We start from the raw sequence: 144,179 nt of genomic DNA, 5'->3' as shown, positions 1-144,179 counted from the left end.
AATGTTCCACAGTGTGGCATTAGTCTTCATGAAGAGATGCAGGTGATGTCACCAGACCTAGTTACAGGAGAGATCTGTGAGCGGCGACCTTGCCCACTGCAAGAAAGAAGCAGGTTTTTTCCACTCTCATGGAATAAAAGTTAGAACGATATGTTTTATGCCAAACTTTGGAACAGTTCAGGCAAAGCAATAACATCTCCACGGCAACTAGCAGTTGGCAGACCACCAGAGAAGTTGCATTTAAAGACTCTTTCAACAAAATCCTTCTGCAAATCCTTTGACATATTTGAGAGAGAATCAACAAGACATTAAAGAGGATAAATAATTTCTATTACTGTATTCAACATGCACATGTCAATGGTCAAAGGAACAATATGTATTTATGGGTCATTTCAGGTCAAATGTTGTGATGTGTTGAAATTGTGTGACAAGTGAAATCCATTGTGCCTGTGCTGGTGTTGCTTTAAGTGAAAAGACAGGGACGAATGAAGGAAAAGAATTTGAATTAAATCGAACAAAATGGAATAACCTTCGCTGTTTAAAATCAAATCAAACACGTGGAACAGGTTCTTTACTGTTTTAGCGACTTTTCATGACCCAAAGACAGTCCTTGGTCCAATGCATGAATTCACCGTGCGCTCAAAGCCATCAGCCATGAAAATACAGCGGCCACTTATACAATCAATACAGCAAAATCTAACAGACCATTATTGATGCTGTGAAATGAAGATTGCTGAGGTATTACAAGTTTGAAATGAAGAGGTTAAAGGGAAAGTTATGGGTAAATACATTATTTGAACCTGCTACAAGATGTTGCATTTGTAAAAGTGTGACCATGTGCTAAACTGAGTCTTTGAGCTTCAAGGACCCCCACCAATCACAAATCGCTCATTCTGCACATTAGTTTGAGGTAAACTGGTACAGTGTTTGGCCCAAAGACACAAGGAGCAGGGGTCAAATGGCCAAATCTTTTACAGTAACTGCTTTACCACCTGAGCCGCCGTCCATCCCATTTGAACAGACATTCATATATTGGAATTGTTTTGCTTCTAAAATGCTGGTGCGAAAATGGTGTTAGAAGATACATATTTACAAAAATGTTCATGATTATTGGCACCACGAGCACACAACAGTGAAATCCTTAATTCGCTTTCATTCACACGTCTAATGACTCACTTTTCTTCACAAGCAGGAAAAGTAACGTCACAAAAACAACCAGATAACAAAAGTGCCTTACACATATTTTTTATTATCGTTTTAGACAGAAATGGCCCATTGTTGCTGCCGATAAATCTCATAATTATGTTTGTTTTGTTTTGTTCATCTGATTATATTGTGACCCTTAACATCAAACTTGGTTCCATTTGTGACACTCTAAAGATGACACACATATACATGACACACACATGTAGACTTTGTTGAGGTCCTGGTCCCTCTCGTGCGCTGGCTGGTGGGTGCTGCTCTTTGGGTGGGTGCTGCGTGTGGGAGCTGCGCTCGGGGTGGGAGCTGCGCTCGTGGTGGGAGCTGCTCTTCGGTTCGGGTGCTGCGTTCGGCGTGGGAGCTGTTCTCGGGGTGGGAGCTGTTCTCAGGGTGGGAGCTGCTCTCGTGGTGGGAGCTGTTCTCGGGGTGGGAGCTGTTCTCGGGGTGGGAGCTGTTCTCAGGGTGGGAGCTGCTCTCGTGGTGGGAGCTGTTCTCGGGGTGGGAGCTGTTCTTCGGTTCGGGTGCTGCGTTCGGCGTGGGAGCTGTTCTCATGGTGGGAGCTGTTCTCGGGGTGGGAGCTGTTCTCGGGGTGGGAGCTGTTCTCGGGGTGGGAGCTGTTCTCGGGGTGGGAGCTGTTCTCGGGGTGGGAGCTGCTCTTCGGTTCGGGTGCTGCGTTCGGCGTGGGAGCTGTTTTCATGGTGGGAGCTGTTCTCGGGGTGGGAGCTGTTCTCGGGGTGGGAGCTGTTCTCGGGGTGGGAGCTGTTCTCGGGGTGGGAGCTGCTCTCGTGGTGGGAGCTGTTCTCAGGGTGGGAGCTGCTCTCGGGGTGGGAGCTGTTCTCAGGGTGGGAGCTGCTCTCGTGGTGGGAGCTGTTCTCGGGGTGGGAGCTGTTCTTCGGTTCGGGTGCTGCGTTCGGCGTGGGAGCTGTTCTCATGGTGGGAGCTGTTCTCGGGGTGGGAGCTGTTCTCGGGGTGGGAGCTGTTCTCGGGGTGGGAGCTGTTCTCGGGGTGGGAGCTGTTCTCGGGGTGGGAGCTGCTCTTCGGTTCGGGTGCTGCGTTCGGCGTGGGAGCTGTTCTCATGGTGGGAGCTGTTCTCGGGGTGGGAGCTGCTCTTCGGTTCGGGTGCTGCGTTCGGCGTGGGAGCTGTTCTCATGGTGGGAGCTGTTCTCGGGGTGGGAGCTGTTCTCGGGGTGGGAGCTGTTCTCGGGGTGGGAGCTGTTCTCGGGGTGGGAGCTGTTCTCGGGGTGGGAGCTGCTCTCGTGGTGGGAGCTGTTCTCGGGGTGGGAGCTGTTCTCGGGGTGGGAGCTGCTCTCGTGGTGGGAGCTGTTCTCGGGGTGGGAGCTGTTCTCGGGGTGGGAGCTGTTCTCGGGGTGGGAGCTGCTCTCGTGGTGGGAGCTGTTCTCGGGGTGGGAGCTGTTCTCGGGGTGGGAGCTGTTCTCGGGGTGGGAGCTGCTCTCGTGTGGGAGATGCTCTTCGGTTCGGGTGCTGCGTTCGGGGTGGGAGCTACTCTTCGGTTCGGGTGCTGACAGGACCAGCTGTCTTTTTTGCCCTTGGATGTCGCTCATTAATTTCCACCAAAGGCCCCTAGGCGACAGCTCGGTCTCATAGTGACCATACTAGGAGAAGAGGTGCTTAAGTAGCTGAGAGACAGACACGCACCCCTCAAACAACAGCACATGCAATGGGACAGGCACACAACACACACACACACACAGCAGGGTGAAGCTTCTGACATGGCACAATGGGTAAAGAGCTGCTTAATACGACGACTGGTTTAATCATTATATTGCCTGTATAATCTAAGTGACTGTAAAGCAGGCCACGTTACAGGTCAGATCTGTGCAGAGGTGGCCTAATATTATACTAATATTTTGGTAAGATAAGGTATTTGTTAGCAATAAAAAGCAAATGAATAAAGCCCACTTTACGCATGGAACCGTGTAAATTGGCATATGCAGTTCACCAGAACCATCCGCTCTCTCTGTCTTTCTTGTAAATATATAATATCTATTTTTTTCCTTTCTTATTTTGGTTAATATTTTTGACTTTTTGACTTTTGGCTTCCATGATACCGTTTACGTTACAGTTTTTTAATGCCCCTGTCATGTCGACAGGACATGTGGCTGCACTGGTTCATATTGATGGCCATATTTTTTATTTTGTGGTCCAGTGTGAAATGATTGATTAAAGATGCTTTTGAATTGGCAACAAGTTGTAGTGTTTGAAGGCAATATTTGCTTTTGCTGCATGTTTTAAGTGTTTTGAGAGAGTAACAGCCTTTTGCAAGTAAAATGTGTCATTTTTTCACACAGGTTTTAACTGTTTTTTAGAATGTGATGTCAGAGTTAACACAGGGATCTAAACGATCGAGAAAAACTGTAATTTTGTTTAGCAGGAAAACCAATAGAGTTTGGGCTTTTTGAATGACATCTGTGTTTACTGTGAACCCAATGAAAATGTATGAACACACTCGCCAGAAATGACTTCTGCTGTGCAAAGAAAGTAGTCATGAAGACCAAGTGGGTTCTAGTTTACCTAAGCAGGTTAAAGCAATCGAGAAAAACTGTAAAGGACGCCACTCGGTTGTTACTCGAGCTTATTGTGTTGATTTGACAAATTGACTAATGCTACAAAACTCTGGTTGAACAAAACGCATAAACACAAGAACTACATACAATTGAAACAGAAGAAAACATTTAGAAACAGAAAGGTCACAATCGTGCTTCTAATATGTCAGAAGTCTCATCAGAATGACACAAACGTGACCCTTACTTGTCCCACCACATGCCCCGCGCTGCTGGATCCAGCTCTTGTTGCTGGTCAGTTCTCTGTGTTTTGTATTGTTGAGGAGAACTTCTGTGTTTGCTGGTGTGATGTTTGTTACCTTCAAAAGTCACCAGAAGAGTTGGATGTGTGAAGCCTCAAAGATGTGGCAAAACTTTCACGTTGTTGACCAATTTTGTACTGTTAGTTGTGCAATAAAAACCTTCTTGTCTTTGTACTGAGGTCTCCTTTAGATGTTCTCTACAATGTGCTCTTTATAGTGATAGAACCGCACCTCCAGTACCCGATATAAGCTCTGGAATCATCTTCTGGATGAAGCCCTCCGTGTTGTCCCCCTCCTCGCCCTCCCACGAGTCGCCTCCACCTCCCGCTTTAAGCTCCATTATTTCAGCTTCAATTTTGGGCGATTCTGGGCTCATTGTTTTGACTTGATAGAACTCCTCCTGCATGATTTGGCATCATTAGTGGTTAGCATTAGCCTGTAGCATGTGGAGGTGGATGTTTTGTCCCGTTGGAGCTCCTGTGAGTCCCTGAACCCCCAAGGCCTCGTATGGAAGGTCATCAGAAGTTATTCTTTCAAAGTGACACATAATGAACACCATCAAACATGTTAATAACCGATCCACGCTCTTTCATCACGCTGCCCTTGCTATACAGCTGCAATAATACAGGAAAATTAATGTTTCTAAACGGGAGGTGGAAGAATGTGCTCCACTGATTTTGGGCAGCCTGTGGTTTATAAACGAATAGTTGGTCGATTGTGTGTTTCAGTATTGAAGGTAAATTAGTCCACTGTTGGGTTTTTAATTCAACTGTCCTCTGCATAATCTTCTAATCTCCTCACAAACTAATTTAACTTCTATGGTGCAAATCGTCCACGTCTGGCCTCTCTTTATGTCCAATTCATCCAACACGAACTGGTGAAGTAATTCCTTCTCTGATCCATCTTCGAGTCCTTCATCACAAAGATGCACTGTGACCTCAGAGCTGCAGTGAAATGAGTCATGCTGCTGAGAGCAGACTGTCCTTGATGGGACAGTGGCACTGAAACAGGGCCTGTCGGGACGTCCCGAGCACAAAGCCCTCATCCTGGAAATGAATCACCAACAACCAGTGTGTGGTTCAAATTGAATGTGGAATAACCAACCACACCAGCTCAGATGTACTGCACAGACATATATATTATACAATGATCCCTCCTGGACAAATGAGGGATTACAAGAACTATATTCACTTACATTTGTCTGATCAATGGTCTGATCCTGCCACAAAGATGCAGCTGGTTCCAAACCCACACAGGAAGTCCACCAGGCATTTGTGAGAAGTAAAACAAGTTTTTGTGCACTTTTGCTATTTTACATCAATTATCCTGTAGGCCGAGTCTATATAAGTATATTCTAGATATTTCCATCATGTGGAAGTAGTGGAATATTCTGCCTGACATGGACATGTGCCACAGAATTGTAAAAGCATCCGAAAGCACCCAGAGATGTAACCATGAGACTCTTCAGGTCCCACACTCTAATGGCACTGTCTCTATCTGTGTGTGGAAGAGTCTAGATTGTATTGCGTGTGTAAATATGTGCTTAAGTGTAATTTCTGTGTTGTATCTGTCTAATAGCAAGTAAGTAAGTTAACTCTGCAATAAGATAAGATAAGATAAGATAAGATATTCCTTTATTGTCCCACATGGGGAAATTTCATTGGTGCAACGCAGGTAGATACAAAGGTAGATACAGAAGAACAGATCACTTATAGGAAGTCTGAAAAACACTTTCAGTAGAAGATCTCCTATAAATAAAAACTCCCATAGACAAATAAATAAATAAATACATACATAAATACATAAAATGCATCAAATGGCAACAATTACGTTCTAACTGTACATGGTCCCCTTTTAAAATAAATAACTACAAATTAAATAAATGAATAAATTAATGAACATGAACACCTTACGTCATATTTCGGATGTTTTAATTGGTGCAAATTGCTCATTAAGTTTTCTGGATTGATAATACAATGGCACTAAAGGGTCATAAATCACACCATACACAAGCCTGGAAACATATATATCTGCAGGGCATCTGAAGTAAAACATAAGCAAAAGGAAAGGGAAAGCGAAGCAGCAGATGAAATCAGTCTCGTTGAAACACGTCTGTCACGAGCGCACTTGCTGAACAGTCCACGGGTCAGACTTTTAGTGATGTTAAAAGTGCCCTTTGTGGTCATTAATAAGAGCTTTAGGTCAGAATCCATGCCTGGAATCCAGAAATATGTCCTTGAAGTATTCAAAACAGCAGCTCCACACGGGCCCTGCCGTAGACACAACAGCAGGATCAGGAGAGAGAGTGCATTTGTCACGACTCCTCAACTCTCTGCTCATATTCATTACATCCAGCAACGAGTGCGGACAGACACTGCACATATATATATATATATATATATATATATATATATATATATATATATATATATATATATATATATATATATATATATATAATCATTCATATGTATTTTAAAGTCTCGTATAAACGTTCTGCATAGTGAGGGGATGGGAAAGTATGGTATTTTTACATTTGTATCGTAAAGCAGCGCTAAACAACAGTATGATTCTTGTTATTTCTTCTACTGTACAACAATTACCTTATTCCTTTGGCCTGTGTTTTAATGCCAGGTGCCCTCCCCGACACAACTCGCCCAATTTACAAGGCCAAACACACTCAGTAATCACGATAACACGTAACACATCCATGATCACGGACTTAATCAAATATACAAATTGGTTAACGCTTAATGCTGCGGCTTAAGTTATTTGAAATGACCTCAAACCTGAATGTAACTGAATAAAAGGGAGACATTGAACCAAAGTACTTACGGACAGTTCATTTGGCCCGTAGCGCTCACAAGGTCATTTCCAAATAAAACTGCAAATTAGTTTGAGCTAAGTTTGAATGTGGACTATATAAAGCAAATCAAAGCAAATATAATCGGTCAAATTTGTACTTTTTAATGTGTTTATTTCCCCAAATCAAAACACTGATCACGTAAACGCAAATGGAGCCGTTTCAGAAGTCAGATATTCACTAGACTGTGTTGTTGTATTGTAAGTTAAAGTTTTCTTCTTATACGCCGCATTCTTCTCACTGTGGAATGCAAGCCACAGTTGACAATGTCCATTAAAACATATTTGCTTTTGTCTTCTTTCCAGCCCGACTCTATGTTCACACTGGAATTGATTTTTCCTTCATCTGGTTCAATCGTTCGAGAACAATTTAGAACCGTTACATTCTGTATCTTTAGTTGTTTATCTGCACAAAGAGTAGATCTGTTCAAAAGTATGGCATTATGAGAAAAACATTCTGGTGCAGATGGAGTTATGGCATCACCCTGACAATGTTTACAACTCTAATCTACAGAATCATAGATGAGTTTGTCAGAAGTCCATTTGTGATTATGTTTCATCCAAAGATATACATTGTATTTAAACAGGCTATTTGTAATTGTATTTTGTATTCTAAGTTTCTCTCTCTGCTCTTTGTTCTGTGTCTGTTCTGTGTTTTTATCTTTTAAAAATTGGGGGGGAGCAAAAGGAAGAAAAGGCTGTAAGTGGTCAGTGAAACCTGGCCAAAAACACAAAATTACAAGGTTATTCTTAATGGAATTGACAATATTGAGGGAAAAAAATGATTATTTAGCATTTTGGAACTGCTAGTTATTCAAATATGAATCAGCAGTTTTAAAATTGCCAAATCTGCTGGCCCTTTATTGAGTGGTTGCCTTACATCATTCCTTTTATTGGGCCTCGGCGTTTGGTTCTTACACTGGATATTTGGGGTTTTATTATCCTCACGGCTGCAGGGAACAGGTGAGCTGTTAACTGGGGTCGCCACAAAGGACACACGGCAATTTGAGATAAAGGTAAACATACATTTTCTTTTTCTGGACTGTTCTTTTTTTTAAAGTTCAAACCACCAGCTGTAGAATTTTTAAATCTTTTGAACTAGCTCTTTCTGTGAAACTTAAATCATTAAAAGTTTTCAGGGAGCAGTATAGCAACGCTACAACTCATTACAGCAAATTAAAGATGGATTTATGAAAACAAACATGCATATGAAAACCCTATTACCTTAACCCTATTTTACAATTGCATCGTGAATAAAACCTCCATAAATAATCTAAGATAACTTACCTATCCCCATTTGACTATTCCACTTGATAAACTTTATTAAAAAGGATCAAAGGTAAAAACAGGCAGTTTCTGGTAAATTGGCAACTGTCTTCCTGCTGTGTTGCCTCATCAGGGCCCGGATTAGCCCAAGGAATTCTGGGTAATATAGCTTGTGGCAAAAATAATATGAATAGCTTGTAATTACATGAAAACATGATGATATGAGATCATTTTGGGAGCAGGCTGCATCCTTGTTAGGTTCAAGCCACACATTTTGGTCTGAGCTGATGCCACGGTGCAAAATGTTTTACTGTAATTAACCGTGTTTGCCCTGCATTGAAAGAACTACCACTGTTGACCCCTGACATCTTGTAAAAGCACCAAACTAGGAGCCACGTTTAACCTTTGACCCCAATGATTTTGGAATCTGGTGATGTCGGTCACACAGCAGGTTTGTTGTGCTTTTTGTGTCTTCAATGGGGGGATTTGCTTACGCTGCATTACTGTGGGCTCATATAACATTATATAACACCGTGTCTGTTCCAAACTGACGCTCTGTAGACTTAGGACTGACGACTGTGACCTCTGACCTCTGTGTTTGTCACTAAGGGTAAGAATAGTCCTAATAAGCCTACATTTGAGAGGCTTATTATCTTGTTATAATACCCTTTAGTAATAATAATAATATTATGAAGTGAAATGAAAAGTAGGAATATTTATTTCTATATTCAAACATTAAAGTCATTCATGAGATGCAACAATTGCGGTTTAGACCGTGAACAGGATCAGACCCTCAAAGTGCACAATGCTGCTTGTTTAATCATTACAGATATTTGCATGTGTTAGATAATTAGTTCATAGATGGCATTATTAAAATGTTCATTAATGCGCAACATGGACCACTAATGGTTCATAATTAAAGCCCATAGAGCAGTGCTGAAGCGGCCTGTGATTGGCTGTGGACCACAGGCAGCGCTCGCGCGCGGGGGCTGGAGGGGATTCCTCTGGGCGCGCGTGTTCAGTGTGTTGGGTTAAGCGCGTGGAGCAGCAGCAGAGCCGCAGATACAGCAGAGATCAGAGGCCCTCGGGTCCGACACACTGTCCCGGGATTAACCGGTGCTTCTCCCGCGTCTAACGGAGCCAAACCCCGATGACGCGCGCGTCTTCTTCCTGAGTTTACGCCATGAGCTGCCTGGATGTGATGTACCAAGTGTTTGGTCCTCAGCCTTATTTCAGCTCCTACAGCCCGTACCATCACCAGGTACGACCCACGCGCCTACCGACACCGGCAATAGTTTGAATGTTCTTACATTTTATACAAGTTTTTAAACTATTGCATACTTTTTAGTGCGTAAAACTCTGCGCCTTCTGTGCCTGATCCAGGTCCGTGCGCCACGTTCCTCCGCGCGAAACGCTCTAACTTTTTTCTTTTTCTTTTTTAAATATAAATTGTACCACATTAAGATATTGTAAATCACAAAAACTGAATTAGACCTGTTTATTTTTATTGATTTATTGATGCGTAAATTAGACAAGGTCGTATTTGTCAAACGCACAAAACGGTAAACGATCTGCTCACCTGCTTTAATAAAGTTGAGCCCATTATGTTATAGTTCATTATCTATTTATCTGCAGTTAAAAAATACATTTTGCAAACATAAAGTTTTGGATTTACTGAATGTCCCCTTAAAAATATATTAAAATGAATGTTAATTATGTTGTTGATGTTTTGCTGTAAAGATTGCTTCATGTTTGCTGTAGTTCTAGTCTTAGAGGCAGGAGGCCCTCGCAAAGCTATAAAAGTCCTCTCTTTTTTCCCACTGTCTTTAAAGGCTCTCAGTCAACATGCGGGACATATTTCACATAGTGCCAAAACTCACTTTGTTTGAGGCTGAAATAGACCCCGCATCAGCCGCTGCTCTCCGCTATTTTTATTACACTATGAGCACAGTTCTTCTCAGAAGTGACACACAGTTCTACTTTTACATCAGCTTCTTGATGATGGTGATTATCTCAGTTCAATTAAAAAAAAAAAAATCATAAATGTGTAAAATAACTTTTCCTCTGAAAATTATTTTTGGATTCCACTTTTTAACTAAATTAGTTTAGTTTTCAGCTTGAAATTTAAAGGCAAATGTTTTGGCTTTTTTATCCGCAGCAGGTATATATCTATCTATATATATGTTAATGTATGTGTACATGTGTACACATACATACAACACACACATTATGTATATATATATATATATATATATATATATATATATATATATATATATATATATATATATATATATAATGTGTGTGTGTGTTTGTGTGTGTGTGTGTATGTGTGTGTGTTAAAATTCCAGGTCCTTGGATGAAATAGCCACATTTAAGGTGAATGAGTTGAACTAAATGATATACTGCACATTCATTTCTGAATGATTAATGATGATTTAATTTAAAATACACTCCAAAATTCAGCTAATTCCCTCTGGCTGCAGCGCTAACTCTCAGGGTCACACTTTGCTGCTGTGGCACGTCCATAGTAAATATGAAAGCGATAAAGGGGCTTAGTGGGTTTATCTGTCCTGCACACCTGCACCGCATCCAAAAGCACTTTCCACCACCGCTGGGGTCAAAGGCCAACATCTGCTTTGATTTAAACAAAAAACAACAACACAAATAATTCCAGTTTATCTTGATGAACGCTCTGTGTCTTTGCAGAAACTGGCTTTGTATTCCAAAATGCAAGAGACGCACCCGGAGAGCAGCAGTCGTGTGGTGGGCTCCGGCGGCCCCCCCAACATCAAAGAGGAGGACAAGGAGCTGCCCCCGGGGGCCGAGTACCTGAGCTCCCGCTGCGTCCTCTTCACGTACTTCCAGGGAGACATCAGCGCCGTGGTGGACGAGCACTTCAGTCGCGCTCTGAGCCAGACCAGCTACAGCGCCGCGCACAAGGGCAGAGGTGAGACACTTCACAGTGCGATACTCGTGATCGTTTTAACGCTCAGCACTCACACTGGGCCCCTGAAATGTCCCTGATGATGATAAGTGTGTACTAGGCTTCTGCAGTTCTTCATCTGTGCTTTTTTTTATGCTTTTTGAGAATATTCTGCCCTCTCGAGCCTTTGTTAATATACTTAAACTTATACCCCTGCTGTGCCTTGGCATCCACGTAGAGTAAAAACTAAATTAAATCAATATCAAAATTCATCATTGTTAATCTTTTTTCATCTTTCTGCACATTCTCAATCAGAAGTCTCATACTTTTATCTTACCTTTTAGCTCCTGGATGTATGTGCCTTAAAACAAATTCCTAAATAACAACAATAAGATTCAAATTATTCACTTTTTTCTTCTTTTTTCCCCTGTAAAACTAAACTCATGAACACTAAATGATGGAAGGGGAAAGCTCCAAACCACCAGCACCGCTCAACCAAAAAGAAAAGTTCATTGCACAGACACAGTTGGACACAAATAATAAGTAACATTTCTACAAAAACACAAGCTAATTATGAAACTTGAAATCAAAATAAAGAAAACAACAATCATAACATCAAATCAAAGTATATTTAAATCCAACTAAATAGTGCAGAACAAAATGAAGCAATAGAAACACTGACGGAGAGAGTTAGTCAGACAATACGCTTGTTTGTCTTGGTCTGGGAGATCGGCACGAGTTGACGTGACGGTGACAGCTGAAGTCAAGCAGGACACTTCACGAGAGCAGCCAGTCTGCATCACGGCACTTCTCATATTCATTTGCTGTAATTGTTGAATAATATTAATGCATTTCCTAAGTCTGAAAGGCTCTATTTCCCTCTCACAACACAAACTGTAGAGCATGAAATAAACTCTTCTTAATGATTTCAACTTGAGATCAGCTTTAGGAAACACGTGGAGCATATGAAAGATCACGTGGTTCCCAAAGCATGAGCTGGGGGCCGCGAGATGATTCCATAATGTAATTTTAAAATGATGACACTGTATTACATCTATTTTTTTAATTGTACACAGTGTGTTTTAGGGAAATTGGGTCAGATAACATAATAAACTACTAAAATGTATACAAATAAACCTGTTTCAAAAGATTGACAACTTGAAATTCTTACAGACATCTATTTCATTTTACTGTGGGGGCCCCCGAGTTGGTTGTATGGTTATTTTGGGGGTCCCGGCCTGAAGAGTTTGGGAACCCCTGGTGTTTAAGTCCAGATATATTCTACTACAAACATCCCAGACCAATCACCTGTGTGTTTGCCTCTGACACATGATGAACGGCTCAGTCAGCTGGTCCCGTCTGGATCTCAGGAGCCGTCGTTTACGATGCACTCGTGACATGGGCTCAGGATCCATGACGGAAGGAAAGTTACATGTTATTGTTTTAATAAAGTCCGTAACATCAGCAGCACCATAAGATATTCTGGCCATAAGCTCTGCAGTTTGCAAAATACAATTTAATTTTCTGCTGGACGGACCACGGTCGTTTTTTTATGAGGCTTCAAGTTGTCGCATGGCTTGTGCTTGCGTGCGCGTGTGCGGGTGCGTGTGTGTGTGTGTGTGTGTTTTCTGAAGAACTGTTTGAGACATTGGACATTTGGACTTTACACATCACATCTGCAGGAAAACATCTCATTAGAAATGCAGTAAATGTGCAGAACTGTCATATACTGTGTATGAATGTAGAAGATGTTTTTTTTGCCCTGGTTTCAACAACACATATTATATTTTCTCTGCTTGTGTCTTTATCCCAGACGGCACGTTCCCGATGAGCCAGAGGAGTTTCCCGCCCTCGTTTTGGAACAGTTCGTACCAGCCGTCAGTGTCCTCGGCCCTGGGCAGCGCTCTCTCTGCCTCACACACAGAGCTGTCCTTCCCTGGAGACCCGTACTCCTCTGCCTCGCTGCACTCTCACCTGCACCAGCCCAGCCCGGACACCTGGCACTCGTCACACCACCACCACCATCACCATCACCCGTACTCTCTGGGCAGCGCCATCGCCTCCCAGGGCTCGGCGTACTCTCGGCCCGGCGTGCACGAGATGTACGGGGCCACGTTTGACCCTCGCTACGGCTCCCTGCTCGTGCCCTCCGTGCGCTCGCACCATCGCCTGGCCTCCAGCAGCTCTGTCCCGGGCCCCAGCGCCTCGCCCTGTGAGCTCGGGGGCAAAGGCGAGTCTGGGGCAGGGTCAGCCTGGAGCGGGGCCTTCGCTGGAGCGGGAGACATAGGACTCAACATGGACACAGGTAGGCCAGGGCCATAATGCAATAACAGTATTCAGTTATTATGTGTTAAAACATGTCTTTGAACGTGTCAGCTGAGGTTTAATCAGACAAATGTGAAATGTCAGAAAAAATAATCACAGACGAATAGAAATACCTTGCACACTTATTTGAAAGTTTACAACATCACTTTATTCATTTTTATTTTTAATCAGCTCTTTTTGAAGCATTTATTGCTATAAAAGATATATTCAATATTACAATTTTGCAAATCCTCAAAACATTTATGATATTATCAAAATGTTTATATATCTTTGATATGTATATGTATGTATGTATATATATATATATATATATATATATATATATATATATATATATATATATATACACATTTATATATATATATATATATATATATATATATATACACATTTATATATATATAATCCGCTCTAGACACATGAAACAAACCAAATAAACCAAAGGGGAACCTTGAAAAGTATTTGCTTGTATAAACGTCAGTATATTGAACTTAAGTATAAGTTATATAAAAATACAAATTTACCTATTCTTCCCAAGTTTGAAGATGTTGGTGAAGTTTATAATGGCACTTCTTGTTTGGACATCACAGATGTGTCAGAGTTAAATCCACATCTGTTACCGTAGCAACCATATTATAAACAAAGACCAAAATCCATATAAATTACACAAATGTTATGATGTGACAAATAGTAATAGCTAGTAACATCATTATTTTGTTAAACGTTTTGTTTACACTGTAAGAAACATTTACACTTTTTCATGTCATTGATGACATCACAGAGGTATTTTGCCTTAGACTCAGCTCTATTTCCTGTAAATTTCAACTTTCATTTTAAAAAGTGCCGGTAATAAACAGAAAAACACATTATTTTTCCATCATGTAGCCACAAAAGTAAATGTATTAAGAGACGCACATGTGGAGGTATGTGAAGGTTAGTTAGGTTTTAAAAATAAGTGATATTCCTGTTGCTAAAGTGAAGACATTTGGGACACGAGTGCAGCGAGCTAACCACTTGAGCTTGTAAATCAGGTCAGAAGCTCAAAGCTCAGTTTACCCTGAACGCTGCTCGAGCCCAAACTGTGGATCACTCAGCACTTTGACACCAGCTGTCACCTCCTCTCCTCTGCTGTTTTCTTTCCTCCGCCTCGGGCCCGTGTGTGTTCACCGCTTTTATAATCTCTCTTTTCTCTCCTTTGTCCTCGTTTCCTCCTGCTTTTGTGTCCTCTGTCCACTCCTGTCTCTCAGGTCTTCAGGCGCAGGATAAAACCAAGGATTTGTACTGGTTTTGAGTCCTGCTTTGAGGGGAAGTGTAATACTCTGTGATGGTCTGCTTACAGCCCTGTGCTACGGAGGACTGTGCGCTTGAGGACGGACGCGCACGGCAACCAAAAAAATACACAAATGTGACAATTGTGGACGACATTCCTAAATTGGAAAAGACAGACAAAGACACATGCCGAGCCAGTCCACGGACGAGCACTTGAAGGACAAGCGTACGGAGCACACTGGGAGGAACTAGAGGAACTTCACACTCTTTGGTTTTACATGGAGTGGTTATTATTGGACAAAAATGCAAAGTACAAACGAATTTACTTCACGTTTCGGCGCCGGAAACTCATTTGCATTTACAGCATGTGTTGAGAATAGCATGTTTACACTGTCAGGGAGAGCGTTTGTCATATTTCTTTTCCCCCCTGTGCGTTTCAAATCAACTGTGAATTTTAAAAAAAAGAAAAAAGAAACTCATCACGGCTCCATCTTACGTCGAAAAAAAGGATGTAGAACATGGAAAAGCGTGTCATTATCACTGACAAAGCCTAAAGATGCTGGGATCTCTTTCTTTTTATTAACTCAATCAAAGCCGTCTCTCATCTTCATCATTTCGGACATAAAATGGAATATTCGCATCACGTTTTGAGTCACATCTTTGCAAAACGCCCTCATAATCCATTATTTATTGCTGGCTGCTTCAACAGGCTTCACATAACGACCGTTTCACCGGTGGACTGAATGCGCTCGAGTGTTTCCCCCGGTCGGCCACAGCTGTCCGCGCCAACTGTCCCCCTCGCCCCGCTCAGGACACAGCGGGGCTCTCAGGGCGGCCCGCAGACCCCTTAATGAAGGGGGCCCGGGCGGAGCTGCGCCGGGACAACTGCTGCGGAGGACACGCACAACTGTCAGCTCGTAATAATGTGTGCCGGTGCAGGCGTGTGGCTATTTCTGTCCCCGCGAGCACCAGCGAGTTCAGCCTTTGTGCTCGAGGGGAAAAAGGACTGCGACTGCAATCGAACCAAACCGGTACAACATAGAAGGAAAATGAAATGAATATATTCTGTGAGTGAATTAAGTCTTTTGGAGCCACAGTCAAACTATTGCAATAAAGTAAACCATGTCCAATGTCTTAAAAGAAGGATGTGTGCACTCTAAAAAGGGATTTAAAGAAGACGTATCGTGCTTTTTGTTTGCTACACAGTCTTTGACACACGTGGTATTTTATATTTTGGACGTTTTAAATCACGCTATTGATCTAAAATGACTCAAATAAAGTGCTGATTTCTGCCAGCCTCTTCACGATACGCAGTGTTGGGAGGTAACTAAATACATGAACACTAAAACATGTGTTCAGAATACTCATTTAGAGTAACTGTAACGTTTCTGTTGGTGATATTGCAGTTTCCTAAATCAAAGGAAGACATTCTTGTATTCGATCACACAATTTTGACAGCGCTGTATAATAGAAAACACGGCTCTTGAGCATGCACAATGTTTTCATCTCTTATTAGTGATGAATAAATGCAGGACAAACTGTGAAACAAACATTAAGGTGTTTTCAATCCAATGTTTCAACTCAATGTGAAGCTAGTATAGTTATTCAGATACAGTTCTCTGATTGGACCGTGTTACAAAATACATTTTAATGCCGGTTTTCAGTATTCTATATCTAAACGCATCTTCAAAGTATTCTATCCCTGGCGATACGTGACCCTGAACATCGTTACAACAAAGCGCACACTGCGGGACAAAGCCGGCCTGTGGAGAGCTGCAGATCACAGTAAACAGCTCATTTGTTTATTTGGGCCAAACTTACCATGAATCCTATAATGTATCACCATTAAGAAACTCCTAATAAATCTGAGAATAAAGTGAGTGCAGAAGTGGGCGTGCAGGGGGTGAAATAAAGACGACTCAAACATGCATTAATATGATCTAAATATAACCTTGAGAATGGTTAAAAGCTCTTTAAGTTAATTTTGAATAACAGTCTCTTTTAAACTATTTACAACAAAAACACAAACCATTTTCCAGCTTTACAGTCGTATAAAGGAAACTAGCCACACGTCTTTTACTGAATTATGAAATAAATCTGATCTGAAATCATGCCATTTCCGCCCGCCATATTTGTGCTTACGTGAATATAAATATGTTCTAAAGTATTGTTCTGTTGTCAAGTCTTTGTATGTATTTGCTGCTATGATAAAGAAAAAGAAAACGCCTCTTCTGTGATTCTTAAATAGTTCCTGGAAGAATATACAAACAGCGATGAAAAGAATGACCGCACGTTTCATCCATACTTGTATTATTTGTCTTTCTTCAGCTCTTTTGCGGGTCAAATGCTAATCACAAGACTCTTGGGGCGAGCGTCTGGACACTTGTTGCGCGTGAGCCGCACTGACGGAGCGACCGGCCCCAGGAGATGCCGCTCATTGTCCACATACTTGTCCAGGGAGAGGCACAAGGCCATTTACAACGGCATCGACGCAAACAATTAGAGGAATACACTTCATTCATGCGCCCAGGCTGCTGCTGCCGTGTCCTTGAGCAAGACACTTCACCCAGACATTGCACTAGAGGCGGAGCTTATCAGACGTGTAGTTGTCAACAGGAAGTGAGTGGACCTGTTTATGTGTAGTATGAAGCTGTTTTAGAGCACAGTTCACAATGAATAGAATGTAAAGGGATCTTCTTACTGTGAGTTATAGTTCGACCTGAGAAGAGCATGGTACGGCTCCTTTAAGGCGTGGCACCACTGGCAAACATCAGCTGTCACAAACAACAACATTGTCCATCTGCACTTCAAGATGATATACTATTTAATTTAAAGCCACCATAATTCCATGCAAATAGAAAGTTAAATCCATACTTCTGAACCTTCTTCATGGATATTCGTACCATTCTGTGCAATATTACTGACAAAGGAACACACTTTATTTGAAACATGCGGAGAGGCAAACCTGCTCACAAGATGGATACAGCTTTTCAAAACACTTTATTGCAATAAAACGATCCTAAATGAAAAAAACAAAACAAAAAACATGCTTTTGTTTTAGCCTCTCTTTTGCTAAAAAGTTGCATATTGTGCCTTTAATCCACTTCCATCTATAGATGTGTACAGGACATTGTAACTTCAAGTACTGTTTAATGCACTTTACTCCCAAAGATCAGAACCTAAAATAGCACCAACACACACCAAACAATGTTGTACTGAACAATATTTGGACAGAAGGATTTATTAATATTTAATTCAAAACCTGATTTACTAATGTTTTAACTCTGAATTCTTACTATTCTAATTCAATTTAAGCAGATATTCAAAATCTCCTCAGAAATGTATCGACTACCTGATATTAAATTTGGCTCAGTACATTTTTCAGATTTTACACATAAAATGCCTTATTAGATATTTTTAAAAATGATGAAAAAAAATGTTTCCCTTAAAAAGTAAATTACAGAAGAAGTTTCGAAATCTAAATGTTTTTCCCATTCACCTGCCCTGTCTCTCCTTAAAGCATGTCCCGTGCAGCCGTTCTGCAAGTTTAAAGGCAAAAGGACTGTTTTATACCCAGGCTTTGTTTGCCAAAAAGATGCGAAAGTAAAACAATAGCAAAGAGTGGGTTGGGACATTCAGCAAACAGTCAGAGCCAGGCTGGTTTTCAGAACACAGAGGCTTTTACAGAACATTAATGTCAGACCGCTGCAGCTCAGAGCACTAATGACGTTTGTGCAAAGATAAACTGTTTTTTAAGTAACTACTGCACTTTCCATCAAGTGTGGCTGGAGAGTATAAAAGTATAGTTATGTATCGAGTGAGAGAAGTGAGTAAGATAAGATAAGATATTCCTTTATTGTCCCACATGGGGCAATTTCATTGGTGCAACGCAGGAAGATACAGAGATAGATACAGAAGAACAGATCACTTATAGGAAGTCTGAAAAACACTTTCAGTAGAAGATCTCCTATAAATAAATAAAAACTCCCATAGACAAATAAATAAATAAATACATAAATACATAAATACCATTGCATGTGATCACGACAGCAATTGCACATGAATATGTGTCACGACAGCACATAGATTGCACATGAATTTCACAGTAATTGCACATGAATTGCACATGAATTCCAACAGCAATTGCACATATGACAGAATTGCACATCAGTATTAGGTTAGGTCAGTATTGCGAGTGTTCAGGACTAACAGTGTTTGTTATAAAGTCTGACAGCAGCAGGCAGGAAAGACCTGCGAAACCTTTCCCTCACACATCGAGGGTGGATCAGTCTCTCACTGAAGCTGCTCTCCAGAGCAGAGAGAGTGTCCTGCAGGGGGTGACACTCATGGTCCAGCATAGATGTGAATCTAGCCAGGACCCTTCTGTCCCCCACCTCCTGCACCGAGTCCAGAGCACAGCCCAGGACGGAGCTGGACTTCTTGATGACTCTGTCCAGCCTCTTCCTCTCCCTCTCTGTGATGCTGCTGCTCCAGCAGGCCACACCGTACAGGAGGGCTGATGCCACCACAGAGTCGTAGAAGGTCTTCAGGAGTGGCCCTGTCACTCCAAAAGACCTGAGTCTCCTCAGGAGGTAGAGCCGACTCTGGCTCTTCCTGTACAGTGCGTCTGTGTTATGAGTCCAGTCCAGTTTGTGGTTCAGATGAACACCCAGGTACTTGTATGAGTCCACTCTCTCAATGTCCCGTCCCTGGATGTTCACTGGTGAGGGGGCAGTGGGGTGGCGTCTGCGGAAATCCACCACCATCTCCTTGGTCTTCCCCGCGTTGATGAGGAGGTGGTTCCGCTGACACCAGTCCACAAAGTCCTGCGCCAGTCCTCTGTACTCCGCGTCATCGTCGTCCGTGATGAGTCCGATGATGGCAGAGTCGTCAGAGAACTTCTGCAGGACACAGCTGTCCGTGTCATGTCTGAAGTCTGCAGTGTAAAGGGTGAAGAGAAAGGGCGCGAGGACAGTGCCCTCGCGTACAGAGTACAGTCTAGTATAAAAGTATAGTTATGTATCGAGTGAGAGAAGTGAGTACAGTCTAGTATAAAAGTATAGTTATGTATCGAGTGAGAGAAGCGAATACATCCATCCATTTTCTTCCGCTTATCCGGGGCAGGGTCGCCGGGGCAGCAGTCTAAGCAGGGACTCCCAGACTTCCCAGACACTCCTCCGGAGGGATCCCGAGGTGTTCCCAGGCCAGCCGAGAGACATAGTCCCTCCAGTGTGTCCTGGGTCTTCCCCGGGGCCTCTTCCTGGTGGGACATGCCTGAAACACCTCCCGCTCAGGAGGCATCCGGAACAGATGCCCGAGCCACCTCAGCTGGCTCCTTTCAACGTGGAGGAGCAGCGGCTCTACGCCGAGCTCCCCTCGTGTGGCCGAGCTCCTCACCTTATCTCTAAGGGAGCCACCAGCCACCCGGCGGAGGAAACTCATTTCGACCGCTTGTATCCGCGATCTTGTTCTTTCGGTCACTACTCAAAGCTCATGACCATAGGTGAGGGTAGGAACGTAGACCGACCGGTAAATCGAGAGCTTTGCCTTTCGACTCAGCTCCCTCTTCACCACAACGGTCCGCCTGTCGATCTCACGCTCCATCCTTCCCTCACTCGTGAACAAGACCCCGAGATACTTGAACTCCTCCACTTGGGGCAAGGACACCCCACCCACCTGAAGAGCAAGCCACCTTTTTCCCGTCGAGAACCATGGCCTCGGATTTGGAGGTGCTGATTCTCATCCCAGCCGCTTCACACTCGGCTGCAAACCGTCCCAGTGCATGTTGCAGGTCCGGGTTTGATGGAGCCATCAGGACAACATCGTCTGCAAACAGCAGAGATGAGATCCTGTGGTCCCCAAACCGGACACCCTCCGACCTCTGACTGCGCCTAGAAATTCTGTCCATAAAAACTACGAACAGAACCGGTGACAAAGGGCAGCCCTGAGGAGTCCAACATGCACTGGGAACAGGTCTGACTTACTGCCGGCAATGCGAACACAGCTCCTGCTCCGGTCATACAGGGACCGGACAGCCCTGAGCAAAGGGCCCCGGACCCCGTACTCCCGGAGCACCCCCCAAAGGACACCCCGAGGGACACGGTCGAAAGCCTTCTCCAGATCCACAAAGCACATGTGGACTGGTTTGGCAAACTCCCATGAACCCTCGAGCACCCGATGGAGAGTATAGAGCTGGTCCAGTGTTCCACGACCGGGACGAAAACCACTCTGCTCCTCCTGAATCCGAGGTTCGACTATCGGTCGGATTCTCCTCTCCAGTACCTTGGAATAGACCTTACCCGGGAGGCTGAGGAGTGTGATCCCTCTGTAGTTGGAACACACCCTCCGGTCCCCCTTCTTGAACAGAGGGACCACCACCCCGATCTGCCATTCCAGAGGCACGGTCCCCGAACGCCACGCGATGTTGCAGAGACGTGTCAACCAAGACAGTCCTACAACATCCAGATACTTTAGGTACTCAGGGCGGATCTCATCCACCCCCGGAGCCCTGCCACCGAGGAGTTTGCGAACAACCTCAGTGACTTCAGCTTGAGTGATGGATGAGCCAGCCTCTGAGTCCCCGGTCTGTACTTCCTCTTCGGAAGACGTGACTGAGGGATCCTCAAAGTATTCCTTCCACCGTCCGACGACATCCCCAGTCGAGGTCAGCAGCCCTCCACCCGCACCGTAAACGGTGTTGGTGAGGCACTGCTTCCCCCTCCTGAGGCGGCGGACGGTTTGCCAGAATTTCTTTGGGGCCTATCGATAGTCCTCCTCCATGGCCTCCCCGAACTCCTCCCAGCCCGTGGTTTTTGCCTCTGCGACAGCACGAGCCGCGGCTCGCTTGGCCTGCCGATACCTGTCGATAACCTCCGGAGACCCACAAGCCAGAGTGGCCTTGATAGGCCTCCTTCTTCAGTCTGACGGCATCCCTTACTTCCGGTGTCCACCACCGGGTTCGGGAGTTGCCGCCACGACAGAGACCTTGCAACCACAGCTCCGAGCATTCGCATCAACAATGGAGGCAGAGAACACTATAAGCAAGACCACACCAGCCCGCCGCCTGGGAACACCAGAGAAGTGCCAGCCCCTCTCGAGGAGATGGGTTCCAGAGCCCAAACTGTGCGTGGAGGTGAAGCCGACTATATCTAGCCGATACTGCTCAACCTCCCGCACAAGCTCAGGCTCTTTCCCCCCCAGCGAGGTGACATTCCATGTCCCCAGAGCTAATTTATGCGTCCGGAGATCTGGTCGTCGAGGCCTCTGCCGTCGACTGCCGCCCAGATTACTCTGCACCGGCCCTAGAAGTGAGTACAATCTAGTATAAAAGTATAGTTATGTATCGAGTGAGAGAAGTGAGTACAGTCTAGTATAAAAGTATAGTTATGTATCGAGTGAGAGAAGTGAGTACAGTCTAGTATAAAAGTATAGTTATGTATCGAGTGAGAGAAGTGAGTACAGTCTAGTATAAAAGTACAGTTATGTATCGAGTGAGAGAAGTGAGTACAATCTAGTATAAAAGTATAGTTATGTATCGAGTGAGAGAAGTGAGTACAGTCTAGTATAAAAGTACAGTTATGTATCGAGTGAGAGAAGTGAGTACAGTCTAGTATAAAAGTATAGTTATGTATCGAGTGAGAGAAGTGAGTACAGTCTAGTATAAAAGTATAGTTATGTATCGAGTGAGAGAAGCGAGTACAGTCTAGTATAAAAGTATAGTTATGTATCGAGTGAGAGAAGTGAGTACAGTCTAGTATAAAAGTACAGTTATGCATCGAGTGAGAGAAGCGAGTACAGTCTAGTATAAAAGTACAGTTATGTATCGAGTGAGAGAAGCGAGTACAGTCTAGTATAAAAGTATAGTTATGTATCGAGTGAGAGAAGCGAGTACAGTCTAGTATAAAAGTATAGTTATGTATCGAGTGAGAGATGCGAGTACAGTCTAGTATAAAAGTATAGTTATGTATCGAGTGAGAGAAGCGAGTACAGTCTAGTATAAAAGTATAGTTATGTATCGAGTGAGAGAAGCGAGTACAGTCTAGTATAAAAGTAGTTATGTATCGAGTGAGAGAAGTGAGTACAGTCTAGTATAAAAGTATAGTTATGTATCGACTGAGAGAAGTGAGTACAGTCTAGTATAAAAGTACAGTTATGCATCGAGTGAGAGAAGCGAGTACAGTCTAGTATAAAAGTACAGTTATGTATCGAGTGAGAGAAGCGAGTACAGTCTAGTATAAAAGTATAGTTATGTATCGAGTGAGAGAAGCGAGTACAGTCTAGTATAAAAGTACAGTTATGTATCGACTGAGAGAAGTGAGTACAGTCTAGTATAAAAGTACAGTTATGTATCGAGTGAGAGAAGTGAGTACAGTCTAGTATAAAAGTATAGTTATGTATCGAGTGAGAGAAGCGAGTACAGTCTAGTATAAAAGTACAGTTATGTATCGACTGAGAGAAGCGAGTACAGTCTAGTATAAAAGTACAGTTATGTATCGAGTGAGAGAAGTGAGTACAGTCTAGTATAAAAGTATAGTTATGTATCGAGTGAGAGAAGTGAGTACAGTCTAGTATAAAAGTATAGTTATGTATCGAGTGAGAGAAGCGAGTACAGTCTAGTATAAAAGTACAGTTATGCATCGAGTGAGAGAAGTGAGTACAGTCTAGTATAAAAGTACAGTTATGTATCGAGTGAGAGAAGTGAGTACAGTCTAGTATAAAAGTATAGTTATGTATCGAGTGAGAGAAGCGAGTACAGTCTAGTATAAAAGTATAGTTATGTATCGAGTGAGAGAAGCGAGTACAGTCTAGTATAAAAGTACAGTTATGTATCGAGTGAGAGAAGTGAGTACAGTCTAGTATAAAAGTACAGTTATGTATCGAGTGAGAGAAGCGAGTACAGTCTAGTATAAAAGTACAGTTATGTATCGAGTGAGAGAAGTGAGTACAGTCTAGTATAAAAGTACAGTTATGTATCGAGTGAGAGAAGCGAGTACAGTCTAGTATAAAAGTACAGTTATGTATCGAGTGAGAGAAGTGAGTACAATCTAGTATAAAAGTATAGTTATGTATCGAGTGAGAGAAGCGAGTACAGTCTAGTATAAAAGTATAGTTATGTATCGAGTGAGAGAAGCGAGTACAGTCTAGTATAAAAGTATAGTTATGTATCGAGTGAGAGAAGCGAGTACAGTCTAGTATAAAAGTACAGTTATGTATCGACTGAGAGAAGTGAGTACAGTCTAGTATAAAAGTACAGTTATGTATCGAGTGAGAGAAGTGAGTACAGTCTAGTATAAAAGTATAGTTATGTATCGAGTGAGAGAAGCGAGTACAGTCTAGTATAAAAGTACAGTTATGTATCGACTGAGAGAAGTGAGTACAGTCTAGTATAAAAGTACAGTTATGTATCGAGTGAGAGAAGTGAGTACAGTCTAGTATAAAAGTATAGTTATGTATCGAGTGAGAGAAGTGAGTACAGTCTAGTATAAAAGTATAGTTATGTATCGAGTGAGAGAAGCGAGTACAGTCTAGTATAAAAGTACAGTTATGCATCGAGTGAGAGAAGTGAGTACAGTCTAGTATAAAAGTACAGTTATGTATCGAGTGAGAGAAGTGAGTACAGTCTAGTATAAAAGTATAGTTATGTATCGAGTGAGAGAAGCGAGTACAGTCTAGTATAAAAGTATAGTTATGTATCGAGTGAGAGAAGCGAGTACAGTCTAGTATAAAAGTATAGTTATGTATCGACTGAGAGAAGTGAGTACAGTCTAGTATAAAAGTACAGTTATGTATCGAGTGAGAGAAGCGAGTACAGTCTAGTATAAAAGTACAGTTATGTATCGAGTGAGAGAAGTGAGTACAGTCTAGTATAAAAGTATAGTTATGTATCGAGTGAGAGAAGCGAGTACAGTCTAGTATAAAAGTATAGTTATGTATCGAGTGAGAGAAGCGAGTACAGTCTAGTATAAAAGTATAGTTATGTATCGAGTGAGAGAAGTGAGTACAGTCTAGTATAAAAGTACAGTTATGTATCGAGTGAGAGAAGTGAGTACAGTCTAGTATAAAAGTACAGTTATGTATCGAGTGAGAGAAGCGAGTACAGTCTAGTATAAAAGTAGTTATGTATCGAGTGAGAGAAGTGAGTACAGTCTAGTATAAAAGTACAGTTATGCATCGAGTGAGAGAAGTGAGTACAGTCTAGTATAAAAGTATAGTTATGTATCGAGTGAGAGAAGTGAGTACAGTCTAGTATAAAAGTATAGTTATGTATCGAGTGAGAGAAGCGAGTACAGTCTAGTATAAAAGTATAGTTATGTATCGAGTGAGAGAAGTGAGTACAGTCTAGTATAAAAGTACAGTTATGTATCGAGTGAGAGAAGTGAGTACAGTCTAGTATAAAAGTATAGTTATGTATCGAGTGAGAGAAGTGAGTACAGTCTAGTATAAAAGCATCACACTTTCACAGATCTTGTATTAAAATAGAAATGTCACTCCACCCGCTCAGTCTGTTTAAGAATGTGATCTTTTAAAGCTCCATTTTACATCAGATTATTCTCGTTTCTAAAGCACCGTCTGGTTTCCATTTGAACCAAGGTTAAGATACATCTTTATGCAGCAGAAATATTTCTTGGTAAAAAATTATTAGCGCGGCAAGGTCTTCTGCACTTTCAAACCGGCAAATAAATTACTTCCTAATTAGTGAAACAAACTCAAAATGATAAACCTGTTGAGAGCTGTTAATCAAGTGTTTTTACACCGATAAATGTGTTGTAAAAATGTTATAAAATGCACAAAAATGTATGAATTAGTTGCATGAACTCACTCTATAAAGCCCATAGTTTAACACTGAAGTGCAGACAGCTCAGAGTTTGTTTGTGTGTCAGATTTGTTGTTTGTGGGTCATGTTTCCGTAGTTACTGGGTCAAAACTAAAACTGGCACAAAGTTCAAAGTCTTCTCTGTCGACGTAAACAAACAAAAGTTACATTATTTTTTCTTCAGCTTCAGAAAATGGTGCCAACTACAAAAACTCGAAGACTGTCAGTTGAAAATACTAAAGACGTAAGAGTTTGTGGAGCCAATCCCTGATCAATAATGAAAGAGCTCAACATTTGTGCATCATAAATTTCCCTCCATCTGAAATTATGAGATTACAAAATACATGAACACAACCTATCGACATTGTTCGGTCTGGGTTTTCTGTAGATTGGATGTTTGAAATACAAATCGGGCATTTAAAGACACTTTTACACAGTTTCCAATCTCCAAAAGCTCAGATCCAAGTCAGTAAAACGCTGGATTGTGTTGAAAACTGACTTGGCAGAACATTCAAGAGATGATTAAAAAATAATAATGTGTTTTCTAAGTCGTACACTGTTAATTTTCCCCAAATAAAAAAGAGGAATTCAGCTCTGTTCGAATTGAGCCATTCGTTTTTACAACAAATATATGAATCTTTAAGTGCAGATCTGAAGACAATGTTATATTTGCACTTACTTTAGTTTGTGCGTTAAAGACAAAGAACTATGTCAAGGTAAAAAACAACCTGCTTTGTCTTAAAAACAAACAAACCAAAGCATTTACAGAGAAAGCTGTAAATTCCATCTATGGTTCACTTTGTTGGATTGACTTAGCTTTGAAAATGTGTGAGAAACGTGTGAATGACCTGTATCCAAACAAGAGAACTCTATTGTACCTATCATCACTGAGGTGGCAATAGGTTGAATTGGTCTCAAAACAAGGACATTTCTTCTTTCTTTTTGTCCTCTTACATTTCTCGGTTGTAATAAACTGTTGGCCGTGGCGAGTGTTTCGTGTGGGGAGAGTACGACCACTGACCTCATAGTCCAGCTTTGCCATGACTTTTACTTTCCCGACGCTTCAAACGGCCGCCGCACGTTCGGACACCGTTCTGTCGAGCCGAGTCGTGGCAAAAGCGTGGTAAAAATGTGGGGAATGCTAAGTACATTTCAGGTTCTTTTGTTTAACTGTTGTTCCGCGCCGTTTCCCCTGTAAAACGCCGAGCGAGGAGGAGAAATCTGATCACTCTGACTCCACAAACAACACGAAACAGCGTCAGGGGCAGTTTGTCTTGTGCCGTGGAGACTCTTTGTGCCACAAGAATTGATTGTTTAATGTTTGCCATGAAAGGGTCGTGATCAACCACATTCATAATAACAGCATGATCCTACAGAACTTTTCCCAAACATGTATTTAGGGAAATCCATCACCCAGGTTATGATTAGATTGACCGTTTCATCAGAATCTGCTCCATACACTTTTTTACTGTTGCACAAGCCTCTGCGTCCAGATGAATTAACATTGCTCTTCATGTTCGCCAGATGATTTTGTGACTGGTGTTGGAACATAAACTGGGCTCGGATCAAAAGATGCTGCGCTGGAAACACTAATAAAGTCCGAGTGTCAAGTTATTGGGGTCCGGTGTTGCTCTGAAATGTGCACCCGGACTAAAGGGTTCAAAAAAGTGTTGATGGACCCATTAAGATTTAATACTATCATCCACTGCAATCGAAATCTTTTATCTGTTAAACTGCTTTCTCGCATGTCAATCCCACACACAGCTGGTCTCAGGACACTGAAGGTTGCACTAAACAAACAGAGGTTTACCTGGACAGGTAACATGAGAGGAGACCCCCCTCTGTCCCCTGGCCCCCTCCTGCTCAGCATTAGTGCATCCGGGGCCCCAGGCTGTGTGTGTTCCTAATGGAGCTCCACAGGTTGAGGAGATGTGGATGAGGAGTGATTGGTCAGGTGTGAAGACAAGCAGATCTGGTTGGACAGGTGATCTATGGCTGAGGCGAAGGAAGAAAGCTTTGTGAAAAAGTGGTTTAAAGGATTTTCTGCTGCCTCTTGTTGAGTCCTTCCTGAGACACAGGAGCCTAAAGGTTACACATCAAAGCTTTAGCACCAGATTAAATAAATCCTGCCTACGAGGCAAGTGCTCAACAGACTCACACTTTTCTACAAAACTATTCTACAAAAAAAAGCCCAAAAAAATGAACTTGTAAAATGAAGAGGTCACCAAACCCAACACATGTGTTGGTTCTTCATTGTCCCTCCATTGTCCAAAGGTACAAGCTTCGCTGGTGGAGGAGGAACAGGTGGACATAGCTGCTGTCGCTGGAGGAGATTGATAGAGGCGTGAGTGCTGGCCCGGGGTGTTCGCTTACAGGACGGCTGTGCCTGGGACAGCTGGTGGTATCTGTGCATGTGGAAGATTTGTGCACCATTGTTCACTGTCTGCAGAGATGCTACATGTTTTATATCTCCTGAAACACTACAGGGAAAACAGTGACCAAAATGTGTGTGTCTCATTTAGCAATACAATTAATGAACGTATGAATAAAAGTGTTGTTCTTGCCCTGAATTTTAAAAAAATTAAATAAACAAAATAATAAACAAGATATAAATTTTCCTTGGCCAGTTTTTGTGACTGGGCCAAGTTACAAGTCAAATTTGCAGGAATGTTTTGTACAAGGCCCTTCTAACCATCGATAATTACAAATAAATTACTAAAATAATTATTTAGCAATGAAACCACTGGCTAAACAAATCGCAATCGCTATTGAAAGAGTAAAAATGTGAAAAGTTGAGTTGTGAGTGCTTCTCCCTCTTGTTTGCTCAGTGTGCTGTGAAACCATAGTGTTGTAGTCTATTCACACTGGCCTCAAAAGCACAGTGCAATACAATGGGCCAGTCAAGGGCAAGTCACTTAAGTTAAGACTTTAATTAAAAGGAAAAATGCACTCAATTCGACAAACAATATTTCAAAAAAAAGGATTAAAAGCTGTGTCTGATTGAACTGCCCCGCTGTCCATTGAGGCCTTCCACTGCACGGCGGGAATTGAAATAGATGACACATTGAAAGAGTGATAAATTAGGTTTTTTCTTGTCAATAAAACAAAATGGACGCCGTCTGACTCAAGGGCTTATAACAGTTTAAAGTGGAGATGGATAAAAAGGCTAGAAAGAGGAGCGCTTTATACTTCTGAATTGCTTTGACTGTCTCTCTCATTCCAAAGATTTTCCAACAAAGTTTGTGCCAATTTTAGTGTTGGGAAACAGAAATGATTTGTTATGAATCCACATCACAGCTTTAATTTTTATCCATTCACCTTTCAGCCTCTTAATAAAAAACATCAGCTTGTCCATCTCCTCCTCTTATGCTGTATATAAGTTAGATTAATTACGGTATTTTCTGTATATGCCACTCAAATCTTAATTTAATGGCAACAATAATAAAAAAAAAAACATCTATTGTCATTGAATAAACAAGTTACAATAAGAGATAAAAAACACTCAGAAAATAGATGGATGTCTGCTTCCTGGAGGACAATGAAATGGTAAACACAACGACGACATCGTTACGTGGAGAGCCTATTAAAAGTGAGGTTAAACGCTGGACACGAGGGCGACTCAGAACTGTATGAATGGACCAGACGTGACCTGCATTTGACCCGCGCTGCAACTCGTCCTTAACACATTTGACTGTATTTTGACCTCTGACGGTGAAACGATTTTATAAACTGAGGAAATATCATTCTATAGCTGTGGTATACAGTTCTGATGTATAGTTTGTAGGTTTTTTACAAGTGACACTGTGTTTATACTTAGTTTTATTGTATCAGAGGTGAATAATGTTTCAATAATCAATAATATTCAATAATCAGTCTGGGTAACTGTTTATTCACAGATGGAAAATATGAAAAATGTATAAATAAAAAACATATTATACATATTTTATTCACATTCTCAAGTCTGATTTTCTCACTTTAAAATGTTAAACTTGTATTTCTCAGATAAACTGATCATTTGATACAATAAAGCTACATCATCCAGCTCAAAGTTTATTCAATCTCTTTACAATATATTTCTAAATCAAACAGAGGGAATTATGCATATTTTAAAAAAGAATGATTAAAATTAAACTGATTTGTCCTACTTCTTCTTTATGTTGTGAATTCACATTTCAATTAGCTAGAATAGTCTCAAACTTTATATATTTTTTCAACACAAAGAACACGAATTTTGACCTTTCAAGGCTTTATAATGTTTAAACACGTTCAATTTAAACATCCTCAAAAGGAAAAGAAGAGAATCTAAATGTGTTTGCTGGTGTGTCGTGTTTTTGTTACAGTTGAGACCAGAATGAATGATTCACAGTAAGTTATGAAGTATGTTTCTAAAATGTACCTGGACTTCACTTTCACCACGTTCGCGCCATCTGCTGGACACTGTGGGTTATTACATGACTGCTGATCGATGAATGAGTCGTGGTTTAAACTTTACAGCTCATTCTCTCCTCACTCTCGTCAAATAATAAACCAATTAAAAAGTAAATAGAAGAAAACGTAACAAGACATTGAAGTAAACGGTTGTCATGTCGTTTTACAGCAGTACAGTATATACTAGACAAATAACACACGTCCCAGATATGTTTTTGGGCGTATTTGTGGGCGTTAAGGGTCTACAGCCACATTAGCACATTAGTTTAAATTAATGAACAGGGGGGGGTCTGGGGGCTCTCCCCCAGAGATTTTCAGACCTTTTTTGGGTCTTCTGCTGCATTTTAATGTGGTCCAGCCGGCTAAAGTAAGAGTAAAATGTTGAGGTTGTAATGCTATAAAATGATGATGTGATGAAACTGTGCCAGGAGAAAATGATTAAAGCCAGTTATTAATACATTAGTGTACTTAATTACTCAATACAATATTGGCTATGAAAAATAATTATGGTCAAATTGATTAATTTTAACTGAGAATGTAAAAGTAATAGTTATCCTTACTAATTTATCTTTTACAGCTCCCAACTGTTCCTTCTTGCTAAAGTGACAAAACAAGTTATATTAAATTAAACAAATGGCATAAGCATTGCTTGATTAACAATTAACACTGATAGAACAGTGCAAACATGTTATTCCCAGAGAATGAACAGAACGAGAAGTGAAGGTCCAAACCTAGCTTTAGTGAAGAGACTGCATTTCTGCAACTTTGCCACTTTTGTATAAAAATATATAGTATTATTCTATAACAGACGTAATCATAATATGTCTGGTTATTTTTCACTATCAGTTTATTATAATTTATAACAAATAGTCTAATGATGCTTTTTAAATAAATTTAAATGTTTTATTGCTCTATCAAAAGTGAATTACAATATAAATGTTTGTTCTGATCAGAACATCACACACTGGACTCTGTGTGAAACAATGCTGCGATGTGATTGGCTGATGGACCTTACGTGCATAAACCTTTACGTTCCTCTTATTGCACTTTAAGAAGTCAAAGTAAAACAGACATCACGAGTCACGATTGATCTCACACATGGTGATGTGAGAGAGAGGGGACGCAAACTCAAACCCGCTCATCTCTAACTGAGGCTGCACAGGGGCCCGGGACAGGGGCCCGGGACAGGGGCCCGGGACAGGGGCCCGGGACAGGGCCGCACACTGTTCACTCCAAAGTCTCACGTCAGAGGTTCTGGACGAGACGGCGCTCGTCTGGACCGGATCTCCGCCTCTTAGTGACCGGGGCATAGACGCCCCTCACCGGCCTCACCTGCAGCTGACACTACCGGGCTGGTGTAAATGTTAAGTTTATTATCTTTCATTCACACATATTGTGCGCGGGGCAGAGCTCTCGTCGCCTCCAGCCTGAGCGAACTAACGTGACAGAATCGTGTTGTTTCAAACAGCAGCATTAACCGTCTCTTTGTAAGAGAAGTTCAATACCTGGAGAGTGTTGTTGAGTTTGCAGTTTCTTTACATCGTCAAGAAGTTCTTCTTTCATTTTTCGGGATCGGGGGGATATATTCCTCTGGACATGAGGACCACGCAGGCACCACGTTCTGTTGTGTTTATTTTTTGCTCTCGTTCTGCTCGCGCACAATGAAGTTGCCCAATCAGCGCAGGTTTGGTGTCTCGGTTGCCAGATTGTCATTACAAATAAATGCGGTTTGTGCGTCATGTTACCGCTGTGTGCGCTGCCGCGCCAGCAGCGCTACTACACTAGTGGCGCACGCTGCGCTTGCACTTCGCATAAGACGGGTTGCCAGATTGGGGGCCCTACTAACGCCTCGGGGCCCTACGCGGCTGCTTAGTTCGCTTATAGGCTGGGCCGGCCCTAACTAGGCCCATTTACAAAGGTGTCATCTGGCTGACAGGTTAATACAATGTTTGTAACGTTTGGACATCGTACTTTCTTAGCTGAATATTAACTTTACAAACTGATCCACACTAAGCCTATTTAGGACGGCATTGTCAAGTCAAAATGGTCTTGACTTGTACAGTCAATGCTCAGGACTGAGGCAGGTGGCAACTATGCCCTGAACTAGGCCTACGATCTTTCAACAATTGTCAACACAAGTTTTATTGAATGATTTTCATGTACAAATCAAATGAGAAGACAAGCAAATACAAAGATCTGGTGATGGAGCTCAGCAGGATGTGGACCAAAAGTCAGAACTGTACCAGTGATGGAGCTCTCAGCAGCATCACAAAAGGATCTGAGAAGAACCAGAGCTCCAGATCATCACAAGAGAGGTGCAGACTGCATGTCATGGACTGCACACTCTGTGAAAAGTCCAACATGACAGAAATAAACAACAACATGATGATAATAATTGTTTTCAACCGACATTTTCGTCCTCCTAACATTTTGGAAAGGACACGATTGCTCCATAGGCAGATCTACCTACGCCAATGTTTTTAAGAGATCTGTTGACATTTTGATAAGAACACAGTGGTCACGTGATTTCAAAATGGTCAAAGTTCAGACAAATAATCAAGAGCTCAGGCAGTTACATCTCAAAAGCCCTCAAACCTCGGTGTCACCTCCAACCAATCACCAGAACAAGGTAAGAATCAAAGTCTACTAAAAGACTATTTCTACACTTTACAAAGTCTAACCATCCTCGGAAAGTTACTGGCCCCTGTGTCGTGTTTGTGGAGCTAATGATCGACTCTTGTCTGGTGTTTTTGTGAAGCGGAGCCAGTGCGGAGCCAGGAGGGACCTCTGGATGATGAGCTGCTGAGGCCTCACTATGGACCTGCTCACCACAGCCCTGTGCTTCTGCGCGCTCGTCTTCTCTGGTGAGATTTTACATCAGCTTGTGTTTGCAACGAACCTTTGACAACAACAACAACAACAACAACAACAACAACACCAAAAATAACACCAACAATAACCTCAATAAACAATAAAGTTCAATTCACGCGAGCTGCTCCACAAAACAATGATGATAATAAATTATGAGTCTAACCCATTTGGCCAACAAATTATGGTATTCAAAGATTTATATGAAAAAATGTACAAACCCTTGAAAACATTTGTTAAACAATTCTGTTTTTTATCTTGTTAGTTAAAAGCCCCTGATATAGACTTTACACTTTACTCAACCGTGTGTCCCAAAGAAGGGTCTTGAGCAATAGTGTGTCAACAAACAACTGTTAGTGTACTGCACTCAAGTTCAAAATGTTCATTTAATGAGTACTTTATTACAACTAACCAAAACTGTATGTGAAATGTGGAAAAGACCTGTTATAAGTCCAGACGGTGTTTCAGACAAAGTGTGCAGATGTGGAGCTGCTCCGAGTGGCCACGCCCAGACAGAAGAGACCAGAGACACATACAGAGGGACATGTAACTGTGACAGACGTTTCACTGTTATCTTTCAACATTGAAACATGTTTTAAATACAATGAAAAGTCTAACCTTTCAGAAAACACCTTTTACTCCATACAGTATATTGTAAAAACAGATATTGGTGACTAAAATACTGTACAATTCAAACATCTTTAGTTGGATGAGAAGAACCTTAAGAAGTAACTGTCAGAGATGGACAATTTTATCCAATCAGAGATGGACCATGTGGAACAAACTCAACATTATAATGATCAAAGTGGACAGGGCTAACGCTTAATTCTTAATTACATTTAAATAAATAAATAAATAAATATACCTTCTCACTTTTATATACTTTCTTTTTAGATCATTGGGTTAGAGCAGCTCAGCCTCACAAACATTTTTAAAAAGCGCTGCTGCAGAAAGCTCAGTCCTCTGCAGGAGGAGTTTGTGGTGTTCCTCTCAAAGAAGAGCCTTCAGAGCCAAAACAATCTGATTTAAAAATGCTTTTTAATCCTTGTGCAGTTAATGCTTTTTAATAATGTTGGACTGTTGTCATAACAAAATCATCTTTTTTGGATCTTTTGAGATGTCTTTTGTAATTTATTGGGCTTGTTAGTGAATTGTGTTTATCTATCAAAGTATATTGTTTAAACTGTTTGTTGTTCATTTTGCCACTGCACACACAATTTCCCTGTCTGGAGAGAATGGAGGTTTGATTGATTGATTGATTGATTCTGATTAACTTCAACTTTTGTAAAGGTTGTGAATCAAACAGCCTATATTTTTGTATATTTTTAATTGTATTTTTCTCCATTTTTCTCCAACAAAAATGAACCACATTTGCGTTGCTACATGGTCTTTTCTTTAGCCTCTTTGGTCCTAACACTTGTTAGCTTCATGTTTTTATGTTGCTTATTCCAGTGAGCGCTTCAGATGTTGAGGGATATTCCAAAACTGAAGGAGCTTGGGTCCTGTCGCTGCATAAAAGATTGTACTCTGTAAATACAGCAGCTGAATGTGCTGCTAAATGTGATGTGGAGTCTGCCTTCACATGCAAGTAAGTTCATACACACATGATGATCCTATAATGTGCTATAACTGTAATAATACATGTGTAATTGAACAGGTCGTTCATATATGTGGAGAAGGACCAGGAGTGTTGGACTGCAGAGGCAAACTCCAAAACAGAAATGGTCCTGAGAAGAAGCAGCACAGCATATTACGAGAAAAAAGGCAAGTCTTATCTGCATGTATAAAGTATCTGCTGTACTAAGAGCAGATCTGTTCAGGTGTACATTACTCCATGTGTCTCTAACTTTTCTAGAATACCTCCTTGAGTGTGTGAATGGAATAGGAACAGACTACAGAGGGACCAAGGCAACTTCAAAATCAGGAAAGACCTGTCAGCGATGGGAGTCGAAGACCCCTCACAGTCCAAAGTAAAGTCCATGTAGTGTTTATGTCCATAATATTGCCTGTGTATCTTCTGCCATGTACTAAAATCTTTGTGTTGTGTGTAGTATTACACCCCAGAGCCACACTCGAGCAGATCTGGTCTCCAACTTCTGCAGGAACCCAGACGGAGACAGCGGAGGCCCCTGGTGCTACACTATGGACCCTGGCACACGCTGGGAGCACTGTAATGTGCCTAGCTGCACAGGTGACACTGCTGAGGGGAGCACAATAAGAGTACTACCAATAGAAGTGACATATAGGCTGTTAATGTAGTAGTAGAGATTGTGGGGGATGTTCCTTAGGCATACGTGATAAGTGCATTACATACAGCCGATTTACAGAGATTGTCCTCTAACAGAGGAGTGCATCCACTGCAGTGGTGAGGACTACAGAGGCAAGATCTCCACCACGGAGAACGACTTCACCTGTCAGCGATGGGACTCCCAGAAACCACACAACCATGGATACATCCCCAGCGCGTCAGTCTGCAGTCCTCTACTGTACAATGAGTTATCAATGGCATAAATACACTGTCCTTTCTTCTGCAGTCTCCCAGAGAAGTATCTAGAGGAGAACTACTGCAGGAACCCAGACGGAGACCCTCGGCCCTGGTGCTTCACCACCAGCCCCTCCAAACGCTGGGACTTCTGCTCCATCCCACGCTGCGGTATAAGCACTCTGCCACTATATCAACAATAGCACACCACTGTGCTTAATCATGTGTTTGTGTGTACGTAATCATGTGTTTGTGTGTACTTAATGATGTGTTTGTGTGTACTTAATGATGTGTTTGTGTGTACTTAATCATGTGTTTGTGTGTACTTAATCATGTGTTTGTGTGTACTTAATCATGTGTTTGTGTGTACTTAATCATGTGTTTGTGTGTACTTAATCATGTGTTTGTGTGTACTTAATCATGTGTTTGTGTGTACTTAATCATGTGTTTGTGTGTACTTAATCATGTGTTTGTGTGTACTTAATCATGTGTTTGTGTGTACTTAATCATGTGTTTGTGTGTACTTAATCATGTGTTTGTGTGTAAGGCAAGGCAAGGCAAGTTTATTTGTAGAGCACATTTCATACACAAGGCAATTCAAAGTGCTTCACAGCAGGAAAAATGCATTCAAATCACAAAGAAATGACAGAAACAGAAATACAATAAAATTAACTAAATTAAAAATTATCAATCCAACTGATTTTCTAAACTAATAAAATCACAAACAAAAGAGAAGAGTGCAAAGAAAAAATCCTTTCAGTCATATGCGCAGCTAAACAAAACTGTTTTTAGCTTAGATTTGAACATTGTCAGAGTAGAAGCCTGTCTCACATCTTCAGGAAGACTGTTCCAGATTTTAGCTGCATAAAACTGAAACGCAGATTCCCCATGTTTTGTCCTGACTCTGGGCACCAGCAGGAGGCCGGTCCCTGAGGTCCTCAGAGTCCGAGATGGTTCATATGGCACTAACATATCCAAGATGTACTTTGGTGCTAGGCCATGGAGAGACTTGTACACAAGCAGAGCTGCTTTAAAGTCTATTCTCTGAGCCACAGGGAGCCAGTGCAGAGACCTGAGAACAGGACTAATGTGATCATACTTCCTGGTTCTAGTCAGGACCCGAGCAGCAGCGTTCTGGATGTACTGCAGCTGTTTTACAGCTCGTTTGGAGAGGCCAGTGAGCAGGCCGTTACAGTAGTCTAATCTACTGGAGACAAACGCATGGATAAGTCTCTCTAAATCTGGTTTTGACACTATATTTTTGATTTTGGCAATGTTTTTTAGATGGTAAAAAGCTGCTGATGTTATTGATTTGACGTGGCTATTAAAGTTCAACTCTGAGTCCATTATTACCCCCAGATTTCTAATTTGGTTTGTAGGTTCCAGAGCGAGACTCTGGAGGTGACCGCTAACACTTTCTCTTTGTTTCTGTGGGCCAAAAACGATTATTTCAGTCTTGTCTGAGTTCAGCTGGAGAAAGTTGTTTTGCATCCACAAACTGATCTGTTGGATGCAGTGACAGAGTGAATCTACTGGTCCATAGTCACCTGCCGATAGTGAAACATAGATCTGAGTGTCGTCTGCATAATTGGGATAGGACACATTTTCGCTGCGTATCAACTGACCTAACGGCAGCATGTAGAGGTTGAACAGAAGGGGACCCAGGACTGACCCTTGGGGCACTCCACAGGTCAGGGTCATGTGGTCTGAGACACAGCTACCAATATCAACAAAGTACTTCCTGTCTTCCAGATAGGACCTTAACCAGTTTAGGGCAGTGCCAGTGATGCCCACCCAGTCCTCTAGTCTCTGTAAGAGGATCCCATGATCGACAGTGTCAAAAGCAGCACTCAGATCTAACAGAATTAAGACTGAGGCTTTGCCCGTGTCAGTGTTCAGGTGGATGTCATTTGTCACCTTGACAAGAGCAGTCTCAGTGCTGTGATGAGGTCTAAAACCTGACTGAAAAACATCAAATGAGTTGTTTAATAAGAGGAAATCTGTGAGCTGTTGTTAAACAACCTTTTCAAGGACTTTGCCCAAAAATGGCAGATTAGAGATGGGCCGGTAATGACTCAGTACTGCGGCATCAAGACTGCTCTTCTTTAGGAGAGGCTTTATGACCGCAGTTTTCAAAGACATTGGGAATGTTCCAGATTGAAGTGACATGTTAACTATGTGAGTGAATGGTGCTAACAAACTGTTCAGCACAGACTTTAGAAATCTGGTGGGTAACACATCAAGGCAGCATGTAGATGAACTCAGACTGGTGATGATCTCATGGACAATTTTGTCAGTTACTGGTGCAAAGTGAGTTAGCTCTAAGTGTCTTGGTGGTTTTAGGGTAATTTTTTGCGTTTTTGTGTTTGTGTGTACTTAATCATGTGTTTGTGTGTACTTAATCATGTGTTTGTGTGTACTTAATCATGTGTTTGTGTGTACTTAATCATGTGTTTGTGTGTACTTTATGTGTACTTAATGATGTGTTTGTGTGTACTTAATGATGTGTTTGTGTGTACTTAATGATGTGTTTGTGTGTACTTAATCATGTGTTTGTGTGTACTTAATCATGTGTTTGTGTGTACCTAATGATGTGTTTGTGTGTACTTAATCATGTGTTTGTGTGTACTTAATCATGTGTTTGTGTGTACTTAATCATGTGTTTGTGTGTACTTAATCATGTGTTTGTGTGTACTTAATCATGTGTTTGTGTGTACTTAATCATGTGTTTGTGTGTACTTAATCATGTGTTTGTGTGTACTTAATCATGTGTTTGTGTGTACTTAATCATGTGTTTGTGTGTAGCCTCCGAGCCCCCGACCATTGTGCCTGAGCTCACCTGTGCTTCAGGTGAAGGCACTGCCTACAGAGGAACCATCGCAGTCACAGAGTCTGGAAAAACCTGCCAGAGCTGGTCCTCCCAAACACCGCACAAGCACAACCGCACACCAGATAACTATCCCTGCAAGTATGTGAGACCAGAGCACTTCAGTCACTTCAAGATGGAAATCTAGAAGAACAGATCAAATTGTGGATCAAACACTTATTTTTCAATTTTTTCTCCAGAGGCCTTGACAACAACTACTGTCGTAACCCGGACAACGAGAGACAGCCCTGGTGCTACACGTCCGACCCGAAAACTCGGTGGGAGTACTGCAGAGTGTCCAGCTGCAGCAACGCCCCCGGACGCCCAGGTGAACATCTGCAGATGGTAAAGGTTCTCAACCATCATGGTATTAAATGTCTCTGTGCCCATAAGATGAGCCTGTGATCCCCCCTGACGACGACGACTGTTATGAGGGCAACGGCAGCTCGTATAGAGGCGTCACGTCGGAAACCATCAGCGGAAAGAAGTGTCAGTCCTGGAGCGCCATGACTCCACACAAACACCAGAAAACCCCTCAGACCTTCCCCAATGCGTGAGTGCAGCTGCCGGCACAAGTGTACAGACTTCCTCCTTATTGAAAGGCATTTACCTCCTTGTGCATTTCAGGGATTTAAAAAAGAACCTGTGCAGAAACCCAGATGGGGACCGTTCTCCCTGGTGTTACACCATGGATCCTTCTGTCCGTTGGGAGTACTGCAACCTGGACAAATGCTCGAGCAGCAGCGGCCCCACCACCGTCACCACCACCAAAGCCCCCAGACCCTCCACTGTCCCAGAGACGGCCCCAGAACGAGGTACAACTCACCACACCTCATACTTGCACATTAAAGAAACTCTTCTCCGTCACAAAACCACCTTGACTATTCCAAATGTGTGACATGTACATAACCGTATATGTATGAATATCGCCACTGGACCCTATAACGGACACGCTCACTTTGTCCCTGCGTGGCGCTTTAGACTGTAAGGATGGAAGCGGAGCCACATATCGAGGTGCCACATCCATGACGGCTGCTGGAGTGACGTGTCAGGCCTGGAGCGCTCAGAGCCCTCATACACACAACAGCTTCACCCCGACGACACATCCCACAAAGGGCCTGGACGGAAACGTAAGACATCAACACACATTAATGTTATTGACGAGCCGTGTTCAGAGAGTGTGCAGAAAGCAGGACGTTACAGGTACATGCGGAACAGTTCATGTTTTACACGTCCTAAACTGAGCTCATTTTAGCCCCTGATGCAGACTTGGTTCGGTCCTGTTCCTGTCCTTCTTTGGTTCCAGTCCGGTCCTGGCTTGCTTTCGGGTTCAGTCCTGATTTAGTTCTAACGATGTAGAGATAGTGTGGACGAAGTTGAGATAATTCCTTTTGCAATGAACTTTTTTTTCCCCCCTTCAGAGTTGCAGAAACCCAGACAACGATGTGAACGGTCCCTGGTGTTACACGACGGACCGCACGAAGAAATGGGACTACTGCCAGATCCCGGACTGTGGTAAGGAAACGACTACTTACTGTGGTCTGTAGTTAAACCATTTTAATGAGACTGTATTGACCGGTTTCCATTCTTTTCTGTAAACGTGCATGTCATGTGTGTGTTTTTCAGCTGGCATGAACTGTGGGACTCCAGTGATCAAACCAAAGAGGTGTTTTGGCCGCATTGTGGGCGGCTGCGTCTCCAAAGCTCACTCCTGGCCCTGGCAGATCAGCCTCCGCACCAGGTGAATGTCCAAAGTGAAGTCTTTTAGCATGTTTGCATCTTTGTAATTCAAATTCATTGCATAGACAAATGATCAAAACCTAGAGTGCAGCAAATCTAAGTATGATGAGCATGTCTGAATACTGTGCTGTGTAAACAAGACCTCACAATACGACATCGTTCTAATTAGATTTGTGTGGTGTTTCTCACAGTGGTGGGACGCATTTCTGTGGTGGGACTCTGATTCATCCTCAGTGGGTGCTCACGGCGACTCACTGCCTGGAGAGGTCTGTTCTATTACATATTGTTGTATAATAGATACTTTACTAAGGACAGTGTGTGTGTGTGTGTGTGGCTCGCAGGTCAAAGCGTGCGTCAGATTACAAAGTGGTGATGGGGATCCACAGGGAGCGGGGCACGGAGCCCTTCAAACAGGAGCGCAGACTGGAGAAGCTGGTCCTGGAGCCTGGTGGTGCCGACATAGCCCTGCTCAAACTGGAGAGGTACGAGAGAGTCTGACATACGGGTGTTTGAGGAAAAGACGATCGGTTAGGAAACTCATAAAGAGAAAGTATTATAACAGTCATATTAAGCAGGTATCTAAAGTCTTTTAGTAACGCACGATTACCCAAGTTGATCTCAGTGGGACTTAAAAACATCAGCTGCTCACATATTGCAGGTGGAAATTAGCACTTGCGCTACTACATGTATATTGTGCACTGTCACGGTCTCAATAAATAACTAAATAGACTAAGATTTTAAAATGCATCTTTTACTATTTAAATATACATAATGTTACGCAATGAGTGTATTTAATTTTACAACTATAAAATGATTAAAATTTTAAACTGTAAGCATATTGTGAATCGCAAAAAGAAAGTTCTATAGCTGCCTTCATATTTCTTTGATTACATGTGCACACGTTTTATTGAGGTGAGCTTGCCGATATAAACCTGAAGTCACCAGTATATTCTTTTTCAGGCCTGCAATAATAAATGACAAAGTAATGCCGGCTTGCCTGCCAGAAAAGGACTACATCGTCCCGAGTAGAACGGAGTGTTACGTGACTGGATGGGGCGAGACTCAAAGTAAATATACCTTTGTCTTTGAAGCACATTTAAGAAAAAACATGGATGAATTATTGCAACGCTAACGTCGTAGACACTGGAGGCGACGGTGTGCTGAAGGAGGCCGGGTTCCCTGTGATTGAGAATAAGATCTGTAATCGCCCGTCGTACCTGAACGGCCGCGTCAAAGACCACGAGATGTGTGCAGGAAACATAGAAGGAGGCACAGACAGCTGTCAGGTAACTCATGACCTTTACTCTGACCCCAATGTTAGCATGAGTGTGAAGGCTCAAGACAATCTAATGCTATTTAAACGTTCAAATCTAAACCTAATCAAGATCTCACCATGCAACGTTATCTCAAATATAAAACTGTCTCTCTTGTGTCCCTCATTAGACCTTCACTCTGTCTTTGTCCCTTGTGCCTCACATGAGCTCATGCTGTGTGTTTTCTGCAGGGCGACAGTGGTGGTCCGCTGGTCTGTTACTCTCAGAACAAGTATGTGCTTCAGGGCGTGACCTCGTGGGGCCTGGGCTGTGCAAACCCAATGAAACCCGGAGTCTACGCTCGAGTGTCCAAGTTTGTCGACTGGATAAACAGAAACATCAAGACTAACTAAATACTAATGCATTGGATTTGACCACAGACTGCTGTTACGGGCCAGCATTCCTTAATTTTAATGCATGCATATTTTTTTCTGTTACTTAGCCAAAGTCAATAAATAAACTGTGCTTGTATACAAACGAGCAGTGAGAAGAACAATGCTCTTTTTTATCAAAACGTTTCACTTGAGTAACTGTGCTCCTTCCTCAAATTATTTTAAGTAAAAGTTCATGTACAGACTTCTTATTTTATACGTATGAGATCCTTGATTCAAGACAGAACACGATGAAAGTTGTCCAATAAATGTGTAATTTATTAAGCACTATCAGAAGTATAGAAGATCCTGATCCCACGGTCACATTGTGTGCAATGTAGATCCCAATCCCACAGTCAGGTTTGTGTGTAAAGTATATCCTAATCACACAGTCCCATTTGTGCGTAAAGTAGATCCCATTCATGTGTAAAGTAGATCCCGATCCCACAGTCATATTTGTGTGTAAAGTAGATCCTGATCCCATAGTCCCATCTGTGTCTAAAGTAGATCCTGATCACACAGTCACATTTTTGTGTACAGTAGATCCTGATCACAGTCCCATTTGTGGGCAAAGTAGATCCCATTTTGTGTGTAAAGTAGATCCTGATCATACAGTCACATTAATGTGTAAAATAGATCCTGATCACACAGTCCCATTCGTGCGTAAAGTTGTGTTTAAAGTAGATCCTGATCACACAGTCACATTCATGTGTAAAGTAGATCCTGATCACACAGTCCCATTCGTGCGTAAAGTAGATACCATTTGTGCATAAAGTAGATCCTGATCACACAGTCACATTAGTGTGGAAAGTAGATCCTGATCACACAGTCCCATTTGTGCATAAAGTAGATCCTGATCACACAGTCCCATTAGTGTGGAAACTAGATACCATTTGTGCATAAAGTAGATCCTGATCACACAGTCCCATTAGTGTGGAAACTAGATACCATTTGTGCATAAAGTAGATCCTGATCATACAGTCACATTCATGTATAAAGTAGATCCTGATCACACGGTCCCAGTCATGTGTAAAGTAGATCCTGATCACACAGTCCCAGTCATGTGTAAAGTAGATCCTGATCACACAGTCACATTCGTGTGTAAAGTAGATCCTGATCACACAGTCCCAGTCATGTGTAAAGTAGATCCTGATCACACAGTCCCAGTCATGTGTAAAGTAGATCCTGATCACACAGTCACATTCGTGTGTAAAGTAGATCCTGATCACACAGTCCCAGTCATGTGTAAAGTAGATCCTGATCACACAGTCCCAGTCATGTGTAAAGTAGATCCTGATCACACAGTCACATTCGTGTGTAAAGTAGATCCTGATCACACAGTCCCAGTCATGTGTAAAGTAGATCCTGATCACACAGTCCCAGTCATGTGTAAAGTAGATCCTGATCACACAGTCCCAGTCATGTGTAAAGTAGATCCTGATCACACAGTCACATTCGTGTGTAAAGTAGATCCTGATCACACAGTCCCAGTCATGTGTAAAGTAGATCCTGATCACACAGTCCCAGTCATGTGTAAAGTAGATCCTGATCACACAGTCCCAGTCATGTGTAAAGTAGATCCTGATCACACAGTCACATTCGTGTCTGATGCCGCAGGGTTCAGCGTTTCCATTTGAGGATTGTGTTTTCTGAATGAGCAAATAAAGCAATAAACAGTCAATCACAAAATGTTCATGTTTTAACCGATCTCACTCAAAAAGAGCTCAATTAGATCAGCTCCAATATTCAAAACCTGGAACGACTCTTACTTGTTGGGGAATTCTATGTCGTCAATAGTTTCCGGCAGAGGAACGCCTTTAGTCTCGGGCAGAAGCAAAACCAGGCCTCCAGCTATGACCGCGATGGCCCCTGTAGACATGAACACGCAGCGTCTTCACCGAGTCAAAGACCACGCCGCATTTACACAGAAACGTACCAAAGATGATGAGAGGCAGTTCGATCCACAGAGCAGCGAGTCTGTAAAGAATGAATGGAGATAAAATGCCCCCGACGTCACACAGAGCGGAGCAGACGGACACGCCGAAGTTTCTGTGAAAGAACACAGCAAAGCAACATTTAACTTTCAAGTACCATTGATAATGCCCTCCATATTTAAAAACATTTCACACAACAGAACCGACCAAGACCTTACATCTCGGTGAAGCCAAAATGGTAACTGTGGAAGAACTTTGACCCGTGCAATCGTTTCCATCCCCGTCCCACAACTGCACACGCCTCACCTCATGAATGTGGGGTACAGCTCAGAGTTGACAAACACCACCATTTCGAAAGCCATGGTGATTCCAAGGCGTCCGAGGCAGACCACGGCCGTTTTGAACCAGGACAAACCTGCAAAACGAAAACAGATACAGTATATGCAAGAGGCAGGACCAGACGCTGTGGTGAAGTTTGTAATCATGTATTTATCGACTTTTAAACCGTCATTTAACCAAGTAAAAAGCACTACGAGATGATTGAGATTCGACCTGGGCTTAAGGGAAACTGCAGCGCACATTATGAAAGCATTTACTCAGACAATAATCAAAGTACGATCGCCTTTTGTTCTTTAAAACAAAGTCAAACCTGCTTAATTCACTCTTCAATATCACAGAAACAGGGACAGAATGAAACATTGTGTGGGGGAAATGGTCATTTTAAACCCATTTCGCAAGAGTGTTGCGCAATATCTTGCTTTTCTGTAATCTACCGTATTTTCTGGACTATGAGTTCATAGTTTTGGCCGGGGTGCTTATACTCCAGAGCGACTTATATGTGATATTATTCATTATTTTCACACTGACAACCACAAGAGGGCGCTCTAGGCTCTAAACGACACAGAAGAAGAATCAGCACTTCCTCTACCTCTGGAGTTTGTGGAGTTGTTCAGAAGTGACACAGAGGAAGAAGAATTCAATGGATTTAGTGATTTGGGGTAAAACTGATGCTTTGGTAAACTTGTTAGCATGTTCTTTATACTATAGTTATCTGAATAACTGTTCATATGTTACGTTAACATACCAGACACTTACCACAGTTCTGTCTGTGCCTCATGTAGCTGAAGGTGTTAGCGTTAGCATACGTCATGTAGCTGAAGGTGTTAGCATACGTCATGTAGCTGAAGGTGTTACGTTAGCATACGTCATGTAGCTGAAGGTGTTACGTTAGCATACGTTCACCTATTCACCATGTTCTTTCATCTGTTATTATTTTAAATTGCATTTCAAGATTATATGTCTGTTCGTCTTCTTTTTTTAATGCGTTTTCACAGCTCTAAAAGCCACGCCCTCGCACCTTTAACATAAACACACGGATGCCTGCCAGCTGCTAGTGTGCTTATTTGACCTCCAGCAGCGTCAGACAGGAAAAGTGACACAAACTGTTCTGCAAAAGTAACTTACTGTCGGGAATACAAGCTGCGATAAAACAAGACGCGCCGGCCACAAAGTTGGCTGTGGCGAAAGGGAGTCTGCGGCCGATCCTCTCGATGGTGGCGAGGATGAGGAGGGCGGCGGGGAACTCCACCAGAGCAGAGATCAGGAAGTCCATGTACACGTTTCCTCGGGTTATTCCCACCCGCATGATCAGGCCCTGGTACACTGCCGCGCTGGTGAACCTGGGCAGCGAGGATCGGGGGCTAGAACCGACATTTGGAAGAATTACAAAACACACAAAAACGACCATTCTGACCAGTTGAACATGAGGATGAACGTGTGCTTCCTCATGCGGGGCGTTCTGAACAGGTCCAGGAGAGATGTGGAGGGAACGTCGCCGGGCTCATCCATCAGCGCCTCGAAGGACTGGTGTCCATAGGAAGTCAAAATCAAATCATATCATAATCTCAAAATATGAAATGTTCAAGGTGTGTGATACCTCCAGGCTTTTGTCGGAAAGCTTTTGCTTGTTTTCCTTCGCCATCTTTTTGGTGATCTGCAGAGCTTCGGGCGCTCTATTCTGAGAGAGGAGCCAACGCGGGGATTCAGGAACCAGCCTGTGAAATACACACAAATAAATAATCATTGTACTGTTAAAAGAGAAGAGTGCAGTTAAACTTATTCAGTCATATGCACATTTATGTTTTAACCTAGATTTGACAGTTCCAGATTTTAGCTGCATGAAAATGAAATGCACCAATGACTCTGGCACCAGCAGGAGGCCGGTCCATGTTTAGTCCTGACTCTGGGCACCAGCAGGAGACCGGTCCATGTTTAGTCCTGACTCTGGCACCAGCAGGAGGCCGGTCCATGTTTAGTCCTGACTCTGGCACCAGCAGGAGACCGGTCCATGTTTAGTCCTGACTCTGGCACCAGCAGGAGGCCGGTCCATGTTTAGTCCTGACTCTGGCACCAGCAGGAGGCCGGTTCATGTTTAGTCCTGACTCTGGCACCAGCAGGAGGCCGGTTCATGTTTAGTCCTGACTCTGGCACCAGCAGGAGGCCGGTCCATGTTTAGTCCTGACTCTGGCACCAGCAGGAGACCGGTCCATGTTTAGTCCTGACTCTGGCACCAGCAGGAGGCCGGTCCATGTTTAGTCCTGACTCTGGCACCAGCAGGAGGCCGGTCCATGTTTAGTCCTGACTCTGGCACCAGCAGGAGGCCGGTCCATGTTTAGTCCTGACTCTGGCACCAGCAGGAGGCCGGTCCATGTTTAGTCCTGACTCTGGCACCAGCAGGAGGCCTGTCCTTGTTTAGTCCTGACTCTGGTACCAGCAGGAGGCTGGTCCATGTTTAGTCCTGACTCTGGCACCAGCAGGAGGCTGGTCCATGTTTAGTCCTGACTCTGGGCACCAGCAGGAGACCGCTCCATGTTTAGTCCTGACTCTGGCACCAGCAGGAGGCCGGTCCATGTTTAGTCCTGACTCTGGCACCAGCAGGAGGCCGGTTCATGTTTAGTCCTGACTCTGGCACCAGCAGGAGGCCGGTCCATGTTTAGTCCTGACTCTGGCACCAGCAGGAGACCGGCCCATGTTTAGGTCTCATACTGAATTGACCCGAATGTTTAGACACTTTCTCAGAGCAGAGGTTCACACGGAGCTGGAGTCTGGCCTCACCAGTAGTAGGAGATGAAGAGAGCGTACAGAGCCGGGGAGGCCACCTGAATCCAGCGCCAGTCTGTGATGTAGTAGGCCAGCAGCACCTGCATCACCATGCCAACACTGATCATCATCTGGTACAGGATGCCCACCAGACGCCTGGACTCTAAACCCACCATCTCTGTCACTGCAGGACCAAGAGGAACAAGAGGAGATCTCAGGAGGCTTCAGCACCTCATCGGAACAAAACACAGCCTAATATACTGTATGTTTAAGTATCCTAAGTATTCAGAATGCAGGGCTCTGATTGGACCATGTATCAGAATATGTCACAAAACACATTTTATGGCAGGTATTCAACGTTTCAGGTAGTATTCTATCTGAAATGATAAACTAGCAGCAGCAGTACTACAATTTGTAGCTGGAAGAATGTTTTCCTCACACTGGACGTAGCAGGTCATCCAGTTGCCTTTGACCCCGAGCCCCAGCACAGCCCGGAGCAGGAGGACGCACAGGAAGTTCGGGGCCAGAGCAATAGAAGCGCCGCAAATCACACAGAGAACGTTGCACACGAGGAAACACAACCTGCGGCCAAACCTGCACCAGGGACACACAGAGGGTCAGTAAGGGTCAGTAAGGGTCAGTAAGGGTCAGTAAGGGTCAGTAAGGGTCAGTAAGGGACAGTAAGGGACAGTAAGGGTCAGTAAGTGTCAGTAAGGGACAGTAAGGGTCAGTAAGGGTCAGTAAGTGTCAGTAAGGGTCAGTAAGGGTCAGTAAGGGTCAGTAAGGGTCAGTAAGTGTCAGTAAGGGTCAGTAAGGGTCAGTAAGTGTCAGTAAGGGTCAGTAAGGGTCAGTAAGGGACAGTAAGGGACAGTAAGGGACAGTAAGGGTCAGTAAGGGTCAGTAAGTGTCAGTAAGGGTCAGTAAGGGACAGTAAGGGTCAGTAAGTGTCAGTAAGGGTCAGTAAGGGTCAGTAAGTGTCAGTAAGGGTCAGTAAGGGTCAGTAAGGGACAGTAAGGGACAGTAAGGGACAGTAAGGGTCAGTAAGGGTCAGTAAGTGTCAGTAAGGGTCAGTAAGGGACAGTAAGGGTCAGTAAGTGTCAGTAAGGGTCAGTAAGGGTCAGTAAGTGTCAGTAAGGGTCAGTAAGGGTCAGTAAGGGACAGTAAGGGACAGTAAGGGACAGTAAGGGTCAGTAAGGGTCAGTAAGTGTCAGTAAGGGTCAGTAAGGGACAGTAAGGGTCAGTAAGGGTGAGTAAGGGTGAGTAAGGGTCAGTCAGGACAGGTTATAATACGTGTCAACTTCATTTTAAAGGTCCCATAACATGCAAAATCGACTTTTCAGAGCTTTTAACCTTCTTACATTGCTATTTGTGCTTCATAAATGTACCCAGAGTGTTTTTTTGATTGATTCCCGCAGTTTTTAGCTATATTACAGACTATCTCCTTTCCGCGAATCTCCAAACTGACGGGGGTGGGGCAAGACCGTGTCATAACCACAGGCACGCGTCACCATCCCCCCTCACCCAATATATCAAACCAAGCCGTCTGCATTTCCGGGTTGATGAGGGGGTCTGAGGTCTGGGTGATATTTCTTAACTATTATGTTAAGGGTGTTGCACAACCCTTATTATTATCAATTATTACACTTAGGATAGACTACGAAACGTTAAAAAGCATGTTATGGCACCTTTAAACATTGCAGTATATCTGGTGGATATTGAATGTAAAGTTTGGTGTCGTCTTCAGTCCCAAGACACACTTCTGGAGAGACAATAAATGATTATCTTAGCACGTGATAATGTGTTACTCGAACACAATGACACAATGTAAACAGGACTGATGGCGTCCGACCTGTCAGCGACGTATCCAAACACAAAGCTGCCCAAGAGGAAGCCCAGGTTAAGCGTGGACTGATACATGTCCACCATCCATGCATCTGCACACACCAGGTCGAACTGCAGCAACACAAGACGCACAACTGTAAAGTGATGGACGCAGGTGCAGCAGACTTTATGTTGCACAGAAAGGGCACGTGGTAATGTTGTCTCACCTCTGTGACAAAAGACCTCCTGTTCTCATAATCGTACTCCCAGCCATTCTGAAGAAGAAGAAGAAAAAAGAAACACTCAGGGCCTTTTGTGTGTAAACCTTTATGTTTGGCATCGTCTTCCACAGAGATTAAAGATTGAAACAAGTGAGTGTGGAGTCAGCGGCTTCATTGATCATTACCTTTCACGCACAGACAGGGACAGTAACAGTAACAGTGACATTTGACATGACATGCAAAATGATTGACAGGATGTACTTTTTAGAGGATCTGTACCGATTGTGACATTTAGGTTCCCAGTACTCAGTTTACCAGAATTTTAATTCAAGGTTCTCGTACAGTAAAACTCCAAATAAAATGCATAGGTGATATCATATGGTCTTTTTCTTCTTTTTAAGTAAATGCATTGTTTTATAAGACACAGCACGCGGCAAAAGACTGGTAAATGTAATAAGTAATTGTCTGTAACACGCTTTTACATTAGAGTCTGTGAAAGTACCACTACAAATGTCATCCAGAAGATACTAGAGCACAAACATGCACCTTGCACCGGGCGAGTGAGGCTCCGCTCAGGTCCAGCAGCTCCTGGCCCCGCTCGCAGCTCAGAGCGCTCCGGTTCAGCTCCACGTCGTACTGCAGACAGGAGCTGGGCTGGAGCTCCCCGGACACGTTGAGCATCGGGACGCTCCTCCTGATGCTGTCCCGAAGAGTCCACCCGCACGCCTCCCTCTGCTGCTGCACCGCGGGCTGCCGGCACCAGTGCTCCGGCGTGAAGCCCTGGAACACTATCCCCACGTAGACCCAGGCCATGGGCAGGGAGACCAGGCACAGCAGCAAGAAGAACCTCTTCTGGGACCGTCCGAAGGGTCCCACCTCCACCAGGACGTCATCGAAGCTCAGCATCTCTGCAAAGTGACTGAGCGGGACAGAACTGCGGCTGCTGAAGATCTACAGCGACACGGGGCCCTCCTTGTTACTGTTTGATGAAGTTCAACCAAGAGCACGTGATTATTCTACAACTTTGTAAGAACACGTCTGCTCAACCATTATGAGAACATCTGAGAATGAGCTCAGACAAGTCCTCGCTTGATGCGTTGTACAATTTGTTTTTGCAGATCATATTGACAATGATGAAAAGGTCATGTGACACGTTATGTATGTGCAATGGCAACACGGCGACATTTAGAAGGAGACAAAGAAAGAACTTGACCACCACATAGTTACCACATATGTATTGGAGTGAACCAATAGTTTATTGAAGTAATAATAAATAGTACAGTACTTTACATTATTTAACTGTATTGTCTCTATAGTGACAGAGGACAGTATCAGGTTTATAGACAACACGTTTTCTATCATTTCCCCTTTCAGTTTTATCATTATTCTTGGGTTTGAACTTGAAGAAATATAAACAGAACTGACAAAGGGCCTCGTATATAAAAGGTATTACTAATTTGAAATGATTTGTTGTGTGTCTTTATCTGCTAACAATGATTTCCCTCTCACTTTTCACCAGTAACATTAGGCCACCGTTAAACAGAGCTGGTTTAAAGCTTTAAAAATGGTGAGGTTTTGGTTCCCAGTACAAACGGTCGCAAATGAATATCAGGAATTGGAATGCCCAGAAGTGATTACAGAGCGGTTTGTTTGTAGAGTTTTAAACCTCAATTTGTCAGGTCAACAGCACTGGGTTTCATGGCCTAACGGAAGTAAATAATTTGAGTTAATTTAGATGATTACACTTCTGCGGGGGGTTTGTCGTTCGCCGCGTCGTTGGGGGGCAGCAGGTCCAGCAGCGGGACATTCTTTTCTTTCTCTTTCAACCTGAATACAAGACAAAATATTGTTATTTCACAGGCAAATGTCACGTTCTAATATTTAATTTTGACGTCTGGAATGATCTTTACACTGGTTTTTACAAATGTTTTATAAAATCCTGCCTCTGGAGCTGGTTTAAAAATGATACAATTTAGAATAGATTTATTTAATCTCTTAATAGTTCTTTTGAGACCGACAGAGTAGAAATGATGAAAGTAAGATTTGCACCAGTCCCCTGTAGAAGCAGACACTGTAGTAAATGTGTATTTCAGGGGCCAGGTCTGCAAATTTGCCTTTAGAAATGGCAGCGGTTACTATTATTTATGTGGCAATTCGCTCTGTTCTGTCCCTTTTAAATAAAGTACTAATAAAATGTACAGCAGCTTTGTTTCCACGAACACCAGAAATCTGATCATTATCTGATTTCTTTCTGGTTATTCACACCTGAGCAGGTCTTGACAAGCAAAATTATGCACACAAAAAAGGCCAAACTAATATGGAAAACACAAACACACACACACACACACACACAGACACACAGGCGCACACAGGCGCGCACAGACACACAGGCACGCACAGGCGCGCACAGACACACAGGCGCGCACAAGCGCGCGCAGACACACAGGCGCGTGCACAGGCGCACACAGGCGCGCACAGACACACAGGCGCGCACAGACGCACGCAGGCGCCACACAGGCGCGCGCAGGCGCGCACAGGCGCGCGCAGACACACAGGCGCGCGCAGACACACAGGCGCGCGCAGACACACAGGCGCAGACACAGGCGCACGCAGACACACAGGCACAGGCACAGGCGCGCGCAGACATGCAGGCACAGGCACAGGCAAACCTGATCTGATGATAGAGTTGATCATAGACTTGATCATTCGAGTCATGTGATTTTTACTGGTCTTATAAATAAAGCCAAAGACGAGACCTTTTGGGGAACTCGATGTCGTTTATGGTGTCGGGCAGCGGGACTCCTCTGGTCTCGGGGAGCAGCAGCACCAGACCACCAGCCACGATCGCCAGAGAGCCTGAGGACCAACACCAGCATCAGGGCCAAGGCGGCAAATGTTTCACACGTTTACAAGAAAATACCAAATATGATGAGGGGCAACTCGAGCCAGATCACGGCTAATCTGTAGAGCAGGAACGGGGCCACAATGCCCCCAACGTCACACAGCGTGGAGCACACGGACACGCCAAAGTTCCTGCACAGAGAAGAGAAGGACACAGTGACACTAAATATATACAGTACCTTAGAGTAACTGTATTCTGGAAATAAAGGCTCATCTTATCTTATTCTGGTACAATTCTCCCATACAATGCAGTACCGGATCAAAATACACACAGCTCTTTCTTCTGATGTGATAAATATATGTATAATGCACAGTGTCATCCAAATAAAGCTGTTTAATCCTGTTTTTATGCTGTAACATAAAGCATTTTACTGTAAAAGTATTCCAAGTATTCGGAATACGGTGCTCTGATTGGACCAGGTAACTGTTAATATGCTGTAACTCCACAGGGGTGTCCACACTGTGGCCGGGGGCCAAATGTTTGTTGTTAAAAAGTAGTACTTTTTACAATAAAATTTGAAAAATTCAAACATTTTGATGTTATACCAACGTAATATTAATGTTCCAAGTCGTATTGAAGGTGTGGAGGCTCATCCAAACTATGTCAAATGCAACATTTCGAATGGTTTACTTCACTGTCTGTTTTATGTTGCACCAAATCACCAAAGCAAGTTCCAATGCTTGTGAATTCTTTTCATTGGCAATAAACCTTTTTTGATTCTGATTCTAATTCTGTTTGTTTGTGGCCCTCTGCTCCGTATAAGTTTTAAAATGCGGCCCTCGGTGAAAAAAGGTTTGAACACCCCTGCTGTAACTAAATGTATTCTTCAAGTATTCATCCCATCACAGGCCTACTATTCAGAACTATAACTACTGTTTTACCTGACAAATGTGGGGTAGAGCTCGGTGTTCACAAAAACCACCATCTCAAAGGTCATTGTGATGCAGAGACGACCAATGCAAGCCACCGCTGTCTTGAACCAAAACATGCCTGAAAGAAATGTTCACATAACGGTGGTAAATGTGTATAAAACTTAAAAACATTTAACGTGAATAATTGACTCAACTTTGAAGTGACCTTGAAGATGTAAAGACTGTCAACTAAAGCTTACTTCCATTCTAATAAACACACTTTTTACTCAAAAGGACAGGACATTTACTCCAGTCGCAAGATACGTTTGTTGTAGCAGCAGTTAAATACTAGTTCATGCTTTAGAATGTGTAATTGTCTGGTAGTTGTGGGTTCAGAAAGTAACGCGAAGTAATAAAATCATCCTCTAAGGCCCCCTAGAGGATGACTGAAGCTACTGCAAGAGGCCTCGATCGATCGTCTACATCAAAGTTAGGGCGGGAGATCATGCAATATGTTGAAAAAGTCAGAATATCACACTTGTTGTTCAGTAGATGAGCAAAATTACAATGTAAAGTATTTATTCTAATATTAGAATGAATAAAAACAACATAAATAAGCTTAATAAAGATAATAGGCAGAGAAATGACTTGCGTAATCTCCCAAAACAAGGTATAAAGTGATATTTCTGCACTTTTGTGGCTCATGTTATGGTCCATTCATAATTTTGATACTTGAATCAGATTTGAGCACATTCCTGATGCGCTGTTAAAATATAATCTGAAAATCATCATTTGTGTCAATAATGTACACCTCTGGGCAAAGTACATAAAAAGAGATAGAGATGTTGTGACAAAGAGCTAATCTTTAGTGTTCATGTCAAAGGAGAAAACTACAGTGTAATCTTTTTTACTTTAGGAATGCATGATTAAGTGAGCAGGACTGACTGTCGGGAATACAAGCTGTGATGAAACAAGACGCTCCGGCCACAAAGTTGGCTGTGGCAAAAGGGAGTCGTCGGCCGATCCTCTCGATGGTGACAAGGATGAGGAGGGCGGCGGGGAACTCCACCAGACCAGAGATCAGGAAGTCGATGTACACGTTTCCTCCTAAAATGCCCAGCCTCATGATCAGGCCCTGGTACACCACTGCACTGGTGAACCTGTGGGGAAATGTAACCGCAATAATGTGGATTCTTCTGTATTCTACCGTATTTTCCGGACTGTAAGTTGCACTGGAGTATAAGTCGCACCAGCCAAAAAAAGCATAATAGAGAAGAAAAAACATATATAAGTTGCACTGGAGTATGAAATCCAGTTGTAAGTGTGAAAATGACAAATGAGATCACATATAAGTCGCTCCGGAGTATAAGTGCAAGTATAAGAATATAAATATAAGTATAAGGCCAAAACTATGACTTTTTACTTCTATTCAATTAATAATATTTTACAGTTTCTCTTATGTCGAGTACAAACTATTGTAAACTGTGGTCACGTCTGGACCAGGGAAAGTCTTCTTATAGACCTGGTTTGGACCTGGTCGTATATTTTCCGAAGTGGTACTTGGTGAGAAAAGCTTGGCGTATTTACCGTGCACCGTTACCATGGTGATGATGGATAAAACATACCAGTTGTAGCTGAGAATGAAAGTGTGTTTCCTCATTTTGGGAGTGCGGATCAGGTCCATGAAGGAGGCAGTGCTGGATTGGTCTGCGTTATCGTCTGCCAAAGACTGCAGGAATGTGGAGAGTTAGAATTAGTCGAGCCGATTTGAAGAACTATTCTATTTCATAATAATAATATAATAATACTACAATGAATAATAATAATAAAGCTGTCAATTTAAAGAACGTTAAGCAACAAATTATTATTCCTGCCTATAATCTTCATTGTTATACTATTTTATTTGTATGGATGGATTTGAGCTACTGCGTGAAACCATAATAATAAATAGTATTACACATAGATATACACTTCATATTTAAGCTCTTAAACATATCCAGGAGCATAAAGTTTTGAGACTGAAATTAATAATGAACAAATACAAGCATCCAGTGCATTTCAGGCCATGTTTATAGTGGCTTAAACAACAGGATTAGCACGTTTCATACATAAGAACACAGACGGGATCATTTGTTCTCTGCTACGTAAATAACTACAGTCTTTTATTTTGCTAATTGTGACCAAATCAATTGAATGTAATTGTTGTTTCAGGGATGTAGGGCGATCTCCCTCCTGGTGTGTGGCCTCTGCCCCCCCCCCCCCCCCCGACAGGGCCCTTGGCCTGACTGTGAGTGCAGCTGTGAGTCCAGCGGTTTGTACCTCGATCTTCTTGGACAGAGTCATCCCGTTCTCTTTGGCAATGGCTTTGGTGATCTCCACAGCTTTCTCCTTTTTGTTCTGAGAGAGGAGCCATCGAGGAGACTCTGGGATGAACCTACAGCAACAGCACAATGTAAAGAGCAGTGGGACATACAGCAGGGTTTTGTGTTGAGTCACCTGTGGGTTTGTGGGAAGGGTTTATACATACAGGAAATGAGAGAGGGGGAGAGAGGGGGAGGGAGAGAGAGAGAGAGGGGGAGAGAGAGAGAGGGGGGAGAGAGAGATAGGGGGGGAGGGAGAGAGAGAGAGAGGGGGGGAGAGAGAGAGGGGGGAGAGAGAGATAGGGGGGGAGAGAGAGAGAGAGGGGGAGGGAGAGAGAGAGGGGGAGGGAGAGAGAGAGAGGGGGAGGGAGAGAGAGAGAGAGGGGGAGAGAGAGAGAGGGGGGAGAGAGAGATAGGGGGGGAGAGAGAGAGAGAGGGGGAGGGAGAGAGAGAGGGGGAGGGAGAGAGAGAGGGGGGGAGGGAGAGAGGGGGAGGGGGGGAGGGAGAGAGAGAGAGAGAGGGGGAGAGGGGGAGGGAGAGAGAGGGGGAGAGAGAGAGAGAGAGGGGGGGAGGGAGAGAGAGAGAGAGAGAGAGGGGGAGGGGGGGAGGGAGAGAGAGGGGGAGGGAGAGAGAGAGGGGGAGGGAGAGAGAGAGAGGGGGAGGGAGAGAGAGAGAGAGGGGGAGAGAGAGAGAGGGGGAGGGAGAGAGAGAGGGGGGGAGGGAGAGAGGGGGAGGGGGGGAGGGAGAGAGAGAGAGAGAGGGGGAGAGGGGGAGGGAGAGAGAGGGGGAGAGAGAGAGAGAGGGGGGGGGAGGGAGAGAGAGAGAGAGAGGGAGAGGGGGAGGGAGAGAGAGGGGGAGGGAGAGAGAGAGAGAGAGAACTGTGCTGGGAACTGCGGTGAAACTGTAAACAGTCTCTACTAAAGTTTCACCTGAGACTACTCTTCTTTGTATCTTAAAAGCCACATTGCTCCCTCATCACAGAGTACTCGAGTAGCATCAGAATGACCAGGGCGTCTCCCGCTCCTTTAACACATGACTCGATCTGCAGATTGAGAATGACTCTAGGATTAGAGTTGTTTTGTTTTTCTAAACAACAGTGTCCAGATGACTAAAACGGAATCTTTTTCTACAGAAAGAGAGATGCACAGAGAGAGAAAGAGAGAGAGAAAGAGCATGAGCGAAAGAGAGCGAGAACGAGAGAGAGAGAGCGAAAGAGAGCGAGAATGAGAGAGAGAGAGCGAAAGAGAAAGAGCGAGTTGTGAAACATTACACTGAAGTGGCTTCAGGAAAATAAGATGAAATCCTTCTTCCTCACCAATAATACGAGAGGAAGAGGATGTATGGGACGGTGAAGGCCACTTGCAGCCAGCGCCAGTTGGAGATGTAGTAAGCCAGCAGAGGTAAGAGGAGGATCCCCACACTGAAGAACATCTGGTACACGACACCCACTGTGCGCCTGAACTCGACGCCCACCAGCTCTGTGACTGAGGAAGAGCAACAGTGTGAGGAAGAGCAGCAGTGTGAGGAAGAGCAGCAGTGTGAGGAAGAACAACAGTGTGAGGAAGAGCAGCAGTGTGAGGAAGAGCAGCAGAGTGAGGAAGAGCAGCAGAGTGAGGAAGAGCAACTGAGTGAGGAAGAGCAACAGTGTGAGGAAGAGCAGCAGTGTGAGGAAGAGCAGCAGTGTGAGGAAGAGCAGCAGTGTGAGGAAGAGCAACAGTGTGAGGAAGAGCAGCAGAGTGAGGAAGAGCAACTGAGTGAGGAAGAGCAACAGTGTGAGGAAGAGCAGCAGTGTGAGGAAGAGCAGCAGTGTGAGGAAGAGCAGCAGTGTGAGGAAGAGCAGCAGAGTGAGGAAGAGCAGCAGAGTGAGGAAGAGCAACTGAGTGAGGAAGAGCAACAGTGTGAGGAAGAGCAGCAATGTGAGGAAGAGCAGCAGTGTGAGGAAGAGCAGCAGTGTGAGGAAGAGCAACAGTGTGAGGAAGAGCAGCAGAGTGAGGAAGAGCAACTGAGTGAGGAAGAGCAACAGTGTGAGGAGAGCAGCAGTGTGAGGAAGAGCAGCAGTGTGAGGAAGAGCAACAGTGTGAGGAAGAGCAGCAGAGTGAGGAAGAGCAACTGAGTGAGGAAGAGCAACAGTGTGAGGAAGAGCAGCAGAGTGAGGAAGAGCAACTGAGTGAGGAAGAGCAACAGTGTGAGGAAGAGCAGCACTGTGAGGAAGAGCAGCAGAGTGAGGAAGAGCAACTGAGTGAGGAAGAGCAACAGTGTGAGGAAGAGCAGCAGTGTGAGGAAGAGCAGCAGTGTGAGGAAGAGCAGCAGTGTGAGGAAGAGCAGCAGTGTGAGGAAGAGCAACAGTGTGAGGAAGAGCAGCAGAGTGAGGAAGAGCAACTGAGTGAGGAAGAGCAACAGTGTGAGGAAGAGCAGCAGTGTGAGGAAGAGCAGCAGTGTGAGGAAGAGCAGCAGTGTGAGGAAGAGCAACAGTGTGAGGAAGAGCAGCAGAGTGAGGAAGAGCAACTGAGTGAGGAAGAGCAACAGTGTGAGGAAGAGCAGCAGTGTGAGGAAGAGCAGCAGTGTGAGGAAGAGCAGCAGTGTGAGGAAGAGCAGCAGTGTGAGGAAGAGCAACAGTGTGAGGAAGAGCAGCAGAGTGAGGAAGAGCAACTGAGTGAGGAAGAGCAACAGTGTGAGGAAGAGCAGCAGTGTGAGGAAGAGCAGCAGTGTGAGGAAGAGCAGCAGTGTGAGGAAGAGCAACAGTGTGAGGAAGAGCAACAGTGTGAGGAAGAGCAGCAGTGTGAGGAAAAACAGAGTGAGGAAGAGCAACAGTGTGAGGAAGAGCAGCAGTGTGAGGAAGAGCAGCAGTGTGAGGAAGAGCAGCAGTGTGAGGAAGAGCAACAGTGTGAGGAAGAGCAGCAGTGTGAGGAAAAACAGAGTGAGGAAAAACAGAGTGAGGAAGAGCAACAGTGTGAGGAAGAGCAACAGTGTGAGGAAGAGCAACAGTGTGAGGAAGAGCAGCAGTGTGAGGAAGAGCAGCAGTGTGAGGAAGAGCAGCAGTGTGAGGAAGAACAACAGAGTGAGGAAGAGCAGCAGTGTGAGGAAGAGCAGCAGTGTGAGGAAGAGCAGCAGTGTGAGGAAGAGCAGCAGTGTGAGGAAGAACAACAGAGTGAGGAAGAACAACAGAGTGAGGAAGAGCAACAGAGTGAGGAAGAGCAGCAGTGTGAGGAAGAGCAGCAGTGTGAGGAAGAGCAACAGTGTGAGGAAGAGCAACAGTGTGAGGAAGAGCAGCAGTGTGAGGAAGAACAACAGAGTGAGGAAGAACAACAGAGTGAGGAAGAGCAGCAGTGTGAGGAAGAGCAGCAGTGTGAGGAAGAGCAGCAGTGTGAGGAAGAGCAGCAGTGTGAGGAAGAGCAGCAGTGTGAGGAAGAGCAACAGTGTGAGGAAGAGCAGCAGTGTGAGGAAAAACAGAGTGAGGAAAAACAGAGTGAGGAAGAGCAACAGTGTGAGGAAGAGCAACAGTGTGAGGAAGAGCAACAGTGTGAGGAAGAGCAGCAGTGTGAGGAAGAGCAGCAGTGTGAGGAAGAGCAGCAGTGTGAGGAAGAACAACAGAGTGAGGAAGAGCAGCAGTGTGAGGAAGAGCAGCAGTGTGAGGAAGAGCAGCAGTGTGAGGAAGAGCAGCAGTGTGAGGAAGAACAACAGAGTGAGGAAGAGCAACAGAGTGAGGAAGAGCAACAGTGTGAGGAAGAGCAGCAGTGTGAGGAAGAGCAGCAGTGTGAGGAAGAGCAACTGTGTGAGGAAGAGCAGCAGTGTGAGGAAGAGCAGCAGTGTGAGGAAGAGCGGCAGTGTGAGGAAGAGCGGCAGTGTGAGGAAGAGCAGCAGTGTGAGGAAGAGCAGCAGTGTGACTGAGGAAGAGCAGCAGTGTGAGGAAGAGCGGCAGTGTGAGGAAGAGCAACAGTGTGAGGAAGAGCTGCAGTGTGAGGAAGAGCAGCAGTGTGAGGAAGAGCAGCAGTGTGACTGAGGAAGAGCAGCAGTGTGACTGAGGAAGAGCAGCAGTGTGACTGAGGAAGAGCAGCAGTGTGAGGAAGAGCAGCAGTGTGAGGAAGAGCAGCAGTGTGAGGAAGAGCAGCAGTGTGAGGAAGAGCAGCAGTGTGAGGAAGAGCAGCAGTGTGAGGAAGAGCAACAGTGTGAGGAAGAGCAACAGTGTGAGGAAGAGCAGCAGTGTGAGGAAGAGCAGCAGTGTGACTGAGGAAGAGCAACAGTGTGAATTAGGAAGAGCAGCAGTGTGAGGAAGAGCAGCAGTGTGAGGAAGAGCAGCAGTGTGAGCAAGAGCAGCAGTGTGACCGAGGAAGAGCAGCAGTGTGAGGAAGAGCAGCAGTGAGAGGAAGAGCAAAAGCGTGAGGAAGAGCAAAAGCGTGAGGAAAAGCAACAGTGTGAGGAAAAGCAACAGTGTGAGGAAGAGCAACATTGTGAGGAAGAGCAGCAGTGAGAGGAAGAGCAGCAGTGAGAGGAAGAGCAAAAGTGTGAGGAAGAGCAAAAGTGTGAGGAAAAGCAACAGTGTGAGGAAGAGCAACAGTGTGAGGAAGAGCAACAGTGTGAGGAAGAGCAACAGTGTGAGGAAGAGCAACAGTGTGAGGAAAAGCAACAGTGTGAGGAAAAGCAACAGTGTGAGGAAGAGCAACAGTGTGAGGAAGAGTAAAAGTGTGAGGAAGAGCAACAGTGTGAGGAAGAGCAAAAGTGTGAGGAAGAGCAAAAGTGTGAGGAAAAGCAGCAGTGTGAGGAAGAGCAACAGTGTGAGGAAGAGCAACATTGTGAGGAAGAGCAGCAGTGAGAGGAAGAGCAAAAGTGTGAGGAAGAGCAAAAGTGTGAGGAAAAGCAACAGTGTGAGGAAGAGCAACAGTGTGAGGAAGAGCAACAGTGTGAGGAAGAGCAACCGTGTGAGGAAGAGTAAAAGTGTGAGGAAGAGCAACAGTGTGAGGAAAAGCAACAGTGTGAGGAAGAGCAACAGTGTGAGGAAGAACAACAGTGTGAGGAAGAGCAGCAGTGTGAGGAAGAGCAGCAGTGTGAGGAAGAGCAGCAGTGTGAGGAAGAGCAGCAGTGTGAGGAAGAGCAGCAGTGTGACTGAGGAAGAGCAGCAGTGTGACTGAGGAAGAGCAGCAGTGTGACTGAGGAAGAGCAGCAGTGTGAGGAAGAGCAGCAGTGTGAGGAAGAGCAGCAGTGTGAGGAAGAGCAGCAGTGTGAGGAAGAGCAGCAGTGTGAGGAAGAGCAGCAGTGTGAGGAAGAGCAGCAGTGTGAGGAAGAGCAACAGTGTGACTGAGGAAGAGCAACAGTGTGACTGAGGAAGAGCAGCAGTGTGAGGAAGAGCAGCAGTGTGAGGAAGAGCAGCAGTGTGAGGAAGAGCAACAGTGTGACTGAGGAAGAGCAGCAGTGTGACTGAGGAAGAGCAGCAGTGTGAGGAAGAGCAGCAGTGTGAGGAAGAGCAGCAGTGTGAGGAAGAGCAACAGTGTGAGGAATGAAGTCCATGGTTTGTATCATAAGCTGTTTTGAAATTGGATGTTGTAAACGTTCATATAGATTCATATTGTGTGTGTAAGAAGTTCTCACCGGGACTCTAAGGACACTTCATCTACTCTCGCTCTACGTGCCAAGTGAGTGCACGATGAAGAGGCGGCTCAGAAGCGATGCCAGTTTGGGTGTGGTGTATATTGTTACCTTCAGGGAGGTTGGCACTAGATCATACATTCCTAACTCACGGAAGTCCAAATTTGGTCCTGCTGATACAACTCAGGTAATCATTTTCTCTCTCTAAAAAGCTTTTTTTCACTGCATTACAGTCTGTTCCACTTCACACGTAGTATAGGGTTAACCCTAACCCTTTACCCTAACCCTAACCCTTTACCCTAACCCTTTACCCTAACCCTTTACCCTAACCCTTTACCCTAACCCTAACCCCCAACCCTAACCCCCAACCCTAACCCTTTACCCTAACCCTTTACCCTAACCCTAACCCTTTACCCTAACCCCCAACCCTTTACCCTAACCCTAACCCTTTACCCTAACCCTAACCCTTTACCCTAACCCTAACCCTTTACCCTAACCCTAACCCTAACCCTTTACCCTAACCCCCAACCCTAACCCCCAACCCTAACCCCCAACCCTAACCCCCAACCCTAACCCTAACCCTTAAACCCCAACCCTAACCCTTAAACCCCAACCCCCAATCCTTAACCCTCAACCCTAACCCCTAATCCTAACCTTAACCCTAACCCTTAACCCCCAACCCTTAACCCCCAACCCTTAACCCCCAACCCTAACCCCCAACCCTAACCCCCAACCCTAACCCTTAACCCCCAACCCTAACCCCCAATCCTTAACCCTCAACCCTAATCCTAACCCTTAACGCCTCACCCTAACCTTAACCCTAGCCCTTAATCCCTCACCCTAACCTTAACCCTAACCCTTAACCCCTTACACCTAATCCTAACCTTAACCCCTCACCCCTAATCCTTAACCCCTCACCTTCACCCCTCACCCCTAATCCTAACCTTACCTCTAACCTTAACCCCTCACCCCTAACCTTAACCCTTCACCCCTAATCCTAACCTTAACCCTAACCCTTAACCCCTCACTCTAACCTTACCTCTAACCTTAACCCCTCACCCTAACCCTTAACCCTTAACTCCAAGCTTTTGCAGTAGTTAGGAGACGAGGGAAAATTGTTTAACAAACTAGACTGTGTAATCTATAAGTTAAAAAAGTCACACACGAAAAAAAATTAAAGGTCGGAGTGAGAGTGGAACCTCGTATGTCGCCACCATATTGGATTCTGTAACTTTCAAATTCGGACTTCCGTGAGTTGGGAGTGTATGATCTAGTGCTGACCCTTCAGGGAGGTAGTGGACCCCCCCCCCCCAAATGTCATCCAGGTGTGTGGATGTGAACTATTTGAGCCCCTCCCCTCAGACAGGAGGCTACAGACCAGAACCTCCCGCCACAAGAACAGTTTCTTTCCGTCGTTGGACTCATGAACACTTCAACACCAGCCACTTTCTGCACTGCATCTGTCATTGTAACTGTACATTTGGTGTGCAGAAGTTTAGTTTGATCTTAAAAGTCAATGTAAATGTTTTTTCTTTAACACATGCCTTATTTGATATATCTTGTTCATTGTTGTATGTTGCACCGAATCACCAAAGCAAGTTCCTAGCCTGTGAATTTGTATACATTTTGCTATTATATTGTCGTTTCATGTTGCACCTTATCACAGAAGAAAGTTCCTAGTTTGTGAATCTTGTTTTAATGTTGTTTTAATGCACTTTATGCACGTTTTTCTGCTTCTGACCTACGCACTTCGGGGGTCCCTGCAGGTCGCTCCACGTTACTATTAGGTAGTTATTGTCGCGCTCTTTAATAAGGTTTGACCATAGACCCACGGAACTTTTAAAAGACTCATACCGATGCACAAACTGTGATTACTGTGGTACAACTGAATCTGAGCTTGCTTGATATGTTGAAACTATTTATTAAAATGAGTGAATTAGTTGAATTACACCTTCCGTCATAGACCTGGAATGAACCCGTGTGTCCTTTAGCGTCGTTTCATTTAGTGTAATCTAAAGTCAATTTTGATCATTATTTTACAACCCAAACCCGCTCTGATCCATGTACTTACTGTTATCAAAAGGATGAAAAGTGTATCCTTGTTTACCCTGCGACTGGTAAGAAAAGCCCGCTGTGATTGAAAAGCTGCAAATAGTTAGTCATTCTCTTACTGAGCACGTATCCTGCCACCCAGCCTCCTTTCACCCCGAAGCCATACAGCGCCCTGAACACTAGCAAGGACACGTAATTCGGCGCCACGGCAACCAGGATCCCAGCAATCCCGTTGAGCAGGTTGGACATCAGAAAGGACAGTTTACGGCCAAACCTGCGCACAATGTGTTTGAGTCTTTATTAGATACACTGTGGGATATAGTTTTTAATTTCACACGATCACAAATTTTCATCATTTGTTGATTTTAATAGTAACAAGTATTGTTAAATGCAATTTAAACTTAAGTCGCAATACAACTTTACCTGTCAGCCAGGTATCCGATAGCAATGCTCCCGATGAGGAAGCCCACATTGAGAGTGGCCTGAAACATGTCCACCAGCCAAGCATCTGAACACACCAGGTCAAACTGGAACAAAGGCAACAATTACCATCCAGAGTCAGGCCAAATCAGTCAAAGATGGGAGCGTACACAAACTAAGTACCCACGTATGAGCACCGTTATTTCACAATGGTCCAAGAAATGACTCAAGAGCAAAAAATATTTGGGGAAACAACTCAAATAAGATTAACTGGTGCAATATGGAGTTAATGTGAAGAACAAAACATCAGCTTATACATAGATTGGTATTTCCACAGACCACCAAAATAATAATGGACTCTGATCTGAATGAGGTGCAAGAAGCACAAAGGTCACCTGTGTAATCAAAACTTTACTGAACTCTTACACTGAAAGAGTAAAAGGTAAAAGAGTAAAAGAAGGGCATCTGAAAACAGAGAATGGCAATTGAATTATTAAATCACTTAAGTACATTTATTGCTTTCAGAATAATAAGCTTTTTGACAATATGCTTTTTCCACAGGCACTGACAGGCTCCTTCTGAAGTGTTGATTTATCCAGGGTTGGGTCTGGCTTAAATTTAGGAGTTCTTGCAAAACAGTGCGTGCAACAACAGGAGAATCATGTCTATTGTGGTTTAAAGGTTAAAGCGGAAGTGGTTTAAATCCATGTCCCATACTTACTTCAGTGACAAAGGACTGCCGGCCCTCGTAGTCGTACTCCCAGCCATGTTTGCAGCTGCTCCTGGGGCTCTGACTCAGGTCCAGCAGCTCCTGGCCCCGCTCGCAGCTCAGAGCGCTCCGGTTCAGCTCCACGTCGTACTGCAGACAGGAGCTGGGCTGGAGCTCCCCGGACACGTTGAGCATCGGGACGCTCCTCCTGATGCTGTCCCGAAGAGTCCACCCGCACGCCTCCCTCTGCTGCTGCACCGCGGGCTGCCGGCACCAGTGCTCCGGCGTGAAGCCCTGGAACACTATCCCCACGTAGATCCCGGCCCACGGCATGGACACCAGACAGAACAGGGCGAATATGCGCTTCTGAGACCGGCCAAACTTCCCCGTTTCCTCCAGGATGTCATCAAAAGTGGTCATGGTCCTGCTGTGGCCGTGTCCCGCTGCAGACTGAAGCTCTTGCCCCACAGCCTCTGCTCGTGTGTTTTAACTGAGCCGGAGAGAGCAAAGGTTCAAACTGGGACAGAGCAGAGGCGCCTCCAACATTTAGTCAGTAACTTTCAGGACGTCAGAAAATGTGCAAATAAACTCAATAAGTAACACCAGCACATGATACAAAGTAATGTTTAAGCACATTTTACATTTAGACCTGAAAATCTAAACGTTTTTATATGTTTTTAAAATAACAACCACATACATCTACAATAGGATACGCACCTAACAAGCCCAACTAGATTTAAAAATGGATTTACCAGCAGGACATAAGATTCAGTCCAACTACAAAGCAGCATGTTATGACAGCATTTTAAATTATAGGGCAAACTTCTTCATGCTTTTAATACAAAAAGATATGAATGGATATTGCAGCTAGACGAAAAAAGAAGCCACATTAAAAACTTCCAATAAACACCGAGTAATGGGATCAGCAACAGTGGACGCAAGAATTCACAGGGTTTGCCAAATAACAGCCCATCATTTGTGTCCGTCGAGTGTACTGTACAGTGCATTTACTTAAATTAGCAACTATCAAATCAAAGACTAGCACAATGAAGAGCAGATCTCATATTTATTCAAATAATGCAATAATTTACATTGCTGCCCAAAACAGAGAAACAGGCAGAGGGTGGAAAACACACATGGAACATACCAAGATCACTGCCCACGTCCTCGCATCATCAGTTGTGATCTGGAGTGCAGTTAAACACAAATGAAACCAGAGAGTTTTTTTTTTAAACAAAGACAAAAATAAAACCAGAACAAAAGCCACTCATTTCCAGTTTGAGTCGGAATCATGCAGAAAACGGTGGTGCTACAGCAGGGCCAGACTTCACATCAGCGTACCATCGATTCACAGTACCATGAGCCATAAAGCCAACGCCGGAGGACAGATGAGAGGCATTTGTGAACTGCCAGGTGCAATGAAGTGAACTTATGATTCAAATTTTGGCTGAATGGTAAGATTTGATTTAAAACGACGCATTATGAAGATGACTAAAACATGCAGACTTGTACTAGCTGCGCCAGAGCAAGTTGAACCACAACGTTAACGCTTCTGGAAGTCTTTGGAGAGTCTGCACTAATGTCCCAAAGCCTGAGGGTAGCACAGGCATTACACCAATATAAAGTGTTGTCAGGTTTACAAACCCCATCGTTGGCACAACTTAAGAACCTACGTAAAAATTGTTGGCATTAGTGTCCCTATTTTCTCCATACATTTTCGCTTAGAACACCAGAAAGACTTTTAGCACAGAGCTTTAACACCTCCCTGAACAATGTGAAAATGTGCTACTCCCCGACAACTTAAATCCATGGTTCATTTAAGAAAAGAAAAAAAAAAAAAAGAAAAAAAAAATCTGTATCAATCAATTCAAACGGCTTCAGACAATACAGACATGGTACACAATGAATACTTTTATGAATAATGGATTCTTCTGGATTATTAAAACACACTCGACGTGATATGTGGCGAGTTGAGGTCATTTAAAAAGGCAAATATATTACATATTCACCTTCTTCTGTAAGGCTAAACATATCGAGAGCAGTTTAGAGAACTGGGCAGCCCAAAACGTGTGGCAGGCATTATTGTGTTACTGTTTGGGTTATGCCTTTATGAATCCTGGGGAGAATATGGTTTGGCAAAGCGAACGGTTGAACCATGTCGCCTCATTGCACTAATCTGTCAGTCACCTTTAAAATATGGCTTTGAGAACACCTCATCATTCATCCTTTCACTCGTAAGACCGATCTCAGACAAACTTAAATAATCATAAAAACGTGAACTCGTCTCCGGTGAAAAGAAAGCATCCATTTCAGGACATTTATGTACAAGACCAAAACGAGACCGCATTGAGCCCATGACCAGACGATGAAAACGCTAAGTAGATTCATCTGTAGGAAGGCATCATGCTCGCTTTAAGGGGCAAGAAGAGAAAGTTCTGCATTTTACCCATTAGGATTAATATATTCCCTTTAGAAACACATTCAACAACTATGTCCAGCAAAATCAGCAGGTTTCTTCTCCCATAAATCGGCAAAAATATTCCAAAAACTTGCCAAAAAATATGGCAACCCCAAAAGATGACAGTCGTTTTCTGAAAAGTTTGACATTTTCACGAGTCCGCAATTTTATATTTATCGAATTTACAATAAGTAGAATCCAATTTGACCATTTATTTTGATGAGCCGATCAGTCGAGCCCTGTCAAGAGGCACAACGCACTAGTTTAGTCCTATCAGTGACTTTAACGCATATATATGATAAAAGTGCTACAAAATGTGCTTAAATAAAGAAAGTGTGTCATCTTCAGGGGTTGACTTTTACTCGTCAGTTACTTCATTTTCCAGGTCAAAGGTGAGGGGTTCAGTTTTGGGTTCAATAAATAAACGCTTAAACGCCAGCCGTCTGTCCACATCTGCGCTGTAAAAGGTGCAGTCCAACCGAAAAGTCCCGAGAGAGAGAAGAAGAAACATGTCCACTGCTGTCGCCCTGGAGACATTCACTGAGAAAGAGCGAAAACAGGAAGAGGAAGTGACATCACATCCGCAGCAGGTCCTCGTCGCTGTCGTCCTCCTCCCGTTTCTGATTGGCCGTTGTCGTGCCGTTGCCGTGGCTGAAGGGGCGGAGTTTCTTTCTCCTCCGGTCCGAGTCGTCCAAGAGGCCAACCAGGTCTTCATCACTCTCCTCCTGGAAAGAGTCAGAAATTGAGTTTTAGGTGCTTTTTTTTAATAATAAATCAAATGCTGAGCCCAAACAAACTTTCACAAATTATTCTTTTTGTGGTTTTTTATCTGATACAAATTTGAAGCGAGAAAAAAAAGCATATTTGATTTTTTTTAAATAGAGAAGCAAACTGACATTTGTACCAGTAAAGTCAAAATTGTTGCTTATTAATTGTTATAAAGAGTCATAAAGGTCATATCAGGTTATATAAAGTCATAAAAGTCATCAATTTTGATTGATTCCTGCATGTTTGAGTAATCCTTTAATAATAATAATAATAATAATAATAATAATAATAATAATAATAATAATAATAATAATAATAATAATAATAATAATAATAATAATAATAATAATAATAATAATAATAATAATAATAATAATAATAATAATAATAATAATAATAATAATAATAATAATAATAATAATAATAATAATAATAATAATAATAATAATAATAATAATAATAATAATAATAATAATAATAATAATAATAATAATAATAATAATAATAATAATAATAATAATAATAATAATAATAATAATAATAATAATAGTGAAGAGAGGGGCAGAGTTGTCAACCGATCACCACCTGGTGGTGAGTTGGATCCGCTGGCGGAGGAGGAAGCCGGACAGACTTGGCAGACCCAAGCGCATTGTGAGGGTCTGTTGGGAACGTCTAGTGGAGCCCTCTGTCAGTAGGGTATTCAACTCGCACCTCCGGGAGAGCTTCTCCCATGTCCCGGGGGAGGCTGGGGACATTGAGTCCGAGTGGACCATGTTCTCCGCCTCCATTGTTGATGCGGCTGCTCGGAGCTGTGGTCGCAAGGTCTCCGGTGCCTGTCGTGGCGGCAACCCCCGAACCCGGTGGTGGACACCGGAAGTAAGGGATGCCGTCAGACTGAAGAAGGAGGCCTATCAGGCCACTCTGGCTTGTAGGTCTCCGGAGGTCATCGACGGGTATCGGCAGGCCAAGCGAGCCGCGGCTCGTGCTGTCGCAGAGGCAAAAACCCGGGCCTGGGAGGAGTTCGGGGAGGCCATGGAGGAGAACTATCGGTCGGCACCAAAGAAATTCTGGCAAACCGTCCGGCGCCTCAGGAAGGGGAAGCAGTGTCTCACAAACACCGTTTACGGTGCGGGTGGAGGCCTGCTGACCTCGACTGGGGATGTCGTCGGACGGTGGAAGGAATACTTTGAGGATCTCCTTAATCCCTCAGTCACGTCTTCCGAAGAGGAAGTAGAGACCGGGGACTCGGAGGCTGGCTCATCCATCACCCAAGCTGAAGTCACTGAGGTTGTTCGCAAACTCCTCGGTGGCAGGGCTCCGGGGGTGGATGAGATCCGCCCTGAGTACCTAAAGTATCTGGATGTTGTAGGACTGTCTTGGTTGACACGTCTCTGCAACATCGCGTGGCGTTCGGGGACCGTGCCTCTGGACTGGCAGACCGGGGTGGTGGTCCCTCTATTTAAGAAGGGGGACCGGAGGGTGTGTTCCAACTACAGAGGGATCACACTCCTCAGCCTCCCGGGTAAGGTCTATTCCAAGGTACTGGAGAGGAGAATCCGACCGATAGTCGAACCTCGGATTCAGGAGGAGCAGAGTGGTTTTCGTCCCGGTCGTGGAACACTGGACCAGCTCTATACCCTCCATCGGGTGCTCGAGGGCTCATGGGAGTTTGCCCAACCAGTCCACATGTGCTTTGTGGATCTGGAGAAGGCTTTCGACCGTGTCCCTCGGGGTGTCCTTTGGGGGGTGCTCCGGGAGTACGGGGTCCGGGGCCCTTTGCTCAGGGCTGTCCGGTCCCTGTATGACCGGAGCAGGAGCTGTGTTCGCATTGCCGGCAGTAAGTCAGACCTGTTCCCAGTGCATGTTGGACTCCGCCAGGACTGCCCTGTGTCACAGGTTCTGTTCATAATTTTTATGGACAGAATTTCTAGGCGCAGTCAGGGGTCGGAGGGTGTCCGGTTTGGGGACCACAGGATCTCATCTCTGCTGTTTGCAGACGATGTTGTCCTGATGGCTCCATCAAACCCGGACCTGCAACATGCACTGGGACGGTTTGCAGCCGAGTGTGAAGCGGCTGGGATGAGAATCAGCACCTCCAAATCCGAGGCCATGGTTCTCGACCGGAAAAAGGTGGCTTGCCCTCTCCAGGTGGGTGGGGTGTCCTTGCCCCAAGTGGAGGAGTTCAAGTATCTCGGGGTCTTGTTCACGAGTGAGGGAAGGATGGAGCGTGAGATCGACAGGCGGATCGGTGCAGCGGCTGCAGTGATGCAGTCGCTGCATCGGACCGTTGTGGTAAAGAGGGAGCTGAGCCGAAAGGCAAAGCTCTCTATTTACCGGTCGGTCTACGTTCCTACCCTCACCTATGGTCATGAGCTTTGGGTAGTGACCGAAAGAACAAGATCGCGGATACAAGCGGTCGAAATGAGTTTCCTCCGCCGTGTGGCTGGGCGCTCCCTTAGAGATAAGGTGAGGAGCTCGGCCACACGGGGGGAGCTCGGAGTAGAGCCGCTGCTCCTCCACGTTGAGAGGAGCCAGCTGAGGTGGCTCGGGCATCTGTTCCGGATGCCTCCTGGGCGCCTCCCTCGGGAGGTGTTTCAGGCATGTCCCACCGGGAAGAGGCCCCGGGGAAGACCCAGGACACGCTGGAGAGACTATGTCTCTCGGCTGGCCTGGGAACGCCTCGGGATCCCCCCGGAGGAGTTAGAGGAAGTGTCTGGGGAGAAGGAAGTCTGGGAGTCCCTGCTCAGACTGCTGCCCCCGCGACCCGGCCCCGGATAAAGCGGCAGAAGATGGATGGATGGATGGAATATAGCCGCAAGCGGCAATGATCGGCCCTCGCCACGCCGCCGCCACACCGCCGCCACGCCGCAAGAGGAGGGGGCGCTAACGCGCCCCAATTGTCCTTTTATCACGCCTACTGCTGAATCTGTGACACTGTCACATCTTCTCCCCTTTGTTTTACCATCAAAAAGCAATTTTATTTTGAATTCTTGGCAAAATGTGCGGCTTTGCCGCACAGACACCGTGACTCTTAGAATGAAAATGTGGATAACTTTTGATGGTCCACCCCTGAAGATGAGTCTCACCAAATTTCAGGTTAACAGAGCTGACGCCCTGGGAGGAGTTTGTGAAAGTCTAAAGTGTAAACATGTTCTGGCGATTTCCCCATTGGAATAACATGAACGGTTTCGGTCATCGTTACGGCAACGCCATAACAATTATGACATGGTTCTCATTGACTTTTTTGATGGGGATGCTAAAATTGAGTTGTGTGTCAAATTTCATATAATTTCGCAAAACTAAACATTTAACCTCCATATAAAATCTGTAGGGGGCGCTGTGGCGCCAAATGAATTTATTTCACTTCAAGTAGGTTTAGGGCAAAGAGTTTAACAACTGATTCTAATTTGACGCAATTCGGACTTTATCTGCGCAAACGGCAGAAATTTTAAATATGGGAGATTTCTGAAATTCTAGCTACAGTTTGCGGCTTCGCCGCACAGAGACCGTGAGAGGTATCAATGTAATTTGGATAACTTTTGATGTCCCACTCCTCAGTAGCATTTTCACCAAATTTCAGCTTTTTAGGGCCAACGCCCTGGGAGGAGTTCGTAAAAGTACGACGTTTGGAAAAACTCCGAAGTCATGTTTAGCCATTTTTGAAGCAATATGGCCGACATTTGGTTGGGCAGACGGCGTTGCCGTAATAATATGTTTTACTTCTCTTGTCACCATCTACCTCTGCGCCAAATTTCAAGATTCTACGATCAGATTTTTTTTGGGTCATTTCCCATCTCTCAATGCATTTTTGGTACATTTGGGGGCGCTGACGCGCCAATTTTTTTATTTTAGAAAAGGGAAATAGCCAGAATGTAGAGAGGCACGATTTTTAGAGGTGTGAACATTTTTGTGACTTTTCGTCAATGTTCACTGGGTGAAAAATAGGGGGGTTGGTCCCGAGAAGAAGAAGAAAGAAAGAATATTAAAGCCGCAAGCGGCATCCAAAGGCCCTTGCGGGCCGCCGGCCTTCCGACTCTGCGCTTTCGACTTGATAAAGATGGCGCCCTTATTGTGTTGAATTAAAAAAGAACTTGACAGACGGCGACACATTGGACATGGCCAATCCAGTGCAAATCAACACAAGTGTCAGTCAATTTTGCTGCGCCGCCGAACAGAGACCGTAGCACTTGGAATATAAATATGGATAACTTTTGATGCCCCGCTTGTGTAAATGATATTTCCCAAAGTAAAGCTTGATCGGGCTATTGCCCACGGAGGAGTTTGTTAAAGTGTGAAGCGTAAATGTGAACATTTCAAAGATTTGGCGTTTTCCCATTTGTGACAGTATATTTGCAGCTCCACGGCACAGAGACCGTACCACTTAATATCAAAATATGACTAATTTTTGATGCCCCACTTGTGTAGATGATTTTTCCCAAAAATGAGCTTGATCGGGCTTTCGCACTAGGAGGAGTTCATTAAAGTGTGAAGCGTAAAAATGTGGTCATTTTAGAGATTTCGCTGTTTTCCCATTTCTGACATTTATTTGCGGGTCCGCCACACAGAGACCGTAGCACTTAGAATCAAAATATGGGTAAGTTTTGATGCCCCGCTTGTGTAGATGATATTCTCCAAATATGAACTTGATCGGACTATTGCCCTAGGAGGAGTTTGTTAAAGTGTGAAGCGTAAAAATGTGGTGATTTGAGCAATTCTACGATTTTCCCATAAGGATAACATGGGATGTTTCTGTCATCGCTACGGTTACGCCGTACAAAATATGACTTTGGCTCTCATATTTGTATGATCAGGATGGCAAATTAGAATTTAGTGCAAAATGTCATGTTATTTGGAAAAAACTTTATTGTTTATAGGCCACTCTGAAGGCCAAATAGTCCAAATTCTGGGTAAAGTTTGTGGCTCTGTCGCACAGAAACCGTAAAAGCTATCCTTAAAATTTGGATAACTTTAGATGCCCCACTTGTCTAGAGGACGTACACCGATTTTGAAGTCGGTGGGCAAAACGCACTAGGAGGAGTTTGTTAAAGTGTAAAACATAAAAATGTGGTAATTTGAGAGATTTTGCTGTTTTCCCATTTGTGACATATATTTGCGGGTCAGCCACACAGAGACCGTAGCACTTAAAATCAAAATATGGATAACTTTTGATGCTTTGCTTGTGTAGATGATTTTCCCCAAATATGAACTTGATCGGACAATCGCCCTAGGAGGAGTTCGTTAAAGTGTGAAGCGTAAAAATGTGGTGATTTGAGCAATTTCGCGATTTTCCCATTAGGATATCATGGGATGTTTCTGTCATCGTTACGGTTACGCCGTACAAAATATGACTTTGGCTCTCATACTTTTATGATCAGGATGGCAAATTAGAATGTTGTGCAAAATATAATGTCATTTGGAAAAACTATTGTTTATAGGCCACTCTGAAGGCCAAATAGTCAGAATTCAGGGAAAAGTTTGCGGCTCCGTCGCACAGAGACCGTAAAAGTTATCCTTAAAATTTGGATAACTTTAGATGCCCCACTTGTCTAGGGGACGTACACCGATTTTGAGGTCGGTGGGCAAAACGCCCTAGGAGGAGTTCGTTAAAGTGTGAAACAGAAAAATGTGGATATTCGAGAGATTTAGCAATTTTCCCATAGGGATAACATGGGAGGTTTCCGTCATGGCTACGACTACGCCGTAAAAATGAAGGCATAAGTTTGATTGGCCTTTTGCTCGGGACCCCAAAATAGAATTTTGGGCAAAGTTTAGAGCATTTGTGTAAAACCAGTTTTTGTCCATCAATGTTCACTCAAAGGCAACTCTGTAGGGGCCATTTCAATTTTGTCATCCTAAACTGGTCCAAACTTGAAAGTTTAACAACTGATTCAAATTTGGTCCTAATCGGACTCATTTTGATCAAATGGGAGCAATTTTTAGATCTGCAATATTCCAAAATAAGTTGTCCAACTTTGCGGCTGCCCTGATTCAGACCGGTAAAGGTATCTCAAAAAATTGGATAACTTTAGATGCCCCACTTGTCCAGAGGACGTACGCCAATTTTGAAGTCGGTGGGCAAAACGCCCTAGGAGGAGTTCGTCAAAGTTTGACGTGAACAAAATGGCTAACACAGCGTGTTTTCATTTTCAAAGGAAGATGGCGGCCATAGGGTAAGTCTGGGGGCGTGGCCACAATATTCTTTTTTTTTTGTCCTCACGAGAGGAATGCGTGTCCCGAATTTCGTAGCTTTACGCCAAAGTTGACCTCGGGGCGTCTCCCATAGGCGCAATGTATTTTGACTTTAGTCGGTGGCGCTGTCGCGCCATTTTTTAACGAAAAAAAAAATGGCCCAGAAAAAAATCTAATTTTTCGCCGATTCTGAATTTTGGGCAAAGTTTGGTGAGTTTTTGAGCATGTTCAGGGGGTCAAATTAGAGCTCAAAGCGCTGAAGAATATTTCTGTCATAGCAGGAGTAAGTATGCATGATCCATGCCTTCGGCATGGGCTAGTTCACTGTACTTGCCAGGGGCGACGGGGCACCAAACGGACAGTTGCAATAGGCCCTCCGCCCTGCTGGGGCTCGGGCCTAAATATTCCGATGCGAAAACAATGTTTCCCATTTTTCAAATATCATAAACTATACATTTTCGGAAAGCGCTCGTGCTTTCCTACCTCATGGTGTGGGTCCCTGGTCACTGACGGGTACTTTCGTTAATTTTGAGTGGGCTCCGCCCACTTTGTGTTTTTGGCCCTCTATACAGTAATAATGCTAAATTTTTGCATTACATGCTGGATGGATGGATGGGGAACGTATTCGTGAGGTACTTAGCGCAAATGAGTGCTTTATATGGGGATTATCATCTCAATGTAAAGTGCTCGTTTAGTGCGCACTTTTGCACGGGCTTCGCCCGTTTACAACGGTAATGTTCCATTTTCCTACTACTAATTAGTATGCACGGGGCGTGCACGAGTGAAGGAGTGCGTTAGTGAGTGTTTGGAAGTGGGCGAGCGCTTCACGCTCGATTTCGTGCGCACTATGTGCGCACTTTCGCAGCCGTGCTTCGCACGGCCTTACGAGATTAATAGGCCTCTCGCCAGCTTGTGGCGCTCGGGCCTAATAATACCTTTTATTCATATAGCGCTTTTCAATGACCCAAAGACTTTGTTGTCCTGCAACTGAGGCTTTGACAAATCAAAACTGCCGAGTACATTTAGGGTTCTGAAATGTCACGTAACCACTTGACAAAAATAGTTAAGTAAGAAAATGAATATCCACTGCTTGTTTCAGTGAAATGTAACCATGATCTATTCAAATCTCACTATGAAGATGCAAAGGGTTTCAGTTCTGCATTTCTGAGTTCTGAACAGGAAGCCAATGGGCCTGCTATGAATGACTCAGCTGTTTTAAATCAATATTCCATTTTACAATAAATAAATGTAAAATTATGAACTTATGTTATTGTTAAATACAAAGTACCGGGAATATGCCTAAAACGAACAGCATTTCCATCTGTATCAGTTATTGCGGAGAATGTTTTGTGGTTCACTTCATTCTGGAACGTTGAACAGGGACTATAACATCTACAGATTAATGATTCAAGTATCATTTTCTAAACTCACCTGAAGGAGCGCGCTGCGATTGGCTGAGGAGTTTTTGGCAGGAGCGTTTGATTTGACCACTCGGACTCCGGGGACAGTCAGCACCTCGTCCTCGCTGTCGTCATCCTGCTCGTCCAGGGAGAAGGAGCGCAGCCCGTCCGTGTTCATGTGCTTCGTCGTGATGTGGCCATTGCCGTGGTGATGAGCTCTCCCCCGGTGTGAGGTGAAGGTGGGCGGGGCTTCGAGGTCCTCCATCAGCCACTCCATCTCCTCCTCCCCGTTGTCATCGTCCATGTTCACCTGTGGGAGCAGAAAGAGACACTAAACTCTGTACTGAAGTTCTATATAATCTGAAATTGTAATGTTTATTATGAACATTACATTGCGTAGTAACTTTATACTTTGTTTAAGTAGTTAATGGACAGCAAAGACCTACTTTGGAATACTTGTATGATACTTGGTTTCCTCTTCTGCAGTAACTGGTCACTTTCTGGATCACCAGCTCTCTGTTGGGAGGTCAAATATGAACGCCTGAAATGAGCTGCACCAGCACAATTGCATGTTTTACTATGTCTCACCTTCTCTCCTTCTTGTAGAGGACCAGCCCCAGCAGACAGATGGTCAGCCCGATCAGCATCAGGCTCAGCAACAAGGCAGCAGCCCGACTATGCCCAGAGAGGGTCGGGGCCTCAGTGGTGCCTCCGTCAAACGCTTGAGGGTCCACAGCCCTACAGGGTCAAAGAACAGGACAGAAGAGTTAAAACACCATCATTACCCAATACAACTCAGAAAACTGCAGATGGAAGAACACATTTATTCTGTTCATCCAACTTGATTTTAATGTGCAAATCACATCGAGACAAGACATAGATTAAACAAAAAGGTGAATATTTCATTATAATTAATTCAAGAGCTTCATCTCAGCTCTTTTTCTTACAGCTTCTGTGCTCACAACTCTCTTTAGGGGTGTCGCTTCATTTGCATATATGAGCCGGTAATTGTTCAAAATATGTTTTGCAATTCTAAATTATTGGATAAAATAAAAAGTGGTCCTCACATAAGGCCGCAAATGGCGTCCGTGTGCCACACAAAGAGATATTGGCACCCTTCTGTCTCCAGCATGAACTCAGGGATACCCACTCCAGCGCTCGGGTTACAGTAGAACGTGATGGTGGATGAAACTGTGTTAGTTTCTTCTCGTCCACAATGAGACTCAGAGGGCACCAACACTTCAAACATTCCTCCTGATGAGAGAAAGTCAAGCGTCAACTACTGCTTCAGCACCTGCAGTCGGCCCAATATGTGTCCACAAGTACCTTTGACATAATATTTGGCTTTGCTGGATGAGCCAATCTTGCGCCTGTATTTAGCATTAAGTTTGACCTGACAAATGTTGGCTCCGAAGCAGCTCTGTAGTGAACTGTTGTTGATCCCGGAGAGCTGGATGTGGTAAATGTAGCTGTCACCGTTGGAGCGGATGTCTCCTGAAGCTTGGTGGTGACTGGGACAAGGGCAAATGTGTGATTGACCCTGAATTTGAAAAGTTACAATCAAGATAGTCGTGTTACCTGAAGTACAGCGCCCCCAGACTGAGGCGCACTCCTGTCTCAGGAACATGAATGATCCCATTTTCCATCTTCACCTCCTCCTGCTTCACTGCACATGCTGAACGCGTCTCCCAACCAATCACAAACTCACACTTTGCCCGATCAAACCTGCACAAGGACACAATCATGAACTGTTCACTACTATGAACATAGTGTTACATACACATTATTATTCATGACTTTAGAATGCATTGAAACATTCTGTAAATATTTTCAGAAATGAACTGACATTTTTGTATATTGTATATTGGATCAGAGCCCAATTTATTCATGAACTATTTAAGAACTAACTCTAATGAAAAGCTCAAAAGACGTCAGCCAATACCAAGCGCAGACACACATTAACCTTAAGATAATACTTTGGTTTGAACATTCACTAAAAAGACATCTCTAAAAAGAAAATGCAATACTTCTGAAAAATATTGAAGAAGTTAGATGTATTTCTGTGATAAATCTTCGTACCGAGTAAATGTGGGATGTCCCACAGTGAAGCCACAGCTCAGCTCAATCACAGTCTTTGCCTTCAAACCATTTCCACAGACCTCATCTCCTGCTGCATAGGTGACAAATATCTTCTTCTGGTTCTCTGTGAACATATTTTAAAATAAAAATGTATTTTACAATTTATAATCCAGTCCATAATCCAGTTCAAGATGAACGGTGTGTAGTAAACTACCTGTGTAGTTCATTTTTTGGGTGTAGACGCGACCCAAAATCTGTGTAGTGCCTGAGGCTAAGCGCCGAAAGACAGTGGCTTCTGCTGGAAAATCCCGTAACCCTCCATGGATCCCCTGACAGAGGTTAATGTAATATCTGGAATAATACACTCACATTAACAAATATTGCCCATTGCCTTTTTCACAATATAGTAATTATAATAATATTATAATATTATAATTACTATGCGATAAAAGACTTACGAATCTCCCTTGTAGCGGAATTTCCACGGTTCTGTGAGCGAGGACAGACTCCTAAGGTCAAAGGTCTGATGATTGCTCACCAGTTTGCACTCCATTTTCATTGGGGGACAAACCAAACTAGAGCGCCACTCAAAGGTGGCAGCGCAGTCGTCCACTTTAGGGAGCAGCACAGGGGAGCCACGCCCCAACGATGGGTCACAGATGAACAGAATAGACGACTGGTACTTGGCGGCCCCTAGAGTATGGATCCAGGATCATTATAAACCCAATGGCTTCATGAGTCAGGGATAAACATATTAACCTATCCATCATCTGCCTTTAAAGTTAGCAGAAAGCATTCTCACCTTGTGGACAGTTATCTCCTCCTTTATACTGAGCGAGTATGCCTTGCTCCTCATGTTTGAAGTCCATGGTCATGACTTTGCTGATGCCCAACGATGTAGCGGTTTTGGTGGAGCCAGAACCAGTCACCTCACACACTGAACTCTTCTTACAGGCTTCATCCTTCACAGAGCCACAGGCGCTGATGTAGTACGTGCTGGGGCCAGAGGACACCTGCAGCGTTAAAAGAGACCTGGATTAAACTCGAGTTCAATTGCAATCCTTCAATATTCGTCCACAACACAAATCTCCCATCTAGTGCCACATCAGCACACTTACCTGAACCTCTTCTGCGAGAGCGGACAGGTCGAAGGTGAACTGGAGCTGAGAGTCCGTTAGTCTGCAGCCGCTGGTGTTTGTGCTGTCAGGACAAACTAGAGGCGTAGTCCATTCAAATAGATACACACAGTCCTGTAGCCTCAGCATCTGGGGAGTGCCCTGGGTTAATGAAGATACAACCGTGTTAAACAGAGGGATATTAACAAATCGAAAACAACAAACAGCATAAGTGAAGCCAAACCAGCTCCAGGCCTCTCTGGCAGGTGAAGATGATTTTGGAGGTGTAGTTCTTTGAAGGGTCAGACGCACACACGGTGCCACTGCTGTAGGTGATGAAGACCTCGTCTGTGGCACTGTTGATCTGAGGGCCAGAGGTTTCCTGCCCAATGCCCTGTAAAAGAGAGTGTGGAAAGTGTCACGTTAAATTGGATATAGAATTCTAAGAACATATTTTGTTAAGAAACTTACAATTGGGGGGCCATTGTCAGGGGCCATACAGACAGCAGCTCCAGTGGGACAGGAGACGCCCGGGATGGGGTTCAGAGGTCGACAGATGTTTATGTAGAAATCTGGGGATGCGTCGCTTTGTTCAACTGCATCATCTAAAAACATATGAAACGTTTTAGTGTAAAATCAAAGCTTTTTCTTTAATGACAAAAAGGGTAGAGGACAAACTAATGATTTTAGAGTATTTTACTACATTATTGTTGTTGTAACCCTACGTTTTCAGCAGATCTCATAAATGTAAGCTCATTAACATACAAGACATACATACCTGTTGCAGTGTAGTAGCCATTCCAGTGAATCAGAGGTGTCAGGTCAATCAGAGAGGAGCCGTTTTGCACAGCGCACGGCACCTAAAAACACAGATTTGCGGATTAATTTCTCAACTATATAATATGAACATTCGGTTAGAGCCCAGGGCCTCACCAGGTGGTCACAGACGAGTGGAGTGTGGAAGGAGAAGTAATGTGTGCAGGTGTCAGCGTGCCATTCAATCAAAGCTGGCTCTGGTGCTGCTGAGCTCACGAGAGAAGGCCTAACACAAGTGAAAAGATTAGGCATTCACTGAATAAATGCAGAAATATACTCAAAATGTGTGTGTGGGTTGGATCAGACGCAGACCTGCAGATGAACTGGATGATAGTGCTGTGTGTGAGGGCACTGTTGGCGGGACAGGCATCTCCTCCTTCATATTTCAGCTCCAAAAGGCCATTCTTATACCAGAGTTTCTTGCTGACCTGACCTCCGCTCACACTCCCGCTGCCATCTTTGATACAAATGGCTAAAAGAAAAGCAAAATAAAATGATAACAAATATGTCTGAAAAATGTTTCAATATGGCTTTTACTCAGCACACTAAGTACACTAGGTACACACACGGTACACTCTGTACACACACGGTACACTCGGTAAAGGAGTTACAAAGGTGAGGTACCAGTTCTTTGAATTATTGATGAGTCCTGTGCGAAAGTTACGCAAAACGTGACGCAAAACCTTTGGCTACATAAACAATGGGAATGTAACGAGTAACCAATATTTTAGTTGGATTAGTTTTGTGATGTATGACAATTCAACAAAGATTTTTCAAATCATCTTTCAGAACATAGCTTAACAAAACATTCCTATGTTAACACAACATACTGTACATAGAATGGCCCTGATTTGATTTAGCCACTGACCTGATCCTTGTTCACACCCCGAGCTGCTGACGTCTCCACACACGTTGATTTGAAATGATTTACTCTGATCCTTGGAGTCACGCACAGTGTATCCTCCAGCTTTTGTCAATGAGTTCAGGTCAAACAGATAACCTTAAAAGGAAATTGAGTGTCATTATCACAACTATGTATCAATCAATTCAAAAGCTACCAAGCCAGGTAAAGTACAACTGGTGTAATGCCACTGCATTACTGACCTGTGGAAGGGTTGGTGACCCTGCAGCCCTCCTGCTGTGTGCTGTTCAATGGACATGCAGCAGCAGTTAACCAGTGGAAGTTGTATTCACAGTCCTCAATGACAGAAATGAGAGAAGGTCGAGAGTCCTGAGACACAAAGCACATGTGCAAGTGAGCAGATAGTAAACTATAAAAGTACAATCATAAGTATAGAACAGTTCACCCAATACACAAAATAAACTGAAGGGAAAAATCTGTAAAGGCGTGAATGAATTTCCATCTTGTGGTCATTTTTATAGTTATACTTCATTCTGGTTTAAGTTAAGGTTAGCATTCAGCCTCCAAAACAATAATAGCTTTCTTCTTGTAAAGTTGTAAAGAAAGTGACCAATGGAGAAGACGCACCACTCTGTCCTTGTCACACTGCAGGTTGATGGTGGTGGAGCTTTGGCGTTTTCCATCCGGACAGCTCCGGCCGTTGGTGTAGCGCAGCTTTAGCACATCTCTCTCCATTGTGGGAGCGGACAACACCTGCCCCAAACTCACATACTGGTCCCCGCTCTTCATGCAGGAGGCAGCAGAGGACGGACACTTCCATGAACCTGGTGTAGGATGAGACCAGGGATTAACCTCTCGCACGCAAGCAAATTAAAAGGAGCAATTGAAGACCAAACAAAACAAAACACATCCTTAAGCAGACAAGGTCAACCACAATAAAAACAAAACAAAGTAGTTAGGTACATGCGAGCCGTACTGACCTGCCTGCTGCACCAGAGACCTGCAGACATTGATGTAATATCTCTCACTGCTCCCCGTGGGCTGCTCCGCTTCCCAGTTCTGATGGTCCATTGCCAGAGAGGAGAGGTCGTAGGAGCGGCCCTGACCGTCACTTAAAACGAGACACACAGGCATTTACACACACACACACACACATTTGGAAAGGGGAACATGCAGTAAGATGAATTCCTGCAGGAGTTACTTGTAAGAGCAGCTGGTGGTCTTGACAGGGATGCAGGCCAGGGCAGTGGGCCAGGTGAACATGTAGGTACAATCTGGAGTCTCATTTAGAAACTGTGGCTCTCCCTAAAAACATAACATATTAAAAAAAAGTGTTTTATCTGTAATCTAAGAAGAATCATAGTCTCAATATTTGGGCTTTATTTCTTTGAGTCCCCGGTTCAATGAACCGTCACATAAATAACGCATGACTGAAGACATACTTAGAAGGAAGGACCAATAAACATGTTGACATAATCTTACTGGATGTTTGTTGGGGTCACAGGTGAAGTAAACCTCTGTAGTTCTTTGGTAGATTTTGTGACATTGCTCTCCACCGGTGTAATTCAAAATGATTTGGCCATCAACGTAAATCAGGACCTGGTTTTCCAATCCTGCAGTGACACAGCTCATTAGCAAAAGTTTCGTACTCATTCAAAATCTAAAATGAATGCTCTTGTTCTTTCTTACCTGCGATCTTGTGTTTTGGCCCATCGACCTGGCACGAGGAAACGGCTCCTTCGTTTGGATTGTGGGCACAAACGCCTTTTTCGATCCCTCCGCAGATGGATAAGAAATAGTTGTATTTATTGTTTACTATTGAGTAATCGGTGCCTTTTAACGTGCTCAGGTCGAATTCGTAACCGCTTTTGGGGTCCTGGACATGGCAGTCTGAACCTAAGAACAAATGTTACGGTTTTACAAATAAACAGAAGTCAATTGTTGTTTGCATTATTTTGCATTATTAAGTAAAGCTAGTTGACATCGCATTTCTAAGCATTTACCCTGAGACTTCTTGATCGGGCAGGCCTCCGAGGTTCTCCATACAAAGACATATTCACAACCGTCAGTGCGGTCAAACATGGGCGAACCCTGGAAACAAGAGAAAAATATCCATTTGTGCCTTTTAGACACTACAAGCTATATAAATGAGATAGAAAAAAAACAGAGGGATAAATAGAGGGGATAATTCAGAGCCACTTATCAAATATTACATGAAGGGTAATTTCCTTTTTTATACTGCCCCCCTGTGGATGGACTTAGTATTTCCAGGGCTGTGTTTGTAAGAGTAAGATTGTTTAATAGATGTTTAAAACCATTAACTAAAAATAAATAAAGTGTTCTATAGTTGTGTATTACATTTGTCTGGTATAATAAGTTGGACTCACTGGGCTGTCGTCACACTGTAGGATGATGCGTGTGGAATACTGCGAGGCCTCTCCACACGCGTCTCCATTCTGATACACAATACTGATGGAGCCATCCTCTGACACCTGGGGACTGGACTGCATGTACCCAAGGTTGTGACTGGCCCCGTCGAATACACCGCAGGCTCCCAGAGGGCCCACTACAAAAGAGGCAACAGAAAAAAAGGTCGCTTAATGTTAGGCATGAATAATATTATTATTCTGACCCCAGGATGAAAAGTTGTTGCTGGGGTGATAACTAAAAGGCATCCAAAATGTAGTTTGATGTGACTGGATTAGTCAAGTTTGTGGCGAGTGGAGAACATTCTGTTCATACTGTAATGTTGAGACTGGGACAATGTATCATTTCACAATATATTGTTGCTCTTTTTAGTATTGTATCATTAGAAATATGTATTGCAATTCTGCAGTGACATGTTGTATTAAAGCTGCAGCGCTTCACTGCTCAGGAGAGAGTGCAACTGACATTATAACATGATCAAATATTGACTTTAATAGGGTTATGTTACATGTGTGGTTGTGACTAAATTACAGACAAAGCTGCTGAAAGTATCAGTATTGCTATTAGCTTTGGTGCTGATAGACTAAAAAAAGGGAAGGAAAGCCTTGCATTACAACACCAGCAAACTGTCACGATGATTTACTGTTAGTTTATCACTTTTGGAAACTTCATTTTGTACTCAAACTTGTTCTAGGCAATTTATTGCACTATAATGGTAATAATATTGAACCGCAATACTTAATGTTCTGTATTGCAATGCAAATCAACTTAAATAATATTCAATATTCAAATAATATTAAATCAAAACATATAATTTTACATAAACATTTGCAATTCCAAATGCACACTGTATCAAGTATGTGTAGTGATCACATTGTGACAAAGGCATAAGGTCTCAACCCCTGTAATGCTATAATGCCTCTGTATAATGTAAGCCATAACTCACCAGGACAGTCTTTTACTGGAGGAAGAGTTCTGCAAACGTTTATGTAGAACTTGCGAGATTTGACTCCATCTGTGTCAATGGGAATCCAGGGGCTATCGTCCGTATCCCGGGCCAGGTGACTGAGGTCATACTCATTTCCTTCAGAATCTAAAAGAAAAATACAAATAAAGTTCAAATTGTACATTTAGAATAAACCTATAATCCAAAGATGCGCGTTATGATCTTACCACTAATCCGGCAACTAACAGGAGCGGGCACACAGGCCAAGGGAGTGGCAAACTCAAACAGGGCGTCGTGGACAGTGTGGTTGGAATTGGAGCTCAAATACTCTTGTACCAGTTTTAATGTGCCAGAGTGAGCGCTTCGATTACACACAAAGTTAATGGCGAAGGTGTCCCGAGTGGCTGCAAGAATATCATGAACAGGTTTTAATAATCTTAACGGTGAATAGAACGACAACAGCAGCTAAACACAACTCTCTTTGGATTGCAACATGAACCTGTACTCAGTGAACAGCTATTGGCTCTAACCTGTGGTCCCGTCGAGCTTCCCTTTGTACGTGAGCGACAGCAGTCCATCAGTGGAGTATTGCAGAGTCTTCTCTACTCCGACTGGACTCACGGGACGTCCATTCTCCAGCTCGCATCCAGCCATACCCTCACCACACGAAGCCACGTCAGAGCAGATATTCACCTGCAAATACAAGAAAGCTAACTATATACTGAAGTTGTCTAAGAATAAATAAATTAGACATTTGTTTAGGATACTTACAAGAAAGTCCTTTCCGTTTCCTTCAGTTTTGTAACCAGTTTTAGACGCAAGGGGCTGAAGGTTGAACTCGAAGCCGGTGTTTGGGTCCACAACGGAACAACTCTACAGGCACAATTATGAGTGTTACATAACTTAGAACATCAAGCATGTCAGATATAGAAAAACATAAATTACAATTACTTACATCAGTACTGGTGGTGGTTTTGATGGCGCAGGCGGCTCTCGTTTGCCACATAAATCTTGCAGTGCAATTCTGGAGGCTCAAAAAGCGAGGTCCTTTTGCCTGTAAATAATAGACAGTCGTTTGTAAATGTGGAGGTACTTTTTGTGGGTGCGTGTGGCCTCCGCTCACTCACCACAGCGCCTCTGTCACACTCCAGGTGGATGTGAGTGGTGTAATTGAGCTTGATTCCATCGGAAACACACTCCGAGCCTTCGGTGAACTCCAGCAGTAGACGGTCCGGCCCCTCGATAACCGGCCCCCGTTTGGAAACACCCATGTTACCGACGGACACAACCTCTTTTGGAGTGCTCTGAGTGACAAAGTGTTGCATATTTTGGTGATGACGTGACGGGGTTTGCACAGGTAAAGAGGAGCGCGAGTGTTAGAAGAGGGGAAGGGGCAGAAATGTAAAAAACGGGACAAACTTTGGAGTGGAATGTTAAGCTCAAACCAGTGTCAAATGTAAAATACCTGCTCAGTGACGTACTTCATCTGGCACACAGACGTATGGCGGTCGCAGCCCTGGACAGGGTTAATCGGACGGCACACGTTGATGTAGTACTTTTTGTGACTCGCTGGGTCGTTTAAGTCCATCTCCTGCCAGTTCCCAGTCGCAGAAGATCGAGACAAACTTTTAAAAAGGCAGAGAAAATACTTGACTGCTAGTTTTGTGGTGAAAGTTAGATACAGAATGCCTGTCAATTAATGAAGGTGTTTTTATTTCCTGTAGTCGTCATTGTTGAACAGATATGCAATACTGCAGTGAAGAAAAACCCGCCAACATCAACATTACTCACCTGGATAAGTCGTACTGTTGCAGGGTTTTGGGGTCCGTCACCAGACACTCATGTGGTCTTTCGGGACAAGCGTAAGATGTGTACCAGCGAAAGTTGTAGGTGTAATTATCCTCCATCTAAAAAGAAACGTTTTACAATCGACGAATACTGTATATATCAACACAAAACCAAATGTCAAATGAAATCTACCTGAAATTCGGGTTTTCCGACTCCGGCCTGGGGATCGCAGAGGAATGACACGTGTGTAGATCTCAGCGTGTGTCGCTTGTTGTTGTACTGGGAGCCGTTACTGTAGGCCAGTTGGATCAGGCCGTCGTAGTAGGACAAGCGCGAGTTTGCCCCTCCAAGACTCCAACTGGAACCGCTACAAGAACAAACAGTACTTTTTGTTTTTTTCTCCCCACTCCCCTGAAAGTACTGCACACGCCGATGGAAAACACTTCTACAGTCCAGACTTGAAGCTGTGACTACCGTTTGCTTACCTCTTGTCAGACTGACACGCCCCGGCCTTCGCAGGACAAGTGGCAGCAGTGACCGGGCCGCACACGTTGATGTAATAGTCGTAGTTTCCGCCGGTCAAGTTATAGAAACCAGCGTTAGGTTTGGACAGAGGTGAAAGGTCAAAGGAGAACCCTGGGAAACAAATCAAAATATATGATTTCAAAGTAAACATATCTCTGTTTGAAGATGAAAAACAGTTAAGCAATTAGAAGGATATATTGACGAAGGAGTATAGTTCATCTCTCCTTATTTGCTTTTCCCCTCTGGGTTGCTACAGTAACAGTGATTTGCATATTTATAATTTGGCATAGGTTTGACGTCATTAGATCACACAAACACACAAATAAATGTATAAATAATAAAATACAAATAAATCCATGATCATACCGGCTTGAGGATCCTGGACTTTGCAGTCGTCTCCTTGAGTCTTTGAAAGGACACAGGCGGCTGCAGTGTACCACTCCAGCTCGTAAACACAGCCTCCTGATGAAACACTGCGGAGGACCGGAGCGCTCTCAAAGTCCCCTGTGTCCACAGATCAGTCATTCAAACATCCAAATGCAAACGATTACTGATGTGTGTGTGTAGATGTGACAAAAGTAACTTACCAGGTTTGCATTTGAGAGTTAAAATGGTCTGGATTCTGGTTTTATGGCTGCAGACATCTCCGTTAGTGTAAACCAGTCTAATGTCATTTCCAATTTTTGTTTTTTGGGGCGAAGAAACAAAACTTCCCAAGCTAATCGCCTTATTGTTTTTGTCTGAATATGTTGAAACAAAAAGTGGTTAATTACATGCATTAAACTTTTGACTGCTTGATTTGACTGTTAGAGGAAAAAGCCCACCTTTGGCACAGACTGCAGCGTCCTCTGCACAGCCAGCAGCTCCACCAGTTTGGATGAGTTTGTGACAAACATTGAGATAGAAACGTTTCGATTCTGCATCTGCAGCTTTGGCATCCAACACCTCCCAGTTATCGGCTGCATCCGACTCTGAACAGCCATAGATTACGATAGATTATTATTCATTTATAATTGCAATATCATTATGGCAGGAGAAAACTCACCAGGAAATCTAGTGAGAGATGAAAGGTCGTAATGTTTTTTATCATCCAGAACACTGCACATCAGGTCCTCCTTCTCCTTGACACAGGCATAAGGCGTCTCCCAGTCAAAGTAATAGGTGCAGTCTGTTTCTCCAGCATACACAGGGTTTTCCTGGCCAGCTGCATCAGTAGAAGGGGCTCATTAGACAACATTATTGAACAATCATCGTAATTCAGACAATATTTACATATGTGTAGGGATGCAGACATCTCCAGTATATAATGTAATGTGCATTGAAACAGATACTCACTTATATTCTTGTTGCACTCAAAGTTGATCACGGTCATCCTCTGAAAGCCTGTGGAGCATGTGGTGCCATCTGGATAGATCAGCGTCAAGTCCCCATCCGAGTAACTTAAAGACATACAAACAAAACCACAAAACAAATCCATTAGCTGTGACTTGCGTGGGAAAGGTAATAACTCGTAATAACATGGTGTTGAGCACAAGCTCACTGTGGGTTTTTTATTGTATTTAAGGTTTTATTGTCCATAGTTTGCCTGTTATATAATGTACTCAAAATATCGTGAATTTTCAAAACTTTTCTGACCAATTATCAAAATGTCAAAGTGTGCGTTTTGCTCCTCACAGCAGATGCCTCTAGGAGCGTTCTGCTGATTGTACACTGCTGACAGCACTGCACCCTGTGGTGTGGACAGCTTTATGCATCAGTCCACACGTCTGAGCAGAAGCTAAACACTGACAGCAATGAAGCTAAAATTAGACATTCATCCTCAGTTCAATAAAGTTTGCAAAAATATATTTTACCACATCAATGTCAGCAGAAAGAGAGTGTGTCATGTGACTGTTTTGTGAAGCGTCTGAGTGTCGTGAAAAGTGCTTTATAAAATGCATTATTAAAATAGTAGTTTGAATATATTACCGTAAAGTCTGGTTTTGGTATCTTCCAGCCACCTTTTTGATGAGGCCATCTTTCTTCACCTGACAGTTGGATATGAACCCTTCACGACCACACTCATCAGTCTGAACCGGGCCACAAACATTCATGTAAAAAATGTAGCTTTCAGGGCTGTCTTTCTGTCCAGAGAATGCGTGGTACAGAATATCTGTGGTTGAAAGATTAAACATGCGTAAAAATTAAGTAACTGATGAACATTCAAACATTAGACAGGTGCCATCAAGCCAAGAAGTGTCACAATTCAGTCTTTATCATATCAGGGAGTCCCAAACTTTTCAGCCCAAAAATAACCATGCAACAGACTCAGGACCCCCACAAGTAAAGTTAAAGTCGTAAATCTTTTGAAATAAGACTCATTTGTAATAATTTTAGTAGTTCAATGTTTTTAACTAATTTCACTAAAACACACTGTTTAATACAAAATAGATGTAATACAGCGTCATAATTTTAGAATGACATTGTGACATCATCTTGTGACTTAATTTGTAATTTATTCAGTCTGATTCAGTCTTTCACAGACTGAATCAGGAAGATGAGTGCAGTTAACTTGTGACATAACTTCCTTAAAATGTAACAAAAATATACCAAGCGATGACTCAAAAATTATAGCTTTGATATAGACTATGTTGCAAGACAAAATGTAATTCACAAAATCGTTGTGCAAATTAGCATTTGTAGGATTTATCTTTTCTTCAAAGATGTAATGACAAACAAGACAGTTAAACTACACTGGAAATTCACATGAAATTACTGAAAAGGGCACATGTTTTAATATTTCAACTGAATCTGGATGCTGGATATAACAATAGAATAATGTTTTAAAGGCTTCTCACCGTTCCTGGTGAGAGGGGACAGGTCTATGGAGATGTCGTGCTGTTGACTGGTGAGTTTACAGCTGTGGCTCTCTAGATAATCCCTGTGACAGGCGTATTCGGTCACCCACTCCACCTCGTACCGACAGTTGGTCTCTGCAATCATTTTGGGAGTGCTGCCCTGGGAGAACAGTGACGAGGAGCGGGAGCGCGTCAACACAAGCACACACACAGATGCAAAATGGAGAATGAGGGAAAGTAAGAATACCGAGTTTCTGCTTGAAGGACAAATGAAGGTGATGTTGACGGTCGGAGCGTGCTGGTTACACATCTCAGGAGGTGGTCCGACTCCCACATACTGTAATCTCAATCTGTCAAGACAAAAACAGTAAATCACACAAACACCGTGTACAACCACCACCCAGTACCGCTCTAGTTGTTATTCCGTTAACTCGGACAGTAAATTCGGGATCATATTGTTTTGTCTGACAATAAATGTTTATTGGCACCACGGAGATGCTGATGGTTTTAGACATATTTTTTATTGAACTGTGAAATTAGTTTTGTGTGAGATAAGCAAAAAAACAGACAAACATTATTACATTGTTACAAACGTAATTACAACAAACTAGCAAGAACAGTGGCCAGTAAGACTTTCCTACAAGATGGAGAACTATTATTTGTCAACTACCTGTCATTGGAGAGCAGCTCGAGCTGGGCTGTGGGCGAGCCCATGTCAAAGGCTCCTTGGTTGGTGATGAGACAAGCGGCTGAGCCTTGAGGACACGACTTGTCTGGCAGATCTACAGAAGCAAAGGGCACAGAGCATTAGCAATGTATTACGGCTCGATGCGGCTGTCCTAATGTGAAGTAACTGATAGGTGCTGAAAGGTGAAAGGTCTCCAGCTCCTCCACTGACCAAGACTGCGGCAGATGTTGATGTAGAAGTCAATATTGTCGTCGCCATCATCCACTAAGTAACCACTGGTGACTTTGATCAGAGGGTTCAGGTCGTGTTTGCCTTTAGAGCCAAACACATAACAAGGAACCTGGACAAAGAGGCAAATGTAACTCTACAATCTGATGACAACGGTTTGAATTACAGACAAAACCTAAAATGGCAAGAATACAAAACACGGTGGTTCTGAAATTAAAACAAACGGTAAATGTCTCCAGGTGTTTTCCTGTCAACGCCTCCACAACGCCTACAGTCTTTGACACCTGCTCAGTCACAGCTTCCCCCGGAGCACTCACCTCTTTGTGTGGCTTGAATTTGTCTTTTTTGCAGGCGACGTATGTCCTCCACTCAAAGTAGTGCACGCACTGCGCCGACGCCACAAACTCTGGGGTCCCCTGCAGCAACCACAAGTCAACATGAAACTTTACTCAGGAACATGAGTAAATGTTCACTCTGCACATTCACAAAAGGAGCGTTATGTGTCGTTTCCTCAGAATTTATCATGGTTACGGTACTTAATACAGAAACAAACAGCAGTTCTTTTACAAATATGCACTGTGAAGCCTTTGTAAGTCTTTAGTATAAAACATATTTACAGCTGAGGTCAAGTTGAGATTGGTTTAACCTTGAGCTAAAGTGTTTCAACCTTTTTAAAGTTGACCCATAACGGGAATTGAAAGATGACATCACCTCAAAACCACAGACACTTGACGCCTCAGAAACTAATAAACGCCAACTTTATTTCCAAAGTTCACGTCCACTTAATTTAAAATAAAAGCTGCAAAACTTCAAACTGAAATAAACTTAGATTCAAATTGTTTATTTAAAAAAAAAAAAAAAAAAATCTCATTATATAACAATTGTCACAAAACTAAAATATACCATACCATCACCACATATTTACACACAAAAAGACAAATCGAAAAACTAAAAAACGAACTACCGTAAATAACATTGATACATTATACATCAGATGAGAAAACAATACTGACAAAGATAAAATAAAACCGAAAACGACACCAGTATTTCAATGTGTTTTAGTAGGCCATGTTTCTTTCCAAAATGATTGTATTTATTTATGAAAACATGTATTATTATTATTTAATTTTTGTATTAATATATTTATTTTATACATATATTTTATATACAATGTTATCCATATTCAATAATTATTTTTGTCCATCACAATCACTCAAAAGTTTATATTGTTTCAGTATATATTTTGTTCTTGTTCACTCATTACATTCAGTATTTATTGTCTTGTAAAATAAATGTATTACCCGTTAACTTTTACTACATAACTCAAAGTCTCTTCATGAAATACAACACGTCTAAGCCAGCACAGCCATTAAAAGAGAGATCTGTACAGTGTGACAGGCACTGTAGACTCAAAAAAGGAGGAAAAAACAAACAAAAGTCCCATAAAAGTCGTCCCAAAAAGAAAATAAACGTTGAATAGAAAGAAGTGCATGTACTGACCATGGTTTTCCCACAGTGGAAGCTGATGCTGGCCTGGAAGGTGTTGCTGCTTCCGGGACACTTCTCTGTGGTATTGAAGCTCACCACATAATCAACCACCTTCATTTGGGACAGCTCGCCTGAAAAATAATACATACAGTGTTTAAAATCGTTTGAAACAAAGCAGCCTAGTTATTACACCACAGTATGTTCTCTGTGCTTTTGTTTGCATTACTATTTTAACTAATATGTTGTCAACGGTAAAATATCAAAGTTCCCACATGTAGAGGTCACGAGTATCATAAATCTTCATAAAGAAACATGGAAAATGTGTCAGCCATGTTGGGTTCCCTTAGACAAACACACAGTAAGTCAGCTTAGAGAAGTGATAAGATACAGAGCGCTCCGTGGTACAAATCATGTGACTGGCTTCCATTTAAATGTCCAAACGCACAACTTTAAATTATGATAACATGAATATTCTGGTTCGTTTAGTTTTTTGGGGTATGTGAATGTGTGGTGTGTGTGTTTCTGATAGGACAGGGCTTATGAGCATTGTAAAAGGCACTGCTGTTTTGTTCTGCCAGCAGCACATGGAAAGAATTCAACAGAGTGACCCAGTAACACACAAAGCGCTGCCCCGACACGCGCTCAAACCATCTCCAGAGCAAATAACTGCTTTGACATTCTCCGACTGTCTCACTTGATATAGTTTCACAGACTAGGAGTAGCTGTGGTCAAAACGTGTTGATGAGACATTTATTGCGACAGAACAATGACTAATCACTTAACTATAATGCAGGAAGTGGAAGTGGGCGAAGAGGTGCGTGGCTTAAAACACAAAATAATCATTCAGACAACTTCACAACTCGTGGGTCTCATGTTGCTTTTCTACAACTGTAACACATTTAAGACCGTTATGGGGATTTTCCATTCACTTTACGTCCAATAGCATGCGATCTGATCCTCTGTCAGGAAAACGCAGGTGGTTTAGAGCGAAATTCTGACTTTTGAGGCGGCACTTTGACTATATTTGTTGTTGAAATCAAAACAATTCTGTATTTTCTATTATGTTCAGGAAATTAACATTGAAAGTAGTGATGCACCGATCCAGTTTCAATACGACTCACTTCATCATGAATCAAAACTAAAAAAGATGAATAGTTATGGATACAGTAAAGATGTTTGTACACCGTTACAGTGACTTTACAAGAGCGAAACATTGTAAAACAAACTGACTGAATTATGAAGGTTCAGGGCTTTTTATTTACAATATTTACTGGGTTGAAGTTGGTAAAAATGCGTTGGTACCGGCTCAGTAACAGAAATAAGGGAAGCGATACACGATCCTTGCATTTTCCAGTATCGGCACAAGTATCCAATCCAGTATTGGTAATTTCACATATTCATGTGCAATTACTGTCGGGATCACATGCAATGGTATTTATTTATTTATTTGTCTATGGGAGTTTTTATTTATTTATAGGAGATCTTCTACTGAAAGTGTTTTTCAGACTTCCTATAAGTGATCTGTTCTGTTCTTCTGTATCTACCTCTGTATCTACCTGCGTTGCACCAATGAAATTTCCCCATGTGGGACAATAAAGGAATATCTTATCTTAAGAAAAAAATAAAATTGAATAAATCAAAGTCAAACCAAAGACACATTTTACTCAAATTGCTAAGTCCTACCTGTTGGTTTCCCTCCTTGAAACCTGTGTCACATTTTCATCAAAGTGAAATCAAACCACAGGCAGTGCCAAACACAACATGTGTTTCTATTTGTGTTTGAGTACATTTCAGCCTGGCGTCCCTGGGTCATGTGACAGGTCAGCGTATGATTACTCGTGACTTTGCCGCTTCTCGTTTGTCGTCGTGTCTACAATGTGCGTTGAATCAAGTTGTTGCTGCTTTGAAGGGAAAGCGGTGCACAACGGGCGGGGCGGGGCGGGGGACAACGAGTGGCACACAAGAGACGATAGTTTGCGCATGGGAGCGAACAGGGAGGTCGTGACTCCAAAAGGTGTCGTCATGGCCGTGTTAGGGGCAAATGTTAGTCTGGGCCTTAGAGAAGTTCAACCGAGTTGGTGAGTAATCGAAACTAAGATAAGGAAGTAGTTAAAAACACCACAACTTCCTACAGCTGGATAAAACTGGCAAGCTTTTGATTTTAAACCTTATTGGAAAATCAATGAGAAAATCAAGAGTGTGCGGGTTTTTTCCCCCAGAATAGCCCTAAAGATTGAGAAAGGGATATTTCATTTCCATACATAGCATATTTTTGTTCACTTTTCAATCAAAGAAACTCAACAATAAACGTTAAGATAAGATAAGATAAGATATTCCTTTATTGTCCCACATGGGGAAATTTCATTGGTGCAACGCAGGTAGATACAGAGGTAGATCCAGAAGAACAGAACAGATCACTTATAGGAAGATCTCCTATAAATAAATAAAAACTCCCATAGACAAATAAATAAATACCATTGCATGTGATCCCGACAGTAATTGCACATGAATATGTGTCACGACAGCACATAGATTGCACATAAATTTCACAGTAATTGCACATGAATTGCACATGAATTCCAACAGCAATTGCACATACGACAGAATTGCACATCAGTATTAGGTTAGGTCAGTATTGCGACGGGATAACGTGACGATCTCCGGGTAAGACGACTGTTCTCTGCAGTTTCATGAGTTCCTCCTTTGTGTAAACGCGGTACGGCACCGGGCGGGGGGCGGGGCCGGAGCCGGGGGCCGGAGCCGGGGGCCGGAGCCGGGGGCCGGAGCCGGGGGACTCAGAGCCAAGACACATCGCAACGACACGACGAAAACACTCAATCCAGCCGAAAAAAGTCAAAACAAGTTAATTTAAAGCGATTCCAGTGCGTGTCCCGATCGTTCGTGAAGTTCCTCTTTCATATAAACATGTATATAAACGTGTACCGACGACACGCCGAACTTTAGCGCGGCCGGAGGGCGCGGGGGGGGGGGGGGGGGGGGCTGGTGGGCTCGCTCGGAGCTAGCTCACGTCACAACAACTTCCCGCGCACCAGAGTGGTTTCCGTAGGGGCAGGAACACCATGGATTCCGTGTTGTGTTTGGAATCTGATATCCAGCTGGCCAGGGCTCAGAAAGAAAAGGTTATTGCGGTGCTCTTTGATGTGGAGAAGGCGTACGATATGGTTTGGAAGGATGGGCTCCTCATTAAGCTGCGGAAGTGTGGTGTGAAGGGTAAACTGTTTAACTGGGTCCGGAGCTTTCCGTCTGGCCGGCGTATCCAAACCAGAGTGGGCAATGCTTACTCTGGGGTCTATGGGGTGGAGAATGGGATCCCGCAGGGGAGTGTGTGTAGCCCTATCTTGTTCAATGTTATGATTAAGGACATCTTTGACGACGTGGATGGGTCTGTTGGGAGGAGCCTTTATGCTGACGATGGCGCTCTATGGATGAGAGGGAGGAATCTCCGGTTTTACGAGGCGAAACTGCAAAGGGCAATACAGCAGGTGGAGCAGTGGACCCTGAAGTGGGGGTTTAAACTGTCCGTACGGAAGTCTCAAGTGATCTGTTTCTTCAATGGGCATAGGGACGTCTCCCTTCGACTGCATGGGCAGGTGCTCGAACAGGTCAGGGAGGTGAGGTTCTTGGGGGTCACCTTTGACGAGAGGCTTAGTTGGCGTCAGCACATTGATGAGGTCAGTGGTAAATGCAAAAGGGTGAATAACTTGCTTCGTTGTCTATCCGGCCAGGACTGGGGGGCCAGCAGAAGGTCGCTCCTGGGTATTTATCGGGCCGTCATGAGGGCGGCTATTGATTATGGCTGTATAGCCTACATGTCATGGGAAATGGGATTGCAGACAGGATGTGTTGAATGGCATCTTCTGTCTGATGCTCTCCCTGTCCAGGAAGGATGTGAGGGTTTCCTTCATTTGGGTCCCTGCGCATGTGGGGGTGGATGGTAACGAAATGGCTGATGCACTGGCTAAACGTTCCCTTCGGCGGCCATCAATTGATGTGGCGGTTGAGTTGGGCAAGTCTGAAATCAGGCCCGTTATCAAGAGTCATGTGGTCGGCCTTTGGCAGGAATTTTGGAGCCACTGTGTTACTGGACGGCATCTCTATCACATACAGGGTAGTGTGGGTCCTTGCGGGTCTATGGGCAGGAACGCGTGGGAGGAAAGGGCCTTCGCCCGCATGAGGATTGGCCATACTGGACTCAATTGGTCACTGAGTAGGATAGGCAAGCATCCGACCGGTCTGTGTGGTCACTGTCGGGTGCCAGAGACTGTCGAGCATGTGCTGATTTGCTGTGAGGCTTATGATAGGGAAAGGGCCGGGTTGGCCTTGTGGTTTCGGAATAATGGGCGGGAGTTCAATCTGCGGAACGTTCTGGCGATCCAGTCACAGGGTTTGTGTCAGGCTGTGGTAGCTTACTTATGTAGCACAGGGCTGGGTAAACGTTTATAGAGGTGGGGGGTGTTGGAGACTGAGCCGAGGATGAGGAGCAAGAGGATGTTCTAACGCGCTTGGACTTCATGGGCCTAGAAACGCCAAAGTGATGGAAGAAGGACTTCTAAAGGATAAAACGACAAAGACGTCCCATGACCTCATGGGCTTTGTAAAACAACAAGGACGTCCCATGATCTCATGGGCTTTGTACTTCCAAAGCACCGAACGTCAAAGAGGGCGAGGAAGGTGAAGAAGAGTCTCCCTGGAATAAGGCCGATTGGTCTCTGATACAACGACTATTCTAGTCACAAAGACGCGTCATGACCTCATGGGCTTTGTAGCGCCGGGGCAATGGGAGGAGTACTTTTACGGACTACGACAGAGTCTGAGGACTACGAAACGTCCGAGGAATAAAGTCTGGCGGTAATGCAACACTCGGATGCCAACCGCCATAAAACAACAACAACAACAACAACAACAACAACGAACGCAACGAAAAACGCTCAAATCCAGCCGAAAAAAAGTCAAAAACAGTTGAATTAAAAAACTATTCCAGCGCGTGTCCCTATCGTACAGTAAAATAGAAAAAATATACTAACTATATTTACAAAATATAAGAGATAAAGCACAATAAGTGTGAGAAAGAAGAGAGAGCGTTTACACCGGGCTGCCAGCTGTACCAGCGCCTGTGATCCCGACAGTAATTGCACATGAATATGTGTCACGACAGCACATACCACACAATTTAAAATACAGCGCAATATTTGACAACTGTCTCTCAAAATACCATGCAATTGTTCACAAAAAAATAGATATAATATTTGATTAATAGTCTAGGAACGTTCTAATACAGTAAACATTTTAGATATTAATCAGAGCATAGGGCTGGGCAAGAAATGGAGATTCAGTGTCTACGCCAATGTCTAATGTCTTATTTGATTGGGGTTTTTGAATCGAGAGATCCACAGCCAAAACTCAGTAAAAACATGAGGTTTGGAGAAGAAATGTGTTTATTGTATGTGTTAAACGTATATATCACATCTCTTTTCGTACGTCACATCTCTTTTACTGTAGAGACACATCTTGCAGTGACTAAAAACCAATGTCTGCTGAGGAGCCTGTGAAGAGCGCATTGACCACTTCATAGAGTCTTTCCGCAGATAAGTGCCAGCACGTTGGCATCGGGCAGAGACTCCCAGAGCGACAGTATAGATTGAACAGACACGCAGCACATTCAGCAAAGATCAGACGCGCTGACAGCCTGATAATGCACAGGCGAATCTGTGCACCCCGGCCTCGTTTAGTGACGGGAAAACTTCTAGACTTCCTGTACTCTTGTGGTGGAAAGGTTTTAATGCGATGAACAAAGCAATGTGATAATGTGCTCAAAATATACAAGATTATAAACAGGCAATGGGCCAATAATACATGGATAGGTGTATAGGGATAAGCGTCTGAGGGATAAATGAGAGGCAAAATAAGTTTTGGATTTAACTGGTGCGGATTTGATCAATACAACTAAAGAAATATACTATGAAAATGTTAGAAAAGTACACCTTGTTTATACTTTGACACAAAAAGCCCAAAAATCATTAAACGTGTCCAGAATGGATAAAAGGAAAAGAAAATGAGGTAATTTCACACGCTACAGATGACTTGTTGTTACTATTATTAGTCGACATTAGTCTGAGTGCAGAGAATGACCACATGAATGAAGCGAAACACTGTGAGCATCACGGACAAACTGATAGTGTTTTGTGCCATTTAAGAGCGTGAAACCCTGAGCCGCATGTTTGTCATGAGACACACAGTGACACAGAAGAGGGTCAAGGTATGTGCTGTAAATGTGGCCTTATAATACGCAATGGATCTATAGGAAATGGTTTTAAAATAAACCATCACTTTAGAGCGGTCTGGCCCCGGTCTGGCCCCGTCTGGCCCCGCTTTACTCACCTATAGTGTGGTCAGTGCTGGTGGTGTGGTTGTGAGCACACACTGCGGCCCCTGGTCCACAGCTGGTGCCCGGTGAAGACTCACAGAGCTTTAGACTGTAGCCCACACTGTTATCTTGGTCTATGGCCTCCCATTTGTAACTGCAACACAAAAGGGGATTTTAAATACAATATGAGCGTGTGTACAGGGGTTTATTAGTCACCACCACCAGATACACTTGGTTTCTAAAATGTTTCCATGTATACACTTAATTTACAGTGAAACAACACTGTACATGGATCTTGACAAATGCAGTCATTTGGTGGCAATACAATGGTTTACAGCCATAAGAATTTTAAAATGATCCCAAAACGTTTTCCCTCTTGAACGCTGTAGTTGAAATGTGAATGCTATAAAAACAAATAGTGTTACGCAGCAGATAAACTCAATGTCAATATTTGATCACAAAACTTCCCTGAATGTTGCTGAGCAGTTCAGCTACAGCTCGAGTTATTTGAAGAGTTTAATTTATTATTAGGCATGTGTAAAGTGAAACTTTCTGACGTAGAATGCAAACCATCCTGTTTCAAGAGAAATGTAAAACAAACAACAACTATGACATATTTAGTTTCTGAACCACAAACTGAGAACATACGATTTTACAAAACAGTTGTGTTTTGAGACATCACATATTCTAAACGTTACAATGTTTGCACAAAGTAAAAACAAAACAATATTGATAACAATATCCTGATAATGCTGCCTCAGCTAGCAGCTAACGCTAGCTAATGATAAACGCTGTACTAGATAAACACCTTATAAAAAAAAGGTCCAAAGTGCATTTTCTCCACATAAACAAATGTTCTACCAGTCCAAAACCTTCTATTTTGCTTCGTGGCACATTTCCTAGAGTCAGATGTCCCTCATGAAGCTTTAGAAGAGTAACGTGTGTCTACGTGACGCGTTCCGAGGCATGATCCGGACACTGACTTGCTAATAATCCAGAACCATTGGCCCCACGACAAACACCCGTCATAAAACGCTTTCATCGTATCGTGATCGTTGCCCTGGAGCTTTTACCTGCACAGATCCTGGTACCACGGGCTGCTCTGAGCCTCGGCTTTGGACCGCACCGCCGCGCATCCCAGACACAGCAGAGCCCACAGCAGCCACTCCATCTCGGGCTTGTTCCGGATCCGAAAGAACGCGTTTCAGCCGCGGACGCACAGACCTGCAGCGAGACAGAACTTACGACGACATGATACAGCAGCCTCTGTGTCAGCGCCGAGGCAGATCAGAAGGAAGTGTCTGCAGCACCACATGACCGCCCGTCACATGACACGCGCGCGCGCTCACTTTGCGGGCGGTGGGGAAGCGCCTCGCGGCCTTTACGCACGGACCCGCGCGGCACAGACGCGCCGCGGGTCCGGAAAAGACGCGCGGCAAAAGGGAGAAGCTGCGGCAAAAAAGTGTGAATGAAAACAGTGAAAATATGTTGTAACAAACGATGTGGCTGTTCGTGAAGCGGCCTAACTGTGTTATTGAAGGCAAGCGTCATTACTACTGTGTTTAGGTCTGGACTGAACTCAAATAGAGCTGCAGCGCCATCTGCCGGTCACTTTGAGTGTTTTGAGCGAGTGGCTTCACCTGTTACGTCCGGCCTCTGTTTCCAGTGATAGTTTTAGCTTTTGTTGTTGTTGTTGTTGTTCCTGCTGTTTCTCTATTTGACCGTTTGTCTTAAATATACAGTCAATGGTTTACCAACTGGTGAACATAAATGCATGTCATAAGTTACAAGCAGTGTTATAGTTTTCTTTTATTTGTCTGATTTAGTATTTAGGAGGAGACAGTTTTTTTTTTTAACTGTTAAATGTGAACAGCAAAGAGAATGACCAGTGACCAAGGCTGGTGAGCTTTGGCCTTTCTGATCTCCTTTCAAATGTTGTCTACATTATGATCTTTATGTGTCAAAGGCTGATCTAGAGTGTCTTTTTTCCTTGGATTAAGAAATGTTTTTCAACACGATGAATTGATAAGTGCATAATATATATACTGCACAAGAATAAACTGTTACAAATACTGCATTTCTCTAAGGCCTGGACGCTCCTCACCTGCCTGGACGCTCCTCACCTGCCTGGACGCCCCTCACCTGCCTGGACGCTCCTCACCTACCTGGACGCTCCTCACCTGCCTGGACTGTCCTCACCTGTCTGGACGCTCCTCACCTGCCTGGACGCCCCTCACCTGTCTGGACGCTCCTCACCTGCCTGGACTGTCCTCACCTGCCTGGACGCTCCTCACCTGCCTGGACGCCCCTCACCTGCCTGGACGCCCCTCATCTGCCTGGACGCTCCTCACCTGCCTGGACTGTCCTCACCTGTCTGGACGCTCCTCCCCTGCCTGGACGCCCCTCATCTGCCTGGACGCTCCTCATCTGCCTGGACGCTCCTCACCTGCCTGGACGCTCCTCACCTGCCTGGACGCTCCTCACCTGCCTGGACGCTCCTCATCTGCCTGGACGCTCCTCACCTGCCTGGACGCTCCTCACCTGCCTGGACTGTCCTCACCTGTCTGGACGCTCCTCCCCTGCCTGGACGCCCCTCATCTGCCTGGACGCTCCTCATCTGCCTGGACGCTCCTCATCTGCCTGGACGCTCCTCACCTGCCTGGACGCTCCTCACCTGCCTGGACTGTCCTCACCTGTCTGGACGCTCCTCCCCTGCCTGGACGCCCCTCATCTGCCTGGACGCTCCTCACCTGCCTGGACGCCCCTCACCTGCCTGTACGCCTCTCACCTGCCTGTACGCCCCTCACCTGCCTGTACGCCTCTCACCTGCCTGTACGCCCCTCACCTGCCTGGACGCCCCTCATCTGTCTGGATTCTTATTCTTATACTCAAAAGGCCAATGAACTGTATCTGAGAATTTAAAGTAACCGTTTTAATAAATCTATAAAGGCTTTACTCAAACTTAATAAACCGGGCTATAGAGGGAGCTATTGGGAGACTTGTGGAGGACTCTACTCTATCACGTCAGAGTGAAGGATTACTTACACTAACCTACGCTAAGAGCCAACTGTGTGTACAAATTATTTCTGACGTTTGAATAATTGAGTAGGAGGTATGTACACAATCACTGCATTGTCTTGGAGCTTGTTCTTACAATCCTCCTCCTTTGTCTCCTCTTGTTGTGACTCTATTACCCTGAGTACAGGTAATGCTCTGCTGTCACTGTGAGCGCTCTGCTGTGGGCAGTGTCAGGTGTGTACGCCCGTCTCAGATTTACCCTGGAAATCAAACTGACAATAGAAGCTGGCAGAGAGTAAACGGCTGCCACAGGTAAGCTTAGATTGATTTAATACTGTGTGGAATTGTGTTTGATCTGACTTTTGGGAAGAGGTGAAATGTAGGTATTGTTTACTCTATAATTCTGAACAAATTCAAACATATTGCATTTGTTTTTGGATGAATTGTTGTGTGTTGTCTAGTAACCTTTACCTCTAAAAGCCTGACAGTCAGAATAGTTCTCTCTGTAGCAGGGGTGGGCAATTATTTTTTTTCCTAGGGCCATATTTGAATCCAGTAGCGGAGGGCCGGCCCGCGATCATTGGTGTGAAAAAAAAATATATACAATAATAATAATATTAAATATCAAATATCAAATAAAATATAACTTTTCTGTCAAATATAGGCTAATGAATCTATTATTTAATTAATTTCATGTCATCTTTATTAAGGATACAAGTGCAGACAGACATCTGTCCTAAGGGGAAGCATTTAAAAAAAAAAAATAATAATATATATATATATATATATATATATATATATATATATATATTTATATATATTTATATTTATTTATTTATTTGTTTATTTATTTTAAATATTACTTGGCATGTTTGGCGGGCCGCATTATAAAGACAAACAGGCCGTAGTTTGCCCACCCCTGCTCTGTAGTGTCAGATACACAACTCGTGTATAAGGCCAGGATAACCTCTTTGGCAAGGAGTAAAAGTGATAATAGTAGGTGAGTTTTATTTAGGCCTACATTAGGATACTTTTTTTTCCATGCCATATTCCTACTTTAAAAATGTTACCCAAGTAATAATATCCAGACTTTTAAAAGAGCTATCATTTTATTTGCTAGAAGTAGACTATTTAAATGATAAACTCACTAACTAACTTGAGGTTGCCTCTACTTGAGTAGCTGAAAAAGGTGTACTTGAATGTGATTTTACTGCATGTTTTACTGTTGTGTGAAGCACTTTGAATTGCCTTGTGTACGAATTGTGCTCTACAAAAAACTTGCCTTGCCTACTTTGAATTCAGGTTATTAGCACTCCTTCATTCATAATATATTAAAGGTATGCAGTTGTGCTTGAATAGAGTCTTGTTGTGGTGGAGGATGCTGCATGGCTGCATCCCTGGTGTTCAGGCTGCATGACCGGGGCCCGGAGCTGGTGAGGGAGGTGCTGCTGGAGCGTGGCTGGGAAGAGTACGACAAAAGGCACCGACAGGACGCAGACTGGAACCTGTACTGGAGGGCCTCGCTCTTTCACAAATCTGACTACTACAACCTGATGCCATGGCAACGGCTCAACCACCACCCAAAGACTGTCGGCATCACACGCAAGGTATAGACAATATGAATCTGAGCGGTAATGGTCCCTGGACATTGTGCATTATTACTGGGGAACATCAATAAGTCCAATGGCACTGTCTGATGTTTGGCTTTGCAGCTCAGATAGTACTAAAATAGAATAAAAACAGAACAAACCTCAGCTTTAAAACGAAACTGGAGCTTAAATCTGATGGTTTGTAATTGGCAATATCCTATGTTCAAGTGTTTATGAGCTGTGAATTAATAATGTTAAAAAAATACAGTAAATCTGTTTAGTTTTTCAATAGAAGTTACAAAGGTGCTTGATAATAATGTTTAAAAAAATCTAAATCTGAGCATAAAATAAGGACATTATTCATGAAACATAAAATTGTGTATTTGAAATGTGTAAAATTGTGCTTCTCAGGACTTTTTGACTCGTAACCTGAGAAGAATGAGAACCACATTTGGACCTGGTGTGTACGACTTCAGCCCAGTCGCCTTCATCCTCCCAAACGACTACACACGTTTCCTGACTGAATACAACCGGCAGCGTGTGAACCCGGGCCAGTCAGTCCACTGGATCTGTAAACCAGTGGACCTTTCCCGGGGCAGGGGGATCTTCATCTTTGAGGATATCAAGGACTTGGTGTACGACTCAACTGTGATAGTGCAACGCTACATATCCAATCCTCTTCTCATTTCTGGGTACAAGTTTGACTTAAGGATTTATGTTTGTGTAAAGAGCTTCAGTCCACTAACGGTCTACATCCATCAAGAAGGTCTTGTGCGTTTTGCTACAGAGAAATACCAATTGTCCAATTTGAGGAATTTGTATTCCCATCTCACCAATACTAGCATCAATAAATTCAGCCCCTTCTACAAAACTGATAAGGGTAAAGTCGGTCAAGGGTGTAAGTGGACAATGAGCAAGTTTCGGCATTTCCTCCATTGCCAAGAAATCAATGAACTACTTTTGTGGCAAAGAATTAACAACATTGTAACTTTGACACTCCTTGCCATCGCTCCCTCTGTCCCACACTGTCCCAACTGTGTGGAGCTTCTGGGTTTTGATATTCTCATCGATGTAAAGCTAAAGCCATGGCTCCTGGAAGTCAACTACAGTCCTGCATTAACTCTGGACTGCCAAGCAGACATCACTGTCAAAAAAGGTCTTATAAGTGATCTGATTGATTTGATGAACTATCGCTGGGTGGACCGCTTTCGGGACAAAGCTTATAAAAGAAAATGGCACAAATGTTTAAAAGTCAGTCAGTCTTCATATGTTTCAATGCCAGCACTAACAAATGTAAAATGTTCAACACAGAAAGTTGCGGAAAAGAAACGATCCCAGGTTGATAAGCTTCCTTTTCTGAAAACAAAAAGCCAACAAAAATCCAGTGATTTAGTCTCTCGATACCAAAGACATCTACCGCCTGTTGAAATGAATAACCCAGGCGCTAAGAGTGGAATGGTTAGCACTACCTCAACTATGTATAGTGACAACCGCGTGGAACTGATCCTGGAGCCAAGGACAAAATTGAGAGGGACAAAAAGTCTCCTCTGTCCCGCCATCACAGCACGTCTGCCCGACCTGTCTGAGGTTACAAACCATGATGAGGATGAAACTGAAGCTGAGGTCGCGCCATGCGTCGAGACAGACGTTTCCTTTTCAACATGCGATACACCACAGCAGGAGCGGGGGTCAACTGACTCCTGGAGACTCCCTAACATCCACAGGTGAGGCCAGCCACTCACAACGTAAGATCCTGTGTGTGTGATTGTGTATAATGTAACTACATACTATATTGAGTTTTTGTTGGCTAATATTTGTTGTTATATGTATATTGTCATCACATAAACTGCTCTAGCAAAATGCAAAATTCTGAAGTAATTTGCATGTTTCGTTCACAGTGTTGGGCAGAGACCCATAAACACAGCCTCAAGTCAAAGCAGAGAGAAAGGAGCCGCCGCCCCTCCGCTCAGAGTGGGAGACTTCATCAGGACATTCCCTTTTAACTCTGCCACTCTGAGAGCCTCTCAGGACCGTCTGGATGTGAGGACAGTGATTCAAGAGCTCCTGAAGTTGACCACCAAATTATCTTACAGCAGCCGGTTCAACTGGAGAAGAAGACTGGACAGTGTGCGGGACAGTGAGGGGGACGGGGGCTTGGAGTCCCTGTTCTGGGGGCCCAGAGATCCACCTCTCATCAGCCAATGTCTGAAACATTAAAAGAAGATTCAAAAGTGGATGTAAAAATAGTATGGAGAATACATCCATCCCATCTCCCCCTGCCTTTAGGATCTAAAATAAAAACAGATGTCCAAGAACAAACAACAAGGGTTCTACTAAAACTAAAAGGTTGACCAGAAACATTTTTGGACAAACATTTCACTGGACAGTTTTAGATTTGTCTGAAAAGGGATTGTCTCTTCTGTATTGGTAATTGGGTTGCTCAATACAAAACATGTTCAAGGTGCTTCAGTCATGGATAACTCGAAATTCACAGACCACGTGTACACTGAAATAAAATTTAAAAAACATAAAAATACTGTCTGGCCACGGCACTCCAAACGTCTTGTGTTGTTTGAATGTTCTGTTAACTCATTGAGTCACGTCCTCGGTTAAAACGACAACGCCATGTAACGCACCATCAACCAATTTACAGTATCTGTGCCGCTGCGTGATGATTTATTTAGGAGGATCCCGTGTGCTTTTCCCGTCACTGACAGTTTGCCTCATTGTGTCAGGCTGAACGTGTGGCGTAGTCTTACACTGAGAAGATTGTCCTGTCTAAGTACTGAGCCGCGAGGGCCGGAAACATAATCTCACTACTTATCAGCACGATTGGTTTACATCAAGAATTTGACTGTAAACCAACAACAGCAGAAAATTATGTCATAAAAACATAGCTCTCGTGTTATGGTTAGAGAATATTAGATTGGCTTAATTTCAGTGATTAGCCACTGCTTGTTCCTGCCTCTTATCACAAACCTTTGGACTTGTTCTGTAAAAACTATAATACAGTACTGCATTTCCTTATTCTTCACCGCAGCGTCTTCAGTCAGGAAAAATGGTTCTGTTCAATCTGTTTAGAGTTCCTCAACTATCCTGTTACAAGTATGGACCGCTTGACCAAACACTGGGACGCACAACGAGAAGTCTGAGCACGTCGTCATTGGGGAAGCTATGGCTCAAGACCGATAAAAAACATACAACTTGTTGGAAGAGTCGATGAAAGACTTGGAAATGGCAACGATCCAGACTCCAGATTCAAGACCAGACGACGTTTTATGCGACGTGTGCGATGGAAAGAAACTAAAAGCATCGAAATCCTGTTTGCAGTGTCTGGGGTCGTTTTGCGAGAAGCACTTACAGCCTCACCACAAGTCCCCGGCATTTGAGAAACACAGGTTGACGGAGCCCTCGCGAAACCTGCAAGAAGGAGTTTGTACGAGCCACGGTAAGGCAATGAACATGTTTTGCCGAAAAGACCAGCAATGCGTGTGTTTTCTTTGTCCAGCTGACGGACACAGGGGACATGACATCGTGCCAGTGTTTACGGAGAGGGCTCAAAAGGAGACGGAGCTGGAGAACAGGCAGCAAAAAGTCCTGCAGAAGATCAAGAGTAAAGAGACAGAGTTTGAAACGCTTCAGCAAGAGGAATTTGAAGACTTGATTTGTAATTTACGGTGTGCCACAGGGTTCGGTACTCGGTCCAACTCTGTTTACTCTTTATATGCTGCCATTAGGCAACATTATCAGAAAGCATGTCATTAACTTCCACTGCTATGCAGACGACACTCAGCTGTATTTATCAATGAAACCTGATCAGAGCGATCAAGTAGACAGACTTAGTGCTTGTGTGAAGGAGATAAAAACCTGGATGACACTTAACTACCTGCTTCTTAACCCTGAAAAAACCGAGGTCATTGTGCTTGGCCCTAAGCATCTACGAGACGCTCTATCTGAGCAGATAGTCACACTGGACAATGTTAGTGTAGCCTCCAGTTCTACTGTAAGAAACCTTGGAGTCTTATTTGACCAGGAGCTCTCATTTAAAGCTCATATAAATCAAGCTTGTAAAACAGCCTATTTCCATTTGCGCAACATAGCCAAAATCAGAAGAATCCTGCCTAAAAGTGATGCCGAAAAACTTATCCATGCATTTGTAACGACTAGATTAGACTACTGTAACTCCCTGCTTGCACCATGTCCTAAAAGCTCCATAAAAAGCTTTCAACTGGTTCAAAATGCAGCAGCAAGATTACTAACAGGAACAAAAAGAAGAGAGCACATTACGCCGGTGCTGAAGTCTCTTCACTGGCTCCCCGTCGAGTCTAGAATCAAATTCAAAATTCTACTCTTGACCTACAAAGCCATAAATGACATGGCCCCATCCTACCTCAAAGATGCTATAGAACCATATCATCCAAACAGAGCTCTTCGCTCTCAGAATGCTGGCCTTCTGGTGGTGCCAAGAGTCTCTAAAAGTACTGTAGGAGGTAGAGCGTTTAGCTACCAAGCTCCTGTGTTATGGAATCAGCTCCCGACCCATGTTAAATATGCTGACACAGTCTCTTCATTTAAGTCCAGGCTTAAAACGTTCCTCTTCGAAATCGCTTATGGTCAGAGTAGTTAGGAACAGAAACATAAACCCACAGCTTTAGCTACGCTGCCCTAGGAGTAACTATGCTGGGGGAAGTATGACAGCTTGAGCACTATCCTCTTCTTCTGACTACTTATACTATCAAACAATATTTATTTTTTGATTCCACTTGCAAACTGTTCACCGCCTTCTTTTTCTTTCTTTCACTCCTGAGGACCTGTGGACCCAGATGCCCCTCCCCTGGTGAAGTGGTCCCTGCCCTGTGTGGACGGTCCCTCATCTGCCTGAAGAGTGGGTCCAGCTCGCCCCCGACGGTCCCTCATCTGCCTGAAGAGTGGGTCCAGCTCGCCTCCGACGGTCCCTCATCTGCCTGAAGAGTGGGTCCAGCTCGCCTCCGACGGTCCCTCATCTGCCTGAAGAGTGGGTCCAGCTCGCCTCAGACGGTCCCTCATCTGCCTGAAGAGTGGGTCCAGTTCGCCTCCGACGGTCCCTCATCTGCCTGAAGAGTGGGTCCAGTTCGCCTCAGTCGGTCCCTCATCTGCCTGAAGAGTGGGTCCAGCTCGACTCAGACGGTCCCTCTTCTGCCTGAAGAGTGGGTCCAGCTCGCCTCAGATGGTCCCTCATCTGCCTGAAGAGTGGGTCCAGTTCGCCTCCGACGGTCCCTCATCTGCCTGAAGAGTGGGTCCAGTTCGCCTCAGTCGGTCCCTCATCTGCCTGAAGAGTGGGTCCAGCTCGACTCAGACGGTCCCTCTTCTGCCTGAAGAGTGGGTCCAGCTCGACTCAGACGGTCCCTCTTCTGCCTGAAGAGTAGGTCCAGCTCCAGTCTCCTCGTGTCCGTCTGTGAGAGACGGATCTCTCCTTCACTGGAACTCCTCCAGGTTTCTACGCTTTTTTCCCAAAGAGGTTTTTTTGTAGTTTTTCCTGGCCGAGAAGGAGAGTCTAAGGACAGAGGACCCTGGGACATCGTCCCTCGCCACCACAGACATTGTCTGACTTCATCGCCACCACAGACATTGTCTGACTTCATCGCCACCACAGACATTGTTGATTCATTTCTCCCTGTGGCCCTCAGAGGCAACTGTTGTTGTGATTTTGGGCCTTACAAAAATAAATTGATTTGATTTGATGATTTGTCTCGTGGCCCTGCGACAAGTTGGCCACTGTCCAGGGTGTACCCCGCCTAAGGCCCGAAGTCACTGGGATAGGCTCCAGTCACCCGCGACCCCGAAAGGGAACAAGCGGTAGAAAATGGATGGATGGATTTGTATCGTCAAGGAGAAGAAAGACAAACTTTGAGATGACGATCCGCACCCAACAGAAGAACAAAGTGCACTGAGTTAGAGAGCTTAAAGAAACGGCGGCGGCAGTGCTGACTGATAAACTGCAAAACCTCTTGATTGATGGTTCAGCGAACGATTCTGTGGACGATTAGTGTCCGCGAACCAGAGAGGATTTTCTCAAATATTCCCCGGACATCACGCTAGATCTGAACACAGTCAACGGTCAACTAGCGCTGTCCGATTTCGACAGACGAGTTAGGCTAATCGACTATCCGCACCACCCAGAGAGATTTCGAGATCGGAGGAAATCAAAGAAAGCCTGAGCGGTCGATGTTACTGGGAGGTGGAGTGGACTGGGCAGGAAGGTGTGTATGTGGCGGTTGCGTACAAGAGCATCAAAAGGCAAGGGTCCTCAATAGAGTGCTTATTCGGGTACAACGATCGATCCTGGGCGTTGTACTGCGGTAAAAACAGTTACGTCTTTTGGTTCAATGGCGTCAGCTGTCCGGTTTCAGGTCCGTGCTCGACTAAAATAGGAGTGTACTTGGATCATGCGGCCTGAGTGTTGGCGTTTTATGGCGTGTCGCAAACGATGACCTTGCTGCACAGAGTTCGGACGACGTTCACCCAGCCGCTGCACGCCGGGCTGTGGTTGTACTATCCTGTCGGGATCAAATAAACAAACTCATTCTCTAAAGATCTGTGTATTTAAAAGGCTCTAAAAACGTAAGAAAGACATCATTACATTCTTTAGGCCTAATATTTAAAGTGGATGTGACAGGTTTTCAAGTTTTTCTAATATTTAGTGTGCCCTGGTATCTAATATAATACCAGGGGAAAATGTCAAGAGGCAGTTTGTAAAGAAGTTAAAAAACAGCTGAGTTCTAAAAATTAATCCCTTCATCGATACACAAAATACCATCTAAAATGCAGACACAGTTTATGCACAACTGACTCAATCTTATGACAGTTTAGACATTCATTTAACAAAATAAATGTGTCATGTATTTTTACTTGTCAAATAAAACATTTGGGAAAACTGCAAAATCCAAATCAAATATATTAACTTGAACTACCTTTTATGAAACAAGTGATCTAACTTGACATATGTAGATGAGTTACTTGTACACTTTTTATTGTAACACAGAGGGTCTAATTGTTCATTCAAATTATCAGATTACATTTTCCTTTGAGATTATCGTGTGTTTTGAATTATTTTGTATTATATTATCAAAGTGTGATTTTCCATCCCAATTTCCAAACTTGCACGAGTATTTCGATTACTTTTAGAAGGAGTACTCCGTTTTTTTAAAGTAAGATGGCCAACACTCATATTCATACCATTTCATTGTGTTTTGCATGGTTGTGTGTGAGCTATTTGAAAAAGCTAATAAATATGTTCGTGAAGAGGACATGGTCAGTTTGTCGTCAGGTGTAATGAGGTCGTTCAGCGGCTCCACATCGTCTTTTGTGACCCTCATACATTATTCCTGAGGCGCTTAAAGGCCACTTAGCTGCATATTCTTCTACTGCAATTTAATTTGATACTTGACAGACTGACATTGACCGTGGTGATAGAAATCTCAACCAGGGATTAATCAATTATACACACAGTTTGGAAAAAAGCAGTACAATTAAACTGTGGGAAATGTTTTTAAATGAATCTTTTACACAATGTAATGTAAAATGAGCAAAAGTCTGTGTGATGTTAAGACACCACTAGACCACCACTATATTTTATCTTTGGGGGGGAAAAAAGCCTTATAAATGTAGCCTAAAGTAACATTGGCATTGGAGTGGGTCCAGCTCGACTCAGACGGTCCCTCATCTGCCTGAAGAGTGGGTCCAGCTCGACTCTCCTTCACTCTGAAACTCCTCCAGGTTTCTACTTTTTCCCAAGGAGGTTTTTTGTAGTTTTTCCTGGCCGAGAAGAGGGTCTAAGGACAGAGGACTCTGGGACATCGTCCCTCGTCACCACAGACATTGCTTGATTCATTTTTTACTGTCGCCCTCAGAGGCAACCGTTGTTGTGATTTTGGGCGTTACAAAAATAAATTGTATTAAATTGAATTGAATTGAACGGTTGGTACATTTCAGTAGGAATAATAAGAAAGAACCTTTAAATGTGAACTAAAGTAATTCTCTTTCCCTACTTTAGGCCTATTATAGACCTTTACAACACTGTGGGAAAACTTATCCAACATCTTAGTTTTTCACTGCCTCCACTTGTACTACGACCAGGGCTCAGTAGATGGCGCTGTTGAACACTCTTTTGAAAGGGTCTGATAATATACAATGGGTGATTTTTAAATGTGGAAAACATCCGAACCACACATGCAAGATAACTGATTAATAAAAATGATAGATGATTACATATTGCAACCTGAATAATCTATCACTTCCGCTATGATTTACTGTATATAGGTTTTGGCTATAAATATATAATTATGTTGTAATCAGGTCTCTTTGGAAACTAGACACCGAATGCGAAGAAGTTCACCTCTAGAAAAGACATTATAATTAAAAAGGTGTCATAAAAAACTACGGTAATAGCTTTTAATGGGATAAAAGAGCATGCAGCGACATGTCTACTGTCTGCAAACGGAATTATGCACCTCAGGCTAATCCAATAATATGGGGCCTATTGGAACTGACAGTAGTTTCATCTTACACGTGAGATCTGTAATATTGTGTGCCTATTTCCAAATAACTGCTTGTTTTCACACAGCTACACTGACATTTATTTCGTTTATTTGACATTTACTTAATTTATTTGAAGTGTGACAGTGCATATTATAAAGGTGGTGTCCATTTTGTTATTTATTGATGATAATTTACCGATGCTGTCACGGAAATGTATGAACAGAAGGAGATAGTACATAGAGCAGCTGTTAGTCATCATGTTGTTTCCCGCAATATGAAATCAGCCATTATTGTGACCCAGTGTGGTGTAATCATTAGCCGTAGTTTCAGTTTGAACGGTGAGATCCGGGGTGAGATTCAGGTTTCTATGTACGTTATTGTGAAATGTGGGAAAGAATAAAACACAATCCCACATTATGTCATCAAAGTTGGAAGGGTAGACAGTAACTGCCACTTTGGCCATTCATACTTTACGGTATAACTTATGAATCATTTCCGAAGTTTTAAATGGAAGAGTTGCAGAGATACATCGACTCATTATATAAGAGTTTGGTCCGACACAAACTACCAGATGTGTGCTCTTCACACATTAAACACATTAAATGACGCTCTTCTTGTTTTCTACGTCAACAAATATGGTGTTTGTCTAATGTGATGACGGTAATAAAACACAAGTTTTTAAGAAGGAAAAAAGTTGACAAAGGTTGATTTTATTAATGATTTACCTTTTCATTCTAAATTAGCTTTAGTCTTGGTTTTGTCTTTAAGGCATCAACATTTGTTTTCAATAAAAAATAATTGTTGTGTCAAAAAGTATATTCAGATATCGCAATAATATTAAGGCTATTGCGGTACTGAACCATATCATGTCAATATCGTACTTTACACGTACACTTACACGTACAAAGGCAGGCTTCCACTGGCGCCACAGCTGCCCTGGGGCTGACTGACAGGCTCATGCCTACACACCATCTTCAACCTGAAGAAAGTTGGACACAATGACAGAATGAACTGGTCAGACACTTGAGCGATAACTGAATTTGCTTTCACTATGAGGTAGTTCACTGAGCTTCGATGTTTAAACCAAACGCAACTCAATATTCAAGGACACAAAATGTTTACAATGGCACAATATTAATACCATTGTCCTGGGGTTGGTGGTTCACTCTGGGACGGGGCAGTGCGCTTCATAGGAAAATGGTGACTGGGTTATCGTCCTCGCTGCTGCTTCCACTCACAACTGTATGGGAACTGGACGGACTTAAAATGTGTAGAATTTGCTTTGCCTGGTCCATTGATGAAAAAATGCAGTGTTTGCTGTGGCTTGTCGTTGACCTCTGAACCCTGCGGGGCCCGAGATACTTCCTGATCCCGACTGTGGCATTGACAAAGATGGAAATGTGTTTTCTCTCCCACAGAAACTACGGATCGAATTTCCATATTATTCTTTTTATGATTGCATACTTTGGTTGTGCGGTTTTCACATGCAAAGAGGGTAAAACAAATAACTGTAGCTGTAGGAATAGTTGTTCTAATTAAAAGCTGTAGGCATAAGTATGTAAAAAACAAAAACAAAAAAACAATACTTCATCTGCAGAATATTTGCTGTAATTATTTGATGTACAACTATAATGAATATTTGAAAAGGTATGTATTATATTATGTTCTCAATCTACATGTTGTATTCCTTGAACACTTTAACACTCTCTTTACAGCACTTCGCGTTTGCTCATAAGCGTGAACTTTGACCCGATACTTCTCGTACCTTTGTCTTCTGCTTCATGACTTTCTCAAATCCATTCATAACTTTTCATCTTTGCGTGGAATGTTTTAATGTTTGTCATTGCTTTCTGTTGTGGATCTGCAGCAAAGCGACAGATTTGCTCTTGGCTTTTTGTCGGGACAAAATGTTTTGATTGAATCTGACTAAAGAGCTAAATAGTTGCTTGGGCAATAGCAAAAATATGTCATGTAAAATTCCACATTCTTGTCTCACCCACGGTCAAATGCTAAGCTCCAGAGACAAAAGTGCATAACATTGGTTCATTTTTAAAGTGGGGGAATGTGGCTTGTGTTGGAGGGCTTGAGGTGGTAAGGTGAAGAAACATGACCAACATAACTCTAATACTGCACCAATGAGAAGAAACATAACCATCAACATAACTCTAATACTGCACCGATGAGAAGAAACATGACCATCAACATAACTCTAACACTGCACCAATGAGAAGAAACATGACCATCAACATAACTCTAATACTGCACCAATGAGAAGAAACATAACCATCAACATAACTCTAATACAGGACCAATGAGAAGAAAAATGACCATCAACATAACTCTAACACTGCACCAATGAGAAGAAACATGACCATCAACATAACTCTAATACTGGACCAATGAGAAGAAACATGACCATCAACATAACTCTAATACAGGACCAATGAGAAGAAACATGACCATCAACATAACTCTAATACAGGACCAATGAGAAGAAACATGACCATCAACATAACTCTAACACTGCACCGATGAGAAGAAACATGACCATCAACATAACTCTAATACTGCACCGATGAGAAGAAACATAACCATCAACATAACTCTAATACTGCACCAAAGAGAAGAAACATGACCATCAACATAACTCTAACACTGCACCGATGAGAAGAAACATGACCATCAACATAACTCTAATACTGGACCAATGAGAAGAAAAATGACCATCAACATAACTCTAACACTGCACCAATGAGAAGAAACATGACCATCAACATAACTCTAATACAGGACCAATGAGAAGAAACATGACCATCAACATAACTCTAATACTGGACCAATGAGAAGAAACATGACCATCAACATAACTCTAATACTGGACCAATGAGAAGGAACATGACCATCAACATAACTCTAACACTGCACCAATGAGAAGAAACATGACCATCAACATAACTCTAATACAGGACCAATGAGAAGAAACATGACCATCAACATAACTCTAACACTGCACCAATGAGAAGAAACATGACCATCAACATAACTCTAATACAGGACCAATGAGAAGAGACATGACCATCAACATAACTCTAATTCTGGACCAATGAGAAGAAACATGACCATCAACATAACTCTAATACTGCACCAATGAGAAGAAACATGACCATCAACATAACTCTAATACAGGACCAATGAGAAGAAACATGACCATCAACATAACTCTAATACTGCACCGATGAGAGGAAACATGACCATCAACATAACTCTAACACTGCACCAATGAGAAGAAACATGACCATCAACATAACTCTAACACTGCACCGATGAGAAGAAACATGACCATCAACATAACTCTAATACAGGACCAATGAGAAGAAACATGACCATCAACATAACTCTAACACTGCACCAATGAGAAGAAACATGACCATCAACATAACTCTAATACTGCGCCAATGAGAAGAAACATGACCATCAACATAACTCTAACACTGCACCGATGAGAAGAAACATGACCATTAACATAACTCTAATACTGCACCAAAGAGAAGAAACATGACCATCAACATAACTCTAATACAGGACCAATGAGAAGAAACATGACCATCAACATAACTCTAATACTGGACCAATGAGAAGAAAAATGACCATCAACATAACTCTAACAATGCACCAATGAGAAGAAACATGACCATCAACATAACTCTAATACAGGACCAACGAGAAGAAACATGACCATCAACATAACTCTAATACAGGACCAATGAGAAGAAACATGACCATCAACATAACTCTAATACAGGACCAATGAGAAGAGACATGACCATCAACATAACTCTAATTCTGGACCAATGAGAAGAAACATGACCATCAACATAACTCTAATACTGCACCAATGAGAAGAAACATGACCATCAACATAACTCTAATACAGGACCAATGAGAAGAAACATGACCATCAACATAACTCTAACACTGCACCGATGAGAAGAAACATGACCATCAACATAACTCTAATACTGCACCGATGAGAAGAAACATAACCATCAACATAACTCTAATACTGCACCAAAGAGAAGAAACATGACCATCAACATAACTCTAACACTGCACCGATGAGAAGAAACATGACCATCAACATAACTCTAATACTGGACCAATGAGAAGAAAAATGACCATCAACATAACTCTAACACTGCACCAATGAGAAGAAACATGACCATCAACATAACTCTAATACAGGACCAATGAGAAGAAACATGACCATCAACATAACTCTAATACTGGACCAATGAGAAGAAACATGACCATCAACATAACTCTAATACTGGACCAATGAGAAGGAACATGACCATCAACATAACTCTAACACTGCACCAAAGAGAAGAAACATGACCATCAACATAACTCTAATACAGGACCAATGAGAAGAAACATGACCATCAACATAACTCTAACACTGCACCAATGAGAAGAAACATGACCATCAACATAACTCTAATACAGGACCAATGAGAAGAGACATGACCATCAACATAACTCTAATTCTGGACCAATGAGAAGAAACATGACCATCAACATAACTCTAATACAGGACCAATGAGAAGAAACATGACCATCAACATAACTCCAATACTGTACCAATGAGAAGAAACATGACCATCAACATAACTCTAATACTGCGCCAATGAGAAGAAACATGACCATCAACATAACTCTAATACAGGACCAATGAGAAGAAACATGACCATCAACATAACTCCAATACTGTACCAATGAGAAGAAACATGACCATCAACATAACTCTAACACTGCACCAATGAGAAGAAACATGACCATCAACATAACTCTAACACTGCACCGATGAGAAGAAACATGACCATCAACATAACTCTAATACAGGACCAATGAGAAGAAACATGACCATCAACTTAACTCTAATACTGCACCAAAGAGAAGAAACATGACCATCAACATAACTCTAATACTGCGCCAATGAGAAGAAACATGACCATCAACATAACTCTAACACTGCACCGATGAGAAGAAACATGACCATTAACATAACTCTAATACTGCACCAAAGAGAAGAAACATGACCATCAACATAACTCTAATACTGCGCCAATGAGAAGAAACATGACCATCAACATAACTCTAATACAGGACCGATGAGAAGAAACATGACCATCAACATAACTCTAATACTGCACCAATGAGAAGAAACATGACCATCAACATAACTCTAATACAGGACCAATGAGAAGAAACATGACCATCAACATAACTCTAATACTGCACCGATGAGAAGAAACATGACCATCAACATAACTCTAATACTGCACCAAAGAGAAGAAACATGACCATCAACATAACAACATAACTCTAATACTGCACCGATGAGAAGAAACATGACCATCAACATAACTCTAACACTGCACCGATGAGAAGAAACATGACCATTAACATAACTCTAATACTGCACCAAAGAGAAGAAACATGACCATCAACATAACTCTAATACAGGACCAATGAGAAGAAACATGACCATCAACATAACTCTAATACTGCACCAAAGAGAAGAAACATGACCATCAACATAACTCTAATACTGCGCCAATGAGAAGAAACATGACCATCAACATAACTCTAACACTGCACCGATGAGAAGAAACATGACCATTAACATAACTCTAATACTGCACCAAAGAGAAGAAACATGACCATCAACATAACTCTAATACTGCGCCAATGAGAAGAAACATGACCATCAACATAACTCTAATACAGGATCGATGAGAAGAAACATGACCATCAACATAACTCTAATACTGCACCAATGAGAAGAAACATGACCATCAACATAACTCTAATATTGCACCAATGAGAAGAAACATGACCATCAACATATCTCTGATACTGCACCAATGAGAAGAAACATGACCATCAACATAACTCTAACACTGCACCAATGAGAAGAAACATGACCATCAACATAACTCTAACACTGCACCGATGAGAAGAAACATGACCATCAACATAACTCTAATACTGCACCAATGAGAAGAAACATGACCATCAACATAACTCTAACACTGCACCGATGAGAAGAAACATGACCATCAACATAACTCTAATACTGCACCGATGAGAAGAAACATGACCATCAACATAACTCTAATACTGCACCAATGAGAAGAAACATGACCATCAACATAACTCTAATACTGCACCGATGAGAAGAAACATGACCATCAACATAACTCTAATACTGCACCAATGAGAAGAAACATGACCATCAACATAACTCTAACACTGCACCAATGAGAAGAAACATGACCATCAACATAACTCTAACACTGCACCGATGAGAAGAAACATGACCATCAACATAACTCTAATACTGCACCAAAGAGAAGAAACATGACCATCAACATAACTCTAACACTGCACCAAAGAGAAGAAACATGACCATCAACATAACTCTAATACTGCGCCAATGAGAAGAAACATGACCATCAACATAACTGTAACACTGCACCGATGAGAAGAAACATTACCATTAACATAACTCTAATACTGCACCAAAGAGAAGAAACATGACCATCAACATAACTCTAATACTGCGCCAATGAGAAGAAACATGACCATCAACATAACTCTAATACAGGACCGATGAGAAGAAACATGACCATCAACATAACTCTAATACTGCACCAATGAGAAGAAACATGACCATCAACATAACTCTAATACAGGACCAATGAGAAGAAACATGACCATCAACATAACTCTAATACTGCACCGATGAGAAGAAACATGACCATCAACATAACTCTAATACTGCACCAAAGAGAAGAAACATGACCATCAACATAACAACATAACTCTAATACAGGACCAATGATAAGAAACATGACCATCAACATAACTCTAATACAGGACCAATGAGAAGAAACATGACCATCAACATAACTCTAATACTGCACCGATGAGAAGAAACATGACCATCAACATAACTCTAACACTGCACCAATGAGAAGAAACATGACCATCAACATAACTCTAACACTGCACCGATGAGAAGAAACATGACCATCAACATAACTCTAACACTGCACCGATGAGAAGAAACATGACCATTAACATAACTCTAATACTGCACCAAAGAGAAGAAACATGACCATCAACATAACTCTAATACAGGACCAATGAGAAGAAACATGACCATCAACATAACTCTAATACTGCACCAAAGAGAAGAAACATGACCATCAACATAACTCTAATACTGCGCCAATGAGAAGAAACATGACCATCAACATAACTCTAACACTGCACCGATGAGAAGAAACATGACCATTAACATAACTCTAATACTGCACCAAAGAGAAGAAACATGACCATCAACATAACTCTAATACTGCGCCAATGAGAAGAAACATGACCATCAACATAACTCTAATACAGGATCGATGAGAAGAAACATGACCATCAACATAACTCTAATACAGCACCAATGAGAAGAAACATGACCATCAACATAACTCTAATATTGCACCAATGAGAAGAAACATGACCATCAACATATCTCTGATACTGCACCAATGAGAAGAAACATGACCATCAACATAACTCTAACACTGCACCAATGAGAAGAAACATGACCATCAACATAACTCTAACACTGCACCGATGAGAAGAAACATGACCATCAACATAACTCTAATACTGCACCAATGAGAAGAAACATGACCATCAACATAACTCTAACACTGCACCGATGAGAAGAAACATGACCATCAACATAACTCTAATACTGCACCGATGAGAAGAAACATGACCATCAACATAACTCTAATACTGCACCAATGAGAAGAAACATGACCATCAACATAACTCTAATACTGCACCGATGAGAAGAAACATGACCATCAACATAACTCTAATACTGCACCAATGAGAAGAAACATGACCATCAACATAACTCTAACACTGCACCAATGAGAAGAAACATGACCATCAACATAACTCTAACACTGCACCGATGAGAAGAAACATGACCATCAACATAACTCTAATACTGCACCAAAGAGAAGAAACATGACCATCAACATAACTCTAACACTGCACCAAAGAGAAGAAACATGACCATCAACATAACTCTAATACTGCGCCAATGAGAAGAAACATGACCATCAACATAACTGTAACACTGCACCGATGAGAAGAAACATGACCATTAACATAACTCTAATACTGCACCAAAGAGAAGAAACATGACCATCAACATAACTCTAATACTGCGCCAATGAGAAGAAACATGACCATCAACATAACTCTAATACTGGACCAATGAGAAGAAACATGACCATCAACATAACTCTAATACTGCACCAATGAGAAGAAACATGACCATCAACATAACTCTAAGACTGCACCGATGAGAAGAAACATGACCATCAACATAACTCTAATACTGCACCAATGAGAAGAAACATGACCATCAACATAACTCTAATACTGCACCGATGAGAAGAAACATGACCATCAACATAACTCTAACACTGCACCGATGAGAAGAAACATGACCATCAACATAACTCTAATATTGCACCAATGAGAAGAAACATGACCATCAACATATCTCTGATACTGCACCAATGAGAAGAAACATGACCATCAACATAACTCTAACACTGCACCGATGAGAAGAAACATGACCATTAACATAACTCTAATACTGCACCAAAGAGAAGAAACATGACCATCAACATAACTCTAATACTGCGCCAATGAGAAGAAACATGACCATCAACATAACTCTAATACAGGATCGATGAGAAGAAACATGACCATCAACATAACTCTAATACTGCACCAATGAGAAGAAACATGACCATCAACATAACTCTAATATTGCACCAATGAGAAGAAACATGACCATCAACATATCTCTGATACTGCACCAATGAGAAGAAACATGACCATCAACATAACTCTAACACTGCACCAATGAGAAGAAACATGACCATCAACATAACTCTAACACTGCACCGATGAGAAGAAACATGACCATCAACATAACTCTAATACTGCACCAATGAGAAGAAACATGACCATCAACATAACTCTAACACTGCACCGATGAGAAGAAACATGACCATCAACATAACTCTAATACTGCACCGATGAGAAGAAACATGACCATCAACATAACTCTAATACTGCACCAATGAGAAGAAACATGACCATCAACATAACTCTAATACTGCACCGATGAGAAGAAACATGACCATCAACATAACTCTAATACTGCACCAATGAGAAGAAACATGACCATCAACATAACTCTAACACTGCACCAATGAGAAGAAACATGACCATCAACATAACTCTAACACTGCACCGATGAGAAGAAACATGACCATCAACATAACTCTAATACTGCACCAAAGAGAAGAAACATGACCATCAACATAACTCTAACACTGCACCAAAGAGAAGAAACATGACCATCAACATAACTCTAATACTGCGCCAATGAGAAGAAACATGACCATCAACATAACTGTAACACTGCACCGATGAGAAGAAACATTACCATTAACATAACTCTAATACTGCACCAAAGAGAAGAAACATGACCATCAACATAACTCTAATACTGCGCCAATGAGAAGAAACATGACCATCAACATAACTCTAATACAGGACCGATGAGAAGAAACATGACCATCAACATAACTCTAATACTGCACCAATGAGAAGAAACATGACCATCAACATAACTCTAATACAGGACCAATGAGAAGAAACATGACCATCAACATAACTCTAATACTGCACCGATGAGAAGAAACATGACCATCAACATAACTCTAATACTGCACCAAAGAGAAGAAACATGACCATCAACATAACAACATAACTCTAATACAGGACCAATGATAAGAAACATGACCATCAACATAACTCTAATACAGGACCAATGAGAAGAAACATGACCATCAACATAACTCTAATACTGCACCGATGAGAAGAAACATGACCATCAACATAACTCTAACACTGCACCAATGAGAAGAAACATGACCATCAACATAACTCTAACACTGCACCGATGAGAAGAAACATGACCATCAACATAACTCTAACACTGCACCGATGAGAAGAAACATGACCATTAACATAACTCTAATACTGCACCAAAGAGAAGAAACATGACCATCAACATAACTCTAATACAGGACCAATGAGAAGAAACATGACCATCAACATAACTCTAATACTGCACCAAAGAGAAGAAACATGACCATCAACATAACTCTAATACTGCGCCAATGAGAAGAAACATGACCATCAACATAACTCTAACACTGCACCGATGAGAAGAAACATGACCATTAACATAACTCTAATACTGCACCAAAGAGAAGAAACATGACCATCAACATAACTCTAATACTGCGCCAATGAGAAGAAACATGACCATCAACATAACTCTAATACAGGATCGATGAGAAGAAACATGACCATCAACATAACTCTAATACAGCACCAATGAGAAGAAACATGACCATCAACATAACTCTAATATTGCACCAATGAGAAGAAACATGACCATCAACATATCTCTGATACTGCACCAATGAGAAGAAACATGACCATCAACATAACTCTAACACTGCACCAATGAGAAGAAACATGACCATCAACATAACTCTAACACTGCACCGATGAGAAGAAACATGACCATCAACATAACTCTAATACTGCACCAATGAGAAGAAACATGACCATCAACATAACTCTAACACTGCACCGATGAGAAGAAACATGACCATCAACATAACTCTAATACTGCACCGATGAGAAGAAACATGACCATCAACATAACTCTAATACTGCACCAATGAGAAGAAACATGACCATCAACATAACTCTAATACTGCACCGATGAGAAGAAACATGACCATCAACATAACTCTAATACTGCACCAATGAGAAGAAACATGACCATCAACATAACTCTAACACTGCACCAATGAGAAGAAACATGACCATCAACATAACTCTAACACTGCACCGATGAGAAGAAACATGACCATCAACATAACTCTAATACTGCACCAAAGAGAAGAAACATGACCATCAACATAACTCTAACACTGCACCAAAGAGAAGAAACATGACCATCAACATAACTCTAATACTGCGCCAATGAGAAGAAACATGACCATCAACATAACTGTAACACTGCACCGATGAGAAGAAACATGACCATTAACATAACTCTAATACTGCACCAAAGAGAAGAAACATGACCATCAACATAACTCTAATACTGCGCCAATGAGAAGAAACATGACCATCAACATAACTCTAATACTGGACCAATGAGAAGAAACATGACCATCAACATAACTCTAATACTGCACCAATGAGAAGAAACATGACCATCAACATAACTCTAAGACTGCACCGATGAGAAGAAACATGACCATCAACATAACTCTAATACTGCACCAATGAGAAGAAACATGACCATCAACATAACTCTAATACTGCACCGATGAGAAGAAACATGACCATCAACATAACTCTAACACTGCACCGATGAGAAGAAACATGACCATCAACATAACTCTAATACTGCACCAAAGAGAAGAAACATGACCATCAACATAACAACATAACTCTAATACAGGACCAATGATAAGAAACATGACCATCAACATAACTCTAATACAGGACCAATGAGAAGAAACATGACCATCAACATAACTCCAATACTGCACCGATGAGAAGAAACATGACCATCAACATAACTCTAACACTGCACCAATGAGAAGAAACATGACCATCAACATAACTCTAACACTGCACCGATGAGAAGAAACATGACCATCAACATAACTCTAATACAGGACCAATGAGAAGAAACATGACCATCAACATAACTCTAATACTGCACCAAAGAGAAGAAACATGACCATCAACATAACTCTAACACTGCGCCAATGAGAAGAAACATGACCATCAACATAACTCTAACACTGCACCGATGAGAAGAAACATGACCATTAACATAACTCTAATACTGCACCAAAGAGAAGAAACATGACCATCAACATAACTCTAATACTGCACCAATGAGAAGAAACATGACCATCAACATAACTCTAATATTGCACCAATGAGAAGAAACATGACCATCAACATATCTCTGATACTGCACCAATGAGAAGAAACATGACCATCAACATAACTCTAACACTGCACCAATGAGAAGAAACATGACCATCAACATAACTCTAACACTGCACCGATGAGAAGAAACATGACCATCAACATAACTCTAATACTGCACCAATGAGAAGAAACATGACCATCAACATAACTCTAACACTGCACCAATGAGAAGAAACATGACCATCAACATAACTCTAACACTGCACCGATGAGAAGAAACATGACCATCAACATAACTCTAATACTGCACCGATGAGAAGAAACATGACCATCAACATAACTCTAATACTGCACCAATGAGAAGAAACATGACCATCAACATAACTCTAATACTGCACCGATGAGAAGAAACATGACCATCAACATAACTCTAATACTGCACCAATGAGAAGAAACATGACCATCAACATAACTCTAACACTGCACCAATGAGAAGAAACATGACCATCAACATAACTCTAACACTGCACCGATGAGAAGAAACATGACCATCAACATAACTCTAATACTGCACCGATGAGAAGAAACATGACCATTAACATAACTCTAATACAGGACCAATGAGAAGTAACATGACCATCAACATAACTCTAATACAGGACCAATGAGAAGAAACATGACCATAAACATAACTCTAATACTGCACCGATGAGAAGAAACATGACCATCAACATAACTCTAACACTGGACCGATGAGAAGAAACATGACCATCAACATAACTCTAACACTGCACCGATGAGAAGAAACATGACCATCAACATAACTCTAATACTACACCGATGAGAAGAAACATGACCATCAACATAACTCTAATACTGCACCAATGAGAAGAAACATGACCATCAACATAACTCTAATACTGCACCGATGAGAAGAAACATGACCATCAACATAACTCTAACACTGCAGCAATGAGAAGAAACATGACCATCAACATAACTCTAATACTGCACCAAAGAAAAGAAACATGACCATCAACATAACAACATAACTCTAATACAGGACCAATGAGAAGAAACATGACCATCAACATAACTCTAATACTGCACCGATGAGAAGAAACATGACCATCAACATAACTCTAACACTGCACCAATGAGAAGAAACATGACCATCAACATAACTCTAACACTGCACCGATGAGAAGAAACATGACCATCAACATAACTCTAATACAGGACCAATGAGAAGAAACATGACCATCAACATAACTCTAATACTGCACCAAAGAGAAGAAACATGACCATCAACATAACTCTAATACTGCACCGATGAGAGGAAACATGACCATCAACATATCTCTGATACTGCACCAATGAGAAGAAACATGACCATCAACATAACTCTAACACTGCACCAATGAGAACAAACATGACCATCAACATAACTCTAACACTGCACCGATGAGAAGAAATATGACCATCAACATAACTCTAATACTGCACCAATGAGAAGAAACATGACCATCAACATAACTCTAACACTGCACCGATGAGAAGAAACATGACCATCAACATAACTCTAATACTGCACCAATGAGAAGAAACATGACCATCAACATAACTCTAACACTGCACCGATGAGAAGAAACATGACCATCAACATAACTCTAACACTGCATCAATGAGAAGAAACATGACCATCAACATAACTCTAACACTGCACCGATGAGAAGAAATATGACCATCAACATAACTCTAATACTGCACCGATGAGAAGAAACATGACCATCAACATAACTCTAACACTGCACCAATGAGAAGAAACATGACCATCAACATAACTCTAATACAGGACCAATGAGAAGAAACATGACCATCAACATAACTCTAATACTGCACCAAAGAGAAGAAACATGACCATCAACATAACTCTAATACTGCGCCAATGAGAAGAAACATGACCATCAACATAACTCTAATACTGCACCAATGAGAAGAAACATGACCATCAACATAACTCTAATACTGAACCAATGAGAAGAAACATGACCATCAACATAACTCTAACACTGCACCGATGAGAAGAAACATGACCATCAACATAACTCTAATACAGGACAGATGAGAAGAAACATGACCATCAACATAACTCTAATACTGCACCAATGAGAAGAAACATGACCATCAACATAACTCTAATATTGCACCGATGAGAAGAAACATGACCATCAACATAACTCTAATACTGCACCAATGAGAAGAAACATGACCATCAACATAACTCTAATACTGCACCGATGAGAAGAAACATGACCATCAACATAACTCTAACACTGCACCGATGAGAAGAAACATGACCATTAACATAACTCTAATACTGCACCAAAGAGAAGAAACATGACCATCAACATAACAACATAACTCTAATACAGGACCAATGATAAGAAACATGACCATCAACATAACTCTAATACAGGACCAATGAGAAGAAACATGACCATCAACATAACTCCAATACTGCACCGATGAGAAGAAACATGACCATCAACATAACTCTAACACTGCACCAATGAGAAGAAACATGACCATCAACATAACTCTAACACTGCACCGATGAGAGGAAACATGACCATCAACATAACTCTAATACAGGACCAATGAGAAGAAACATGACCATCAACATAACTCTAATACTGAACCAATGAGAAGAAACATGACCATTAACATAACTCTAATACTGCACCAAAGAGAAGAAACATGACCATCAACATAACAACATAACTCTAATACAGGACCAATGATAAGAAACATGACCATCAACATAACTCTAATACAGGACCAATGAGAAGAAACATGACCATCAACATAACTCCAATACTGCACCGATGAGAAGAAACATGACCATCAACATAACTCTAACACTGCACCAATGAGAAGAAACATGACCATCAACATAACTCTAACACTGCACCGATGAGAGGAAACATGACCATCAACATAACTCTAATACAGGACCAATGAGAAGAAACATGACCATCAACATAACTCTAATACTGCACCAAAGAGAAGAAACATGACCATCAACATAACTCTAACACTGCGCCAATGAGAAGAAACATGACCATCAACATAACTCTAACACTGCACCGATGAGAAGAAACATGACCATTAACATAACTCTAATACTGCACCAAAGAGAAGAAACATGACCATCAACATAACTCTAATACTGCACCAATGAGAAGAAACATGACCATCAACATAACTCTAATATTGCACCAATGAGAAGAAACATGACCATCAACATATCTCTGATACTGCACCAATGAGAAGAAACATGACCATCAACATAACTCTAACACTGCACCAATGAGAAGAAACATGACCATCAACATAACTCTAACACTGCACCGATGAGAAGAAACATGACCATCAACATAACTCTAATACTGCACCAATGAGAAGAAACATGACCATCAACATAACTCTAACACTGCACCAATGAGAAGAAACATGACCATCAACATAACTCTAACACTGCACCGATGAGAAGAAACATGACCATCAACATAACTCTAATACTGCACCGATGAGAAGAAACATGACCATCAACATAACTCTAATACTGCACCAATGAGAAGAAACATGACCATCAACATAACTCTAATACTGCACCGATGAGAAGAAACATGACCATCAACATAACTCTAATACTGCACCAATGAGAAGAAACATGACCATCAACATAACTCTAACACTGCACCAATGAGAAGAAACATGACCATCAACATAACTCTAACACTGCACCGATGAGAAGAAACATGACCATCAACATAACTCTAATACTGCACCGATGAGAAGAAACATGACCATTAACATAACTCTAATACAGGACCAATGAGAAGTAACATGACCATCAACATAACTCTAATACAGGACCAATGAGAAGAAACATGACCATAAACATAACTCTAATACTGCACCGATGAGAAGAAACATGACCATCAACATAACTCTAACACTGGACCAATGAGAAGAAACATGACCATCAACATAACTCTAACACTGCACCGATGAGAAGAAACATGACCATCAACATAACTCTAATACTACACCGATGAGAAGAAACATGACCATCAACATAACTCTAATACTGCACCAATGAGAAGAAACATGACCATCAACATAACTCTAATACTGCACCGATGAGAAGAAACATGACCATCAACATAACTCTAACACTGCAGCAATGAGAAGAAACATGACCATCAACATAACTCTAATACTGCACCAAAGAAAAGAAACATGACCATCAACATAACAACATAACTCTAATACAGGACCAATGAGAAGAAACATGACCATCAACATAACTCTAATACTGCACCGATGAGAAGAAACATGACCATCAACATAACTCTAACACTGCACCAATGAGAAGAAACATGACCATCAACATAACTCTAACACTGCACCGATGAGAAGAAACATGACCATCAACATAACTCTAATACAGGACCAATGAGAAGAAACATGACCATCAACATAACTCTAATACTGCACCAAAGAGAAGAAACATGACCATCAACATAACTCTAATACTGCACCGATGAGAGGAAACATGACCATCAACATATCTCTGATACTGCACCAATGAGAAGAAACATGACCATCAACATAACTCTAACACTGCACCAATGAGAACAAACATGACCATCAACATAACTCTAACACTGCACCGATGAGAAGAAATATGACCATCAACATAACTCTAATACTGCACCAATGAGAAGAAACATGACCATCAACATAACTCTAACACTGCACCGATGAGAAGAAACATGACCATCAACATAACTCTAATACTGCACTGATGAGAAGAAACATGACCATCAACATAACTCTAACACTGCACCAATGAGAAGAAACATGACCATCAACATAACTCTAACACTGCACCGATGAGAAGAAACATGACCATCAACATAACTCTAACACTGCATCAATGAGAAGAAACATGACCATCAACATAACTCTAACACTGCACCGATGAGAAGAAATATGACCATCAACATAACTCTAATACTGCACCGATGAGAAGAAACATGACCATCAACATAACTCTAACACTGCACCAATGAGAAGAAACATGACCATCAACATAACTCTAATACAGGACCAATGAGAAGAAACATGACCATCAACATAACTCTAATACTGCACCAAAGAGAAGAAACATGACCATCAACATAACTCTAATACTGCGCCAATGAGAAGAAACATGACCATCAACATAACTCTAATACTGCACCAATGAGAAGAAACATGACCATCAACATAACTCTAATACTGAACCAATGAGAAGAAACATGACCATCAACATAACTCTAACACTGCACCGATGAGAAGAAACATGACCATCAACATAACTCTAATACAGGACAGATGAGAAGAAACATGACCATCAACATAACTATAATACTGCACCAATGAGAAGAAACATGACCATCAACATAACTCTAATATTGCACCAATGAGAAGAAACATGACCATCAACATATCTCTGATACTGCACCAATGAGAAGAAACATGACCATCAACATAACTCTAACACTGCACCAATGAGAAGAAACATGACCATCAACATAACTCTAACACTGCACCGATGAGAAGAAACATGACCATCAACATAACTCTAATACTGCACCGATGAGAAGAAACATGACCATTAACATAACTCTAATACAGGACCAATGAGAAGTAACATGACCATCAACATAACTCTAATACAGGACCAATGAGAAGAAACATGACCATCAACATAACTCTAATACTGCACCGATGAGAAGAAACATGACCATCAACATAACTCTAACACTGCACCGATGAGAAGAAACATGACCATCAAGATAACTCTAATACAGGACCAATGAGAAGAAACATGACCATCAACATAACTCTAATACTGCACCAAAGAGAAGAAACATGACCATCAACATAACTCTAATACAGGACCAATGAGAAGAAACATGACCATCAACATAACTCTAACACTGCACCAATGAGAACAAACATGACCATCAACATAACTCTAACACTGCACCGATGAGAAGAAATATGACCATCAACATAACTCTAATACTGCACCAATGAGAAGAAACATAACCATCAACATAACTCTAATACTGCACCAATGAGAAGAAACATGACCATCAACATAACTCTAACACTGCACCGATGAGAAGAAACATGACCATCAACATAACTCTAATTCTGCACCGATGAGAAGAAATATGACCATCAACATAACTCTAACACTGCACCAATGAGAAGAAAAATGACCATCAACATAACTCTAACACTGCATCAATGAGAAGAAACATGACCATCAACATGACTCTAATACAGGACCAATGAGAAGAAACATGACCATAAACATAACTCTAATACTGGACCAATGAGAAGAAACATGACCATCAACATAACTCTAATACTGGACCAATGAGAAGGAACATGACCATCAACATAACTCTAACACTGCACCAATGAGAAGAAACATGACCATCAACATAACTCGAATACAGGACCAATGAGAAGAAACATGACCATCAACATAACTCTAATACAGGACCAATGAGAAGAAACATGACCATCAACATAACTCTAATACAGGACCAATGAGAAGAGACATGACCATCAACATAACTCTAATTCTGGACCAATGAGAAGAAACATGACCATCAACATAACTCTAATACTGCACCAATGAGAAGAAACATGACCATCAACATAACTCTAACACTGCACCGATGAGAAGAAACATGACCATCAACATAACTCTAGTACAGGACCAATGAGAAGAAACATGACCATCAACATAACTTTAATACTGCACCGAAGAGAAGAAACATGACCATCAACATAACTCTAACACTGGACCAATGAGAAGAAACATGACCATCAACATAACTCTAATACTGCACCAAAGAGAAGAAAGATGACGATCAACATAACTCTAACACTGCACCAATGAGAAGAAACATGACCATCAACATAACTCTAACACTGCACCAAAGAGAAGAAACATGACCATCAACATAACTCTAACACTGCACCGATGAGAAGAAACATGACCATCAACATAACTCTAATACTGCACCGATGAGAAGAAACATGACCATCAACATAACTCTAACACTGCACCGATGAGAAGAAACATGACCATCAACATAACTCTAATACTGCACCGATGAGAAGAAACATGACCATCAAAATAACTCTAACACTGCACCGATGAGAAGAAACATGACCATCAACATAACTCTAATACTGCACCGATGAGAAGAAACATGACCATCAACATAACTCTAATACTGCACCGATGAGAAGAAACATGACCATCAACATAACTCTAATACAGGACCAATGAGAAGAAACATGATCATCAACATAACTCTAATACTGCACCAAAGAGAAGAAACATGACCATCAACATAACTCTAATACTGCACCAATGAGAACAAACATGACCATCAACATAACTCTAACACTGCACCGATGAGAAGAAATATGACCATCAACATAACTCTAATACTGCACCAATGAGAAGAAACATGACCATCAACATAACTCTAATACAGGACCAATGAGAAGAAACATGACCATCAACATAACTCTAATACAGGACCAATGAGAAGAAACATGACCATCAACATAACTCTAATACAGGACCAATGAGAAGAAACATGACCATCAACATAACTCTAATACAGGACCAATGAGAAGAGACATGACCATCAACATAACTCTAATTCTGGACCAATGAGAAGAAACATGACCATCAACATAACTCTAATACTGCACCAATGAGAAGAAACATGACCATCAACATAACTCTAACACTGCACCGATGAGAAGAAACATGACCATCAACATAACTCTAGTACAGGACCAATGAGAAGAAACATGACCATCAACATAACTTTAATACTGCACCGAAGAGAAGAAACATGACCATCAACATAACTCTAACACTGGACCAATGAGAAGAAACATGACCATCAACATAACTCTAATACTGCACCAAAGAGAAGAAAGATGACGATCAACATAACTCTAACACTGCACCAATGAGAAGAAACATGACCATCAACATAACTCTAACACTGCACCAAAGAGAAGAAACATGACCATCAACATAACTCTAACACTGCACCGATGAGAAGAAACATGACCATCAACATAACTCTAATACTGCACCGATGAGAAGAAACATGACCATCAACATAACTCTAACACTGCACCGATGAGAAGAAACATGACCATCAACATAACTCTAATACTGCACCGATGAGAAGAAACATGACCATCAAAATAACTCTAACACTGCACCGATGAGAAGAAACATGACCATCAACATAACTCTAATACTGCACCGATGAGAAGAAACATGACCATCAACATAACTCTAATACTGCACCGATGAGAAGAAACATGACCATCAACATAACTCTAATACAGGACCAATGAGAAGAAACATGATCATCAACATAACTCTAATACTGCACCAAAGAGAAGAAACATGACCATCAACATAACTCTAATACTGCACCAATGAGAACAAACATGACCATCAACATAACTCTAACACTGCACCGATGAGAAGAAATATGACCATCAACATAACTCTAATACTGCACCAATGAGAAGAAACATGACCATCAACATAACTCTAACACTGCACCGATGAGAAGAAACATGACCATCAACATAACTCTAATACTGCACTGATGAGAAGAAACATGACCATCAACATAACTCTAACACTGCACCAATGAGAATAAAAATGACCATCAACATAACTCTAACACTGCATCAATGAGAAGAAACATGACCATCAACATAACTCTAACACTGCACCGATGAGAAGAAATATGACCATCAACATAACTCTAATACTGCACCGATGAGAAGAAACATGACCATCAACATAACTCTAACACTGCACCAATGAGAAGAAACATGACCATCAACATAACTCTAACACTGCACCGATGAGAAGAAACATGACCATCAACATAACTCTAATACAGGACCAATGAGAAGAAACATGACCATCAACATAACTCTAATACTCCACCAAAGAGAAGAAACATGACCATCAACATAACTCTAATACTGCGCCAATGAGAAGAAACATGACCATCAACATAACTCTAACACTGCACCGATGAGAAGAAACATGACCATCAACATAACTCTAATACAGGACAGATGAGAAGAAACATGACCATCAACATAACTCTAATACTGCACCAATGAGAAGAAACATGACCATCAACATAACTCTAATATTGCACCAATGAGAAGAAACATGACCATCAACATATCTCTGATACTGCACCAATGAGAAGAAACATGACCATCAACATAACTCTAACACTGCACCAATGAGAAGAAACATGACCATCAACATAACTCTAACACTGCACCGATGAGAAGAAACATGACCATCAACATAACTCTAACACTGCACCGATGAGAAGAAACATGACCATCAACATAACTCTAACACTGCACCGATGAGAAGAAACATGACCATCAACATAACTCTAATACAGGACCAATGAGAAGAAACATGACCATCAACATAACTCTAACACTGCACCGATGAGAGGAAACATGACCATCAACATATCTCTGATACTGCACCAATGAGAAGAAACATGACCATCAACATAACTCTAACACTGCACCAATGAGAACAAACATGACCATCAACATAACTCTAACACTGCACCGATGAGAAGAAATATGACCATCAACATAACTCTAATACTGCACCAATGAGAAGAAACATAACCATCAACATAACTCTAATACTGCACCAATGAGAAGAAACATGACCATCAACATAACTCTAACACTGCACCGATGAGAAGAAACATGACCATCAACATAACTCTAATACTGCACCGATGAGAAGAAATATGACCATCAACATAACTCTAACACTGCACCAATGAGAAGAAAAATGACCATCAACATAACTCTAACACTGCATCAATGAGAAGAAACATGACCATCAACATGACTCTAATACAGGACCAATGAGAAGAAACATGACCATAAACATAACTCTAATACTGGACCAATGAGAAGAAACATGACCATCAACATAACTCTAATACTGGACCAATGAGAAGGAACATGACCATCAACATAACTCTAACACTGCACCAATGAGAAGAAACATGACCATCAACATAACTCTAATACTGGACCAATGAGAAGAAACATGACCATCAACATAACTCGAATACAGGACCAATGAGAAGAAACATGAACATCAACATAACTCTATTACAGGACCAATGAGAAGAAACATGACCATCAACATAACTCTAATACAGGACCAATGAGAAGAGACATGACCATCAACATAACTCTAATTCTGGACCAATGAGAAGAAACATGACCATCAACATAACTCTAATACTGCACCAATGAGAAGAAACATGACCATCAACATAACTCTAACACTGCACCGATGAGAAGAAACATGACCATCAACATAACTCTAGTACAGGACCAATGAGAAGAAACATGACCATCAACATAACTTTAATACTGCACCGAAGAGAAGAAACATGACCATCAACATAACTCTAACACTGGACCAATGAGAAGAAACATGACCATCAACATTACTCTAATACTGCACCAAAGAGAAGAAAGATGACGATCAACATAACTCTAACACTGCACCAATGAGAAGAAACATGACCATCAACATAACTCTAACACTGCACCAAAGAGAAGAAACATGACCATCAACATAACTCTAACACTGCACCGATGAGAAGAAACATGACCATCAACATAACTCTAATACTGCACCGATGAGAAGAAACATGACCATCAAAATAACTCTAACACTGCACCGATGAGAAGAAACATGACCATCAACATAACTCTAATACTGCACCGATGAGAAGAAACATGACCATCAACATAACTCTAATACTGCACCGATGAGAAGAAACATGACCATCAACATAACTCTAATACAGGACCAATGAGAAGAAACATGACCATCAACATAACTCTAATACTGCACCAAAGAGAAGAAACATGACCATCAACATAACTCTAATACTGCACCGATGAGAGGAAACATGACCATCAACATATCTCTGATACTGCACCAATGAGAAGAAACATGACCATCAACATAACTCTAACACTGCACCAATGAGAACAAACATGACCATCAACATAACTCTAACACTGCACCGATGAGAAGAAATATGACCATCAACATAACTCTAATACTGCACCAATGAGAAGAAACATGACCATCAACATAACTCTAACACTGCACCGATGAGAAGAAACATGACCATCAACATAACTCTAATACTGCACTGATGAGAAGAAACATGACCATCAACATAACTCTAACACTGCACCAATGAGAAGAAAAATGACCATCAACATAACTCTAACACTGCATCAATGAGAAGAAACATGACCATCAACATAACTCTAACACTGCACCGATGAGAAGAAACATGACCATCAACATAACTCTAACACTGCACCAATGAGAAGAAACATGACCATCAACATAACTCTAACACTGCACCGATGAGAAGAAACATGACCATCAACATAACTCTAATACAGGACCAATGAGAAGAAACATGACCATCAACATAACTCTAATACTGCACCAAAGAGAAGAAACATGACCATCAACATAACTCTAATACTGCGCCAATGAGAAGAAACATGACCATCAACATAACTCTAACACTGCACCGATGAGAAGAAACATGATCATCAACATAACTCTAATACAGGACAGATGAGAAGAAACATGACCATCAACATAACTCTAATACTGCACCAATGAGAAGAAACATGACCATCAACATAACTCTAATATTGCACCAATGAGAAGAAACATGACCATCAACATATCTCTGATACTGCACCAATGAGAAGAAACATGACCATCAACATAACTCTAACACTGCACCAATGAGAAGAAACATGACCATCAACATAACTCTAACACTGCACCGATGAGAAGAAACATGACCATCAACATAACTCTAATACTGCACCGATGAGAAGAAACATGACCATTAACATAACTCTAATACAGGACCAATGAGAAGTAACATGACCATCAACATAACTCTAATACAGGACCAATGAGAAGAAACATGACCATCAACATAACTCTAATACTGCACCGATGAGAAGAAACATGACCATCAACATAACTCTAACACTGCACCGATGAGAAGAAACATGACCATCAACATAACTCTAATACAGGACCAATGAGAAGAAACATGACCATCAACATAACTCTAATACTGCACCAAAGAGAAGAAACATGACCATCAACATAACTCTAATACAGGACCAATGAGAAGAAACATGACCATCAACATAACTCTAACACTGCACCGATGAGAGGAAACATGACCATCAACATATCTCTGATACTGCACCAATGAGAAGAAACATGACCATCAACATAACTCTAACACTGCACCAATGAGAACAAACATGACCATCAATATAACTCTAACACTGCACCGATGAGAAGAAATATGACCATCAACATAACTCTAATACTGCACCAATGAGAAGAAACATAACCATCAACATAACTCTAATACTGCACCAATGAGAAGAAACATGACCATCAACATAACTCTAACACTGCACCGATGAGAAGAAACATGACCATCAACATAACTCTAATACTGCACCGATGAGAAGAAATATGACCATCAACATAACTCTAACACTGCACCAATGAGAAGAAAAATGACCATCAACATAACTCTAACACTGCATCAATGAGAAGAAACATGACCATCAACATGACTCTAATACAGGACCAATGAGAAGAAACATGACCATAAACATAACTCTAATACTGGACCAATGAGAAGAAACATGACCATCAACATAACTCTAATACTGGACCAATGAGAAGGAACATGACCATCAACATAACTCTAACACTGCACCAATGAGAAGAAACATGACCATCAACATAACTCTAATACTGGACCAATGAGAAGAAACATGACCATCAACATAACTCGAATACAGGACCAATGAGAAGAAACATGACCATCAACATAACTCTAATACAGGACCAATGAGAAGAAACATGACCATAAACATAACTCTAATACTGGACCAATGAGAAGAGACATGACCATCAACATAACTCTAATTCTGGACCAATGAGAAGAAACATGACCATCAACATAACTCTAATACTGCACCAATGAGAAGAAACATGACCATCAACATAACTCTAACACTGCACCGATGAGAAGAAACATGACCATCAACATAACTCTAGTACAGGACCAATGAGAAGAAACATGACCATCAACATAACTTTAATACTGCACCGAAGAGAAGAAACATGACCATCAACATAACTCTAACACTGGACCAATGAGAAGAAACATGACCATCAACATAACTCTAATACTGAACCAAAGAGAAGAAAGATGACGATCAACATAACTCTAACACTGCACCAATGAGAAGAAACATGACCATCAACATAACTCTAACACTGCACCAAAGAGAAGAAACATGACCATCAACATAACTCTAACACTGCACCGATGAGAAGAAACATGACCATCAACATAACTCTAATACTGCACCGATGAGAAGAAACATGACCATCAACATAACTCTAATACTGCACCGATGAGAAGAAACATGACCATCAACATAACTCTAATACAGGACCAATGAGAAGAAACATGACCATCAACATAACTCTAATACTGCACCAAAGAGAAGAAACATGACCATCAACATAACTCTAATACTGCACCGATGAGAGGAAACATGACCATCAACATATCTCTGATACTGCACCAATGAGAACAAACATGACCATCAACATAACTCTAACACTGCACCGATGAGAAGAAATATGACCATCAACATAACTCTAATACTGCACCAATGAGAAGAAACATGACCATCAACATAACTCTAACACTGCACCGATGAGAAGAAACATGACCATCAACATAACTCTAATACTGCACTGATGAGAAGAAACATGACCATCAACATAACTCTAACACTGCACCAATGAGAAGAAAAATGACCATCAACATAACTCTAACACTGCATCAATGAGAAGAAACATGACCATCAACATAACTCTAACACTGCACCGATGAGAAGAAATATGACCATCAACATAACTCTAATACTGCACCGATGAGAAGAAACATGACCATCAACATAACTCTAACACTGCACCAATGAGAAGAAACATGACCATCAACATAACTCTAACACTGCACCGATGAGAAGAAACATGACCATCAACATAACTCTAATACAGGACCAATGAGAAGAAACATGACCATCAACATAACTCTAATACTGCACCAAAGAGAAGAAACATGACCATCAACATAACTCTAATACTGCGCCAATGAGAAGAAACATGACCATCAACATAACTCTAACACTGCACCGATGAGAAGAAACATGACCATCAACATAACTCTAATACAGGACAGATGAGAAGAAACATGACCATCAACATAACTCTAATACTGCACCAATGAGAAGAAACATGACCATCAACATAACTCTAATATTGCACCAATGAGAAGAAACATGACCATCAACATATCTCTGATACTGCACCAATGAGAAGAAACATGACCATCAACATAACTCTAACACTGCACCGATGAGAAGAAACATGACCATCAACATAACTCTAATACTGCACCGATGAGAAGAAACATGACCATTAACATAACTCTAATACAGGACCAATGAGAAGTAACATGACCATCAACATAACTCTAATATAGGACCAATGAGAAGAAACATGACCATCAACATAACTCTAATACTGCACCGATGAGAAGAAACATGACCATCAACATAACTCTAACACTGCACCGATGAGAAGAAACATGACCATCAACATAACTCTAATACAGGACCAATGAGAAGAAACATGACCATCAACATAACTCTAATACTGCACCAAAGAGAAGAAACATGACCATCAACATAACTCTAATACAGGACCAATGAGAAGAAACATGACCATCAACATAACTCTAACACTGCACCGATGAGAGGAAACATGACCATCAACATATCTCTGATACTGCACCAATGAGAAGAAACATGACCATCAACATAACTCTAACACTGCACCAATGAGAACAAACATGACCATCAACATAACTCTAACACTGCACCGATGAGAAGAAATATGACCATCAACATAACTCTAATACTGCACCAATGAGAAGAAACATAACCATCAACATAACTCTAATACTGCACCAATGAGAAGAAACATGACCATCAACATAACTCTAACACTGCACCGATGAGAAGAAACATGACCATCAACATAACTCTAATACTGCACCGATGAGAAGAAATATGACCATCAACATAACTCTAACACTGCACCAATGAGAAGAAAAATGACCATCAACATAACTCTAACACTGCATCAATGAGAAGAAACATGACCATCAACATGACTCTAATACAGGACCAATGAGAAGAAACATGACCATAAACATAACTCTAATACTGGACCAATGAGAAGAAACATGACCATCAACATAACTCTAATACTGGACCAATGAGAAGGAACATGACCATCAACATAACTCTAACACTGCACCAATGAGAAGAAACATGACCATCAACATAACTCTAATACTGGACCAATGAGAAGAAACATGACCATCAACATAACTCGAATACAGGACCAATGAGAAGAAACATGACCATCAACATAACTCTAATACAGGACCAATGAGAAGAAACATGACCATAAACATAACTCTAATACTGGACCAATGAGAAGAGACATGACCATCAACATAACTCTAATTCTGGACCAATGAGAAGAAACATGACCATCAACATAACTCTAATACTGCACCAATGAGAAGAAACATGACCATCAACATAACTCTAACACTGCACCGATGAGAAGAAACATGACCATCAACATAACTCTAGTACAGGACCAATGAGAAGAAACATGACCATCAACATAACTTTAATACTGCACCGAAGAGAAGAAACATGACCATCAACATAACTCTAACACTGGACCAATGAGAAGAAACATGACCATCAACATAACTCTAATACTGAACCAAAGAGAAGAAAGATGACGATCAACATAACTCTAACACTGCACCAATGAGAAGAAACATGACCATCAACATAACTCTAACACTGCACCAAAGAGAAGAAACATGACCATCAACATAACTCTAACACTGCACCGATGAGAAGAAACATGACCATCAACATAACTCTAATACTGCACCGATGAGAAGAAACATGACCATCAACATAACTCTAATACTGCACCGATGAGAAGAAACATGACCATCAACATAACTCTAATACAGGACCAATGAGAAGAAACATGACCATCAACATAACTCTAATACTGCACCAAAGAGAAGAAACATGACCATCAACATAACTCTAATACTGCACCGATGAGAGGAAACATGACCATCAACATATCTCTGATACTGCACCAATGAGAACAAACATGACCATCAACATAACTCTAACACTGCACCGATGAGAAGAAATATGACCATCAACATAACTCTAATACTGCACCAATGAGAAGAAACATGACCATCAACATAACTCTAACACTGCACCGATGAGAAGAAACATGACCATCAACATAACTCTAATACTGCACTGATGAGAAGAAACATGACCATCAACATAACTCTAACACTGCACCAATGAGAAGAAAAATGACCATCAACATAACTCTAACACTGCATCAATGAGAAGAAACATGACCATCAACATAACTCTAACACTGCACCGATGAGAAGAAATATGACCATCAACATAACTCTAATACTGCACCGATGAGAAGAAACATGACCATCAACATAACTCTAACACTGCACCAATGAGAAGAAACATGACCATCAACATAACTCTAACACTGCACCGATGAGAAGAAACATGACCATCAACATAACTCTAATACAGGACCAATGAGAAGAAACATGACCATCAACATAACTCTAATACTGCACCAAAGAGAAGAAACATGACCATCAACATAACTCTAATACTGCGCGAATGAGAAGAAACATGACCATCAACATAACTCTAACACTGCACCGATGAGAAGAAACATGACCATCAACATAACTCTAATACAGGACAGATGAGAAGAAACATGACCATCAACATAACTCTAATACTGCACCAATGAGAAGAAACATGACCATCAACATAACTCTAATATTGCACCAATGAGAAGAAACATGACCATCAACATATCTCTGATACTGCACCAATGAGAAGAAACATGACCATCAACATAACTCTAACACTGCACCGATGAGAAGAAACATGACCATCAACATAACTCTAACACTGCACCAATGAGAAGAAACATGACCATCAACATAACTCTAATACTGCACCAATGAGAAGAAACATGACCATCAACATAACTCTAACACTGCACCGATGAGAAGAAACATGACCATCAACATAACTCTAACACTGCACCGATGAGAAGAAACATGACCATTAACATAACTCTAATACAGGACCAATGAGAAGTAACATGACCATCAACATAACTCTAATACTGCACCAATGAGAAGAAACATGACCATCAACATAACTCTAACACTGCACCAATGAGAAGAAACATGACCATCAACATAACTCTAATACTGCACCAATGAGAAGAAACATGACCATCAACATAACTCTAACACTGCACCAATGAGAAGAAACATGACCATCAACATAACTCTAACACTGCACCGATGAGAAGAAACATGACCATTAACATAACTCTAATACAGGACCAATGAGAAGTAACATGACCATCAACATAACTCTAATATAGGACCAATGAGAAGAAACATGACCATCAACATAACTCTAATACTGCACCGATGAGAAGAAACATGACCATCAACATAACTCTAACACTGCACCGATGAGAAGAAACATGACCATCAACATAACTCTAATACAGGACCAATGAGAAGAAACATGACCATCAACATAACTCTAATACTGCACCAAAGAGAAGAAACATGACCATCAACATAACTCTAATACAGGACCAATGAGAAGAAACATGACCATCAACATAACTCTAACACTGCACCGATGAGAGGAAACATGACCATCAACATATCTCTGATACTGCACCAATGAGAAGAAACATGACCATCAACATAACTCTAACACTGCACCAATGAGAACAAACATGACCATCAACATAACTCTAACACTGCACCGATGAGAAGAAATATGACCATCAACATAACTCTAATACTGCACCAATGAGAAGAAACATAACCATCAACATAACTCTAATACTGCACCAATGAGAAGAAACATGACCATCAACATAACTCTAACACTGCACCGATGAGAAGAAACATGACCATCAACATAACTCTAATACTGCACCGATGAGAAGAAATATGACCATCAACATAACTCTAACACTGCACCAATGAGAAGAAAAATGACCATCAACATAACTCTAACACTGCATCAATGAGAAGAAACATGACCATCAACATGACTCTAATACAGGACCAATGAGAAGAAACATGACCATAAACATAACTCTAATACTGGACCAATGAGAAGAAACATGACCATCAACATAACTCTAATACTGGACCAATGAGAAGGAACATGACCATCAACATAACTCTAACACTGCACCAATGAGAAGAAACATGACCATCAACATAACTCTAATACTGGACCAATGAGAAGAAACATGACCATCAACATAACTCGAATACAGGACCAATGAGAAGAAACATGAACATCAACATAACTCTAATACAGGACCAATGAGAAGAAACATGACCATCAACATAACTCTAATACAGGACCAATGAGAAGAGACATGACCATCAACATAACTCTAATTCTGGACCAATGAGAAGAAACATGACCATCAACATAACTCTAATACTGCACCAATGAGAAGAAACATGACCATCAACATAACTCTAACACTGCACCGATGAGAAGAAACATGACCATCAACATAACTCTAGTACAGGACCAATGAGAAGAAACATGACCATCAACATAACTTTAATACTGCACCGATGAGAAGAAACATGACCATCAACATAACTCTAACACTGCACCAATGAGAAGAAACATGACCATCAACATAACTCTAACACTGCACCAAAGAGAAGAAACATGACCATCAAAATAACTCTAACACTGCACCGATGAGAAGAAACATGACCATCAACATAACTCTAATACTGCACCGATGAGAAGAAACATGACCATCAACATAACTCTAATACTGCACCGATGAGAAGAAACATGACCATCAACATAACTCTAATACAGGACCAATGAGAAGAAACATGACCATCAACATAACTCTAATACTGCACCAAAGAGAAGAAACATGACCATCAACATAACTCTAATACTGCGCCAATGAGAAGAAACATGACCATCAACATAACTCTAACACTGCACCGATGAGAAGAAACATGACCATTAACATAACTCTAATACTGCACCAAAGAGAAGAAACATGACCATCAACATAACTCTAATACTGCGCCAATGAGAAGAAACATGACCATCAACATAACTCTAATACAGGATCGATGAGAAGAAACATGACCATCAACATAACTCTAATACTGCACCAATGAGAAGAAACATGACCATCAACATAACTCTAATATTGCACCAATGAGAAGAAACATGACCATCAACATATCTCTGATACTGCACCAATGAGAAGAAACATGACCATCAACATAACTCTAACACTGCACCAATGAGAAGAAACATGACCATCAACATAACTCTAATACAGGACAGATGAGAAGAAACATGACCATCAACATAACTCTAATACTGCACCAATGAGAAGAAACATGACCATCAACATAACTCTAATATTGCACCAATGAGAAGAAACATGACCATCAACATATCTCTGATACTGCACCAATGAGAAGAAACATGACCATCAACATAACTCTAACACTGCACCAATGAGAAGAAACATGACCATCAACATAACTCTAACACTGCACCGATGAGAAGAAACATGACCATCAACATAACTCTAATACTGCACCGATGAGAAGAAACATGACCATTAACATAACTCTAATACAGGACCAATGAGAAGTAACATGACCATCAACATAACTCTAATACAGGACCAATGAGAAGAAACATGACCATCAACATAACTCTAATACTGCACCGATGAGAAGAAACATGACCATCAACATAACTCTAACACTGCACCGATGAGAAGAAACATGACCATCAACATAACTCTAATACAGGACCAATGAGAAGAAACATGACCATCAACATAACTCTAATACTGCACCAAAGAGAAGAAACATGACCATCAACATAACTCTAATACAGGACCAATGAGAAGAAACATGACCATCAACATAACTCTAACACTGCACCGATGAGAGGAAACATGACCATCAACATATCTCTGATACTGCACCAATGAGAAGAAACATGACCATCAACATAACTCTAACACTGCACCAATGAGAACAAACATGACCATCAACATAACTCTAACACTGCACCGATGAGAAGAAATATGACCATCAACATAACTCTAATACTGCACCAATGAGAAGAAACATAACCATCAACATAACTCTAATACTGCACCAATGAGAAGAAACATGACCATCAACATAACTCTAACACTGCACCGATGAGAAGAAACATGACCATCAACATAACTCTAATACTGCACCGATGAGAAGAAATATGACCATCAACATAACTCTAACATTGCACCAATGAGAAGAAAAATGACCATCAACATAACTCTAACACTGCATCAATGAGAAGAAACATGACCATCAACATGACTCTAATACAGGACCAATGAGAAGAAACATGACCATAAACATAACTCTAATACTGGACCAATGAGAAGAAACATGACCATCAACATAACTCTAATACTGGACCAATGAGAAGGAACATGACCATCAACATAACTCTAACACTGCACCGATGAGAAGAAACATGAACATCAACATAACTCTAATACTGGACCAATGAGAAGAAACATGACCATCAACATAACTCTAATACTGGACCAATGAGAAGAAACATGACCATAAACATAACTCTAACACTGCACCAATGAGAAGAAACATGAACATCAACATAACTCTAATACAGGACCAATGAGAAGAAACATGACCATCAACATAACTCTAATACAGGACCAATGAGAAGAGACATGACCATCAACATAACTCTAATTCTGGACCAATGAGAAGAAACATGACCATCAACATAACTCTAATACTGCACCAATGAGAAGAAACATGACCATCAACATAACTCTAACACTGCACCGATGAGAAGAAACATGACCATCAACATAACTCTAGTACAGGACCAATGAGAAGAAACATGACCATCAACATAACTTTAATACTGCACCGAAGAGAAGAAACATGACCATCAACATAACTCTAACACTGGACCAATGAGAAGAAACATGACCATCAACATAACTCTAATACTGCACCAAAGAGAAGAAAGATGACGATCAACATAACTCTAACACTGCACCAATGAGAAGAAACATGACCATCAACATAACTCTAACACTGCACCAAAGAGAAGAAACATGACCATCAACATAACTCTAACACTGCACCGATGAGAAGAAACATGACCATCAACATAACTCTAATACTGCACCGATGAGAAGAAACATGACCATCAAAATAACTCTAACACTGCACCGATGAGAAGAAACATGACCATCAACATAACTCTAATACTGCACCGATGAGAAGAAACATGACCATCAACATAACTCTAATACAGGACCAATGAGAAGAAACATGACCATCAACATAACTCTAATACTGCACCAAAGAGAAGAAACATGACCATCAACATAACTCTAATACTGCGCCAATGAGAAGAAACATGACCATCAACATAACTCTAACACTGCACCGATGAGAAGAAACATGACCATTAACATAACTCTAATACTGCACCAAAGAGAAGAAACATGACCATCAACATAACTCTAATACTGCGCCAATGAGAAGAAACATGACCATCAACATAACTCTAATACAGGATCGATGAGAAGAAACATGACCATCAACATAACTCTAATACTGCACCAATGAGAAGAAACATGACCATCAACATAACTCTAATATTGCACCAATGAGAAGAAACATG

General features: G+C 42.2%; 6 protein-coding genes and 1 pseudogene across 8 annotated transcripts; 4 read left to right on the top strand and 3 right to left on the bottom strand.

The window, feature by feature from the left end:
* The first annotated feature begins 9,159 nt into the window (after nucleotides 1–9,159).
* On the top strand, nucleotides 9,160–17,322 carry vgll2a (vestigial-like family member 2a). Of its 3 annotated transcripts, none has more exons than XM_072443337.1 (4): nucleotides 9,160–9,413; nucleotides 10,862–11,102; nucleotides 12,892–13,383; nucleotides 17,001–17,322. In XM_072443337.1, the coding sequence occupies exons 1-4, from the start codon at nucleotides 9,336–9,338 to the stop codon at nucleotides 17,021–17,023; spliced, it is 834 nt and encodes a 277-aa protein (XP_072299438.1). In that variant the 5' UTR covers nucleotides 9,160–9,335; the 3' UTR covers nucleotides 17,024–17,322. The 3 variants fall into 3 exon arrangements, with proteins under 3 accessions (XP_072299438.1, XP_072299429.1, XP_072299420.1); XM_072443328.1 differs by lacking the exon at nucleotides 17,001–17,322 and adding an exon at nucleotides 14,743–16,898; XM_072443319.1 differs by lacking the exon at nucleotides 17,001–17,322 and adding an exon at nucleotides 14,651–16,898.
* Nucleotides 17,323–32,521: 15,199 nt separating this feature from the next.
* plg (plasminogen) lies at nucleotides 32,522–41,659 on the top strand. The gene is made up of 20 exons (XM_072443306.1): nucleotides 32,522–32,542; nucleotides 32,672–32,777; nucleotides 34,234–34,369; nucleotides 34,439–34,545; nucleotides 34,637–34,751; nucleotides 34,833–34,972; nucleotides 35,126–35,246; nucleotides 35,316–35,434; nucleotides 38,069–38,231; nucleotides 38,330–38,457; nucleotides 38,523–38,682; nucleotides 38,757–38,944; nucleotides 39,111–39,259; nucleotides 39,551–39,644; nucleotides 39,756–39,870; nucleotides 40,061–40,135; nucleotides 40,211–40,351; nucleotides 40,830–40,936; nucleotides 41,010–41,155; nucleotides 41,374–41,659. Exons 2-20 carry the CDS (start codon nucleotides 32,729–32,731, stop codon nucleotides 41,533–41,535), a joined length of 2,415 nt encoding a protein of 804 aa, XP_072299407.1. The 5' UTR covers nucleotides 32,522–32,542; nucleotides 32,672–32,728; the 3' UTR covers nucleotides 41,536–41,659.
* Nucleotides 41,660–43,129: 1,470 nt separating this feature from the next.
* LOC140358564 (solute carrier family 22 member 3-like) lies at nucleotides 43,130–49,582 on the bottom strand. The gene is made up of 12 exons (XM_072443481.1): nucleotides 49,175–49,582; nucleotides 48,635–48,682; nucleotides 48,436–48,539; nucleotides 47,026–47,180; nucleotides 46,602–46,770; nucleotides 45,424–45,541; nucleotides 45,241–45,350; nucleotides 44,952–45,166; nucleotides 43,794–43,902; nucleotides 43,490–43,602; nucleotides 43,323–43,422; nucleotides 43,130–43,202 (listed from the first exon to the last, which is right to left on the bottom strand). The coding sequence occupies exons 1-12, from the start codon at nucleotides 49,532–49,534 to the stop codon at nucleotides 43,139–43,141; spliced, it is 1,665 nt and encodes a 554-aa protein (XP_072299582.1). The 5' UTR covers nucleotides 49,535–49,582; the 3' UTR covers nucleotides 43,130–43,138.
* Nucleotides 49,583–50,104: 522 nt separating this feature from the next.
* On the bottom strand, nucleotides 50,105–63,965 carry LOC140358554 (solute carrier family 22 member 2-like). Its single transcript, XM_072443470.1, has 11 exons — nucleotides 63,515–63,965; nucleotides 62,797–62,900; nucleotides 62,493–62,647; nucleotides 56,057–56,225; nucleotides 54,701–54,815; nucleotides 54,007–54,110; nucleotides 53,327–53,541; nucleotides 52,412–52,520; nucleotides 51,549–51,661; nucleotides 51,385–51,484; nucleotides 50,105–50,455 (listed from the first exon to the last, which is right to left on the bottom strand). Exons 1-11 carry the CDS (start codon nucleotides 63,920–63,922, stop codon nucleotides 50,368–50,370), a joined length of 1,680 nt encoding a protein of 559 aa, XP_072299571.1. The 5' UTR covers nucleotides 63,923–63,965; the 3' UTR covers nucleotides 50,105–50,367.
* A 590-nt stretch (nucleotides 63,966–64,555) lies between these two features.
* On the bottom strand, nucleotides 64,556–97,771 carry igf2r (insulin-like growth factor 2 receptor). Its single transcript, XM_072443294.1, has 50 exons — nucleotides 97,575–97,771; nucleotides 96,516–96,655; nucleotides 90,129–90,247; nucleotides 88,946–89,044; nucleotides 88,611–88,740; nucleotides 88,383–88,494; nucleotides 87,960–88,062; nucleotides 87,713–87,872; nucleotides 86,844–87,027; nucleotides 86,211–86,314; nucleotides 85,921–86,079; nucleotides 85,700–85,846; nucleotides 85,463–85,615; nucleotides 85,242–85,379; nucleotides 84,836–84,986; nucleotides 84,543–84,717; nucleotides 84,354–84,469; nucleotides 84,028–84,187; nucleotides 83,690–83,866; nucleotides 83,518–83,616; nucleotides 83,334–83,435; nucleotides 83,093–83,255; nucleotides 82,790–82,966; nucleotides 82,563–82,709; nucleotides 81,577–81,755; nucleotides 81,193–81,280; nucleotides 80,879–81,085; nucleotides 80,672–80,802; nucleotides 80,391–80,494; nucleotides 80,170–80,300; nucleotides 79,817–80,013; nucleotides 79,432–79,558; nucleotides 79,196–79,327; nucleotides 78,640–78,799; nucleotides 78,445–78,553; nucleotides 78,290–78,371; nucleotides 77,983–78,116; nucleotides 77,756–77,905; nucleotides 77,515–77,673; nucleotides 77,199–77,409; nucleotides 76,855–77,089; nucleotides 76,611–76,747; nucleotides 76,397–76,520; nucleotides 75,896–76,042; nucleotides 75,644–75,828; nucleotides 75,385–75,571; nucleotides 74,906–75,055; nucleotides 74,764–74,833; nucleotides 74,349–74,627; nucleotides 64,556–66,685 (listed from the first exon to the last, which is right to left on the bottom strand). Exons 1-50 carry the CDS (start codon nucleotides 97,670–97,672, stop codon nucleotides 66,536–66,538), a joined length of 7,278 nt encoding a protein of 2,425 aa, XP_072299395.1. The 5' UTR covers nucleotides 97,673–97,771; the 3' UTR covers nucleotides 64,556–66,535.
* Nucleotides 97,772–100,870: 3,099 nt separating this feature from the next.
* Nucleotides 100,871–103,425, top strand: ttll2 (tubulin tyrosine ligase-like family, member 2). Its single transcript, XM_072451632.1, has 3 exons — nucleotides 100,871–101,126; nucleotides 101,520–102,832; nucleotides 103,007–103,425. Exons 1-3 carry the CDS (start codon nucleotides 100,905–100,907, stop codon nucleotides 103,323–103,325), a joined length of 1,854 nt encoding a protein of 617 aa, XP_072307733.1. The 5' UTR covers nucleotides 100,871–100,904; the 3' UTR covers nucleotides 103,326–103,425.
* Nucleotides 103,426–103,560: 135 nt separating this feature from the next.
* LOC140363702 (tripartite motif-containing protein 16-like) lies at nucleotides 103,561–107,661 on the top strand (annotated as a pseudogene).
* Nucleotides 107,662–144,179: the final 36,518 nt, after the last annotated feature.

Source organism: Eucyclogobius newberryi, unplaced genomic scaffold, assembly GCF_026437365.1.
Source record: "Eucyclogobius newberryi isolate DKJ021-1_F unplaced genomic scaffold, fEucNew1.0.hap1 SCAF_1, whole genome shotgun sequence".
NCBI classification, from domain to species: Eukaryota; Metazoa; Chordata; class Actinopteri; order Gobiiformes; family Gobiidae; genus Eucyclogobius; species Eucyclogobius newberryi.
The sequence above is the reverse complement of the archived record's forward strand: the minus strand, read 5'-3'. Positions and strand labels throughout refer to the sequence as shown.

Coding starts and splice junctions, on each gene's coding strand:
- ttll2 (XM_072451632.1), top strand. CDS start 100,905: ATGGCTGCATCCCTGGTGTTCAGGCTGCATGACCGGGGCCCGGAGCTG. Junction 101,127..101,519: donor CTGTCGGCATCACACGCAAG/GTATAGACAATA, acceptor TGTGCTTCTCAG/GACTTTTTGACTCGTAACCT. Junction 102,833..103,006: donor AGACTCCCTAACATCCACAG/GTGAGGCCAGCC, acceptor TTTCGTTCACAG/TGTTGGGCAGAGACCCATAA.
- igf2r (XM_072443294.1), bottom strand. CDS start 97,672: ATGGAGTGGCTGCTGTGGGCTCTGCTGTGTCTGGGATGCGCGGCGGTG. Junction 83,867..84,027: donor TGAAGTACGTCACTGAGCAG/GTATTTTACATT, acceptor TTTGTCACTCAG/AGCACTCCAAAAGAGGTTGT. Junction 77,906..77,982: donor CTGACAATGGCCCCCCAATT/GTAAGTTTCTTA, acceptor TCTCTTTTACAG/GGCATTGGGCAGGAAACCTC.
- LOC140358564 (XM_072443481.1), bottom strand. CDS start 49,534: ATGCTGAGCTTCGATGACGTCCTGGTGGAGGTGGGACCCTTCGGACGG. Junction 45,351..45,423: donor TTTCCGACAAAAGCCTGGAG/GTATCACACACC, acceptor TATGGACACCAG/TCCTTCGAGGCGCTGATGGA. Junction 45,167..45,240: donor TTCATCCTCATGTTCAACTG/GTCAGAATGGTC, acceptor CTCGCTGCCCAG/GTTCACCAGCGCGGCAGTGT.
- plg (XM_072443306.1), top strand. CDS start 32,729: ATGGACCTGCTCACCACAGCCCTGTGCTTCTGCGCGCTCGTCTTCTCT. Junction 38,458..38,522: donor CAACGCCCCCGGACGCCCAG/GTGAACATCTGC, acceptor TGTGCCCATAAG/ATGAGCCTGTGATCCCCCCT. Junction 40,136..40,210: donor GCGACTCACTGCCTGGAGAG/GTCTGTTCTATT, acceptor TGTGGCTCGCAG/GTCAAAGCGTGCGTCAGATT.
- LOC140358554 (XM_072443470.1), bottom strand. CDS start 63,922: ATGACCACTTTTGATGACATCCTGGAGGAAACGGGGAAGTTTGGCCGG. Junction 54,111..54,700: donor CTCTGTCCAAGAAGATCGAG/GTACAAACCGCT, acceptor ACATTCCTGCAG/TCTTTGGCAGACGATAACGC. Junction 53,542..54,006: donor TTCATTCTCAGCTACAACTG/GTATGTTTTATC, acceptor ATTTCCCCACAG/GTTCACCAGTGCAGTGGTGT.
- vgll2a (XM_072443319.1), top strand. CDS start 9,336: ATGAGCTGCCTGGATGTGATGTACCAAGTGTTTGGTCCTCAGCCTTAT. Junction 11,103..12,891: donor CGCCGCGCACAAGGGCAGAG/GTGAGACACTTC, acceptor TCTTTATCCCAG/ACGGCACGTTCCCGATGAGC. Junction 13,384..14,650: donor AGGACTCAACATGGACACAG/GTAGGCCAGGGC, acceptor CCTGTCTCTCAG/GTCTTCAGGCGCAGGATAAA.